Source organism: Prionailurus bengalensis, chromosome X (genome assembly GCF_016509475.1).
Source record: "Prionailurus bengalensis isolate Pbe53 chromosome X, Fcat_Pben_1.1_paternal_pri, whole genome shotgun sequence".
In the NCBI taxonomy this organism is placed as follows: domain Eukaryota; kingdom Metazoa; phylum Chordata; class Mammalia; order Carnivora; family Felidae; genus Prionailurus; species Prionailurus bengalensis.
In genome coordinates, this window is record NC_057361.1 from 95,481,260 (window position 1) to 95,624,963 (window position 143,704).

The 143,704-nt window shown below is 42.5% G+C and overlaps 1 protein-coding gene, 1 non-coding gene and 1 pseudogene across 8 annotated transcripts; all 3 read left to right on the plus strand.

The window, feature by feature from the left end:
- Positions 1 to 5,395: 5,395 nt before the first annotated feature.
- PLS3 (plastin 3) lies at positions 5,396 to 98,691 on the plus strand. 7 transcript variants are annotated; one of them, XM_043570565.1, is made up of 19 exons: positions 6,438 to 6,517; positions 6,783 to 7,174; positions 52,198 to 52,282; positions 54,259 to 54,339; positions 67,171 to 67,334; positions 74,133 to 74,262; positions 74,502 to 74,634; positions 77,890 to 77,971; positions 79,332 to 79,497; positions 81,903 to 82,045; positions 84,406 to 84,432; positions 84,701 to 84,796; positions 89,315 to 89,510; positions 91,032 to 91,110; positions 92,528 to 92,642; positions 92,866 to 92,999; positions 94,220 to 94,343; positions 94,565 to 94,689; positions 97,496 to 98,691. In XM_043570565.1, the coding sequence occupies exons 4-19, from the start codon at positions 54,267 to 54,269 to the stop codon at positions 97,626 to 97,628; spliced, it is 1,920 nt and encodes a 639-aa protein (XP_043426500.1). In that variant the 5' UTR covers positions 6,438 to 6,517; positions 6,783 to 7,174; positions 52,198 to 52,282; positions 54,259 to 54,266; the 3' UTR covers positions 97,629 to 98,691. The 7 variants fall into 7 exon arrangements, with proteins under 7 accessions (XP_043426502.1, XP_043426505.1, XP_043426506.1 ...); XM_043570567.1 differs by lacking the exon at positions 6,783 to 7,174 and having other exon boundaries at positions 5,396 to 6,517; XM_043570571.1 differs by lacking the exon at positions 84,406 to 84,432 and having other exon boundaries at positions 5,416 to 6,517.
- On the plus strand, positions 37,900 to 37,984 carry TRNAQ-UUG. Its single transcript has one exon. It is a non-coding gene; the product is annotated as a tRNA-Gln (tRNA).
- LOC122478168 lies at positions 48,397 to 48,534 on the plus strand (annotated as a pseudogene).
- Positions 98,692 to 143,704: the final 45,013 nt, after the last annotated feature.

Below are 143,704 nucleotides of genomic sequence, written 5' to 3' on the forward strand. Positions count from 1 at the left end.
GACGCTGAACTGCCTGAGCCACCCAGGTGCCCCTATCACAATCTATTTCAGAACGTTTTCAGGACCCCAAGAAGGAACCCCATTAGCAATAATTCCCCATTTTCCTCCATAGATGTCTCTATGGATGTTCCCTTTTTGTGTATTTTATATAAATGGAATCACATAATATGTGGTCTTTTGTAACGGAATTATTTCATTTAGCATGTTTTCAAAGTCCATCCATGTTGCAACATGGTCAATCTCTTTTTAGAATCACATTTTGCATATTTAGTGGACATGGACCCCAAAATTTGGGGGCATTTAAAAATCTGATTACATTTTCCCTCTCACACACACAAACACATACACACATGCACACATGCACACACACATTCACACACACGGAAAGAGAACCAAACAATCATACATAATAGGCTAGACATGACTGTTTCTTTAGAAGCCTGATTAGTGGTGTGGAAAATTATGCATAATCCTTATGAATTTTGGAATATGCTGTACAATTTATTCTGAAAGTTCTCCAGGATATCTTTAACAGACCCTTCTTATAGGAAACCCTCAGGGTTTGAAATTACATTCGGACGTAGGTTTAGGTTGAATATTTCATCGAAAAGGATGCTCTTATAACCGAGACGCACAAAACAGCGAAGTCAAGATATGTGTGCGAGCTAGTGCACTCACCTACCTTGCCCTGTAATTTACAGGCATGGGCATTTTTCCTCCCAAATCAAAATGTGACATGTGCCAGTTGGTTATGTAAACCTCATGGGGGGCACTCACATGGCTATATCTAAAGCAACTATCAAAATTGCTGTAAACAAAAGGAAGACCTGTAATTTGCAAGCTCCCAGTGACACAAAAGATGCCTTCTCTGACTGCTTCGGCTTAATCATTCCCATTCTTCACAGAATACACACAACAACCCTTATACATTCTATCTGGTTTCCTCAGTCAGTATTTCTTGTATGTTGGTTTTGCCATCGAATTATCATTAGACTTTTAATTCTATGTGCATTAAGACTATATTTTTTTCTATGTTGCTTATAGTATTTAATTCAATGCCAAGAACATAATAGGCACTTAAACGAATATTGTCAATTGGGGTGCCTGGGTGGTTCATTGGGTTAAGCGTCTGATTCTTGATTCGGCTCAGGTCGTGATCTCATGGTTTGTGGGTTCGAGCCCCGTGCCAGGATCCAAGCAGACGGTGTGGGCCCTACTTGAGATTTTTTTCTGTTTCTGTCTCTCTCTCTCTCTCTCTCTGACCCTCCCCCACTTGGACTCTCTCTCTCTCTCTCTCTCAAAATAAATAAACTGTAAAAAAAGGATATTATCAATTAATATTTGACAGGAAACCTGAGGGTAACATTTTAATTTTGAGCATTTCCAGTGATGATAGCGAACTTCATTGGATCTATATAATAGAAGGTTAATGTTAATCAAATATGTCCTAAACCTAGTAAAGTCATTTTACTTGAGGTTTTTTGATCTTTTGTTCTTCTTTTTAGCAAGTGAAAATATGAAAATACTCTTGGACACGTCATAATAATTTCTTTATGAGAATGTGCTTAAAATTGGCAGGTTTTTATCAGATATTCAGGTTGACAGTAATCACTGAGACTTGAAAAATATTCGAAAGTGTTTATACATGGAATTAACATTCATGTGTCACACACGCATACATTTTGAGTTGGAAACATGAAAACAATGGAAATAACTTGCAATTATTATATTGTGGGTCAAAAATTTTTAAGAAATTTCCAGGTCTACTAAGATCACCTCCATGTCTAATATTTTGAGGATAAGAGAAATCTTTAAAATCAAACTTAATTTAAAATTTTTCATGTCAGTATTTGCTATGGATATTATCATAGAGGCTGTATTTGTAACCAGAAATAACACGGTGAATAAAAAGTAGAATCAAGAATCAATCCAAGAACCTAACATATCATGATATGGAATAGAATTATCATATTAAAACATAAGATGAAAGCAAAATATATTCGTTCCTGGAAATGAACTGATAAATTGAGAAGCAATTAATTAGAACAGATTGGTACACGGGCACCTGGGTGGCTCAGTCGGTTAAGCGTCCAACTTTGGCTCAGGTCATGATCTCCGTGCTCATGAGTTCAAGCCCCACCTCTGGCTCTGTGCTCACAGCTGGGAGCCTGGAGCCTGCTTCAGATTCTGTGTCTCCCTCTCTCTGCGTCCCTCCCCCGCTAGTGCTCTGTCTCTCTCTCTCTTTCTCAAAAATAAATAAACATTAAAAAATTTTAAATTAGATTGGTACACAATTACACATTTAGACAGTAAGAAAACAATTAGGTGAATTAGAAGAAATTATTTGCATTGAACTGATCAGGATTGTTTATTTCTTCTATTATATAATGGTTGTGTAGCAAAATCACATTTTTAAAAAAATTTTATTTATTTAAAATTTTTTTTAACATTTATTCATTTTTGAGAGACAGAGCATGAGCACAAGAGGGACAGACAGAGCCTGACACGGGGCTCGAACTCACGGACCGCGAGATCATGACCTGAGCTGAAGTCAGATGCTTAACCGACTGAGCCACCCAGGTGCCCCTAAAATTTATTTACTTATTTTGAGAGAGCTTGAGTGCAAGTGGGGGAGGGACAGAGAGAGAGGGAGAGAGAGAATCCCAAGCAGGCTCTGCTCAGTCAGCCCAGAGCCTGACTTGGGGCTCAACCTCACAAGATCATTACCTGAGCCGCAATCAAGAGTCAGACGATTAACCGACTGAGCCATCCAGGTGCCCTGCAAAATCACCTTTGAACAGACCATAGAAAAGAGGTTTTAACAAAAATGGGTAAATGGGAAACATAACTTACCCTAAGAAATTTTCAGGAAAAAAGTCAGAATATGTGCACATAATAAATTGTGCACTGGACTGGGGAGAGCTCTGTAGAAAACACAGCAAAGAAAAGGAGGATATGCTTATGGAGAGGAAGAAAGACAGGTATGTTGGACAGAGGGAAAACCTAAGGGTGAGACCCAAGCCTTCTGTGACATCAAACAAACACAGGAAGAAGAAGTGGTTTTCAAAATTGTGTGATATTGATTTTAAGCTATTTATTACAAAGGTCCGTGGGATTGAAAATTGGAGATGGAAGGAAAAGAGTGAAAACTTTCAGGCTGTTGATTCACAGGGTCTGTGAGAAATCTATATACGTAATAGACTTTTTGTTTTGTTTTCATTTTTACAAGAATAGAACGATAAAATAACCATTAGTTCAACAATCATTTACTGAACTGCAACACGCAAGGTGCTGTAGGCTGAATTAGAGTCTCCAGTCAGTTAAGTGTCTGACTTTGATTTAGGCTCAGGTCACCATCTAACGGTTTGTGGGATCAGCCCGTGCAGCTGGCTCTGTGCTGACAGCTAGGAGTCTGTCTCTCACTCTCTCTGCCACTCCCTGCCTCCTGCTCTCTCTCTCTTTCTCCCTCTCAAAATGGACATTTTTAAAAAGATGAATTATTGCCTCTATCTTGACTATAAGCATCTACGAGGCACACTGGAGGCCTCCTGTGCAAGCCTTTTCTACATAGATAGAAAAATGACCGATTTGGGGTTAGTTTGTGAATGATCCCATCAGAGTTCAATCAAAACGAAGTGCAGTTTGAGTAAAGCTTTGAATCTGAAGCTCCTTTCTTAGGGAAAACGCTTGGCTTTGAAGAGACTTTTAAATTTGGGGCAACACAAAGGTAGCTTAGTTACATCAAAATGCCTATTTTAATAATATTGATTAAAATGCACTTCTACTCGGATTATACTATTGAGTTAGGGATCTTAATTAGCATCCAAATAGGTGCTTCCGTGTTTAAGGCATCTTTTTTCTGGGGGAGACTTCTGAGACCCTGACTAGTGCCACTGCGTGGGCAACCTTGAGGCTTTGAAACTGTAGACCACTACACTTCTATTAAAGTGACATTTCTCAGGGGTGCCTGGGTGGCTCAGTCGGTTGGGCTTCTGACTTCCTCCACTCAGGTCATGATCTCACCGTAGTTTGGTTCAAGCCCCAGGCGGGGAGGGGGGTGCTCTGTGCTGACAGCTTAGAGCCTGGAGCCTAGCCTGCTTCAGCAGGCTCCCTGTCTCTCTGCCCCTCCCCTGATTGCTCTCTCTCTCTCTCTCTCTCTCAAAAATAAATAAACATTAAAAAATTTTAAAAATAAAGTGACATTTCTTGGCAACAAACTCTTGCTGAATTCTGACAACCTCATTGTTAATTAGTGGTGAACAAAGACCTTTATTAAAGTTTCCGATGTAAGCTTTTCTGATTAAGAAACAGGAAAGCAAAAATAGCATATGCATAGGGTTCTTAATATTTTCCCTTACTGCAAATTCTAAAACTTGAGAAGTAAACGAAAGTAGAAAATTAAGTGAAGTAATTGAGACAAATATATCCATACTGGAAAACTTAGCTTGCAGAGTCCCCTTAAGCTATGGCTAAGTCTGTATGTTTAAGTCTAAAAGCACATGGGGGGGGGGGGACACCTGGGTGGCTCAGTCAGCTAAGCGGCCACCTTCGGCTCAGGTCATGATCTCACAGTTCGTGAGTTCAAGCCCCGCGACAGGCTCTGTGCTGACAAGCTCAGAGCCTGGAGCCCACTTCGGATTCTGTGTCTCCCTCTCTCTGTGCCCCTCCCCCACTCACACTCTGTTCTCTCTCTCTCTCTCTCTCTCTCTCTCTCTCTCTCTCAAATAAATAAACATTAAAAATAAATAAATAAAAGCAGGTGGAAGCTTTTCCGTGGTGACTGATGCAAGGTGGACAACTGAAGTACCATATTCAGTGTGTCTAGAGATTTTGTGCAAAGAATTATAGAAACCATACCAAACCTTGGGCCAATTATTGGAAGCCAGGATTCTCGTTCTGGAGCCTGTTGTAAATGTGTGTGGCATGGTCAATGTAACAGCAACATGCTGAAACCAGTATTTTCGTGCTGACCCAAACCTGACCCAGTAAGAAATCTCTCATAACAGAAGCTCAATGTTTCTGAAGGCATGATTGCCCTCTCGTTTCTTTTTCACCTTCCTGTGCCTTTCATAAGTCCTTCTAGTTGGTTAATCATTAATCCCCTTCCAGGTTCCCTCCTCCCGCCTCTCTGTGTCAAGTCCTTCTCTGGTCATGTAGCTTTTAGGCAGTCTATGGACCCCCGTACCTCTTCCCATTTAAGAAGTCCGGGCACTCACTACGGGTTAATTTCTCTAAGCAAATTCATAACAGCAGATCAAGCGGGGGCTTCTTTACAGGAGCATTCAATTTTTGAGGCCACTCTTAATTTAGCATTTTTCCTAAAATGCGTGTAAAATGGGATGCAATTGAACCCATTGTAAATTCGCAAAAAAAAAAAAAAAAAAAAAAAAAATTCCAAGCACACATTTCCGGAACAAAATGGTTACGACTGGAACGGGAAAGGGCTTAGACTTTCTCCTCCGCAGCTGTCCCACAAGCCAATCCCTTGACCTGACCCTGGAGAATCCCTCCAACTCTGGCCCTCGGAGCTGATTTTGGACCTGCAGCGAGCCAAAGGATTGGAATGCAGATCCGGAGGGGAAACCTCCGCGTCTGTTCTTGCAAGAAGCCAGCTGTGGTAACCTGGAGGCAATCTGCTGGGCAAAGAAGAAGAAAGGGTACTCTGGGTAACAGAGAAGGTATTCCGGGAAGCGCGTCTCCCAAGTTTTCTCTGGTGGAAAGAGACGGATGAGAGTTGACATCCATTTCCAGCCAACCGAGCGGAACGAGGTTACTTGCACCATGCCTTCCCACCTCGACTTCTCACCCCTTGCCGCTTGGACAAAGCGGCCACACAAGGTGACTGGGGTCAACGATGTACTTGGCACGAAACCAAAGACCCGAGAGCCGGTCCCGTCCGTATTCTGCCCCTTGGACCTCGGAAGGTTAAAGGGAAGATTGCTGAGGTTTCCCCTCTGCGTTGTTTCGCACCTGGGCTGATCCGAACAGTCGAAACTACTAGAAATGTCCCTTTCCGCGCCCAGGCTCTCTTCACCATTCAGGGGGAAAAACTGTACCCTCAGACTTAAATAGGGGCTTAGTGACTTTCAAACTCCCATTCCCAACATTCACATCTTTACATTGTTTCCACTTTTTTTTTTTTTTCCCCTTTTTGCACATTACGCCAAGTCAGGCACTGTGGACTTCTAATCTCTTTTTAGCCGGGGAGGGGGAGAAGCCGGCGCGAGGGACCGGTCTCCGCTCCCCGCCGCAGAGTTAGAGTCCCCATCCCACCGGGGTGTCCACCCAGGCGACTCTTCTCCCAGTTCCCCACCCAGTTGATGTGACAGGCTCGTGGCCCAATCCCCTTCCAGGTTCCCAGGCCGAGGGCTAGCACCACCCGAGCCAATGGCGGCGGCCGAGGGGCGGAGGGAGCGCTGGCTTTAGAACCACTGCCGCAAAGATTCCGAGAGGCAGAAGTTGTCCGGGCGCGTCGGTCGGAGGCTGTCGGGCCAGATCCGGGACTCTGCGACTTTATGTAAGTGCTTTGTGGGCACGGGAGGGCACGACGGGAGCGAGTACCCGGGGCGTGGGCAGGCGTGGGTCCCGGGGAGAGCATCTCCGGGCACCTCTGCCGGAACGTGCCCCGCGCGCGGGGACGCGGCGCGGAGAGGGGGCTGCAAAAATTCCAGTCCCAGCCAGCCCTCGGGCGCCAGAGCGATCGTTGGCAACCACGATGGGTGGGAGTGACAGCGGGCCCCACGACCACCCGCCGCAAACACGTTTTCTGCTCTTAACCGCAGGGATGGTGCTTTCTCGCTAGTTGCTCTTAACTTGTTGCCTACCTGCGGCTGCAGTCCTGGACGCCAACCCTTGCCCTTCTCCCCTTCCTTGGCGGCCGCCCCGAAGTGGAAACCGAGCGCCTAACTTCCCTCCGTCGTCCTTCCCCGGCTACTGCCATCCCCCGCCCCCCGCTCCCTCCCGCCCCGGACTCAGGAAATCCCGGAGCCGGCCGCCTGCGACGCCTCCAGCCCCGGCTCGCCCGCCTCGGCTGACCTCGCGGGCTCACGCCAGTTCCGGGGCGCTGAGCGGCTGCCTTGGCCCAGGGAAATTAGCGGGGCTCCGACTGCCGGCCTCCCGCTCGTTTCCCTGGCCATTCGCGAGAGCGCCGCGGTCGCACCGCATCTCCCTATGAGTAAGCACTTTTTTCCTTTCAGTAGCACAACATCTCCGGGCCAGTAGGGCAGAACCTTTCGGCTCTCGTCTCCCCCGACTCCGCGCCCTCGGGCTGCTCCCTGCTCGGCTCCTCGGGCTCTGTAGCCCCGAGCGCGCGGTCGGGGCAGCGGGAGCCCGGGACCTCCCGGGGCTCCCTGAGAGGCTGAGCGGCGGGGGCAGTGGGAGGGGGTGATGTGCCCTCCCCGCCTCCCCCCCCCCCCCCAGCTGCACTTGCCGCTGTTTACTTTTTTCCACCCGCGGTACTTAAGCGCTCTAATAAGAGGCCGGGGGACGCTGACCACCCCCTCCCTGGCTTCTTGCCAGTCCCAAAGTTGCCGCCGCCGCTGCTACCGCTCTAGCGTGCTGGCGGCTCCGACGGCCCGGCTCCAGCACCGGAGACGATCCCAGGCTGGGAGGTGGAATGAGGTTAATGCTTTCTGACACTTGCCCGACGCGCTGCCTCTTGCTCCTCACCAGTTCTGCACACCATCCCTAGTGGTGCAGGTTGGGCTTAGAACTAACTGCGTTGGAGAGCCTCACCGCATAGGATCACCCCGACGGGATGCTGGGGGTGCCTGGCCTGTTTCGAGGGAGGGGGTGGAGTGGGGGCACAGAGCCTGGCTGGCCGCACTGTAGGTAGAAAACGTAAAGCGAAATGACAGACTCCTGAGAGGTAAGCACTTAAGCTCGACTTTACCGATGTCACACTGTGTTTGGGAGCCTCAACGTGATCCCGGAGATGCAATTTACAGTGAATTCCACCGAAGCGACCGATGTCCCACACTTGCTGATTGGCATCACGTGCCGCAAATCTCTGATGCCCCTAGGGTAATGGTCACATGACTTCTTTTGCCTTTAAAACTGGAATGTAATGGCTGAAGCCCATTTTCCAAAAACAACCGCGACAAAAAAGCAGAGGGGGGGGGGGTGTGAGCTAGCCCGTACTCCAGGGAATTCTGCTTGGATTTGGATGAGGGGAACAGAAAGGGAATTTGGTGCTCAGATTTTACCCAAAATAAAGACAGGAGCTGTTTTTGAAATAAGGGCTTGAACTGTGTTTGTGCTGGGACGTATACCTCCCAAGGGGCCTTTCAATCTACTTAAGGCTTTCCTGAATTCAAAGCATATCTTACTGATTATTTTCTAGGAAAATCGTCCTTCTAATTTACACCCACCTCATGCCTAAATGATACTTTTGAAGCTGTATTCTGTAAGATGGTGTTAAAAAAAATTAGGATTTACCCATATTCCTGGTTCTGGCCTATATTCTGATTGAACTGTTCTCTTTATTAGGCATCTACTTGAAGGTGATGGATCATTTCTTGACTAAAATTAACCACCAGTTATTTGTGGTTTGGAATTAATTGGATCAGAAATCAGGCACAAAAACTGTGGATTCTAAATTTGATAAGTTGAGCTGGTTGCGACTTTGCCTGTCAGAATCTGTTTTTTAAAAAAGTGTCTCTTTTTTAAATGATTATTTATTTTGAGAGACAGGGCGCAGGCTCCTACAAGCAGGGAGGGGCAGAGAGAGAGGGAGAAAAATCCCAAGCAGGCTCTGCACGGTCGGACCAGAGCCCAAGGCTGAGGCTCAATGTCACCACCAGGAGATCATGACCTGAGCCAAAATCAAGAGTGGGAGGCTTGGGGTGCCCGGGTGGCTCAGTTGGTTGAGCTTCAGACTTTGGCTCAGGTCATGGTCTCCGGGTTCGTGAGTGGGAGGGACCTCCTCGTTGGCTCGCTGCTGTCAGCCAAGAGCCCCGCTTCTGATCCTCTGTCCCCCTTTTTCTGCCCCTCCCCCGCTTGTGCTCTCTCAAAAATAAAACATTAAAAAAAAAAGTGGGAGGCTCAACCAACTGAGCCACTCGGTATCTTTAGCCATCAGATTCTTGATGCAGTAATGAGAGGACCCTGAAACGACTCCCATAATGACCATTACCTGCCCAGGTGGCCCAAGTTAAGGTTGCTGTTGGAAAAACGTGGCAGGGCTGATAGAGAATATACCCCAGAGTACTGAAATGGGCAGAGGAAAAAAAAAAATAAAAGCGGGCAGTGGGCAGAGGAATCTCTGAGGTCAGGAGTTTAAAAGCTTTCCTTATTTACAAAAATGGACCCAGTTGATACATATTCAGCCTTGAAACTAGGGCAGCTATAAATGAAACTGGGAACAGTTAAGACATTTTGGCTTTGTATGCATTAGCCAAAATAACCCCTCGTCCACTGCAGCAACCTCGGAGCGACTTGAGCACTTTTTTTTTTTTTTTTTTTTTTTTTTTGTGCTGTGCTTGGGTTCCTGAGCCTAAAAACAAGAACTCCTCTAAAGCATGTAGTTCTGACCCCAAGGCTAGCCCTGTGGCACAGATTAGCTCAAAGTGGATTTAAGCTACACCTGGGTTATTGGAGTTAACTATGCTGGTTGATAGAACCCCCTAGTGGAGGTGAGGTGATAATAACATTTTAGATTGAACTCCTAATAAATATTTAACCTCAGAAAGAGAGTACAACTATCCAATGAGGTTGAAGTGGAAGGGAGATGAGCCCTTTTCAAAATATTATTAAACCCAAGGCTCCTGGGGGGCTCAGTCAGTTAAGTGTTCGACCCTTGATTTCAGCTCTGGTCATGATCTCGCGGTGGGATCCACCTGCTGACAGCTGGGTTGGGGGCGGTGCGCACACAGTCTCTCAAAATAAATGAACGTAAAAAAACTCATAAAAAATATTAACTCATGTCAAAACGGGATCATCTCTAGGCTCTCAGCCTACACAGCATGTCATTTGTCTTCAGATGTGCGCTCATTTAAAACCACTGACTTTGTTACTGACTTCATTTGGGGGGTATCGTTTAGTGAACTCAGGTTTTACCATCAGGGGGTTGTGAGTCTAATTCTGAATCTCTGTTAGATCTAGCAAGTTATCAACCTCTTTCTTTATTTGGGGTAGGGAGCCAAATTATGCTCTGCCTTGACTTAGTACAGACACTCCACACTGAAGTCCAGGGTCTCTAGTCTGATACCATCACTTAGATACCGTTGCTGAAAATGTCTTGGCTTACGGCATTTTGGGTGGAAGGATTAATTATAATTGGTAAGTAATATTTTGGTTGAGATTACATCTCTTCTACAAATGGTTACATGCACATTAGACCCAACTGTTTATACTGGCAGAACGTCAGTATCCAGAGCACTATCTGAACCAAATGAAATTTTGCTCCTTGGCAAACCACATGAGTGTTACTGAAAAGAAGGGGTAGCTTGGCCATGGTGCTGGAGAACGAAAGTGATTTCTTTTTGGGGAAACTGACCGGGAAATAGGAAGAAAGACCACTTTCCATGATTCCATATTCTGTTTTAGGCATTACTTCCACTTGCCTTTCCAAGAAATTTACTGACATGATATTCTTACCACATATGATAAAGTCATGAATTTCTTACTGTATTTCATGTAGCCCAATCTAGGTGAAACATGACTGCTAAACTCTTTTTTGCTGTTTAGGACAGATTCCAAAAGATGCTGGTATAAAATTGAAAATGAGCATCTATCAGTACATGACAACTTGGGTATCTGGTTTTAGAATCATTTCATGTTTGCTCATATAATAAGTTTTCTTTTGGTTAAGAGTAATCCAGAGCGGGAAAAATTTGATCTGTGAAACTAATAAAACACAGTTTAGAAGAAAACAGCCAGATCATGTTTTGAGTCTGTGTGATTATCCTAGAGAATGATATACCCTAGAATGTACCTTCACTGTGTGGGAGGTTTCAAAAGCTTTTCGGATACATTACACTGTTGGAAGCTATTTTAGATACGAATGGTCAGCCCTAGCTGTTTTTAGTTATGATACAGCTTTGGTTATAGTTATGGCTTAAAAATATAAACTGTCTAATCCTGAAATGTCAGTCTTAGAAGGTCATAAAAATTCAATATGCTTAATAATATGTAATTTACCTTCATCTTAGCACTCAAAAGGCAACTGTCAGTATGAAATGTTTTAGGGAGGAAAAAACAATGCCTTTAAGTGAAAATTAAAATACTAGAGGAGAAGTATGTTGGACTTAGCTTCAGAAGAACTCGATTCTAGACATGGCTCTGCTATTGACTCCTACTTTGACCTTGAGAAAGTCACTTAAGCTTATGTTGCTAACTAACATTGAATACATTTTGCATTTTCTCATTTATACGGCTGAGAGCATGACTCCAGGTTTTTGTTTTGCTTGGATTTTTTTTTTTCAGATAGTTATAGTCTGGCTTATTTCAGTTACATTAGTTGATTTAAAAATTTTTAATGCACCTGTATGGAACCAAGCTAAATACCTTGTTGGCAGACCGGTAGCTTCAGGAAAGCTTCGTTTTTCTTAAAGGTCTGGAAATGTGTTTGATGGTAAGGAGGTAGTGTCGTTTATTGGAAAAGGCACTGAGCATGGAAGGCAGCGGCTTTTCGCTCTCTACGGTTGGGACACACAGGCCAGTGTAGGTAAATCACACAAGTTCTCGGTGTTCATGTTTGGATCTTACTTTATTAAGCCATCTGTTTCCAATCTATGTATTTCCCAGGCATGCTGAAAGGATAAGTGAGATATGGATAAGTGAGCCTTGGTTCTTCAGCAGACAGGTGCTATATAAAATCAAAGTACTGGAACAGTATATCACTGAAACGCTAAAACGTCGACAAAGTTTTACGGAAATGGTAGAAATCTCATCACTGAGGTCTCGCCCCATTTTAACTTGTCTGTAAATATTCTCCAGCCCTCCAGTTTTACAAGCAAAGGAGAAATAAAGGCAGACCTAATAAAATGAAAAATAAGAGAAATGGTTAATGACAAGAGAATAAAAACCTATATGTAATACTTTCTTTTTTTTTAATTTTTTTTCAACGTTTTTTATTTATTTTGGGGACAGAGAGAGACAGAGCATGAACGGGGGAGGGGCAGAGAGAGAGGGAGACACAGAATCGGAAACAGGCTCCAGGCTCCGAGCCATCAGCCCAGAGCCCGACGCGGGGCTCGAACTCACGGACCGCGAGATCGTGACCTGGCTGAAGTCGGACGCTTAACCGACTGTGCCACCCAGGCGCCCCTGTAATATGTTTCTTATATGTTTATTTTTCCTCTCAAATATTATGCCAGGCAGCCTGATAAAGCCATTAATGTGATGGGGTTTCCCCCCCCCCCTTCTCAAGTAACTACTGAGCAGCATTTTAGTGTTTGTTGGTAATCATTACAGAATCCTTTGGCTTATCCTACTTCATTCTTAGTTTTGTGACTGCCCACAATGGGAGGTCTTGTGTAAAACTGCCCACAGAGAAAGCCAAGTGCTTCTCCCTAAGCAAGTACCCTTTAAAGGAGTGCAGGTTTGGAAAAGCTCCTAATGGAGGAGATAATCTGTATATTTAAGTGGAGTGCCATCATTAACACTGAAAAGATGAGAAGTTAGGTAGATCTGTGTTTGAAAAGCAAGTTGGATAGCTGGCTTCTGAGGTGTCCTTTTTACCTCCCACCCTTAAAACGGTTAACACGGAATTAATTTTCAGTGTTTATTGTCACCTTGCCAATTATATGCTGGTGCATTAACCATTGTCATTCCTTGCATTATCATGCATTTTTATTTGGTTGGTTAAAATTATGTTTTTATCTATTAAATGCCAGTATAAGCAAAATACAGTGTTTATATTAGTTTCGGCTGTACGATAATAGCGATTCAACAGTTCTGTACATTTCTCAGTGCTCAGCACCAGAAATGAGCTCTTAATCCCTTTTGCCTATTTCATCCATCCCCCATCTACCACCCCTCTAGCAACCACCAGTCTCTACATTTAAGAGACTTTTTTCTTTTTTTTTCTTTGTTCATTTGTTTTGTTTCTTACATTGCACCCATGAGTGGAATCATACGGTATTCGATAGCATTTGTCAAAATATCATTTGTAAAGTGATAGTACTTAATTAAAATGAAATAAGCAGTTGTAAAGTGATAGTACTTAATTAAAATGAAATAAGCAAAAGGCCAGGAGTTAAAGGACTTTTGAAATAACCTGGTACCATGTGACTACTTCTGAAGAGTGGGCTCTTTTTGCTAATAGAAGTCAATGTCTTTTATAAAATCTCATCTCTTATTTCTACTCTCTCTGCTTTAAAAGACTGAATAGTGGGGTGCCTGGGTGGCTCAGTCGGTTAAGCGTCGGACTTCAGCTCAGGTCGTGATCTCATTGTTTGTGGGTTCGAGCCCCTCGGGGGCCTCTGTGCTGACAGCTCAGAGCCTGGAACCTGTTTCGGATTCTGTGTCTCCCTCTCTATGTACCCCTTCCCTGCTCACACTCTGTCTCTCTCTCAAAAGTAAATAAACATTAAAAAGTTTTTTTAAGATTCAATAGCAAATTATTTTTTGTAATCTTGTAACCCATTTATTGAAAATCCAACTCTGATTCTTTTAAGCTGTGTATATATGTGTATATATATATATATGTGTATATATGTGTATATATATATACACACACACATTATATATATCCATTATATATATATTATAGATATAATTTACATATAGCATATATAAAGTTTTTATCTTCTATGAAATAAATTTGTAAAGTCAGTGTAATAGCTTTGAATATTTATTATTGCATTCTTCATTATATGCTGATTACATAGTATTGCATGCAGATTAACATTCTGTAATTGACACTGAATCTGTAATTGACACTATCTTTCACAGACTAGTGTAATTTTTCAGCATTTTTTTTCTGTATTTCATAACTAGCTTGTGTATTCCCCTTTTTGTCATTTCTTTTTATTCTTTTTGGCATTTTGGGGCTTGTATTTCAGGTGAGAGAGAATTACTATTATAGACTGCAAAGTGTTTTCTAGAACTGCGAATGATGGGAAATGCTATAATAATCCACATGTATGATTTAACTTACTGAAAAAGTATCTTAAGTAGTGCATACTTAAAATTTTTTTAATCACTTTGCGTTAAAAAATACAAAGTCACTGTAAAACTGTTAGGAGAAACTATAAAAGGATTTATAAAAAAGAAAATGAAAATTACTCATAATCAAACCACCTGTTCATATTTTTTATCTTTTTCCAGTGTAGAAAGAAAGTTAGGTACTTTTTTCTTTTTAATTTTTTTATTTAAATTCTAGTTAGTTAACATACAGTGCGACGTTGGTTTCAGGAGTAGGATTCGGTGATTCATCACGTACGTGCAACACCCGGTGCTCATCACAAGTGCCCTCAGTACCCATCACCCAGCTAGCCCATCCCTCACCGAGAAAGTTAGATATTTTAAAAGTTGGGATGATACTGTGTTTACAGTGTGTATTCCTTTCTTTCCACTCACTACATTATGAACATGTTTTCACGTAATCAAATATTTTTGAAAAAATTTTAAATCACTGTGATCTTCCACATAATGAGCATCTCATCATTTCTTTTCACTAATTCCACGTTGCTGCAAGTTTATGTTGCTTCCATCTCTTATAGATAGTGCTTCAGTGAACATCCTTGGGCCAAAACCATTTTTGCAACTCAGATTGTTTCTTTGAGATAAATGTTTAGAAGAGAAATGGCAAAGATTTTTGTTTTTAAAGATGAAGTCCTTTGACAATCTCTGAAATTTTAAACATTGGCTTAAGCAAAAAAGAGCTTCGATTGCAACCAGTGTATTCCAAAAACAAAAAAGGCTGTTCTTTATATAGTATATGGTATTTGACTCTAAACTGAAGCTGGTTTAGGTAAAGTATATGTCTCGGAAATATTTTGGTTTCCTCTGATCTACTTCACAGGTGCGAAGCAGGATGAAGGAGAATCATGTGGGGTATATACAATCATAGGAAGTTCTATTTTTTAAAACGGAACTGTTAATGGGGGAGGGGAGACAGGTTTATTTTTAAGTTGCCTTTAGATTTCAGGTTGTTCTAAAACTCAGTTCAAGTATACAGAGCTTATTTGTGACCATGTACCTTCCATATCAAAGGAACTTTTAATCTTGGAGTTGGTAACATGACTGTGTTTGTCGATAGGCTTTTTTTTTTTTTTTTTTTGTCTCAGGCTGTTGGTCCCTTAAATTACCATGATGTCACTCAACAAATTCAAAGTTTTATATTTCATTCATAAGCAGAGCTCCAACCGTGGTAGGAATTCTGATGCTGCCACTTGATTTGTGCCTAGTTTCAGTGTGCGGTGACTCCCCAAATTACAAACACTAGATTTAACAAATATTTTGTATATTTGCTCTCTCAAAAATAAACAAACATTGGGGCGCCTGGGTGGCTCAGTTGGTTAAGCGTCCGACTTCAGCTCAGGTCATGATCTCACAGTTGGTGAGTTTGAGCCCCGCGTCCAGCTCTGTGCTGACAGCTCGGAGCCTGGAGCCTGCTTCGGATTCTGTGTCTCCCTCTCTCTCTGCCTCTCCCCCGCTCACTGTTTGTCTCTCTCTGTCTCTCTCTCAAAAAGAAATAAAACATTAAAAAATTTTTGTAAGTAAAATAAAATTAAAAAATAAATAAATACTAAAAAAAAAAGTTTTGAAGGCGGTGGAGTGGGGGGCGCCTGGGTGGCTCACTCGGTTAAGTATCTGACTTCAGCTCAGGTCACGATCTCATGGCTCCTGAGTTTGAGCCCCGCATTGGGCTCTCTGCGCTTGGGATCCTCTGTTTCTCTCTCTGCCCCTCCCCACGTGTTCTCTTTCTCTCAAAAATAAATAAACATTAAAAAAATGGGAAAACACCCAAATATTTTGTATATTTGAATGGCTCATAGTACATACACTGCATGTCCCTCTCTAAATGTATCCCGTGCTGATACACAGACTCTCCCCCGATGTTTCTCTCCCCTGTCCCAGTTCAGCAGTCTCACTAAGTGCCATGCGGGTCTGGACATAGCACGATGACCCAGCTTTTTTTCTGGGGGGGGGGGGGGGACAGAGAGAGACAGAGCATGAACGGGGGAGGGGCAGAGAGAGAGGGAGAAACAGAATCGGAAACAGGCTCCAGGCTCCGAGCCATCAGCCCAGAGCCTGACGCGGGGCTCGAACTCACGGGCCGCGAGATCGTGACCCGGCTGAAGTCGGACGCCCAACCGACTGCGCCACCGCCCCGATAGCACGATGACCCAGAAGTAACGTGGAAGATGGGTCTGACCTGACAGCTCAGTCCTACCACCTCCTTGTGTTTTCTTTCCAGAGGGATCATCTCCAACTGTGTTTTATAGTCAGGATGTGTTTTAGCCTGAAATGTGAGTTCCAAGGGCTCTGCTAATTTATATCTCTGTGACACTGGGGAAGTTCTAGTTTCACCATTTACAAAATGGAGCTAATACGACTTGTTTTCAGTGTTGTCCATAAAATCGAATGAGAACATTTATAAAGAAACTAGCGGATAGTAGGTGCTCCATAAATATTTCCCTTTTACAGGTCAATGAATGTTGCCTTAGATGATCTTGTCAGGTGTCTATATATCTACCTGGTCATTTGCCTCAAATTCAAACTGTTTTTCCTTACGTATCACCATTCAGGGTAAATCAGGGAGTTTATTTTTTCTGCTTCACTTAATGGCATTGTGAAAATATTGCTTCCCATTGCTTTTTATTGTACATAGGGAAGATTTTTAACAACGATGTAGGTTGAAGAAGCTTCTTGACTTAAGCTAGGAAAACTGTTTACCATTTAGTGTATCCTTTTGTGAAGTTATGCCATCCAACGGTTTAAAGAGTTTGCCCTCAAAGAACCATTGGAAACACGACTCTATTCATACATTAGAGAGACCATTATGAACTTATTACTACTAACAAATATAATTAGATCAGGAGAAAAGGTAATAATAGGTAATGTTGATGCTTGACCGGGGGAAGAGGGGAAAAAAAGCTTCAAAATCTTCAGTGTTACTACCGTAGGGTAAATAGACACGCGAATGTTAAAAAGTTTACCTTGGTAAAAATACGAGAAAAGAGAAAATAAACTAGTAAAAAAATTCAAGTGCTGGGGAAGGCAGAGGGTTATAAACGAAATCCACTTCTTTCCAAGACGACAGACGTGTGGCCTTTAGAAATGGTTGAATCCAAAAGGTATTAATCTTAGATTTATGATGCCCGTTATTTCCTGTAATGGAAGTTTTCAAAAGCAAAAACCAGGAAATGATGAAGGGCACTGACACATTCAACAAATATTTTGAGCAGTTTGTGGGTCTCCGGTTTAAAGCTACAGTTGAATCATTTTTACAAGTGGCTACGTAGAATGAAAAGTGTGTTATTTCGTCTTAGGATAATTAAAAAACAAGTACAGCCAAATGGTCATGACTGTAGATAAGCAAAAAGTAATATTGACGGGTTTACATGTTTGAAAATATAAGCTGACCCATACGTTGGGTGTCTGACCCTGAATCAAAGTGTTCCGGGATTTGTTGGCCTGCTGACAAAAAAAAAAAAAAAAAGCAAACTAGAGTATATTTATAGGTGCAAGCCAAAGATGGGAAACTTCCCTAACCAGAGATTTGTGTTAAGAGGAAGGGAAGGATGGGGCGCCTGGGTGGCTCAGTTGGTTAAGCATCTGACTCTTGGTTCAGGTCATGATCTCATAGTTCACGGGCTGGAGCCCTGCATCTCTCTCTCTCTCTCTCTCTCTCTCTCTCTCTCTCTGCCCCTCCCCCACTCGCTCTCTCTGTCTCTCAGATAAATAAATAATCTTTAGAAAAGAAAAGGGGACACAGACAATTCCTCAATTTTAGTCTGTGGGGTGGTTTCATCGTTCAACTAAAATGTTTAATGAAGACTGTTAGGTGCCACGGCCACCGAGGTGGATAAGATACACCTGCAGTCTAGTAGACGAGAAAAACACAAAATACTGCATTTCATGAAGCCTAAAAATATTCTGACATGTAGAAAATGGGGGCATCGGGGTGGCTCAGTCAGTGGAGTGTCCGACTCTCGGTTTCGGCTCAGGTCAGGATCTCACCGTTCACGGCATCGAGCCCCGCGGCTGGCTCTGCGCTGACCGTTCGGAGCCTGCTTGGGATTCCCTCTCTCCCCCTCTCTCCCTGCCCCTCCCTTGCACTCGCTCTGCCTCAAAATAAATAAATAAACATTTAAAAAAAAAAAAGGGAAAATGAACTTAAATATGGCCCTTATTCTCAACGTAAAATATTCCTAAATTTAAACCTTGTGTGAACAAAGACATTCGTTTATAACCCAATGTAATCAAATCTAAACTAAGAACAAATCAAATTTAAACATTGTTATTTCTTTGCAATAATTACTGCATCCTAAAAAAAGTGCCCACTATGAGTTAATTTGACTTAAATAGAACATTGCTCAGCCTATAAATGAAGGTCAGCAGACAGCAGTGTCTTGGAATAAAATAGCCCTTTGGCAAGAAAATGAGCCACACCCCATTTCGTTTTTGCAAAAATAAAATTCTTTCCAGCTTCGCTAAATTGTAGATGTGTGCATGTAGTTCTGCAGTAGATGGTCCTGCAGCTGTGGAAACAGCCATGTGTGCAGAAGCCCTAAGAAACATCGATAAGCCATTATTCATACGTGCAGTTCTCATACTTTCTGGGGTATATATAGCGTTCTGGTCAGTCTTCTCTGACTCCAGGAAGGTAGCGGGTAACTACTCCTTCATTTCCTGCCTTAAACTTCTTGATTGCCACAGGCTTTAAATTGAGCAGGAGAAGCCAGGATTCGAAGTCTCATCGTTGTTTCATTTTGGTGGGAGAGCATCGAATGCTCTCTGTACTGTGGACGCACCATGAAAAGAACCGTACTTCTAGGGAGAAAGGAAAAGAAACCCCGAGGGGCAAGCCCCATTCTCCTGGTTCTTTCACCGTACCTGGTACAAGGCAGGTCTCCATATATACATTTGAAAGAGTGAAAAAAATAAGCGGCTATGAGTGGCCTTTGCTGATAACGATAAAATTGTGAAAGCCTAATCAGCAAATTAGTAACTTATGAAGCACACTTAATAAACTACATAATGATGTGAATCTATAAGAAGACTAAGCAAATGGGTTCCTTGGTTTTCTTTCTCTTTCAGTTGTTTTAAACAAATGGTCAGGAGTGAATGTTATGGATGGCACCTGCATGGTGATAACTGATTAATTTTAGAACCAAAGAGGAAATTGGGAGATATATATATACATATATATATATATGTGTGTATATATATATATATGTATATATATATATATACACACTTTTTTATTAAATGTTTTTATTTATTTTTGAGACAGAGAGAGACAGAGCATGAGCGGGAGAGGAGCAAAGAGAGAGGGAGACCTGGAATTTGAAGCAGGCTCCAGGCTCTAAGCTGTCAGCACAGAGCCCGATGCAGGGCTCGAACTCACAAACTGTGAGATCGTGACCTGAGCCAAAGTCGGACGCTTAACCGACTGAGCCATCCAGGTGCCTATATATATATATATATATATATATATATATATATATACACACACACACACACACACACATACTTTTTGAAGCAGTTTTATTGAGTAAAGTATACAGTTTCAGTGGATTTTAATGTATTGAGATACATATAACCATCACCACAGTCAATTTTCAAACATTTTCATTACCTCAGAAAGAAACCTCATACTCTGTTTTTTTTTTTGAGAGAGAGAGAGAGAACAGAGAGAGAATCTTAAGCAGGCTCCATGCTCAACGCAGAGCCTGACTCTGGGTCTCAATCTCACGAACCATGAGATCATGACTTGGGCCAAAATCAAGAGTCAGACCTTTAACCAACAGAGCCACCCAGGTGCCCCTAAAGATTTTATTTTTGATTTTTTGTTTTTTAATGTTTATTTATTTATTTTGAGAGAGAGAGACAATCCCAAGCAGGTTCTGCGCTGTCAGCCCTATTTGGGGCTCGAACCGACAAACCATGAGATCGCGACCTGAGCCAAAATCGAGAATTGGACTCGTGACCAACTGAGCCACCCAGGTGCCCCATTTTTCTTTTTCTTTTTTTAAAATCAGTTATTTCTTCTTCTTTTTTTTTTTTTTTATTTTAGAGAGAAAGAGGGAGAGCGGGGGAGAGGGACAGAGGGAGAGAGGATCTTAAACAGGCTCCATGCTGAGCGTGGGGCTCGATCCTACAACCCTGGGATCATGACCTGAGCCAAAATCAAGCTCAACCGACTAAGCCACCCAGGCATCCCAGAAACCTCATACACTTAAGCTCTCATTCTCCCTAACCACCTACCTCCTCAACCTCCCACCTCTCCAACCTTAAGTAACCGTCTTTATAAGTTTCCTCATTCTGGACTTTCATGTAAATGGAACATATAGCCATGTGGTCTTCTGTGACTGGCTTCTTTCACTTAGGATAGTGTTTTCAAGGTTCAAGATACATGAGCATGTACTTCATTCCTTTTTATGGCCGAATAATATTCCATTGTACCACATTTTATTTGTCCATTTATCTGTTGAGAGACATGTGGATTGTTCCTGCTTTTTGGCTATTAGGAATAATGGGTAATGTTAATATTAAATGTCAGGGCACCTGGGTGGCTCAGTCGGTTAAGCATCCGACTTCGGCTCAGGTCATGATCTCGCGGTCTGTGGGTTCGAGCCCCACGTCGGACTCTGTGCTGACAGCTCGGAGCCTGGAGCCTGCTTCAGATTCTGTCTCCCTCCCTCTCAGCCCCTCACCTGCTCCTGCTCTGTCTCTCTCTCGCTCAAAATTAAATAAACATTACAAAATTTTTTTTTAATTTTTTTTAACGTTTATTTATTTTTGAGACAGAGAGAGACAGAGCATGAACAGGGGAGGGTCAGAGAGAGAGGGAGACACAGAACCGGAAGCAGGCCCCAGGCTCTGAGCCATCAGCCCAGAGCCCGACGCGGGGCTTGAACTCACGGACCACGAGATCGTGACCTGAGTTGAAGTCGAACGCTTAACCAACTGAGCCACCCAGGCGCCCCACAAAATTTTTTTTTAATATTAAATGTCTAACCACAGGTCAGCTAATGAGGTCGAGGTGGTATTGACAAGATGACATTTCATTTATTCCAATTCTGCTGTTATTGTAAATCTTTGCTTTGATTGACTCTGAGCAATACTGATTTCTGTGTCTAAATGTAGCTCATTTTTAGTTTCCTAATGTTTAGTAGCTTATTATCAACTTGTTCCTAATTCTTTTTTCCTTAGTAATATGTTTTAAGTTTATTTTGAGAAAGAGAGAGAGAGTGCGTGCATGAGTGGGGGGGGGGGTGCAGAGAGAGAGGGAGAGAGAGAGAATCCCAAGCAGGCTCCATGTTGTCAACCGTGGAGACCAGCCCAGGGCTCAACTCCACGAACCATGAGATCATGACCTGAGCCGAAACCAAGAGTGGGACACTTAATTGACTGAGCCACCCAGGTCCCCCTCCTTAGTAATATTTATACTTGAATAATTGAAAGCCTACAAAAATTGTGTAATCACCTTTGCTAAAAGTTACTATAGTAATATATCTGTACAAAATTTCTTATGTATTCACATTTATTGAACACCTACTATTAAGTATTAAATATTAAGTAGTGCACAACTAAATGTTAAATGCTTTGAAACATAATGGTTTCAGTTGACCTAGAGCATTATTGAGCACATCTAATATTTTTACTTTTTATTTATTTTGGAAGTTTATTTATTTTGAGAGAGAGAGAGAGCGCGCACAGCATGAGCAGAGGAAGGGCAGAGAGGGAAGAGAGAATCGCAAGCAGGCTCCCCACTGTCAGCGCCCAACTTGGAGCTCCATCTCACAAACCGTGAGATCATGACCTGAGCCGAAATCAAGAGTACGATGCTTAACCGACTAAGCCGCCTAGGTGCCCCTAATGTATTTGTTTTTTAATTTACTTCTCAAACATGAAACGTATTCACAGAATCAAATTCAAAAGCTATAAAGGGACGTAAAGAAAAGAAAATGAGTCTCCTGCCCCTGACCCCAATCTCCGATTTCCTTTTCCAGGAGGTGACCATTAGAACTAGTTTCTTGTGTATCCATCCAGAAATAATGTGGAGTACATTTTATTTATTTACTTATGTATGTATGTATTTATATATTTATTTATTTTGAGAGAGAGAGAGAGAGAGAGAGAGAGGCAGAAGAGAGGAGAGAGAGAATCCCAAGCAGGCTTTGCATGGTCAGTGAAGAGCCCATCACAGGACTCAAACTCACGAACCATGAGATCATGAGCTGAGCAGAAACCAAGGGTTGGAACGCTTAACCTACCGAGCCACCCAGGCACCCCAATATCAAGTACATTTAACGCTTGACATGTTCAGAAGAGCTTGGTGTTTTACATTTAGGAAGTGTGATGTTACGGTTGAGGGATTCTTTACCTTTTGACTTAACTGTGAGAATGAGACATTATCAAAGGAGAATGAAAAGAATCACCTTCAGTTTCAGATCAGAGATTTTCTTTCTAGCACCCTTGACCACCCCAGATTCACCTGCATGGCATCGGGTCAAAATAGCTAATGATACCTAGAAACCGCCTCTGCCATTGTGTCCTCGAGTCAACCTACAGAGAAGTTCTTGGACCCAGTCTCCTTACTCTTAGGGGCACTGAGTAAGACTAGGCATCCCTGAAGAGGAGGGTTGTAGTTCAGTCAAGAAAAGATATCATTTCCAGGAGAGCCATTTGGAACTTCCTGTATAATTACTTAATTCATTTAACAGGCCTTTATGAATTGTCAACAGTGTGCCAGGCAGTGGTATCACCAAGATAAATAAAGCAATGCGCCATATTTGAAGAGCTCAGCGTCTAGTCCGGCCACGGAGTTTTACAGATGAGGTGACCGAGGTCTAGTTGCGTTGCTCTTCTCGCTTTAAATGTAAACACCACAGCCAGAAGCCAACTTTGTTTACTAGGAAAACCAATTCCTCTCTGAATTAGCTTATGTTAAATGGTGTTTTCTTTCAGATGTTAACAAAATGGCAGGTGTCAAGTCATTAGTGTTGACATAAACTCTCCGAGATGCGCTTCACCTGTAACTTCAGCAGCTTGGTTTAACTGGACCAGCTCTTCTGTCGCTAATGGGAATTCATTAGCAATAGCTTTCGAGTGGTAAATTATTTTTCTAGGCCATATATTCAGTCCGGGTGACTCTTAGGCTAACAAAGCTGCAGTTTTAATTACCAGTCTTAAAGAGTTTCTTACACTGTAATGCATCCAGAAGATTTTGAAAACTCTAATGCCAATATATATTGGATATACATTATAGGATTTATCACTCTTGATTTCTTTGAAACTGGATTTTATCAATCTTGGGGAGCCAGTATTTCCTCTTTTACTACACACACACACACACACACACACACACACACACAAATCCATTTCATTTATTTACTCAAAGATTCACTGAGTGCCTTCTACAGATCAGGTACTACACTGAAACAGACAAAAATTACCACCCTTATGAGGTTTACATCCTACTCAGGAGAGATAAAATAAACAACGATATAGTGTATTCGATGGTAATGTGTTGTGAAGAAAATTACAGCAAGATTAAGGTTATAGGGACGGGGAAGAGGGCCCCACATTAGGCTCTTCACTTACAGCGCTATAAAATAAATGAACTTTCAAAAAAGACACGAAGGAGACCCAACGAGTGAGCCACATGAATATCTGGGGAGAAGTGGCACTTAAGTAAAAAATTCTAATAACAGATACCTAACTTATCATGCATTGATGTGTTTTAGCCCTGAAATTCTCCTTTATTTCAGCTTTTTATTTTGGTATTGAAGAGGGGAAAAAAAGTATCTTTTACCCAGATCAGATACTCTAATGGAGTCATGGATTGACCATCTATGCTAAGGCTACTATGTTAATGGTTATATCAATGATGTTTTGGAAAGATTAGTGGGAATAATGCTGAAAACAGAATATGGGGGGACACCTGGGTGGCTCAGTCATTTAGCATCAGACTCTTTTTAACAATTTTTTTTAGTGTTTCTTTATTTTTATTTTTTTTATTAAAAAAATTTTTTTTAACATTTATTTATTTTTGAGACAGGGAGAGACAGACCATGAACGGGGGAGGGTCAGAGAGAGGGAGACACAGAATCTGAAACAGGCTCCAGGCTCCCAGCAGTCAGCACAGAGCCCGACGCGGGGCTCGAACTCACGGACCGCAAGATCGTGACCTGAGCCGAAGTCGGACGCTTAACCGACTGAGCCACCCAGGCGCCCCAAGTGTTTCTTTATTTTTAATAGAGGGAGACAGAGCGTGAGCAGGGGAGGGGCAAGAGAAAGAGAGAGAGGGACACGCAGAATCCGAAGCAGGCTGCAGGCTCTGAGCTGTCAGCACAGAGGCCGTGAGATCGTGGCCTGAGCTGAAGTTGGACGCTTAACCAACTGAGCCATCCAGGCTCCCCACTGGACTCTTGATTGCAGCTCAGGTCATGACCTCAGGATCTTGAGATCGATGCCCAAGTCGGGTTACATGCTGACAGCACGGAGCCTGCTTGGGATTCTCGCTCTCCCTCTTTTTTCTGCCCCTCCCCCGCTCTCTCTCTTTCAAAACAAATAAATTTTTTTTTTTAATTAGAAAAACAGAGTATGGAATTATTGAGGGTAGATTTTCTTCTCTTTTCCTTATCAGTTTAGTTGTACTATAGTCTGTGTTTAAGTCTTAATTAGATTTTTTAAATTTTACTTTGCCATGACCATAGTGCAGTTATCAAAGCCAAGGTGTTGATACTGATTCAGGCCAAGATGCAGAACAGTCCCATCACTGCCAGACTCCCTTTTGTTACCCTTCTATAACAACACATACCTCCTTCCCCCTCTGCCGTCTCTACCCCTGAGAACCATTAACCTGTTCTGCATTTCTATGATTTCTGTCATTTCAAAAATATGATATAAATGAAATCACAGAGTATATAACATCTTGGGTTTCTTTTTTTTTCAGTCCGCACAAATTCTCCCGAGACTCATCCCAGCTGTGTATATCAACACTCGCTTCCTTTTTCTGGCTGAGTCGTGTTCCATGGTGTAGATGTTTGGGCCATTTCCGTTTGGAGCTATTACAAATGAAGCCACCGTAAACATTTGTGTATAGGTTTTTGTGTGAATGTAAGCTTTTGTTTCTCTAGGATTAATGCCCAAAGAATGCAGTTTCTGGGTTGTAGGAGAGTTGCATGTTTAGTTTTGTAAGAAACTGCCAAGCTGTTTTTCCAGAATGACGGTGCCATGTATTTTCCCACCAGCAGTTTTTACACATCCTTGCCAGCATTTGGTATCGTCACTGTTGTTTTTATTTTAGCTCTTCTGATAGGTGTGTAGGGATATCTCGTTGTGTTTTCATTTTGCTCTTCCCGGTGGTTAATGATGTTGAGCATCTTTTTATGTGTTTATTTCCTATCTGTATATCCCCATTGGCATAACATCGGTTCGTGTCTTTAGCTTATTTTTCTAACTGTATATTTTAAATGTTTTCAAAAGTCTTTATATATTCTGGATAATAGCCCTTTGTCTAATATGTGGTATACAACTATTTTCTCTTAATCCATCACTTCTCTTTCCATCCTGTGAACCAAGGTCTTTCACGGAACAAGGGTATTTATTTATTTATTTATTTTTTTAATTTTTTTTTCAACGTTTTTATTTATTTTTGGGACACAGAGAGACAGAGCATGAACGGGGGAGGGGCAGAGAGAGAGGGAGACACAGAATGGGAAACAGGCTCCAGGCTCTGAGCCATCAGCCCAGAGCCTGACGCGGGGCTCGAACTCCCGGACCGCGAGATTGGGACCTGGCTGAAGTCGGACGCTCAACCGACTGTGCCACCCAGGCGCCCCACAAAGGTATTTATTTTGACGAGGCCAAATTCATCACTATTTCTTTTTAGGGATTGTCTTTGATGTCCCATCTAACACCTCCTCACCAAACATGGTTCCTGAAGAGTTTTTCAAATTTGTGTTCTAAGGTTCTGTGATGTTCTGTTTCACATTTAAGCATGTGTCCCACTTTGAGTTATTTTTTTTTTTTATTTGAGGGAGAGCGAGAGTGCCTGTGTGCTTGTGCTCCAGCCGTGGGGGGGGGGGGGGCGTGAGCAGTGGAGGGGCAGAGAGAGAGAGAGAGAGAGGGAGGGAGGGAGAGAGAATCTTAAACAGGCTCCATGCTCAGTGTGGATGCCCGATGCAGGGCTAGATCCCACGACCCTGGGATTGTGATCTGAGCTGAAATCAGGAGTCGGATGCTTAATCAACCGAGCCACCCAGGCGCCCCTTGAGTTAATTTTTGTATAAAGGTGTGAGGCTCAGGGTAGAGTTCTGTTTTTTTTTTTTTTTCAACGTTTTTTATTTATTTTTGGGACAGAGAGAAACAGAGCATGAACGGGGGAGGGGCAGAGAGAGAGGGAGACACAGCATCGGAAAGAGGCTCCAGGCTCCAAGCCATCAGCCCAGAGCCTGACGCGGGGCTCGAACTCCCGGACCGCGAGATCGTGACCTGGCTGAAGTCGGACGCTTAACCGACTGCGCCACCCAGGCGCCCCGAGTTGTTTTTTTGTGGTTGTCCACTTGCCCCAGCACCACTCGTTCACTGAAGTACTTCCTCACCCTTGTCACAGATCAGTTGAGCATATTCGCGTAAGTCTGGTTCTGGGTTCTGTTGACTATTCCATTGTTCTGCATCTGTTGCTGTATCTTGGTTCCTGCAGCCACGAGGCAGGACTTAACACCAGGCAGAATGATCCCACCCACTTTACTTTTCAAGGTATTTTCCCTATGCTAAGACCTGTTTCTTTCCACATAAATTTTTAGAACAAGCCGGTCTGTGACTCCACAAAACCGTGCTAGGGTGTTGCTAGAAATTCTAATGCCTTAGAATTTTGTGATGGCGTAAGTGATGTTAAAGAAGTTAAAAAAGGGTAATTCCAATAAGGAAGACAATTTATTTTCCTCTGTGGTCTCATGCTGGGTCTCATTTTCTACAGGGATCCCAATTTTTATGGTTTTCATTTCTTATTTGTTCTGTTAAAGATTTATTTATTTATTTATTTATTTATTTATTTATTTATTTATTTACACAATCTCTACACCCAGAGTGGGACTCGAACTCATGGCCGGGAGGTCAAGAGCCACATGCTCCACCGACTGAGCCAGCCAGGCCCCCCAACTGCTATGATTTTTAAAACACTGAATGACTATTAACTGGTCATTTCGCTTCAGATATAACTTGGGTGTCTTTTTTAATTGCGAAAATTACCTTTTTTTCCCCAAAGGATTGCCACATTCTTGATTTACATATATGACTTGTAGGTTCGAAATTATTGATCTATTTTTAAATTTAAAACTTTCTTGAAGGCTTACTTCCAGAATTTTTCAGACCCCCTCCCCCCCGCACCAGATTTTTATGTACCAGATTCCTAAACCTATTGTTCTGCCTTAAGGAAGTTATGGTTTACCTCTCCTGTTGTTTTAAACAAATACATTTCCTCAGCGCAGAAGAGGATATGCCACTAAAGCATCTTTGATTCTGCAAAAGAAAAACTTAAAAATTACAAAAAGAATCTGGTAAACCTCTTAGTTTAAAGTAGGACACTTGGAAACTTACCCGTAGGTGTTAAAAAAAAGGGGGGGGGACTGTTAAATTGATTAGGGCTTAAGAAGAATGGAAGAGAAAATGTCACCTTGTTGCTTTTGGGTGAGGGAAAGTGAATGAGGTCATGCTTTCATTTCTGTCTTGCTTTCTCGAGATAAAACTTTTCCACGCTTCTTTCTGCTAAATGATTTAGGGTAGAGGCACCCCCCCAACAACAACAAAAAAAACCCCAAACCTCTGGATACCTTTCCTGTCCTGTTTATATTCTAGATTGGCTTTTCTTGCTTTAACAAAATATATCGCTGGTGGCCTATAACATTATGAATGTGGTATTAAGTGGTTAGGCTTAGAAAGCAGGAATTTGAAAAACACAGTCCAATTCTACTACCTTAAATACAGTTAGCAGAATTACTTCTCAATAATGAAAACTTCCCTGGGTTAGAGCCAATGGCTCATAGTTTCAGTGCAATCATTACAGTGAGGATTACTACCGCTAATATCAACCGTAGTTTCTTCCCGCAACAACACCTAACTTTGCCTTAGGTGATGGTGGCAGCTGCGCCATAACCTTCCCCATAATTGAAAAAAAAAAAAAAAGTGTGATTTAAGGAAGAATGCAGTGAAATGGTACTCATCATAAACAGATATTCCAATTTCTTTTTCCACACATAGGTTATCTGCACTTTTTGGTATTTATTTGGTCTAATGAGGGACTTAATAGTTCATTCTTTAAGGCAGTGAGTTCTCAGAATCAGTAAGCCTATGACAGTCTACCCCATCCAAAGAACACTGCTGATGGCTTTAGCCAGTTTTCAAGGTAGCATCGTACCAGGCAGAGGGATAAACAGGGAGGAAAGAAGTTATCCTTGCGTGGATGACTTTTTGCTAACAATATGATTTTTAGCAAGTGAAGGCCACACAAGCCATTTGATTTGTGGCGGAATTATAATGAGACTTTTTAGCTGTACCAGGTAACAGGTTGCCAAATAAGATATTGAGCGAGCAACACTGGTCAGTTACAATTCAGTCTCTAAAAATGTGAGCCAGCTAAGTAGAATGTTTATGGATCCAACTTCATTCTCAAGGAAATAAAAACCGGGGCATCTCAGCAAAAATATAATTAATAACATTTATGGGGCATCTCCCATATGTTTGAAGAGTAAGGCCCTGTAACACTTTATGACGCCCCAGTATTTTTGTGGCCAATCGTAGGGATAACCCTACATTGTGCTCAGGATTCTGTGTTGGGCTAAATTTAACAAATGACCATTATGCGTGGAAAATAGCAGCCATTGTTGTTGAATTAAACTCTCTCTGGAGATCAAAAAAATCTTTTCATGAAGCTAATAAAAATTAATGGCAACATAACCAAAGAAATTAACATAATCATAAAAGAATGGATTGGAGCTGAAAACCTAGTGCAATTGTGGAATTATACCTAGTAAAGGAACCCTAAGCTGTGTAAAGCTGGGGACTGTTTGTCTAAAGAATTCCAAACGTATACATGCACAAAAAATGGATTTTTCAGCTAGACCTTTAAGCCAGCTGTTCATGACAAACTCCCAGTGAAATGGAATTAATTTGTGTTGTGTTCTGAAAACGTATATATGTGCTTGCAAGAATTACAGGGAAGAATTAGGCTCCTATGGAGTACTTGGTGATTCTTAAAGTGAATATTGGCAATCTTAGAGACGTTTTATTAGACAACGAGGCAACAATGTTTCTCTGGGAACATGTCTCCACAATAATAGAGGAAGTCAGAACGTATTTCATATGCAAATATATCTGAACCTCTTCATGATTGCATTTAACACTTTGAGGTGATGGCGACATCTGGTAACAAGTAGAAACCAGCGTCTTATAAACTATGGTTTCATGTTACCACTTCATCTGAATTAGTCATTTAAAGGGGTTTTCTATGTCTTCTAAGGAACTGACAAGGTTAATCTTGGACTAGGGCAGGCAGGCAGGCAGGCAGGAAATGCAAAAGCCGCTCTTTCTTTTGAAGGTTTCAGTATTCCTTGTGAGGTCCAAAAGTGCTCGTTTTAAAGTTTAGAAAACTAAAGCAGTGGTGTCTTGACAGCTAAGTGAGATTTCTCTTTCTTTGTGTGGTAAGTTTGAGGGAAAACTCGATAGAATTCAGAGTTCTTTATACTTTCCACTCTCCTTCTTTTCTCTGAAGTGCCTTCATTTTCTCAAAGTGGAGAATTTTAATGTTTTTTTTCAACGTGTATTTATTTTTGGGACAGAGAGAGAGCATGAACGGGGGAGGGGCAGAGAGAGAGGGAGACACAGAATCGGAAACAGGCTCCAGGCTCCGAGCCATCAGCCCAGAGCCCGACGCGGGGCTCGAACTCACGGACCGCGAGATCGTGACCTGGCTGAAGTCGGACGCTTAACCGACTGCGCCACCCAGGCGCCCCTCAAAGTGGAGAATTTTAAAAATCCTTTCCTACATATTTCATTCAGATACGATCATGGATTCGGCGCCACTGGAAAGACGTAACCTATCATTTGTTTTCCAAATTAGCTCTCAGGAATCATCTTGTTTTGTAGAGTTACCCAATGTGACAAGAGTAGATAGATGCCTTTTACGTTTGTATTTGTTTGGTTTGCATTAAAAGAGCTATGTTTGCTCTTCGTTATGTAATAAACCACGATAGCAGGTGACTTTCATTCCTTTGATACAATGTCATTAGCATATATTCATTTAAGAGATACTTACTGAGTCCCTACTGTGTGCCAGGCAGTGTTCTAGATGCTTGAGATACATTGGCAAACAAAGCAGACAAATCACTGCCTTCATGGAGCTTAGTAAATATTAAATATTAAAGCAGTAGAGCGATCTTAAATTATTTAATGCCCTCAACTTTTAAAGACTTCCAGGGCATGAGTTTCGAGAACAGTGTTCTACATTTTATCTGAAGTTTGAATAGGGAAAAATTGACAATTTGTTTGGAATATATGGCAATAAACTGGAAACTGATAAGTAAATATTTGACTTTTGGGCTGTCACTTTCACTTTTCATTAACGAGTGTTCTCATTAGACCCCTTGGGTGACCGAGGAAGGGTACTAGTTTAGCATGGGGATTTATTCTTTAGGATGGGCTTCGTTTGTGTGCAGGGAGGTGCTGAAAAGACTCACTAGCCCTAGAAATTAATGCTAACATATGGCATTTGTAAATGTTGCCTTCGGTCCTCTGAAGAATTCTAGCATACTTCGTGTTCCCCATGGAAAATGAATGTATTGCTCAGTTATTTTTGCAAGAGCTGACTCAAAGGAGATGACATGATGGTTCCTGTCCTGCAGTGAAATAAGATGATGGCTTGGGGTGGAAAACTGACGAGGTCATGCCCATATTTGCTCACATCCCTTGTTCGTTTCCTTTTATAGAGGAACACCAACGAGACTTTCGTTTCCTAGTTTTTACGTTTCCTCTTCGCATTTTCTTTTCATGCCGGTTTTCCTCTCCCTTTTCTGAAAATTGCATTGATGATTTGGAATTCCATCGGCTCCCATTGTGCTTTGCAGTAGTGTGGGTACCACTTATGGTGGCCATGGCAGAGGCAGGATACCCATTTTAGGCAGTCCTTTACATATATGGGCACAGACGCTCTGACTGAGGGGTGTGGAAGGCATGTTTCATAACTTTTATATTTCCTGATGCCATCTAATACACTGCCTTTTACACTGTTTGTCTAAGTGAGTGAATACGAGCCAGGAATTTTGTTTTTGCTTGCCAGTATACTGAATACTTTCTTATAAGCACGCGGAATTTTTTAAAACTTATTTTCATGGAAATTTTCAAACATACAAAGTAAAAATAACATCATGAACTGCCCCCTCCCCCCGCTTCAACAATTATCAATATTTACCGTTCTTATTTCATCTTTTCTCTCCCCTTCCTTTATATTTGTTGTTGGGGCTTGCTCTAAAATACCCCATATGTTACCCATGAATACTACAGCGCACCTGATTTTTAATGTTTCTTTTTCTTTTTCTTTTTCTTTTATTAAGTAACCTCCAGGCCTAATGTGGGGCTTGAACTCATGACCCCAAGGTCAAGAGTCACATGGTCCACCGACCTAGCCAGCCAGGCACCCCTAGTTTTTAATATTTTAAAATAGTAATAATTTCTGCATTTCACACAGACTTTAGCTTTCAAACCCTTTCTGTTTTAGTTGATGTCAGAGCAACGCTTCCTGTTTATCAGAAGGAAAATGATTTGCCACCTAGGAGCTGGGTATTTTGAAACAACTTTGTAAGAAATATATCGCCATTCTTCATCTTTTAAAAAAATGTATTGGAAGTTTCTAAACTATACCGTCGTGATAAATTCACGTCTTACGGGCATTAACCTGATTCTGCAAAATGGGCTGTGTCATGGTCCCCTCAGAATTGATACTAATGCATTAATTTTTCTTTTCATAATTCAACAGCCACAGAACTCCCATTAAAACCTAGAAGTGCACTTTTGGCCATTATATTTTCAGTTTTGAAATTTCTTGTCAAGCCCTACACACCGTACGTGTTTTGCCTCTCTAAAATTTGATGACTCCGCGATACATGTTGCTAAATAAAGCACCAGTTCTCAAAAAAAGTGTTGGCATACAGGCCCTTGGGGATCAAAATTACTTGCATACCGACACTAAGATGTTACCTGCTTCTTCATCCGTGTTAACATTTGCAAGGACGGTGGGAAAGCAAGGGCGGTAAAACTAACCACGCTTTAGCGTTTCATTTATGAATGTCCTCAAGGAAGCAAGAAAAATCAATTTTATTAAATCTGAACTCTTGGGCATGCATCTTTTTTTTCTTTTGTTTTTTGTTTTTTTTTTTTTTTTAAGTAAGCTGCATGCCCATCATGGAGCCCGACATGGGGCTTGAACTCACGACCCTGAGATCAAGGCCTGAGCTGAGATCTAGAGTCGGTCGCTTAACCGACTGAGCCACCCAGGCACCCCTGGGCATACATCTTTCACTATAGTGAAAGCTTTCTCACCGGGAGTGGACGTACACCGGCTGCCTTGAGGAAAAGTACCTGTGCGATTGTTAGAGTTGCGAGCTAAATTAGCCGCATTTTTTTTAAAAAAATAGAAAACTTTTTACTTGAAAGATTGAATGGCACATTAACTGATTATGCGGACCTGAGTATCTGGCAGATACTTTATCAAAAAGGAACCAAGTGAAGGGCGCCCGGCTGGCTCAATCGGAAGACACTGGTCACTCTTGATCTCGGGGTCGTGATTTTGAGCCCCACGTCGGGCACAGCAATTACTTAAAAACTTTCAAAAATGAACCAGGTGTGCCTGTTACTGCGAGGAAAACAACTGAGCGTATTTGTTGCCAATGGTAAAATGAGAGCTTTCAAGCAAAAATTCAAATTTTCGAAAACTTGCATCAGGTGTCAATACTTAGATTTTTCTGAGCTCGGTGGTATTTTTATTTTTTATTTATTTATTTTTTGGGTTTTTTTTTAAAAATTTAACTTTCTTTCGTATTTTTTTAAAATTTACATCCTGGGGCGCCTGGGTGGCGCAGTCGGTTAAGCGTCCGACTTCAGCCAGGTCACGATCTCGCGGTCCGTGAGTTCGAGCCCCGCGTCGGGCTCTGGGCTGATGGCTCAGAGCCTGGAGCCTGTTTCCGATTCTGTGTCTCCCTCTCTCTCTGCCCCTCCCCCGTTCATGCTCTGTCTCTCTCTGTCCCAAAAATAAATAAACGTTGAAAAAAAAATTTTTTTTTAAATAAATAAAATTTACATCCAAATTAGTTCGTATATAGTGAAGCGATGATTTCAGTAGATTCCTTAGTGCCCCTTCCCCATTTAGCCCATCCCCCCTCCCACACCCCCTCCAGCAACCCTCAGTCTGTTCTCCATATTTAGGAGTCTCTTCTGCTTTGTCCCCCTCCGTGTTTTTATATGACTTTTGTTTCCCTTCCCTTATGTTCATCTGTTTTGTCTCTTAAAGTCCTCATGTGAGTGAAGCCATGGTGGTGGTATTTTTAATGAAAGTGGTTGATGGGGTATTGTAAAATGAAGTGAGACAACATTTGGAAGAGGTGTATTAGTCACACGATATTGTTCCAAATGACCGGTGCATGATGTTACAAAATCAAGCATGGGTAAAAGGTCCATTTAATGTGCAAGGTAGACCAATGGATTTTAATGTAACGGAGTATGAAAAATTCATAGGTTTGGTATCAGATTCCACACTGCAGGTAACATTTACAAAACTCCCACTTCTCAAGTTTTGCCGTAGCATTATCAGGAAGAATATCCATAATTATCTGAAAGGGCTCCTAAAACACTTCTTTCAACAATGTATCTATATGAGGCCGTATTTTCTTCCTTACACTTGAACCTAAAACAGCATTGAAGGCAGAAGCATACATGGAAATCCAGCTGTTTTTGTATTTAGTCAAATGATAAAGCAGTTTGCAAAAATGTAAACAATACACTCTTCACTCATTTTGGGGAGAATATAGTGATTTGCATTAAAAATGTTATTCGTGTTAACACATAATAGTTTATTGTTATTTTTAAATAAATATCTTAAGATTTCCCAGTTGTAGTTTCTTTTTTTTTGTAATGTTTATTTATTTTTGAGAGAGACAGAGACACAGAGAGAGAGAGAGAGAGTGCGAGTGGGGGAAGGACAGAGAGAGGGGGAGACAGAATCCGAAGCAGGCTCCAGACTGAGCTGTCAGCACAGAGCCCGATGCAGGGGCTCGAACTCACAGACCGCGAGATCATGATCTGAGCCGAAGTCAGATGCTTAACCGACTGAGCCACTCAAGCACCCCCCAGTTGTAGTTTCTAATATGATAAATGCATTGATAGATCAAACCTACATTATGAAAGACCTCTTTGGGGTCCTCAGGTCCTGAGGCCAAAAATTCAGGAAACTCTGAGTTGAGTTTTTGTTGTTTCCAGTCTTTTCCTTTCTCCTCTCCCATTTCCTTCTTTTTTTTTTTTTTTTTTTTTTTTTTTTGAGTGAGAGACCCTCAGGATAGAAAAGTGTGAGACGTCTGAGTTGTTCCTTTATATGGTTTTATTAGCTATGAACAGAACACAGATGGCTTCTTTTCCAGTGTTACTGAGATGTAATTGACATTAACATAGCATTAGTTTCAGGCGTACCGCATAATGATTGCATATTTATATACATTGTGAAATGACGACCACAAAAAGGCTGGTTAACCTCCAGCTCCTCACACAGGTAGGCATTTTCTTAGGATGAGACGTTCCGGGTTTACTCTCTTAGCAAACTTCAAATAGACAATTCGGTATTGTTAACTGTAGTCCCAACAGATGTCTTTTCAGTCGGCTCCTCGCCCTGTCTGTAGTTCTGCTGACTAGTTTTTGGAGGACTCCTACTTATATCTACCTTCTGTTTATTTCCATTTTTTTGTTTCAGTGCATTAGGGCAAAGTGTATAATTTAACGTGTAACAAGACACCGCACTTTAAAACCTTGATTACTTTCTTACACGAATGCAGAGCTAATAAATACTACTGAGGAGACATCCCTTGGACTACTGGAATAATTAAGATATATTTGTGGCTTATTTCCCCCTCAGGTATGAAAAGAATGATAACCCAAACCAGACACACTTGGTTGTTAAAACGGACACATCCGTGCCGCGGGAAGGTTGCGTGCCTAATACTCCTCCCAGTATAAATTGCCTATACTTTGCAATATAGTCCAAAATACGGTAGCAGTTCCCAGCATGTTAATTGACGTAAGGTCCCTTGGCTTCAATCCTTCACTCACTGTGGGTGTTCTTATTTGTTTGTTTGCTTTGTAAGTCATGAAGATGGGTAAAATCCAATTTCATTAGAGGACAATAGGTCAGTGTTCCTGAGGTGCGTCACCGAGCACAGTGGGAGAGGCCTCCAGCGTGTATGTCACACATGGAAAGAATATACCTGGTACTGGGCGGGGTGGAAAGCATGACGTTTGAATGAAAGTTACCCTGATACGTCTGTGAAAGGCTCAGGCAACTTTGGGTGTGCCTCCTTCCTTCCTTTCCGCCCTTCGGGGCGTGTGTGTGCTCAGAGGTGCATGTGTGTGTGAACTTTTAACTTTATGGATTTGTTTGTACCATCTGAGAGAGAGAGAGAGAGAGAGCTTTACACGTGCAGATAAAACAGGTTGGTTTTCATTGGCTTTCCTCAGCACTCATCGTGGTGAATTTGGAATGCAGTGTAAAAGTGGTTTTCATTCCGTGGCCTGCTTAGAAACACGTGAAGCGTCTTACACAACCCTTGCCACCGTCTTCTGTTCCCAAACCAGCTTTTGTTGCCCACCGTAAAATCCGAGATTCTGTTCGCAGTCTCAGACGTGCACACGCACAAACGCACTCCGCCTCCCCACCCCGCCCCTGCACACCCACACATACCCGATGATGAGACATTTAGGTTACCAAATGGTCCACAGACTAAAACTGGCTGAACTACTGATGTGATAGGACAGTCTTTAAGAAAATGTCCTTGTACTGAGGCGCCTGGGTGGTTCAGGCAGTTAAGCGTCCGACTTTGGCTCAGGTCATGGTCTTGTGGTTTGTGAGCTCAAAGCCCCGCATCAAGCCTGCCTGGGATTCTCTCTCTCTCTCTCTCTCTCTCTCTCTCTCTCTCTCTCCCTCTCTGTGTCCCTTCTCTACTTGTGTTCTCTCTCTCAAAATAAATAAATAAGCTTAAAAAAAAAAAAGCCATAGCGTTCAGAAAGCTAGAAAGCACTTGCATTCAATGCAGACGGCCACGGAAGGGAAAGTCCAGGAAGCTGATTCCAGGTAGCGTTATTATTGAAGAGGTTAACAGTGCTTGAGACAGACCCATCTGAGTGGTCTGAAGGGACAGGTATGGCACAGCAAAGGTAACACTGGGAAAACCCAACATTTCTGATCCAGCACTGATACAGTCCTCTTACCTTAGGCAGTTGTCTGCGCCCCCGTTTTCTGTCGGTAAAACGCGTGATAAGGCATGCGTGTGCCTCCTTCCTTCCAGTCAGCTCGAAGTGTTGGCGAGTTGCTTTTACAAATGGAGAAATTGAGACTCCAGAAAGTGGAACAGGCTTCACCTAGTGAGTCAGCAACGGAGACGGATGGAAACACACAGCCTCTGGTTCCTTCTGTTCTGCATTTGTTGCCTTTTGATACTTCACGCAGTTTTTGTGACTGATGGAAGAGAGCGCTTCCGTGAAGGAGGCAAATCGTAATCGACTGGTGGCTCGTGGCGGTTCCCGATGAGGACAGGAGAGCACTCTGCCTCGTAGCGTGGACCATCCTGAACCTTGTCACGAGTGAGCGCAGGTTCGAGCTGCCTCCTTGTTTTCGAGAATTCAGGATGTCAGAAAATGCTTCGGGTTGCTTTACATTATTTCAAAAGGACTGGAGTATCTGTTACGTCCCTTTGATTCCTATTAGGTAGATAGGGCAGATGGTATTCTCTGGCTGTTGCATCTCATCGCATCTTTAGAGTAACCCTGTGAAGTATGTGGAATTAGCTCCATTGATACAGGTATGACCCTAGGGCTCAGAGAAGCTAAGGAATTGTTCAAGGTCACACGGAATTCAAGGCTGGCTCGCTCCTGAGACCCTGATGCTTGCACCGTGCTCCATTTCCTTCCAAACGATCCACTTGCCCCGTGTCAGTATTAGAAGTGGTCTCTTGAGCACAGTACCCCTATTGATTTTCTGTTCTCTCCCCTAATGGGCATCCTCAGATACCTGGTGGCTTAATTCAGCAGTTTACTGATTAGATACCGCTTGATTGGCTCCAAAGCAAATTTCAGTAACAAGAATAGCAGGTGTCACATAACCTAACGCCTACCATGCGCCAGGACGTGATCTAAATTTTGAACGTGTCTTAAGGGATTCTTAGGGGAAGTTGTTACTATGACCATCTAGGTATAGATTGAAACGAACAATGGAGAACATAAGTGGTCTGAGACCGTTCATTTGCCTTTCTGAGTATTGTACTTTCCTATGGACGAGTGACTGGGGCACTGGGGAAAAGCTGGTTCCATGTGGTTCTAAAATAAGCAGGTTACTTGGCTAATGTTCCAGCTCTAAATAGGTATGTGGGTTGTAGCTATTTGACCTGAACCAACTTTTAAATTCCCCTGTGCTCTTGCAAGATTTGAGTGAAGCTGGAATTTTAAAAATTAACCTTTCACTGGGGCGCCTGGGTGGCTCAATCGGTTGAGCATCCGACTTTGGCTCGGGTCGTGATCTCACGGTTCGTGAGTTCGAGCCCCACGTCGGGCTCTGTGCTGCCAGCTCAGAGCCCACTTTGGATCCTCTGCCCCTCCCCTACTTACACTGTCTCAAAACTCAATAAAACATTTTTTGAAAAATTACCTTTTTGCCTAATGTCGTAAAGTTAAGAGTTTACTAATAACTTGGCAAAACACCAGGAGGCTGTCAGGAAGGGGATTCGTAAGTATTGTATCACTCTTTTGTCAGGGTGTTCTCCTTTTCTAGCAGGAAGTGTTATGACTTGCTCTCTAAAGTTGCAATTGTAAGAAGAATGTTGGGTTTCCAGATTGGCGTTTCTGGGCGTGGGAGGTTCCTTCTATTAGTGCTGCCAGAGAGAAAGAAACAGGTTTGCTCTCGTCGTCGTGGAAGGGTAACTATTTTCCTATTATTTTGTTAGGCTCTAACTTTTAGATGACTGGATATTGAAGCAGAAATTTCCTTTTAAAACGTTCGAAATCCTTCCTCTGTGTTCGGGTAGTTCAACATTGGGAGATGCATTTGAAACCTTACTTATTCAAGTAGAATCAACTCGAAGAGAAACATGTTTGAAGTTGGAGAGTCTCCAAATGTCTCTTTATATTCTGTCTTTTCTTCATTTGGGGCATAGTCTAGGGACGTTGTGCTTTTTTAAAAATTGGTCTTGAAATCTTCATTAGGTACCCGTATCTGTCAAGTTAGAGGCCCAAAGGCTTAAATGACAGAAACTATTACTTTGTATCTTGTGTGTGTGTGAGGGGGATGGAATTTCAAATGTCTTTGATGCCTTTGATCCATACATGGTGTTTCAGAATTCTGTGAAGGAGATGAGGTAGCTGTCATGATTAGACCAGCATTCTACTCTTATAAAATGACTTACGACAAACGTTGTGAGAGTATTTGCTTATACTTTACAAGGTACCTGAAAATCAGTGGTGGTGGAATTTCGGTGCTGTTACTGTATCGTGGTAGTAATAGTGATTTCGGTGCCCACGTATTCGTCACGGATTTCCATCAGGTGGGGATCGTGTAAGTTTCATTTCTCCTTACTTCAACAAGGCTAAACCTCTGACTCCGATACCCGTCTGAAGTAAAAAGTGTTTTCTCGGTTAACAAGTACTATATCTGAGAACGTATAAGCAGGGTATGTAACAATGCAGGAGACACGTCCAGTGACAAATAGGTAGGCTTTCAGTTTAGCTCAAAGTCAAAGCTAAAATTGTATCGCTAGTGATTTTTGAGTTGTAACATCATAATATTTTGCCTTGAATTGAAGCATGTTAATTAACTAGTCTGATCTTGTGATGTGTGTGTACGTGTGTATATGTGTGTGTATACATATATATATTGCCTCCATATGTGTGTGTATATGTGTGTGTGTATACACACATACACACACACACACACACACACACACACACACACCCCTGAAGGTTGCCCTTGGCTCCAGTGTTAATTTTCACAGGAAAGGACAATGGGAATACCCCTCAGAGGTCAATTAATTTCATCAGCAGCAGAGACATTTTGTCATGAATTATTCAGATATTTTGGGAGTGTTGATGTTTACTTAGGAAATATGGACGGGCTTAGACCTTTGAAAAGGAGCGAAGGCAGTTTCAATCCAAGGAGTTAATACAACCTTAGCTTTGGAAAGATGGGAGAAGGAGAGGGGTCACTGTGATGTTTTATCTTTGGCTTTGATAGTATTCTCTGTCACAGGGAAAGGGGCTTTTCGACTATGATAAGGACATATATTAAATATCTGTGGAACCCTTGCCTGGTAAGAATTTAAAGAATGTCTTCAATCTGACTAAATGGAAGTGAATGTTTCCATTATTGGAAAGGTTACTAACCTATTTTTAAATAGCCATTACTTCAAGATCTTATCCTTTTTTTTTTTTTTTATTAAGTACAAAAAGAAGACAGGCAACGTTTACTTTAAATGGAAGTATTTGATATTCCTCCAGGAAATGACACAGGATTAGCCACCCTTTGGGGTTTAAGTGACTCCTAGATATTGGTACTTGAAAAAAAAGATCAATTCGAATCTAGCCGATGGTAGATTCTAGAATAGAATAGAGGTGTTTCCAGAAAATGAACTCGTTTCTTAAGAGAGCTCTGTAGGGGAAAATCATGAGATGTCTGGAGTGATGGGTTCATGGGTGTTTATTGCACTGTTTCCTCTTTTGTGTATATTGAAAAGTTTTCATAATAAAACATTTGAGCATAGCTTTAGTTTGGGGGCAATTGACATTTATTTCCAAACATTAGTTTTACCTAGAAATTGCAGATCTGTCGAAACATGATTTGCCGCATGATGTGTGTCATTGTAGAGGTGAACTGTGCTGCCTGACTGTCAAAATTGTAGCAAGTACAAACGTGTGTGTTGGGGGGGGAACAAAACTTTCTGTTTGACTTTCAGCTCAATTCAAAGGACAGGCTGCAAACATCTTGAGTAGTTTTGTAGTATCTTGAAGCATTAAATAAGAGGAGATAGTTAAAGCATGCTACTAAGGCAATTGCATGTGAAGAATGTGGGAACATTATTATGTCTTGACTACTTTGTTCACAGCTTTCTCTAACAGACTGCATTTTTTAAAACCACAGGAGACAACTATGTAGGCTATTTAAGTATGTTCACTTTCCCTACTTGCCTCCATCAAAGTTTTTTCAACACACATTTAGTAGGTGCTTATTGTGGGCCAAGATACAAAGTCAGATAAGATACTAACCCTGCTTTCAAGGAGCTCACAGACTAGTGGAAGAAATAGAGAAGGAGATGTTCATACTGAAAGGGGCGAGGCTACGGGAATTGGGGAAGGGGAGTTAGTAGCTAGCAGCTAGAACTCCATGGTGTGCCTCCTTTAAAATTTTTTTTAACGTTTATTTATTATTGAGAGACAGAGAGACACAGAGTGTGAGTAGGGGAGGGGTAGAGAGAGGGGGAAGACACAGAATCTGAAGGAGGCTCCAGGCTCTGAGCGGTCAGCACAGAGCCCAACGTGGGGCTCGAGCTCACGAACCGTGAGATCACGACCTGAGCTGAAGTCAGTCGCCTAACCAACTGAGCCACCCAGGCGCCCCAGTGGTGTGCCTCCTTTAAAACAATGCAAACAGGGGCACCTGGGTGGCTGAGTCCTTTGAGCGTCCGACTTTGGCTCAGGTCATGACCTCGCGGTTCGTGGGTTCGAGCCCCGCGTCGGGCTCTGTGCTGACCGCTCAGAGCCTGAAGCCTAGAGGCTGCTTGGGATTCTGTGTCTCCCTCTCTCTCGTCCCTTGCCCCACTCACGCTCTCTCTCTCTCAAAAATAAATAAACACTCATTTAAAAACATTTTTAAAAAGATCAGAGTTAGCCTTGAGTCACTGATGAGCTTTCTACAGGCCATTTCTCAATTGACTTGGAATTTGAAACCTATTTTGTCATGGAGGCAGTAGTTAAGGTTTTTCAGGTCACTTCACAAATGTCCCTGAAATGATATGCTGTGTTACCTGAAGTAATATAATTATTTTTTAGGTTTACTTATTTATTTTGAGAGGGAGAGAGAGAGAGAGATAGAGAGAGAGAGAGAGAGAGAGAGAGAGAGAGAGAGCGCACAAGCGGGGGAGGAGTCAAGAGAGAGAGGGAGAGACAGAGAATCCCAAGCAGGCTCCGCGCTGGCTGCACAGAGCCCAGCGCGGGGCTTGAACCCACAAACCGGGAGATCGTGACCTGAGCTGAAACCAGATGCTCAACCAACTGAACCACCCAGGCGCCACAGAAGCAATATATTTTTGCGTTCATACTGTTTTAATCCAAGTGCATTATAGTTCCGTCAGCCAGATTCTTTATTCTCTGTAGTCCTCAGTACTGGATAACCTAACAGAATACACAACAGTGCCTCATGGGAAAGTGCTGTCAGTTTCATTTGGGGTCACCTAGCCATGTCCTCTGTTAAGTTTTCCCGATTTGTGGCTGCAATGTCAAGTAGAATTAGCAGAAGAGCTAGGCTTGAAAAACAGCTTCACTAAATAAAGTATGCGGTACAAATGCATCGGCATCAGAAGCCGTTTGTAATAATGCTGAAGTGCTGGAGTAGTCGACAGCAAAATCCATCACCACTTCTTCGTGCTTGAACCTTTCCTGAACTTTCAGATCTAGGAACCTGTGACGTCTGGGGGGCATTTAGAGTTTGGCTCAGTTGTTTTGACCTTCAGAGCAACAAATCCTTAAAGTTTTCTAAAAGTAACTGCGGACAACTTGCTTGCTCCTTGAGAAAAATCAGCTGTTACGTTTAAGAACTAATCGCTAAAACAAGACAAAACAAAACAAGAAAACAGGGGCTCCTGGGTGGCTCAGTTGGTTGGGCTTTTGACTCTTGGTTTTGGCTCAGGTCATGATCTCCCGGTTCGCAGGTTCGAGCCCTGAATCGGGGAGCCCGGCTTGGGATTCTCTCTCTCCTCTCTCTGCCCCTCCCTTGCTCTCTCAAAAATAAATAAACACTAAAAAAAAAAAACCCACAAAAAACTATGGGTGCCATAGTGATGGCTTACGTATGAAAAGAATCCTTAAAAAGTAAATCACACAGATACTTGAGTGTTTGGTTATGTTTGTCCTAAGTTATTAGCACCCATCCAGTGGGAGTGGTTCTTCACTGTACTTAGCATTTAAGAGGCTGAAATTAAGTAATATTAAATACGGTGAGGCACAAGCCTGTCACATAGGGGAAACGAATGTGCCACAAGGCGTGGTAAGCAGTTGTGTCCTGATTTTTCAAAAGTACAGCCTGTTTGGGGTGCCTGGGTGGCTCAGTCGGTCGAGCGTCCGACTGTTGATCTCAGCTCAGGCCCTGATCTCAGGGTCGTGAGTTCGAGCCTTGCGTTGGAGCGTGGAGCCTACTTAAAAGAATTTACAGCCTGTTTTAACATTAATGTTTTGAAGAAAGAACTTTTAGAATTCTATGATATACAGTCTTCTGAACCTGTTACCTGTGTTCTGTATATTTTACACAATCCGTTTTAGTGGTTTCAATACAAGAATTAGTGAATCCCTTATCCTTTAAGTAATGAGAACAAGTTAGTATTGGCTACAGGGGACGCTATCTACATTTTCTGATAACTGTGCATACTTCTCAATGCCACGGTCACTTTTGTTAGGAGCTTTTCAATGATCTTCCATACGCTCTAATAGGCATGGGCCTTCTTTCCACAAAGCAGTGTTTTTGCTTTTACAGTAAGAGTACTTAATTACCTCCACTCACACACACGCTTTTTTTTTTTTTTCAGTTTATTTCTTTTTGAGAGAGAGAGAGAGAGCATGAGCGGGGAGAGGCAGACAGAGAGAGGGAGAGAGAGAATCCCAAGCAGGCCCCACACTGTCAGTGCAGAACCCAGTGCAGGGCTCGAACCCACAAACTGAGATCATGACCCGAGCCGAAGTCGGAGGCTTCACCGACTGAGCCACCCAGGTGCCCCCCACACGCTTTAAAGTTTACATTTGCTGCACAGCTTTGTGTCTTGGGCAAAATCCTGTAACTACCCTAGGCTCTTGTTTCTTCCCTAATACAGCTTCCATAGTCATTGGATATTGGGCTTGCTGGGAATTAGCACTACCCTCAAAACATTGAGTCGTGCCTCTGCCCGGGACCCGACAACGGATTATAATGGCGGGAGTATAGAAGGGGAAGGCAGAGTTGGAACTCTGTTCTTGAGATACGGGCAATCTGGAAACGAGTCTAGCAGAGCAAGTAGCCGGGCAAGTTAACAAGCGTGCTGTTAAGAAAAGGACGAATCTCTTTTATTGGGGAAGATTATTCTCAAACCAAGTGTGAGGGGCTGTGTGGAGGAGGCCAGAATGAAATGCTTTGGTTACGAGAGTCTAAATCCTGCATTAGGAGAGAGTGAGGCTTCTGCTGAACCTTGAAGGGCTAGTAGGATTTGGATAGGGAGAGAAGAAAAAATAGAGGAGGGCGTTGTACGCGTGAGAGGCGGATACAGAGAGGAGTCCTTAGTGGGAGAGAGGGAAAGAGGAACGGGGCCGGATAGAACGAAAAGTAGTGATGTGAAGTTAACAGGACATGTTCAGGAGGATGGTTGTGATCCAAAAGCTAATTTGGGGAGTGCCTCAATGGCTCAGTCGGTTAAGCGTCCCACTCTTGATTTCAGCTCAGGTCATGATCTCCGGTTTGTGAGGTCGAGCCCTGCATCGGGCTCTGCGCTGACAGCCTAGAGCCTGCCTGGGATTCTGTCTCTCTTCCCCCGCCCTTGCTCTCTCTCTCTCTCTCTCAAAATAACTAAAAATAAACTTTAAAAAAAGCCAAGTTTGAGTGTTTGGAAGTGGAAAACTGGTTAGTGTGCCTAGTAGGACCGCTCTAGAGGACATAAATATCAGGCAGAGATTTAGACAAGTCGTTTTAGGCATAAGCAATGATAGCTTCCTTAAAGGGCGACCAACGTGATCGAAATGGTTGTGGGCACTAGCTGTGGGCCACTTTTGACTCAGAAAATATGTATTGAAAATGCACTGTGTGCATTATTCTACGTGCTGTGGTGAGTACAGAGGTAAGTGAGCTGTACCTCCAGTCTGATAAAGGCTATGGTCTTGCTGGGAGGCAAGAAATTCACTCAATAAGCTGTCGTGGAGGAGTCTACAATAGCAAAATGGTTGAGAATCCTGACTGTAGTGGCAGGCAGACCTGGGTTTGAGACCTGGCTCTACCTCTCAATAGCTGTGTGACTTTGGGAAAGTTACACAACTTCTCTGAGCTTACTTGCTCTTCTGTAAAGTGGGAATAACAGTATCACCCAGTTTAGAGACTTTTTTTCTAAAAACGTCTCTAGAGAGATGTAACTTACATAATATATATATATTATTATGTATATATATATATACAGCATTTAGCAGAATGCACGTAAATAATAAGCCTTCTGTAAATGTCAGCTGTAATGTAAGCTTACAATGATGTGTTATTATACTATCTTAATGATTATTATTACCTACTCTGTAGGCACTGCGATCGGGGCTGGGAATATGAAGGTGAAAATGGGATATGGCCCTTTCCATCAAAGAGCTCTCTTATAAATGCTGTCCTTGTGGTGACAGTATTTTCCCATCCAGACATTGGTACATAGGCTGTGACAGTAAAACAAAATATTTAAAATTGGAGCTGCCCGGGGGTGCCTGGGCAGGCTCAGTGGGTTTAAGCATCCGACTTCGGCCCAGGTCACGATCTCGCGGTTCGTGAGTTCGAGCCCCGCGTCGGGCTCTGTGCTGACGGCTCGGAGCCTGGAGCCCGCTTCGCCTCCTGGGTCTCCCTCTCTCTCTGCCCCTCCCCCACTCGTGCTCTGTCTCTCAAAAATAAATAAACATTTAAAAAAATAATGATAAAATAAAATTGGAGCTGTCTGAAAGAAGACAACACAGCCAGGACCGGGCAGAGGGGCTTGTTACTCTCAGGTGGGCTCAATCTGAAGAGACTCCCTTAAAGGTGCTTTTTGAAGGGCAGATGGGAGATGGGTGGAGAACATTCCACCGGAGAGAAGCACAGAGGAGAAGGAATGGGAACGGGAAGCTCCGTGGCCTGCTTGGGAAACGGTATCTTTCTCGAGTGAGTCGAGGGTGCCGGGCACGTGATGGGAAGTGACATCGCAAAGACACGCAGGGATCAGTACAGAAACGTGTGGGGCCTTGAGTGTCGTGCATAAACGGTGGGACTTTGTTTCGTGTAGAACAGGTCGTAGATCATCTCTCCAGGGAGCCGGCAGTGTAAAGATGGCATTGGAGGGACACGAGGGGCGATAGACCAGCTAAAAGGCTTTTGGAACGGGCCGGACCTGAGGTAATAAAGGGGGTATGCTGGGAGAACCCGGACCGCTTAATTATTTACTTCACCCTCCCTCTGTTTCTTGTGGCCCAACTTCGGCCTCAGATTTGGAACCCTGGAGACGGAGGAAAGTGGGCAACTTGAAAGGGAAAGCTGAGGCGGCAGGAGAGGTCGTTGAAGAGGCACTAAGGGGGCGGCGAATTCAACGTAGACGCTTTGGCTTTCCTGACTGGGATCCTCCTCACTGACCTTCCTTCTCCCCTGGCTAGAGGGTCAAGTCCATGTTTTGAGCCTAGCCCTTCTAAAGTGGACCCTGACCTTTTCTGCTCCCAGTTGTGTCTGTCATAATCCCCAGGCACTGTGCTCCGACCACACTGTCTCCAGCTCCAGCGTATAATCTTCTCTTTACGTCTGTGTGTCTAGAATGCCTTCACCAGTGATGTGTCTCTGGGGAATTCTATGCCAAAGTTCCCAAGTCGTCTTTGGGGGTGCCTGGGTGGCTCAGCCGGTCGAGCGGCCGACTCTCGGTTTCCGCTCAGGTCATGATCTCGTGGTTCGTGGGTTCGAGCCCCACATCGGGCTCCTCGCTGACAGTGCGGAGCCTGCTTCGGATTCTCTCTCTCTCTCTGCCCCTCCCCTGTTCATGCTCGCTCGCTCGCTCTCAAAAATAAATAAACTTAGAAAATCGGGGCGCCTGGGTGGCGCCGTCGGTTAAGCGTCCGACTTCAGCCAGGTCACGATCTCGCGGTCCGTGAGTTCGAGCCCCGCGTCGGGCTCTGGGCTGACGGCTCAGAGCCTGGAGCCTGTTTCCGATTCTGTGTCTCCCTCTCTCTCTGCCCCTCCCCCATTCATGCTCTGTCTCTGTCCCAAAATAAATAAACGTTGAAAATCAAAGGTCTTCTTTGGAAAACCTTTCCTGACCCTCCCCCCTCAGGAAATACTAATAGCATGGTAGCACCAATATCATGTGTCTGTTTTTCTATTTCTGCCACTAGACAGTAAGCTCTTCAAGAGAAGGGGACTTGGGGTCCTAATTCTCTCCGTATGCAGCACCCAACCCAAGCCTGGTGCCTGCCAAGCCTTCAATGAAGGCTGGGATGTGAACGGAGGAGTGAGTGACTGTGGTGGACGGAGAGTCAAGTTGAAATCTAGAAAGCCATGGGGAAATACAGGTTTGGAGCTTGAGTAATCCTAGTAAGAGCAGCAGGGCTTTTAGCTCAGGGTCGAGCACCCGCGTGACCTGGAGACCGGTGCTGTTGACTTGCCCAACTCGGGAGGAGGCAGGGCGGCGGTTTCTGTGGGCACAGGTATGTGAAGTGTGGGTGTCCCAAAGCGCTGCCTGGTGTGGACAAAGGAAGGTGACCGCTCTCGAATTATTCATACATGGCAGAGGCCCTGGAGGTTTCTTCCCTTCACTTATTGTGAAGTAGTGTCTTCTTCCATGTTTTCTGGCCACCCCTTGTTGCCTCACCTTCCCAGTTGTGTTTCCCTGGCACGCTAGTGTGGCCGAGTCTAGGGTTGAATCGCCTCCCTCCCCCCCAGCCCCCACTTTTATCCCGTAGTTCCCTTTCGGCTTCGAGAAAAAGAAATCCAGAGTTCATCAGCGACTCCTGATTATCCACGGGTGAGTTTCCCAGTGCGGGCGCCGGGCCTCCTGCCCCACGTGGTCCCGGATGACCAAGATTAGTAAATAGATTATTCCGTCAGCTGCATTCCTCAAGTGAATCGCTTTAGGGAATGAAAACAGGCACCCCTCCTCATCTCCGCCACATACCTTTCAGAATTTGAGTAATAGTTTCAGGTAGCTCCTGGTCGGTACGCCTTTCTCAGCAAAGATTTGTGTTCAGGGTTGAAGTGTAGCTAAACGAGCCAGTGGAGTGGTTTCATAATTGCCGCATTGTTAGTCAAACTCTGTAATTAGGGATGACTTCATAGGCCTAAGATTCCTCTATGGGTGACGCCCTGAATTCAGGCCTGGTTGTACACCATATCCTTTTATGAAAAACACAAACAAACAAGGTTTTGTTTGCTTTTTCTTTTATTCCCCTCTTTGAAAATCTGTCTTCCTTTGTCTCAGATGTTTAGGGAGAGAGAGGATTTGTTTTTGCTGTTGTTGTTGTTTTGGGTTTGTTTTGTTTTTGTTTTTGTTTTGTTTTGTGTGGTTTTTTTGGTCCTAGGGGAGGCAGGCATAGGAGCAAGGGAGGAGACAGAATTTGGGACAGTGAGAGAACTCAGAAAAATGCAGAGACCCTGGGAGCTTTTACTTTTGATTGGGATTTCATTTGGCTACATTTAAATGGAAGGAAAATATAGATCTTTTTTTTTTAAACAGCACACTTTCTCTCTCTCTCTCTCTCTCTCTCTCTCTCTCTCTCTCGCTCCCTCCCTCCCTCCCTTGTAAAATAAAGTTCAGTTCGTTGGTAAGATAGACTCGGGAGGAAGACCTGTTTCAAAAGTCACCCTTTTCTTTTGGCCTGGCAACCGCATACCGAGAACCTAAGGTTAAACTTCAGCAAGTAAATTTACTTTTTACCTCTTGACCTTTTATTTTTCAGTGCTGATGGGGGGGGGGGGGCGGAAATGGGCAGATTGGGAGGAAAATGACAATATTGACAAGCTGTTAGGTGTCTTTTAAAGTGGTCCTGATCGCTTCTCGGCCTTTTGGCTAAGATCAAGTGTAAAGTGGTCCTGAAATACTTAAAGTAAAATTTGCATTTTTTAAAAATGTCTCCTGGCCACTCTTCAAGTTGTATTTGGAAACTGGCCTTAATGAAGGAGTTAAATTGAGTCATGGGGGAAAAGTGGCTGACAGGTTTTCTTTAGGCCCCTCCTTCTGAAATGATATTGACTAAAGGCTTAGAATTTTTAGGTATGAAGGACATCTTTAGACGCTGTAGTCGATACTTATAGGGAAAATGGAATAACTTTTCATAGATCCCATTTAAAAGGTTCTTACTGGAACTTAGGCCTATTTTTATATAGCCTCTCACAATGATCTAGATATTTATTCCCTGTTTTCTTTCATCAAGGAAGTAGGTATTATTATCGCTGTCTTCAAATGAGGAGACTGAGGGTCCGATTAAATAATCTTGCTCATGGACACACTGCTAGGAAACAGCAGAACTGGGACACTGACCTTTTCGGATTCCACATCCAAGTCTTCCCATATTTCAAGGAATGCCCCGTGAAGAGAAATAGAGCTGCTGTCATTTTAATTTGTAAGATTTAATTTTTAAAACCTTAATGTTAAATACCTACCTGGCAGCCCCCCCCCCCCTTTCTCAGAATAAATAAATAAACTGGAAAGAAAGATACCATCAGGGGCAGCTGGGTGGCTCAGTCGGTTAGGTGGCCGACATCAGCTCAGGTCATGATCTCACGGTTCATGAGTTCGAGCCTCACGTCGGGCTCTGGGCTGACAGCTCGGAGCCTGGAACCTGCTTCAGATTGAGTGTCTCCCTTTCTCTCTGTCCCTCCCCTGCTTGCTCATGCAGGCTCGCTCTCTCTCTCTCAAAAATAAATAAACATTTAAAAAAATAAAGTAAAAATTGTGACTTTTATCGGGTGCCTGGGTGGCTCAGTTGGTTAAGCATCAGACTCTCGGTTTCAGCTCAGGTCATGATCTCACGGTTTCGTGGGTTCGAGCCCTGCGTCGGGTTCTGTGCTGGCAGTTCAGAGCCTGCTTGAGATTACCTTTCTCTCCCACTCCTTCTGCCCCTCCCCTGCTCACACTATCTCTGTCTCTCACAAAAGTAAATAAATAAAAATTATTTTAAAAATTGTGACTTTTAACAACTAAAGCATATATGGCAAGGCTTTTAAATTTGACTTTGTATTTAGTAGTAGCTCGGGTGCCTCAGGGTAGCATTTATTTCATGTAATTATAAATAAACGAAACTGAGTTCGTTTAAGCGAGAAACTCCTAAACTATTCTGTTTTCCTGGACCATCTTGCCTGGAAATGTTGTTTTGGGGACATTTGCATGTTCCAATTCTTTTCATTCTTATTCAGATGTGCCTCCCGAAGTCTCCTGTGAGTGGTAGGTGTTGTTGGGGAGAAAAAAAATGTCTTCTTCCGCCCTTCTAGGTTCTTTGGTCTAATTAAATTGACATGATAAAGATTAACAGGAGACATACAGAAGTTTAATAACATAGGGGCGCTGCGTGGCTCGGTCACTTGAGCATCCAGCTTCGGCTCAGGTCATGATGTCACGGTTGGTGGGTTCGAGCCCCTTGTCGGGCTCTGTGCTGACAGCTCAGAGCCTGGAGGCTGCTTTGGATTCTGTGTCTCCCTCTCTGTCTGCCCCTCCCCCGCTCATGCGCGCGCGCGCGCGTGCGCACGCTCTCTCTCTCAAAAATAAATAAACATTAAAAAATTTTTTTTAAATAAAAAGAAGAAGTTTAATAACATATATACCTCCTGCATCCATGGGAGAGACCCTGGAAAACTGAGCACCTCTCTGAAATGGCTGCAGCTACCACCTGAAATACCACTTCTAGGCTAAAAACAAAAGAAGCTGCTGGGGGTGGGGAGTCAGTCATGGGAGGTAACCAGGAAAAGCGCAGTAAACAACCGTAAGCTTGTCATGCGGATTTAAGACTGTGCCTTCCTCCATTAATAAGAGTTTCTAGAGATTTCAATATTCTCTTCCTGTTACAGCCCGGAGATGCCAGGACACATGGAGAGTTCCCTTACGAATGTAAATATTTTGTACAAAAGGTTAACTTCTCAGTTTCCAGAGCCCCACCAGTGTTCGCTATTAAAAATAACCAGCTGAAAATAATATGCCAAAGAGGCATATTTTGGGGTGGTATATTTGCTCCCCTACAGTGTAAAAGAAATCACTTTAGGCTTTCATTGAGATAATTAGACAAGAATAAGAAATTAGAAAACCTGAAAGTAGGGGTGCCTGGGTAGCTTAGTTGGTTAAGCACCTGACTTCAGCTCGGGTCGTGATCTCACAGTTCGTGAGTTCAAGCCCCGAGTCGGGATCTGTGCTGAAAGCTCAGAGCCTGGAACCTGCTTCGGATTCTGTGTCTCCCTCTCTCTCTGCCCCTCCCCTGCTCACGCTCTGTCACTCTCTCTCAAAAATAATATTAAAATTAAAACCTGAAAGTATATGCTGGTGTCTTTTTTTAATGCTGAGTCATATTGATTTTTTAAAAGTTTTATTATTGAAGTGTAGTTGACATAATGATTCGTTTCAGGTAGATTGCTTAGTGATTCAACAATTCTATACATTGCTCAATGCTCACCACCGTAAGTGTAGTTTCCAACTGTATTAATATTTTAATAAAATTTACCCATTTTATTTCTGAGAGAGAGCGAGCACATGCAAGGGAGAAGCAGAGAAAGAGAGAGGAATCCCAAGCAGGCTTCGTGCTATCAATGCAGAGCCTGCTGCGGGGCTCGAACCCAAGAACTGAGAGATCATGACCTGAACCAAAATCAAGAGTCAGGCGCTGAACTGAACTGAGCCACCCAGGCACCCCTCTGTTAATATTCTTTTGTAAGTAAATGGTTGCCTTGAAGTCATTTCTGTGAGATCTAAGTATTTCCTAATTTTGCAGGAAGAACAAAACTACCTCTTTCCTGGCCTATCTGAAAAGAAATGAATATTCTTCCAAGTCTCCAGAGCCTTTTCCCTTCTATCTCTTTATTGCAGCCACTAATTTCCTTTGTGTCCAATCATAATTATTTATATATTGCCCTCCCCAGACTGTAAATTCCTTGAGGGCAGGAACTAGACATACAACTGATGCCTGAAATATTGGTAAAAGTGTGTGCGGATAGACGTGTTTGCGTTGGGGAGGAGCGTGAAGAAGAGGGAAAGAGATTTCTGCCCTGTTCAGCCTTGTGGACCCGCAAAGGGGAGAAACCATGGGGGTGGGGGAGAAGGGTTTAGTCAGCAGGGATGAAGAGTGGGGCAGGAGGGGGAGCTATGTCTAGAACCCTCTTTATCTAATATTCCCTTTCGTAAGGGAGTGATAGGGTAGTATGAGAATAAATCACTTGTCTTTGTTTCTTTAACTCAAATACTTTAGATCATTACTGATGCCCAAACTGCCCAAACTGGAAAGGACCTTCGGAGATAAGGAGAAGCCGCGTGCTTTGGATTTTCTGAGACAGTCTCACTTTCAAACTTTCTGTGCCCTTGTCTCTCTCTCTCTCTCTCTCTCTCTCTCTCTCTCTCTCTCTCACTCGTGCTCTCTCTCTCTCAAAATAAATAAATAACCTTATTTTTAAACAGAAAAGAAAATTGGAGTAAATCCTATATAGTATTTTTGTAATCAGAAGCGTTAAACATCATAATAGTAAAATAAAGGATACTTTTTAAAAGTACCGTCGTCATTACGTTCTAGCTTAACATGAAAAATCGCTGTTTACTCTTAACTTTTTAAAATGCCTACCTCATATCTAACTGAAGATCTTTCTTTACCTTATAGAGCCTCAGACTACTCTGAAAGGTGTTTTTACCCAACTTGTCTGCTGAGACATTTGTCCCTCTTTCGTGACATTTTAACATCCTAGGTAAGAAAAGTTTATAAAGAAGCAAGTTCTGTTTTCTGTTTTTTAAAAGTCTGTTTTTCTAACAAAGGAGCCACCTCTGATGGGGGATGTTGATAATGGTGTTGGCTGTGCATGTGACTGCTGAAGGATTGCACGAGGCCTGAAATCTCTGTGCTCCCTGTTCAATTTTGCTACGAACCTAAAAGTCTGCTATAAAAATAAAGTCCTTAAAAAAGACTGAGAAAAAATAAATCCCCCTCCCCCCCCCAATAAACAAACCCAGAGCAAGACATAATTATTTTTAGTCCTCTCTGTCCAAAAATTGTGGACAGGTTTGTATTTGGGGATTACCCATTGTGATACAGACCTCCTTCCTCTGTTGTGGAACTCAAGAAGATTTTTCTATCAAGGTCCAGATCATAAGAGGCAAAATCAAAAATATTATATTATTAATATCAAGGATGTAATAATATTATTTCCATGAATTTTTGCTGACAAAATTCAAACTATACTACTACTACTAATAATAGAATACTATTTTGTAATACACATCTACTGCTGAGAAAAATAGAATTCGCTCTTGGAGGGGGATAACCTTTCCCTTAATTAGGGCTCAAAGTTAACGTGCCTTATCAAAACTGACTGCAAATGTTTTTCTTTCTTTACAAACCATATTTAGCTTGGGGGAAGTGCAGAAATAGGCAGTAGTCCAGATGTGGCCCACAGGCCACAGTTTGTCAACCCCAGCTCTGTTGGTTAAGTAGGTAAAATCGGGCCCAGTCAGAACGCAAATTATGTATTTGGAACCCAATTATGTATTAAACCCAAATAGTGTAAGTTATATGAACGCTCCTTTAATGGGAGTGATTAATAGCTGTTAGTATCCTATTTGAAAATCAGTGTTTTCACAAGGAATGGTTTTATTTATTTATGTATTTATTTATTTATTTATTTATTTATTTTAAATGCTTATTTATTTTTGAGAGCAAGAGAGAGACAGTGCAGGTGGGGGGGGGGGCAGAGAGAGAGGGAGACACAGAATCCGAACCAGGCCCCAGGTTCCCAGCTGTCAGCACAGAGCCCGACGTGGGGCTCGAACTCACAAACGGCGAGATCACGACCCGAGCAGAAGCTGGACTCTCAACGAACTGAGCCGCCCAGGCGCCCTTATTTATTTATTTATTTATTTTTAATGTTTATCTATTTTGAGAGAAAGAGCACGAGTGGGGGAGGGGCAGAGAGAGAGGGAGAGAGGGAGAATCCCAAGCAGGCTCCGTGCTGTCGGCTCAGAGCCCAACGCAGGGCTTCCTCCCGCAAACTGTGGGATGACGATCTTAGCTGAAACCAAGAGCCGGACGCTTCACCAGCTGAGCCACCCAGATGCCCCCGCAATGAATGATTTTAAAGTGACTTAATGGAAAAAATGGTAACTGTGTGAGGTGCTGGATGTGCTAACTAACCTTGTTGTAGTAATCATTTCACAGTATGTTAGTATATCCAGTCATCGTGGTGTACACCTTAAACGTACACGATATTACATGTCAATTATCCCTCAATAAAGCCGGGAAAAAATGTAAAGAGCCAGTAAGAAAGAAAGAGAGATAAAGGCTTAATCGAACAGTTACATTGTACGTGAGTCTTTGGTCAGGCGATTTTGACTTTTAGTTTTGGCATGAATAACCAAGAATTTCTAGGATGCATCTCTTTCCTGTCATTGCTGGGTACCTTGGCCCTTCCTTACACTTAGGAGCGTAAGATTTTGTTCTTGAAAGGAAGATTCAGAGACTTTTTTGGTCTGAATAACTTTTGGTAAATCATGACTTCTCATGTGTTTGTTTTCTTCATGATGGCTTTAGCTATAAATATGGGAACGTATTCAGATGCTTTTAGCAGTTGGCAATTCTGTTTAAATTCTAAGATGAGAATTTCACAGGAATGCTTATCATATATTCATCACAAACATCGCTCAGTCGTAAACCTTTTTGGTTTCTCTTTAGACCTTTAAATGGACAAGATGGCTACCACTCAGATTTCCAAAGATGAGCTTGATGAACTGAAAGAGGCCTTTGCAAAAGTTGGTGAGTATTTTTTACAGCGTTACCTATAGTAAAGCAATAATTATGTGGCCCTGATAAAAGTTATTTCTCTAAAAAATTATATGAATGGTTAATTGTGAACCGTAGGGCAAGGTAGTTAAAATCAACGGGATAAAGTTTTAGGAGCAACACATTAAACTAATTACGTCTATTATCTAATATGGTCAAGGGCCGGCTGAATGGCTCCGTTAGTAGAGCGTGTGACTCTTGATCTTGGGGTCATGAGTTCAAGCACCATGTTGTGCCCAGAGATTACTTAACAATAAATAAATAAATAACAAATAAACAGGGTGATGTACTTCTTTGTAAAAAAAAAAAAAAAAAAAAAAAGTGGTCCTATGAAATAAATTCCACAGCATACCAATAAGAAAAATAAAAAAGGTCGGGGCGCCTGGGTGGCGCAGTCGGTTAAGCGTCCGACTTCAGCCAGGTCACGATCTCGCGGTCCGCGAGTTTGAGCCCCGCGTCGGGCTCTGGGCTGATGGCTCAGAGCCTGGAGCCTGTTTCCGATTCTGTGTCTCCCTCTCTCTCTGCCCCTCCCCCGTTCATGCTCTGTCTCTCTCTGTCCCAAAAATAAATAAACGTTGAAAAAAAAAATTAAAAAAAAAGAAAAAAGAAAAATAAAAAAGGTAGATTATCTAATATGGTCAAAGGTTTTTAGTCCTGGGTACCAGTCCTTCGCTGGGGGCCACTGTGGCTCCTGAAATTCTTAGACAAATCTTTGGTTGTTAACGGTATTATATAGCATATATTTCTTAGGAGAGTATTGGAGCCTTCACCATATTCTCAGAGAGACGTGTGACCCCTGAAAACATTAGGTGATTCCTTCAATTAGCTGATGCTTTGCCTTTCCCTGATTAGCTTGGCTTTGTGGCCTTTTTCATGGAGCTTCTGTGCCTTTGGATAACACAGTCTGTTCAACCTTCTCACGTTAAGCTGTAGTATCAGCATAAGATGGGAAGACGTAGCATGCCATTCGGTTTTTCCTTAAACATCACAGAACATGTCTTAGAATTTCGCAGCTATGGCAGCAGTTGATAGTATTTACATTCCAAATTTCAGTGCTCATGTCCTATCAATAGAAGATAGTGAGAAAACAGGGTAAGAACTGATGATTGATGTATGTACTCACGTGAGTCAACATGGGCCTAAAGAGGTAAGCTACTAGTATGTGGTATCTCCATGATCAAAGGGTGTCAAGTTAGATCATAACGATTTGTTATTTAAATCAGAACTGACTCTCTGACCTATGTTATAAACCTCATTAATGAAAAGCCAGGACATGTACATCTCTATTTCCGTACATTTAGGAATAGCATTTTCTGCGAAGGCGTTTAAGGCTAACAGCAGGCCTTGGGAAGAATAATGATGCCTCACCATTCATAATCTCCTCAGAATTCTAAGCAGAGGTGCCCCTCTGCTCAGTCTGTTAAGCTTCTGACTCTTATTTTCTGCTCAGGTGATTTCGGCTCTCGAGCTCATGGTTCGTGGGATCGAGCCCCGCTTCAGGCTCTGCTCTGACAGTGTGGAGCCTGCTTGGGATTCTCTCTGTCCCTCTCTCTCTGTCCCTCCCCAACTCACGTGTGTGCACACGCTTTCTCTGTCTCAAAATAAACATTAAAAAAAAATAACTCTAAGTGGAAAAAATTGGGTAGGCCTGAATCGAACATAATTTTCTGGGTGTCTATGAGAAAAAAAAAAAAGGAGTCTGTTAACTGGCCATAGTTACTACTTACCGTAAGGAGAGTATTATCTGGTACTCTCCTGATGTTCGACTGATTGCAAGAAAATGACAGGTGAATTCCTGGCTGCAACATTTTTTAAATCTCATTATTCTATAGAAATATCCTTGTCATAATTGTTTTAGCATCGCATATCCTTTGAACCTTCTTTTTTTTCTTATGTTCGTCTTTCAGTTTGAGGGACGGCCTAATTTCTGTCTTTATGAATAGAATCTTGGGGTAAGGACCATGACTTATTATTGCCATTATTGAATCTTACAGGCCTCGTTTCCTCAAATACATGTTTATTGTTTAATACAGGCCTTGTTCTCGTGTGCAGCACCTTGAAAACAATTGTGTGCAATTTCGTTTTAAAATTAAAGCTCTTCAAATATGTTTTACTTGAGGGCACTGAAATACTCTCATCCGTAAAAGAGCGTAACTGGGGCGCCTGGGTGGCGCAGTCGGTTAAGCGTCCGACTTCAGCCAGGTCACCATCTCGCGGTCCGGGAGTTCGAGCCCCGCGTCGGGCTCTGGGCTGATGGCTCGGAGCCTGGAGCCTGTTTCCGATTCTGTGTCTCCCTCTCTCTCTGCCCCTCCCCCGTTCATGCTTTGTGTCTCTCTGTCCCAAAAATAAATAAAAAAACGTTGAAAAAAAAATTAAAAAAAAAAATGAATAGCTATACAGGCAAAATTTATAAAAAAAAAAAAATAAAAAAAAAAATATAAGAGCGTAACTGCTCCTCGAAAGCTTTAAAGACACAAAGAGGGTTGACCGGTTATCTCCACATAGGAACCAGGGTTAAGTACAAAACAAAAGGGATCAGTTAGAGCTTAGACTGAAGGAAAGAGTCACTGTAGAACTACCGTCTATTTTAAATCCTGCACCTTGGGGCGCCTGGGTGGCTCAGTCGGTTGAGCGTCTGACTTCGGCTCAGGTCATGATCTCACAGCTTGTGAGTTCGAGCCCCGCGTCGGGCTCTGTGCTGACAGCTCGGAGCCTGGAGCCTGCTTTGGATTCTGTGTCTCACTCTCTCTCTGTCCCTAACCCACTCGCATTGTCTCTGTCTCTCTCAAAAATAAATAAATATTTAAAATCAATCAATCAATCAATCAATCAATCCTGCAGGGGTTAGGGTGGACGAGGAGTTTCCCAAAGACAGCAGATTGGATCATACGTCCTACTGATGTCCCTAATAGACATATATTTATTTCGAATAGGGGTGCCTGGGTGGCTCAGTCGGTTAAGTATCTGACTTTGGTTCGGGTCATGATCTCATGGTTCATAGGTTCGAGCCCCTTGTCGGGCTCTGCGCTGACAGCTCGGAGCCTGGAGCCTGCTTCGGATTCTGTATCTCCCTCTCTCTCTGCCCCTCCCCCACTCATGCTCTGTCTCTCAAAAACTTGTTTCTGCCCCTTAGTAGTTTGCTAGTAACACTTGACAGATGTCCCCCCGGCCCCAATGTTCTAACTCTTTTTCTGGCACACTGTATAAAATGATGGTTGTGGGGGCGCCTGGGTGGCTCAGTTGGTTAAGCATCCGACTTCCACTCAGGTCATGATCTCACAGATTGTAGGTTCGAGCCCCTCATCGGGCTCCGTGCTGACAGCTCGGAGCCTGGAGCCTGCTTTGGATCCTGTGTCTCCCTCTCTCCCTGCCCCTCCCCCACTCACACTCTGTCTCTCTCTGTCTCTTTCTCTCTCTCAAAAATAAACATCAAAAAAAAAATTTTTTTTAATTCCTAAGATACGCAGACCCTTATTACTCTATATGCTGTAAATGGAAATTCCGGAGTCCACAATTCCTGCCTCTTCTGCATATTATTCTTTTGCATTCCCCGCTCTGTATCTAGCTCAGTGTTGCATACACATCAGGTTCTCAATAAATATTTAATTGACTGAATCCCAAGGAATTATACATAATCTTTTCTTGCCCTGAGATTTTGTCACTATCAACTGTAAACTAAAAGGGCCTTTGTTACGAAGATTTTCAGATTTTCATCATGGTGGAATTTATTACTAAAGGTTTTGGCCATCACATTGTAGCACGTAAAATTTATATATATTTTTCAGCATAATAAAGCCTTGTAAGTAGTGTGTCTCTTAGAATAGTGTTTAAAGACCCAGCTGAATCTTTTGATTTTCCTTTAAAACCTCTGTAGTTTTAGTTATTAGTTACGGAGCCCTCAGGCAACTGTCAAAGGTGTTATGGAAATCTTTTTTTTTGTTGTTTTTCATTCAGGGAAACGTGATTTGAAATTTTTTTAATATTTATTTTTATTTTTGAGAGAGAGAGAGAGAGAGAGTGTGAGCAGAGCAGGGGCAGAGAGAGAGGGAGACACAGAATCCAAAGCAGGCTCCAGGCTCTTGCCTGTCGGCACAGAGCCCGATGCGGGGCTTGAACTCACAAACCTCAAGATAATGACCTGGGCTGCAGTGGGACACTTAACCGACTGAGCCAACCAGGTGCCCCAGGGAAGCGTGATTTTAAAAACAAGCTGTAGAACTGATTTTCCTGTCAAGCACAATTTTTCTTATTGGTGGGGGGACGGCAGGGAGGACTACTCTGTTCGGTTGTGACAAAATATGGAAATCATTATGTGATTTTTTTCCCCCATCTATTAACAATAATAGCCTTGATTATCTCTTTAGAAATTCAGCAAAATCATAGTGTGTGAAGAAACGCTCTGTAATTACTGCTAATCGTAGGTTTTGTCCAATCAATTAATAGTGCTTTGAAATTCTCTTTACTAGCAATACATTGCGTATTAAGATTTAAAGTCCTTCTTTCATTTTCTGCACCTGCTTAGTGTTACACTCCAAGCAGTACATTTTCATTTAATTATTTCAATTTTCTCAACGTTTGTTTCCAGGATTTCCCACTGGGATAGCAGAAGCCGTGGTGCTGGTTGTTTTTGTTTTGTTTTTTCCTACTTCACAATGTTTCCGTTTTAATTTAAACGCCTAGAAGTTCTTTCTAAAAAAAAAAAAAACAAAAAAAAAGCAAGAATAAATAAAACTTTCAGAGCTAGAAGTCCTTTGGGTGATTAGTTGTCATAAAGATAAATGTGCATAATGTGAATCTTTTCAGATTGGCTTTACCTTGCAAACACTGACATCTGACTTCTTTCTCTCCTAAGCACGCTACTGAGCTTAAAAAAAAAACAACAACACAAATTCAGCATTTTTGAAATAAAAGAATAACGGGGTTTTGTAAATGACTAGGAATACTGTGGGCATATTCCTTTGTGGCTGCCCACCACACTAAGTCAAAAAATTTTGGTTATAGTGATTTTCTCCTCCCAGGAAGCTGAGTTGTTTCAAGTTACTCGATATTCTGTAGTACATAAAAACCACATCACGATGATGCCACAAAGAGGAGAGTGGTTTAGTTTAATTTACTTCCAGTATTCAATAAAACTACACCAGTGCATATTTGTTTAATTATGACTTAAAAAATAAAAACTATAGCCCAACACCCCCCCCCCCCCAGAAAATAAACGTGCTCTGGGAGCATGGGGGGAGGCGCATATGTGTTTTTAAAGGGGAGAGTGGCGGCAGGTGGCAAATGATGGCCAAACCGCTGGAAATTTTGAGGTGGAAAAGGATCAATAGACAACATCTTTGATCGCTTGGTCTCAGCCTTCTAATCTTGCCCAGCCTTCAGCTATACTTGACCTCCACCTTTGAGGATCCACTATTCGGATGAACTCTTAGGTAGCGACCTCTCTTCTGCCCTTAGCTGGGACTCATTAAACTGCCTCTTCTATTTGCTGGACTGAGCTACCTCAATAGGTATGAGCTGTGAGAGGCAAAACTCACGTTTAGTTAAAGCATCTGGAGATATTTAGCAGCTGCCTTTTCTAAAGTTTTAATGCCTAATGAAAGCTCGACTTTACTGCTTAGATCTGAGGATGGAATATAATCTAAATTCTTCGGCACAAGCCTTTTGGCCAAGTCTTTTAAATCAACATTCCATGTGCTTCCATGGGCATTCAGGATCGCGCATGTGTGCGCGCGCACGTGTGCAAATGCGTTATCGTTAGACACATAGGTTCCTTTTATCATTTTGTTAGTGCGAAAAATTTTGTGGCATATATTGGCTCAACTAAATGGAACTTTTAAACCCAGCTTTTCTGAAAGGATGTGCATCTGTACTTGATTGGTTTTTCTTCTTCAAGTCCTAATGAGCACTGTCCGGGAAGGGTTAGTTGGTAAAGACGTTGAATATGTGTTGCAGATGAGGACACACATATGCAACCTCTTTATAGAGAAAGACACTAGATTTAGACGGATTCAAGGATGGTTAAAGCAACACACACACACACACACACACACACACACACACAACCTGGGGGTCAAAGGAAATCCCACTCTTTCTTACTGTCAGATTTATAAGACGACGTAGCACCGCAAAAGATGCGTTTGAAGTGATAAATTGCACCACATAGCACCTGGACATGGGCAGTGTAAAACAGCAGCTAAAATCAAAACCACTTGAATTCTGGCTCAGCTTTCTCCAGACAAGTACTTAAAATAGCTTAAATAACAGGATGCAAGGGGAGGGAAAACATTTCCTTTTAAGGATATGCATTCTTGGTGTGATTCAAACTTCTGCAGGAACATGGCCGTATAATAAGTTTATTTACTTTAAGGTTGCTTGGGGGAGGGCGTTGAGTTAACGGGCCTTTAAAATAATACATAGTACCAGAGCATAAGGGGGTTTCTTTTAAAGCAGACTGCAGATGTGAACCTACATGTGTCATCAGAGAGAGAGAGAGAGACAGAGAGAGAGCGACAGACAGAATCTGTTGTTACAAACAGTTGGTTCCTGTCTGATGAACTCAGCAGCATTGGGAACCTGTTAGTGATTTCCTTTAAGTATAGTGATTTTTCTTTAAAAATAGGAACACTTTGTCAATTTATTGAGATTTAGCTGCTCGCTTTCTGCAAGAACTTTGTTCAGCGGGTAGATGCGTAGGGTTTTTTTTTTTCCCTGCCATTCATTAATGTCAACTCGCACCGATCATATTTTCTGAACCCAAAAGTTGAGACTTGCTTGCAGAAACATTAAGAATGTTCTGGATAGGGGCGCCTGGGTGGCTCAGTCCGTTAAGCGTCCAACTTCGGCTCAGGTCACGATCTCACGGTCCATGGGTTCAAGCCCCGTGTCGGACTCTATGCTGACAAGCTCAGAGCCTGGAGCCTGCTTCGGATTCTGTGTGTCCCTCTCTCTCTGCCCCTCCCCTGCTCATGCTCTGTCTCTCTCTGTCTCAAAAACAAATAAAAACATTAACAAAAATTAAAAAAAACAAACAAACAGGGTGCTAGAACAGAAGAGTCTTCTAAGTGCAGAACCTGGCCAACTCCATTCCAATGTGTAGGTAATGAGAAAGTGACAAATGAGCCAGAAAGGGGTTCCAGAATATCGGCAGCTTTAATGAGAAAATAAAGGGCCACCGTTATGCCAGCAGGTTGTGATGTTAGTTTCCAGTTGTTAAAACTGTTTTTGATCTAGGTCTCTGTTTTGGGGGGTCAGTTTATTATTAAATTCTCATGTTTGTATCAAAATGCAGAATAGAAAAAGTTCGCTGTCAAACATAGTTTTGAGATCCTGATTAAGAATGTCACTAATGAGATAGAAGCTTTCTAAAATGCTATTGTGTGATCTCATTTTCTGGCTTTCTAAAGCACAGCATATTAGATCTCTGATAATAGTTTAAGGGTGTGTGTGTGTATGTGCGTGCATGTGCGTGTGCATGTGTGTGTGTGTGTGTGTGTGTTTTGGCAAGGGATTGGAAATAAAATTAGCATAAAACTCTTTAAAAATAATTGCACCCTATTTTGTCTTTCAAGTACTTTTCCAGCTGGGAGATTTTGTAAAATTAATTGCAAGCTGCCTTTTTAGGCTCCCTCTGCCTTTTTATTGAAATTGAAATTGTTGTCTTCAAAAGATATGATTTAGGACTTCTAAGAAAGGCTTGCGATAATTTACTAGTACTAACACTAAAATGTCTTTGATTACGGGAGGTAGTAAAACTAGATCTGCTGATAAAATATGGAAAGATAGCAGAGTAGGTTAAACTTTTAAAATATGTCAAACTAGATGCATATGTTCAATGATTCTTTTCCCATCTCCGGAAAGATAAAGGATAGCTAGATATTCCAAGTACTTCGTATTTTCACAAGGATTTTTTTAAAACTTTTTTAATGTTTATTTATTTACTTTGAGAGAGAGAGAGAGAGAGAGAGAGAGAGAGAGAGAGAGAATCCCAAGCAGGCACCACACTGTCAGTGCAGAGCCCGATGGGGGGCTCAGACTCACGAACTGTGAGATCATGACCTGAGCGGAAATCAAGAGTCGGAAGCTTAACTGACTGAGCCACCCAGGCGCCCCTTCACAAGGATTTAAAGGCACAGTTTCAAGTAAGAGCCAAAGAGATTCTGTCGGATTAATTTCTGTATCTTTGGTATCTAGCTCAGTGCCTGCCACAGAGTAGGTACTCAGCTTTCTCTGGAGGTCGACTTCTGCCCAAACAAGTTCACATGGTATTTCTTAATACAGCCAAAGCAGGTTTCTACATTTAGAACAGGAGAAGTCCCAACCTGACAACCATCACTGGTTGTCTACTTGGGTACTCGTTGGTGGGTGTGTTCACTTAGAAAACCAAATTACAGATCTGAAGGCTGCCGGGTGGGGACAGGATTAGAACAAAGGGAATGAGATTGAATGTTATTTAAGAGATATTTCTGTCGTTATGGTTTCCTGGTGAATTGCCATTCAGTCTTCTAGTGCTATTTCTGTATTTTTTGTTATTGTTTAATTCTGTTGTTAAAATGCTCATTAGATTAGAGCATTATTTTCCTAGTTAACACTTGAGAATCAGCAGTTCTACAAAAACTAGTCTTCACATTGCTTGTTATGTGCAAGGTACTGTGCTACATATTGGGGTGGAGATAAAAAGATTCAAAAGAATCTTTACCCAAGAGGTTTGCAACCTAATAAGGAAGATGGCTCCGGAATGACCAAGTCGTATTCCTCCAACCCCCTTTTCAAATGCTCCTGTCAGTTACTAACAGCATCTGTTATTACTACTGTTACTTCAAAATGGAGTTTCTGCATGTGGTTATTGTATGTTAGTTATATTTTAGGGTGAGTCCGCTTCCTCGCATCTTTTAATCACATCAGTGAGCTGTCTTCTAATTAATGCCCAACAGAGGTTATTTCACAGAGGGCTCTCGCGCAAATGCTCATTCTCCGCATTGCCTACACCTCTAGTCTACCTAAGGCCAATAAACCGCCAAGTAGATCAGACTCTCCGGGCTTTGGTCAGTTTCCTGTAGTTTTGCATTTACAGTTCTCTGATGTTTATTTTAAACCCTCTCTACCTTCTGCTTCTATTGCACCACTGAGAACACAAAGGGAACAATGAAGCGCCTGTTGTATGCTAGGTCGGAACTGGAATCAATCACAGGTTAAATGTTGCTCAGGTATGTCCTTTCAGAAGTCAAGGTAAAGGAGAATACATTTAAAAATCCTTCTCTCTCAGAAATTGCCAAGTGGACTTTTTGATAGTTGCAAGGAATAAGCTATCTCTTTCTAAAAGATCGAAAAACGAAGGAGTGTTGTATTTAGATAATGTGATATAGTAGTGATCAGAATGTTTATTACTGTAGGGGCACTTGGGTGGCTCAGTGGGTTAAGCGTCTGGCTCTGGATTTCTGCTCAAGTCATGATCTTGCAGTTGATGAGATAAAGCCCCATGTCAGGCGCTGCACTGACAGCACAGAGCCTGCTTGGGATCCGCCCCCCCCCCCGCCCCTCCCCTACCTCTCTCAAAATAATAAACATTTTAAATAAGAATGTTATTACTGTATATTTGTTTTTAAGATGCATTATGATTTTGCCTCCAATATCTTTTTAAAGTGTGTGTGTGTGTGTGTGTGTGTGTGTGTGTGTGCGCGTGTGTGTGTGTGGTTTGTGAAGTCTTAGCTACTCAAATTTAGAATCAGAGTGTTAGTGGGGCGCCTGGGTGGCTCAGTCGGTTAAGCGTCCGACTTCAACTGAGGTCACGATCTCGCGGTCCGTGAGTTCGAGCCCTGCGTCGGGCTCTGGGCTGACGGCTCAGAGCCTGGAGCCTGTTTCCGATTCTGTGTCTCCCTCTCTCTCTGCCCCTCCCCCGTTCATGCTCTGTCTCTCTCTGTCCCAAAAATAAATAAACGTTAAAAAAAAAATTTAGAATCAGAGTGTTAGAGTCAGCAAGGGACCTTGGAGGTCATTTGATCCAAAGGACTCCTTTACACATGGGTAAACAAAGACCTACAGTGGTGACTTATGCAAATCCTATGTCACAATACTCCCACTTGTCCTTCAACTATGCTGTATATCTTTCACTATGCCACACTTACACCCTAGAACTGAGCTCCATTTGTTTTTAATTTTTCTATTTTAACATTTTTTAAAGTGTATTTATTATGAGAGGGAGGGGGAGAGAGAGAGAGAGAGAGCAGGGGAGGGTCAGAGAAAGAGGGAGAAGGAGAGAGAATCCCAAGCAGGCTCTGCACTGTCAGCGCGGAGCCCGATGCGGGGCTCAAACCCACGAACCGTGAGATCACGACCTGAGCCGAAGCCAAGAGTCAGACATTTAACTGACTGAGCTACCCAGGTCTCCCTCTATTTTAACTTTTTAAAGAAAATGGGAGAAAGAGATTGATATGTGCATGGGAGGAGGTCTCTTTAAACTCAAGAATTTCATTCATCAAAAATTGCTAAAACCCTGCCACAAAGTACCATGTGGATTACTTTGTTCTTCTTAGCAACTGCAGATGTTGCTGCTGGACTGACTTCTACATATAAACACTTTACTAATAAAGTGTTGGATGTATGGCCTTTCATCAATTCAAAGCAAAGAACGTAAAGATGTGCCCTAGGGACATTGAGTGCCCTTTGTGGAAGGAAATAATCACGATTTTCAGAAGTTTTGGGTAGTTTGAGGATGACGTTTCGGAAGTATGCATACTCTCGGTGATGGATTTAAACGTACTAGTTATGTTTAAGAGTCATTCGCTTACTCTAGAAGGACACTTCATTAAAATGCTCAACTCACACTGGATCCTCACTGTTCTCTCAACATACCAGACATTCTTCCGCATCACCGATGTCGCATGTGCTTTTTCCTCTGCCTAAAATCTCTTCCCCCAGATACCCACGTGATGCCCTCCCTTACCTCACAGAGGTCTTCATCCAGATATAACCTCAGCAAAGTGGCTCTCCTTGACCACTGACCTTTTGAGCTGCATAATTCTGGATCGTGAGTGGGGGTCATGGGCATTGTAGGATATTTGGCGGCTGTATACACTGGATGCCAGGAGCACCCTCACACTACCCCTCCCTCTGCCCCCCCCCCCCCCCCCGCGTTGTAGCAACCAAAAACGTCTCCAGACATTTCTGAAGTTTCCCCGAGGGGCAAAATAGCCCCCAGTCTGCGACCCCTTACCCTGCTTTATTTACATTGCGTGATTTTACAGTTCTACCTCACGATACATGTTATTTGCTGTTTAGTTGCCATTAGAATGTGAGCCCTTGGACAGCAGGACTTTCTTTTGTTGGTGGTGATGGCCCCAATTCCCAGAACTATACCTGGTACAGTTTTAAAGTGACGTGTCAGATAGAGGGGCGCCTGGGTGGCTCAGATGGTTAAGCGTCCGACTTTGGCTCAGGTCATGATCTCATGGTTTGAGAGTTCGAGCCCCGCTAACGGCACAGAGCCTGCTTCTGATCCTCTGTCTCCCTCTCTTGCTCTCTCAAACATCAGCATTAACAAAATTTTTTAATAAAGTCACATATCAAGTAAATTAACTGCCCAGTATATTTTCTTGAACAGTGCTGTGGTCATCTTGAGTCATTTCTCTATTGAGATCGTATCCTTTTATTAGAATAATTAAATTTACATATGAAATTCAATGGGGACCTAAGGAATAAGAAGGATTGTTGAACAGGAGGTGTTTGAAATTGCTGTTGAAAGTCCAATTTTTTTTTAGTTAAAAAAAAATATGCCCGAGTGATTATAACACCCAGGACATTAGCCCTTTTTCCCAGCAAATTAACTTTTGGTCATTCATCAGTCCTCCCCCCGACTCCCTTTTTTTTTTTTTGTTTTTTTTTGTTTTTGAGAGAGAGAGAGAGCATGACCTGGGGAGAGGGGCAGAGGGAGAGAGAGAGAGAGAGAGAGGGAGAATCTCAAGCAAGCTCCTTGCTCAGCACAGAGCCCCATGTGGGACTCAATCCCACAACCCTGGGATCATGATGCGAGCGGAAATCAAGTGTTGGACACTCAACCGACTGAGCCACCCAGGCACCTCAGGGTTTTTTTTTCACATTTTTAACAGTGTCAGACTAAAGATACATATTTTCGGCACTTAAGATACATACTGTTAGAATTGTCCTAGCCCAAAGATAAAAAGATTATTTCTAGAATCGTGGTAAATATTTGCATTACTTTAGGACTGCATTTATTTTTATGAGCTCTATATTTGTCTTGGATTAATGTTTATTTACAGTAACTCTTGAAAAAAATTGGCACTGGAGAGGGTAGCTGAATTTCAGGTGTGCTGTGTAAGTAATATAATCAGCATCAATTCATAAAAAATTCTATTGGACCGATGGAAGAATGAGGGGCATAAAAGTTTTAAGTAGGTACCGTAGAAATTGTTTTATGCCATGGCAGCGTTTTCTTAGTGTAGAGTCTGTTATTTTTTTTTTTAAGTCCTGTCAGCTTCATGATTTAAAAGTAAGTTTATGAGACAACTATGCTTTGTTAATATTAGGGCTACTATTTGTAAGTGAAGCTACTTATACACTGTTTAAAATACAGGAAACATGATGTAAACCCATGCCCTTTGAGTTAAAAGTTGCATTTCCCTTTTAAACAACCGTAGATAACAAACAGTAACAAGAACAAACACTATATTTAGGCAAGCTTATGAACCAAGTCTCAAATGAAGAAAAACACTCTGATGGTAAAAATACTCACAGACTAATTTATTTCTCCTAAATTTTCTCCTTCCTCGCCTGCCCTCCCTTCGTCCAAAGATCTCAACAGCAATGGATTCATCTGTGACTATGAACTTCATGAACTTTTCAAGGAAGCCAATATGCCATTACCGGGATACAAAGTGAGAGAAATAATTCAAAAACTCATGCTGGATGGTGACAGGAATAAAGATGGGAAGATAAGTTTCGATGAATTTGTTTATGTAAGTATGTGAAGATCCCCCACTATTCAGAGTAATGATTGTTCCTTTGTCTAGAGGGATTTTCTGGTAATAAGTCCTCCCAAGTCCCTAAATATACCATATTCGTCTTGTTACAACTAATGCAATTTCTCTCACCCCACCAAATCGAGTTAGTTCTTTTAGCCATCGGAGTATCTTAAACCGATCAAGAAGAAGAACACGGACAGAATCAAAGGCAGAGCTCACGACTCGCTGTGAAATGCGAACCGTTTCCTTTGGGGGCATCATTAAAGGGCATTTTCCAAGGTGCCACGTGCCACCCTTGAGATGCTCCGTCTCCCGTGGGGAACGGTGTGCTCCCAAATCTTAACGCTACACCCTGACTCACAGTCTTGGAAGCTTCCTGAGTTGAACTTTCTGATTAAAAAGATGTTTCGTTCTCTTGCGGTGGTAGTATTTAAGTGTGCCATTTTCTCAAGGATGATAATTTGGCTAATTAAAAGTTAGAAGCGTATCTTTTGAGTCCCAAGCACGTAGTTTCTAGTTCTGTACTCCGTGCTTGGAGAGTGTATGCGTAGCTCTTCTGATTGAAGCTTGATGCTTTAGCTGCCAGTGGGCGAGGTTACCTAGGCCATTTTCCATCCATATTCATTGGCAGAGTATTTGAGATGTATATTAAAGAATAGCGGTTGCCTCTTCCCTCAATTAAGAATGCCATTAAGATTTTATCGGTTTTAGGGGCGCCTGGGTGGCTCCGTCGGTTGAACGTCCGACTGGCTCAGGTCATGATCTCATGATTCATGGGTTCGAGCCCCGCATCGGGCTCTGTGCTGACAGCTCAGAGCCTGGAGTCTGCTTCAGACTCTCTCTCTTGGTCTCTCTCTCTGCTCCTCCCCCACTCACACTCTGCGTCTCTCTCTCAAAAATAAATAAGCATAAAAAAAATTTTTTTTAAGATTTTATTGGTTTTATTTATTATTACTTGAAGGCTGTATCACAAACAGGGAATTCGTGCCTCCTGTTTATCACAAACTTCCTAGCACTCTTATCCCCTTACCATGGTAACTGAGGCTCAGTGTAGCCAGTGAAATTCTGGTATATTTTCTCCCATTAGAACGAACCCCTTTAGAACACTGTCAGTGTTCCAGAAGGAAATTGACTAAGTAATGATGTCTACTGAGCTGATAGCATTTTGTGGGGGTGCTACTGTTTTAAAAATGTAGACATGCGTCGTAATTATAATGGTATCGTTCATGCCGACTTCTTTTGAAATGCTGATTTCCTCCCCACTGTTTTTGTCCTCAGTTATTGCCAAAGCCTTTTGTTTTGAATTCTGTGTTCAATAGTAAGTTGCATGTCCTCTGATGTGTAACGTGCTCCCCTTACAACTGCATGTTGAATTGTGAATTTAAAGCAGCATAGAGCAGTAGTAGTTAACTATGATCGGTTATTTTCTGATAGAATTTACTGCTTAGAATTTTGATCTACTAGAAAGAGCAGACCTAAATCATTAAGATTTGCAGCATGCCGGTATTATTAAGGATAGAATTATGAAAGTGTCTTTGAGAAAAATGACCTCGGGGAAATATTTAATTTTGTATATTTTGAAATGTGGCAGATTCTGCACAGCTGTTTGGGGCTTTTAAAGTGAGGAGGTTTGATTACCTTACTATATCCTTAAAAAGTAAATGATATGCATCATAATTCTGGCATCACTAGGAATTTTTTAAAAATATTAATGAGCGCATTTTATGTTCGTATGTACATTTTAAAATTGGAAGGAATCAATATGCTTATACGCCTTCATTTTTCAAATTAAAAACAAAAGCCTGGATTCCTGAAAAAAGGAAGTAGCTTCCCGGACTTTACACAGGGGACCAATGCTTTTTCCAGTTAGCTCCCTTCTGTTGAAGAAATTTGAAATATGAAGGACAGTAAAATAACTTGCCCGAAGTTTCAGAATGATACCAGCATGACCGTACTGAAAGATCGATGTCCAATCCAATATCTATCCATTTCCATCTGCTTTGTCACCAGTGAGACATCTTAAAAATTGTCAAAATATGGGTAGATCGTAGTTATCCATGAAAAAGGAGGCAAGTTATTCCTGGCAGGTATTAACATAAAGCAGTAGAAATAAACATGTTCGTGCATCTTAGGGTGTTTTTAAATTACTGCATAAGAGGTATTAATTGCAAACCAGCCTACAGATAAAATCAGTTTATGTTAATTTCAGAGAAGAATATATATATATATATATATATATATATATATATAGGCAGAAAAGAGTCCCTAGATTATATGTAAACTTCACACATTCAAGTTAAATTTAATACTCTGATTTTGTTTCTTCTAAGTATTTCAAAACTAAATTACTGGATTTTTATACCTACAAGGTTATAGTGGGGTTTTTCCCTGCATCTTTAAAAAGACTGGCATGGCAGTTTCTTTCAGCAGAGATGTCTGCATTAGACTCTTATTTTCACAGTGAAAAACTTGGTCTTGCATAATGGTAATAAGTTGTTGACCTGTTTTAGGACTTTTGCTAATAGCGCTGACCTCGCCAGATTAAATAACTTTTACCTAAGTGCTTAGAACAGTGCCAGGCATATAGCAAATGTTATGTAGGTATTACTTGTTGGGGGTTGCTATTTCTATTTAAAAAAAAAACAAAAAACAACCAGTGTTCTTTTCCTATTATTACTAAGTTTAGGCTTACAACAGATCCCCCCCCCCCCACACACACACACAAAGGGAAAAATTCAAACGTATTACTTTGGAAACACTTTGGAAGCAAGCCTCAAACCCTGGAAGCCAGTCAATATTTTGCAATTCTTTCTGAAATCTTTCCTTCCGCTTCAGTCATTATGCCTCTGGATTGCTTTTGTCTGGCCACTCACTAGTCCCGCACTGAGCTAGAAAGGTGACGAAACTTTAAAAAGGAATCAGACACAGTTATACAGTCCATAAGAGACCCGCAAAGACGGATAGGAGCAGAGCAAGCAGCTTACACCCAGAGCTTCTGCGCGCATGACAAAGCCCATCCCTCCTCAGCAAGGGAAAACAGCTCGAAACAGTGAGCTCATTAGTATCACAACAGGCAGCTTTGAAAAGATTCATTGAGAAGACAGTAGCTGGCCTTGTGTTATCTCTGATTTCTGAGATTCTTGTTAAGCCAGGGCTTCTACTCAAATAGCGTTATCACCTCCTGCAGTGAAGCAGTGTTAAGATACGTAAATCTTCAATTATCCCTTTAAAGTTTTTTTGGTTTTTTTTTCTCGAAGGCACAGAAGAAAATACCGTGAACCTGAAAATTTGAGCTTGGCTAGGATAATTTATTTAAAAATATTTAGAAGATGAAGGTCATATAACCTTTGTAAGGCAATTAGAAAGTTTAATTTTTAATCGCAACTTTGCTTTCGTTCCCAAGCGTGAGCCTAACTAGAGCTACGTAAGTAATTGCATGAGGATATGATAAAGCAGGCATTCTTTTTGTTAACTCATTATTTATATTATTCCTCTTTTCCGCGATGTATATAAATTCGGATTTATTTATTTTTCAGCTGCAAGTGTGATCATGGAAATCAGCCTAATTTTTATATTTATTTTTTATTGTTTTATTTTAGAGAGAGTGCGAGTGGGAGTGGGGCAGAGAGAGAATCTTAAGCAGGCTCCGTGCACGGGGCTTGATCCCACAACCCTGAGATCCCACAACCTGAGCTGAAATCAAGAGTCAGACACTCAAACGACTGAGCCACCCAGGCGCCCCTCAACCGAATTTTTAGAAGCAGATGATCCTTGAGGCAAAAATAGTTACAATAAAAAAAATAAATAACTCTTCGAAGGTCATTTCTGAGGCAGTAACATTTTGGATTTGGATGTTTTCTTGTCATGCCAGTGATTTAGGTCATGAGGAAAAGCACACATTTCAGATTTTAATTTATTAGATAGTGTTTTACTAAATGAAGTAGAGTTCAGAATGAGGTAGAATAGTGAACATTGGGGTTTTTTTCTATTTTCTTAATATTTGTTTATTTTTGAGAGAGAGAGGAGAGTGAGTAGGGGAGGGAAAGAGGGAGAGGGAGTCACAGAATCTGAAGACTCTGAGCTCTCAGCACAGAGCTCGATGCGGGGCTCAAACTCACCAACGGGTGAGATCATGACCGGAGCCGAAGTCAGACGTTTAAGCGACTGAGCCACTCAGGTGCCCCAAATATTATGTTTTTGCTGAGTAGATATATTGTTATCAAAGGGGGTCGGTCGCCCTTTGATAATGGCTGGTCGCCATTTTGTTGTATGATCTTGGCTGTGAAATTGAGGTAAATGAAATTAAAGTTGGACTTAAAAAATTAGATTGTACATAAAAATAACTTCAATAATTCAGAAATTATCCAGAGTGCATGAGTAATCAGCTCTATGCTACTGGTACTTAGTAGGAGTCAGTATAATGGCCAGAAAGGAGGAAAAGTGATTTTGTTGGTTGTGTGCATACTCGTTCTAAAATTCTATGTCGAGAGGGGTGCCTGTTTGGCTCACTCGGCAGAACATGCGACTCTTGATCTTAGGATTGTGAGTTGGAGCCCCATGTTGGGTGTAGAGATTTCTTAAAAAATAAAATCTTTAAAAACGTAAAAATAGGGACGCCTGGGTGGCTCAGTTGGTAAGCATCTGACTCTTGATTTCGGCTCAGGTCGTGATCTCAGGGTTCACGAGATTGAGCCCCTTGTGGGACTCCAGGCATGGAGCCTGCTAAAATTCTCTTCCCCCTCTCCCTCCCTCTCTGTCCCTCCCCTGCTCACATGTGCGCTCTCTGTCTCTCAAAAAAAAAAATTAATTGATTACAAATTTTTAAATTAAAGAAATAACAAAACTCTACCTCAAGAAATTACAGTTAGAGCAAAAAAAAAAAAAAAAAACCCTCACAGCTCTGGAAACTGAGTAAGCTCGATTTTGTGGAACTTAACTGCTTCCTAGCTATTTTCCTAAATAAAATTGGGTTTGTAAGTCCAAGGAGAGTCAGGATCTTAGAAAGGCTAAGAGGAAAGCATGACGTTGTGACAGGCCCACCAACAATACCTACAACTTTTACACCAGTTACAAAAAAGTCACTCTCTCCGATTTGGATTAATAGATTAGTGAATTAATGACAAAAAGGTGCCCTTCTGGAAAATCTAAATATCAAAAGGCCCTCCCCGCTTTTGGCCCGACACTGTCTTGTGCAAAACCAGGACTTGGTTAATGGCACAGGGAGCTGGATTTAAAACTTCTCCTCTTGCCTGCTTTCACAGATACAACCTGAACTGCTAGATATCGTGATCCTGGTCTATGAACTTCAAACACAGGCTGTACCTCCTGAGATGTGCTGTGTGTATGTATGTATGTATGTGTGTGTGTGTGTGTGTGTGTACTTGTCAATAATGCCAAAGGCCTTTGACTTCTTTTCTGTTTGTTGAGCAACTTTTCCATTAGGGTCATACGTTTCTTTCTGTAAGTCCACTTAACGTGTTGTAAACACCTTTTAAAGAAATTTTTATGAAGATGCTATGTCGTGCTCTCATTTTATTGGAGGTGGCTACTTGGGCCATGTGCATTGGTAGATCAGGAACAAATTTGGGCCTAGGGGAGTTCCAGTCTTTAAAAATATACAGATAGTCCTGGGCACCTGGATGGCTCAATCCATTGAGTGTCCGACTCTTGATTTCCGCTCAGGTCCTGATCTCGCGGTTCGTGGGATCGCGCCCCATGTCGGGCTCTGTGCTGGCAGCGTGGAGCCTGCTTGGGATTCTCTCTCTCTCCCTCTTCGCCTCTCCCCCACTAGTTCACTATCTCTTTCCCAAAATAAATAAACACTTAAAAATAAATAAATAGACATATACAGGTAGTCCTTTAGAATGTCCATTCAATCAGGCGATTAGGGTAGGGTGTGAAATGAAGCTTTGTTACTACCTGCTCTTGTATAATTAGAATGTACACGTTAATTTTGTTAGCCATGCTCCTTTTTTGTGTTCATTCTCCATAGTCGTCTCTTTGCTGCCAACTGAATGCATTCTTTCACCTTATTACTCTGTAAACTTTGATTGAACAAGCCCTTACCATTGTATCCAAAAAGGTGTGTGTGTGTGTGTGTGTGTGTGTGTGTGTGTGTGTGTGTGTGTGTGTTTGGGGGTGGGGGGGAGTTGAGTCCTAAAAACTTCACCTTTCTTTGCACTAAGAATTGTGGTTAAAGAAGGAGATAGGGGCGCCTGGGTGGCGCAGTCGGTTAAGCGTCCGACTTCAGCCAGGTCACAATCTCGCGCTCCGTGAGTTCGAGCCCCGCGTCGGGCTCTGGGCTGATGGCTCGGAGCCTGGAGCCTGTTTCTGATTCTGTGTCTCCCTCTCTCTGCCCCTCCCCCGTTCATGCTCTCTCTCTCTCTGTCCCAAAAATAAATAAAAAGTTGAAAAAAAAAAAAAAAAAAAAGAAGGGAGATAGATCCCTCAGCCTTTTCTCTCCAGGGAACGAACAAAGGCTCACTTGTTGGTAGAAAATTAACAGATTTATGTATGCTTTTGAACCACGCCAGTTTTCGGCTTAAAGCGGATTCAATGCATGGGGCACTTAACGTTTTCCACAAGTGTGTGCAGTTGCCTCTGGCTTCATTCTCAGTATCGTAGTACTCATTTACCAGCTTCAAAACTCGAGCGCAGTGTTCCGTGGCCTTTAACACTCGGCACCTGTGTGGGACCATGCAGCTGATCGCAGTGTGAAAGAAGAGGGATGGGCTGCTCCTCGTGCCTGATTTAAAATGAATCGCGAATTAACGATGTTATTTTCATTAATAGATTTTCCAGGAGGTAAAAAGCAGTGATATTGCCAAAACCTTCCGCAAAGCGATCAACAGGAAAGAAGGGATTTGTGCTCTGGGCGGCACTTCAGAGCTTTCCAGTGAAGGAACACAGCATTCTTACTCAGGTAATAGTAATAGTTTCGCCCGTGTTAGGCTAACACAATGAACTAAGTAGAATGCATGCTGTAACGCCAAGGAGGGGACCGAGAAGAACATTGCCTCCTAATTAAGAATACAGTGGAAGCACTTTGTGGCCTGTATTCAACTCGGGATCAATTCTTGCCATAAAGGCATTATGACTATTTACTGTAGCCTGCGAGAGATGCTATAAGTAATAATTTCTTGTTATTCAACGTAATTCTAGAGGAAGAAAAATACGCTTTTGTTAACTGGATAAACAAAGCTTTGGAAAATGATCCCGATTGCAGACACGTTATACCAATGAACCCAAACACCGACGACCTGTTCAAAGCGGTTGGTGACGGAATTGTGCTTTGGTAAGATGTTGGTTGATTTGATATCCAGGCTTCCCAAACAGTCTTCCACATGATTGATATATCTGTTTCTGGATGCTTGACATTGGGAAATAACTAGAATTGACAGTTGTCTCGGCTCAGGGGCGCCTGGGTGGCTCAGTCGGTTAAGGGTCCGACTCTTGATTTCGACTCAGGTCACAGTCTCCTGGTTTTTGGGTTTTGAGCCTCATTTCGGGCTCTGGCCATTAGCGCAGAGCCTGCTTGGGATTCTCTCTCTCCCTGTCTTTCTGCCTCTTCCCCACGCATGCGCTCTCTCTCTCTCTTTCTCTCTCTCTCTAAAGAAAGAAAGAAAGAAACTTAAAAAAGTGATTAAAAACATTGTCAGGGCTCTCCCCCACTTCATCTCTGAGCGTGTCTGAGAAAGGAACACCAAAATATGAATCTAAAACTCAGTCATTTAGAGTGGGGACCACTTTATAAAGAAGCCATCAGCTTCCAGCTTCTTCTCATCACTTGAGCAAGCAGACCATGACCAGCTTTGCTGGACTTCAGTATGTCGGTGTCCACTTATTTCTAAAGTACCGTGGCTTCGAAAAAAAGAAGCGACACTCCTCTCCAGTTCTCACTCTCCAATTACTTACTTCTGAAAAATGTGGGTGTTCTTCCTGCTGCCCCAGAGGCAGCAGTATCTTGGCAGAAAGGATGTAAGATTACCAACACTTTGTCGGTTGATGGACTCTGTTGAAGCAGTGAGGCATGATGGCTAAGAGCGTGCTCCAGGGGGCGCCCGGGTGGCTCAGTCAGTTAACCCTCTGACTTTGGCTCAGGTCATGATCTCATGGTTCATGGGTGTGAGCCCTGCTTCAGATTCTGCTTCCCTCTCTCTCTGCCCCTCCCTGGCTGACACTCTGTCTCTCTCTCTCTCAAAAGTAAAAAATTTTTAACATTTCTTTTAAAAAAAAAAAGGGGGGGGGGGCACCTGGGTGGCTCAGTCGGTTAAGCGTCCGACTTTGGCTCAGGTCATGATCTCACGGTCTGTGAGTTCAAGCCCCACGTTGGGCTCTGTGCTGACAGCTCAGAGCCTGGTGCCCGTTTCAGATTCTGTGTCTCCCTCTCTCTCTCTGCTCCTCCCCTGTTCATGCTCTGTCTCTCTCTGTCTCAAAAATAAATAAACGTTAAAAAATAAATAAATAAATAAACAAATAAATAAATAAATAATAAAAAATAAAAAAGTAAGAAGGGGCGCCTGGGTGGCTCAGTCGGTGGAGCATGGGACTCTTGCTTTCGGCCCAGGTCATGATCTCAGGGTTGGGAGATCAAGCCCCACCTCGGGCTCTGTGCTGGGCATGGAACCTGCTTAAGATTCTCTCTCTCTCGGCCCCTTCCCCGCTCGCACTCTCTCTCTCTCAAATATAAATAAGTAAATAAAGAAATGTTTTTAAACACCGTAAGAGAGCCCCTCTTCTGTCTGTATATAGGCACTAAAGAAATAATGCCCCCTGTGTTTTAATACAGAGAAATAATCACATGATGCTATTTATTTCATATTGAAATTTTACATGGAAAGAAGCATGGTTTTCCCTGTGCAGAATAACATGTTTTAAGGCAGTGTTTATAAACATCTAAAATGTTAGCATCTCAGTCCAAATTTTACCAGATGAGATTCTTCCAAAGTCCTAGATTCTTGTCTAATTAGCAGAACCTTCCTTTCTCTCACCACTGAATTAGCACCAAATGTAGTGCCTAACTCATCATTAAGGCGCTCAGTAAATATGGTGAATGAAAGAATCTCATGCTCAACAAATTTACCTCCTTGTGAATAAATGGTCATTTTTTAAAATTATTTTTTTAATCTTTTTAAACGTTTATTTAGGGGCGCCTGGGTGGCTCGGTTGGTTAAGCGTCCGACTTCGGCTCAGGTCACAATCTCACGGTCCGTGAGTTCAAGCCCCGCGTCGGGCTCTGTGCTGACAGCTCAGAGCCTGGAGCCTGTTTCGGATTCTGTGTCTCCCTCTCTCTCTGCTCCTCCCCTGTTCATGCTCTGTCTCTCTTTGTCTCAAAAATAAATAAACGTTAAAAAAAAAATTAAAAAAAAAATAAACGTTTATTTATCATTGAGAGACAGAGAGACACAGAGCCTGAACAGGGAAGGGGTAGAGAGAGGGGGAGACACAGAATCTGAAGCAGGCTTCAGGCTCTGAGCTGTCAGCACAGAGCCGGACGCGGGGCTCGAACTCACAAACTGTGAGATCATGACCTGAGCCGTAGTCAGTCGCTTAACTGACTGAGCCACCCAGGTGCCCCAATAAATGGTCGTTTTTAATTGTGAATTACACAATCTAGAAGAGACAGAATTTCAGTGTGGGGTTTTATCTGTTTTTAAAATTTATTCAGGGGGTGCCTGGGTGGCTCAGTCAGTTAAGAGTACGACTTTGGCTCAGGTCATGATGTCACAGCTCATGGGTTCAAGCCCTGCATCAGGCTCTGTGCTGACAGATCAGAGCCTGGATCCTGCTTTGGATCCTGTGTCTCCCTCTCTCTCTGCCTCTCCGCCCCCCTCAAAAACAACAGATAAATTCTAATACATAGTCAAGAGTTGAGAAACGCTAGTCTAGATGATCCAAGAGTTTGTCTATTTTAAATGATCTAGTATTCTGTGCTATGTCTAATTAATTTTTTAAATATTAGTAAAAGCTACTTGTATGTAAAATGCAATTAAAAATGCTTATGGGGGGTGCCTGGGTGGCTCAGCCGGTGGGGCATCCAACTTTGGCTCAGGTCATGAGCTCGTGGTGCATGGGTTCGAGCCCCGCGTCGGGCTCTGCGCTGACCGCTCAGAGCCTGGAGCCTGTTACAGATTCTGTGTCTCCCTCTCTCTCTGACCCCCTCCCACTTGTGCTCTGTCTCTTTTTCTCTCAAAAATAAATGAACATTAAAAATTTTTTTAAGTTATTTAGTAAGGTTTTTTTTTCACTATCCAAATTATTTATTCTTATAAAATAATGTGGAAAATACAAAAAATTTAAATGAGAGAGTATGCCCCCATGCCCAACTCAGAAATACCCAGCTACTGGACCAAACACGTTGGTCTTTTGTTTCAACTTGAGTTTTTCACATGTATAGTTTTTCTTGTGTGATCAACATGATGAAAGTCACATATTGCATGTATCGTTTTCAGATTACACATGAGTGGCGTTTTGGGATAAGCCTTAAAATATTGTGATGTTTACAGGCTCTTTAAAAGTCAACCAACTCCTTGTTTAATTTTTGTTTCAGTAAAATGATCAACCTTTCAGTTCCTGATACAATTGATGAAAGGGCCATCAACAAGAAGAAACTTACGCCCTTCATCATTCAGGTGCGCATTGGTCTTCCTGTCCTCTTCAGGGAAACTGCCATGTGAGGACCTATTCTGTAGACCATAGGTTCTGCCCTGTGTATCTTCCCATGTAATTCTTATAACAACTCTTGAGTTGAGGACCATTATCCAGATTTGACAGAGGAGAGCTGGGACTCTAAAAGGCTTCTGAGCTTGTCCAAGTTTAATGTTGGAACTGAAGTTCAAATCCAGGTCCAACTCCAAAGCCCTATATTCTTTTCATTACATACTGTGTGCAAGCATGCAGAAATAAAGAAAAAATATTTAAGCTCTTAGTCAATTAGCATGCTTAAGGAATGGAGCATTTTCCCTTTCTATCAAGTGAGTATTACCCTGTTAGATAACAAAATTCCCTCAGGCAAGAGCACCTCTTGGGATGTGGAGCTTGAAACCTCTAGAACTTTTTCAGGTACGTGGGATAGACCTCGTTTAGGTAAGTTGAGAAACCCAACAGTTGGGACACCTGGCTGGCTCAGTCAGTAGAGCATGCGACTATTGATCTCGGGGTTGTAAGTTTCAGCCCGGTGTTGAGTGTTGAGATTCCTTAAAAATACAATCTTAAAAGCCCAAATGTCCATCAGTGCATGAATGGATAAAGAAGATGTGGTATATATATACAGTGGAGTATTACTCAGCAATCAAAAAGAATGAAATCTTGCCATTTGCAACTACGTGGATGGATCTAGAGGGGATTATGCTAAGCGGAATTAGAGAAAGACAAATATCATATGACTCCACTCATGAGGAGTTTAAGATACAAAACAGACGAACATAAGGGAAGGGAAGCAAAACTAATATAAAAACGGGGGGGGGGGGAGGACAAAACAGAAGAGACTCTTAAATATGGAGAACAAACAGAGGGTTACTGGAAGGGTGATGGGAGGGGGGATGGGCTAAATGGGTAGGGGGCATTAAGGAGTCTACCCCTCAAATCAGTGTTGCACTATATGCTAACTAACTTGGATGTAAATTTAAAAAATAAGTAAAAAATTTAAAAAATACAGTCTTAAAAAAATGCAACACTTAACTCACATGGATATACTGATTCTACGTCTCTCGTCCATTTCCTTTTGTGAGAAAGGACCAAAGAAGAGACCAAATTAAAATACCACGTTAACTTCCCATAGAATTCTGGAAAGGACAATAACTATAAGGATGAGATTTGTTATAGCTGGGCTTTTAACGCCAAAGTCTGGAATTTGTTGTCTGGAGTTTGTTTTCTATGGATCCTGTATGGCTGAAACTCATTTCCTCGTTGAGCATTATTTTCAGTGAAGGGTGTAGACGCCTAAAAAATGGAAAGGTCAAGAAGCAAATGTATAAACTGGCTGTCTTGCAGGAAAACTTGAACTTGGCACTGAACTCTGCTTCTGCCATTGGGTGTCACGTTGTGAACATCGGTGCAGAGGATTTGCGGGCTGGGAAACCCCATCTGGTTTTGGGACTGCTCTGGCAGATCATTAAGATCGGTTTGTTCGCCGACATTGAATTAAGCAGGAATGAAGGTAATGGAACATCGTCACTATTTTGAAAGTTGTTTATTGGTTATTTTGTTCCTAGTCATGCAGACTGTTGTGCTTTCATTTAATTGAGGTGATTAGACGATAACTAGAATTAACAGAAGGTAATGTTATAGTGTTATTCAGGAAAACAGCCTGATTACAACTTTTCTTCTTTAGTATTATTTTTAGTGCTTTTTCTATTCTCTCGCTGATTTAGATCTCTTCAGAACTATGCCAACCTGCCCTTGATGGTCGCATATGTTCTGAACCAGCAGAAGCATCATCCTTCTTACACATGACCCTCTTCCTGTAAAGCTAAATTAAAATATGAAGCACCGCTCCAAATATTCCTATTTTATTCCAGAAATCAGTCTCTCAATCCTAGTGACTTCTGGGGAATATATATTTGGGGTTCTCAGCAGTTTCAAAGTCCCAGACTGTTTGTCGGCCGTCTCATTTTGCACATTCATCCATCGTAAGACTTTTTGGCCACTTTGGACACCATTACACTTTCTCTTTTGGTCCACTCCAAGGTACCTATATTTGAACAAATATAATTCCTCTTGCTGCTAGCCACCTTCACCGTGGTGTTTGTCTTATTAAAGGAGTTGAAGTCTGTTCAAAAAGGAAAAGAGGACGACAAAATAAAATTACATCGGCTTGTGTAATAGATCAAATGACTCTTCTTTGCCAAGGTCTCAGGTGCATAGATGTCATGGTGTTTAATCCTTTCTAGCCTTTGACTTGGTGGAGATGGGGAGCCAACGGAGGGTCCTGGACAAGTGACCATGCAGCCTCTGCCCTTGCTTCAATCCCTCAGGGTCAAAGTGACATGGCATGAAGCAGAGTCCGTGAAAGATGAAACTGGCCTGATAAAAGCATTACTTAGACCTCTTCAGAAATCAGGCAATTTCAGTCTTCTTGTTCAATATAAACCTCCTTTTATCTTATGGGAGGTAATAATTGCATTAGGCTGCGTGACGTACTCCTAAAACAGTGCTAAAATTTAGATGGTTCTCTATGCAGACACCCCTGCTTCTATTCCCTGAGGGAATATTTACCAAAAACCTTTGGCTTCTTCTACACATTTCATTCAACAACAAAAAATAATTGAGCGGTGGGGTGCCTGGGTGGCTCAGTCGGTTGGGCATCCGACTTTGGCTCAGGTCATGATCTCGCAGTTCGTGGGTTCAAGCCCCACATCGGGCTCTGTGCTGACAGCTCAGGGCCTGGAGCCTGCTTTGGATTCTGTGTCTCCCTCTCTCTGCCCCTTCGTTCTCTCTCTCTCTCTCTCTCTCTCTCTCTCTCTCTCTCTCAAAAATAAATAAGCATAAAAAAAACACCCATTCATCTCTAAAAAAATAATAATTGAGGGGCTTTTACATGTTAGGTGCTATAGAAAATGTAAAGTTGAATTATATCCCATTAAAAATAGATTTAACCCAGGCACCTGGCTGGCTCAGTCTGTAGAGCATACAAGTCTTGGTTTGGGGGTTGTGAGTTTGAGCCCCATGTTGGGTGTAGAGATTACTTTTTTAAAAAAGTACAAATATTTTTTAAAAACCATATTTAACCCTTCAGGAGTAAGTTAACTATACTTAAATATGAATACCAGGACGCCTGGGTGGCTCAAGTCAGTTAAGTGTCCGACTTCAGCTCAGGTCCTGATCTCACAGTTCATGAGTTCAAGCCCCACGTCGGGCTCTGTGCTGACAGCTCAGAGCCTGGAGCCTGCTTTGGGTTCTGTGTCTCCCCCTCTCTCCACCCCTCCCCCACTTGCACTCTATCTCTCTCTCTCAAAAATAAACACTAAAAAAATAAAAAATAAATATGAATACTGTAGTGTTCCTGTACTCCTGTAGTCAAAAGGTTAAGTATAAAGGCTCCAATATTTTTAACATCCTTCCCCCAATCTCTGATTTTAATATTATTAAACAAGGACAGTTTAGGTAAGTATATGACATAATGTAAAAATGTTTCAAAAACTGTAACTTGGGGTGCCTGGGTGGCTGAGTGCACAGCCTGCTTGGGATTCTCTCTCTCCCTCTCTCTGCTCTTTGCCTGCTTGCACACACATTCTCTCTCTCTCTCTCTCTCTAAATTAAGTAAAGAAGCATTTACAAAAGCCTGTAACTTATTTGCCATTTGGAATGTGAAGAATAATAAAAACAATACATTATAGTATTGTGTATTTGCTGTGTATCTTCATAACACAGCATCTTTATATCATTGCATAAGTATCTACTTCTGTATTTATCTTTCATTAGACTCCCCGTACCTAAAACTGAGGACCTAGGTCATGCTAGTTTTTGCACGTCCATTACTTCACAGAGCGTCAGAAGACCAAATGAACTTACAATGACCGTTGTCAGATAACATATCGGTTGGGGGGGTTTTTTTCCTTATAGCCTTGGCCGCCTTACTTCGAGATGGGGAGACTTTGGAGGAGCTCATGAAACTGTCTCCAGAAGAGCTTCTGCTTAGATGGGCCAACTTTCATTTGGAAAACTCGGGCTGGCAAAAAATCAACAACTTTAGTGCTGACATCAAGGTAACGGTGCAGAGAACGATCACACTCTTGGGCGACGTGATGAGCAGCGAGGGAATTCTGCCAGTATATCACCAGGCCTTGTTGGCCCTTGGCCCCGATGGTAGTTTTCAGTAAGAGACAAAACCTAGGACCGAGCACTAGCCCCAAGTCTAGCTCTGCTTCTGTGAAAAAGAGTACAAGTATTCTAGTCCTAACTTCTACGTTCTTCCTACTGTTAAACATGGAGTATAGAAGGGGGGGCCATGACTAACCTCTTCCTAACTGCCTTTCCCAGACCTCAGTGTATCTGTTAGTATAGCTCTAGAAGAGCGAGAAAGGGCCCCGAGATTCCCCTTCGTCTTTCATGTTTGGCTTCTCTTCTGTCATGTGCTCCCACCATTAGACACTGAGTTCCGGAGGGTAGTGATGAGCTCTCAACATATGTCTGTGTCTCCTACCTCAGCCCCTGCTCTAGGGCCCTCCTGCTAAATCCCACCTCTAACACGATACCTGGCACATAACAGACCTGCAAAGTGGCGCCTGGGTGGCTCAGTCGGTTAAGGGTCCGACTGCGGCTCAGGTCGTGATCTCGCGGTTTGTGAGATCGAGCCCCGCGTCGGGCTCTGTGCTGACAGGACGGAGCCTCCTTCTGGTCCTCTGTCCCCCTCTCTTTCTGTCCCTCCCCGGCTTGTGTGCTCTCTGTCTCTCTCTCTCTCTCTCTCTCTCTCTCTCTCTCTCTCTCTCTCATTCTCTCCCAAAAATAAATAAACTTAAAAAAAAAAAAAGAAAAAGAAAATCAAGTCCTTGACCACATGTTGCTTTGGCTTCCCAGAGAGAGGGGGCCACAATTACCATAGTGAATATCACAGAGTCCTCATTAATTGCCTCGACTCTCTGCAAAATCCAGACGTTGGGACACAGGGAACAAACTCAAGGATCTTCACCAGCTGTCACTGACCCACAGGGCTATGAAAACAATAGTCTGTGGTCACATCAATGCGTTCAGCGGTGAGAGGAAGTGATGGGATATTGGCAATACTGATTTCATCAGTGAAACTTCAGGATAGCTCCAAAATTGTAAGACCAGCTGGTTCCCCATCCCTTCTTTTAACTTACACAACATGTTTGGCCAGGTGTATTTTTGCCGTATGCATTAGATGTGCTCTCAAAAACCACTTGGAAATGGGTTTTCTGTTCTGGGATGTATTTTAAATGTACAAAAGGAAATCCTGTTTAAAAGTAAATAAATAAAGCCTGCCTTGAATCTTTTTAAAAAGCAAAGCATTGTTCGGTAATGTGAAAAAGGGCTTCCAACTTATCCGTATTCAAGTTCAATTTTCACGTGCAAAGCCCTTTTCAGGATAGTACATACAATGCTGGGCCTGCTCTTTACCTGTTCTCAAGTGCATAGGATTTGATCATGAATTGTTTATGCACCTTTAGAAAGAAATTGTGAGCAAACACATTTTTGCAACAGTAAATATCCTATTACAGGGAGGCAAACCCTATGCCCACTAATGGTAGCATCTGGGTTTGCATTTCATGAATTGGTCTGAAATGGATTTCACTCACCTGATTCTCCCCGTTCTTGGCATCATTTATGGCATTATGCGTCAAACTCACTTGCCTTAGCTCATCTAAGACGCAGCTCTGGGTAACTCCCAGGGGTTCATATTTGGTAGGTCTGGGTTTTGATCCAGTAATCTGCATATTGGACAGCTTCCCCCAGGGGATTAAGGTGCACATAATCTACAGAACTTACTAGGAGGAACATTCCTTTAGAGCCTGTCTGGACGTCAAGGGTCAGTAATCCTCTAGTTTACTACCATGATGTTTAACACTTCTGATTACAAAAATATTATATAGGAATTCCAAGTCCTGCTATATTGAAGGATCACCTTCCTAGCGGTGAGCAGTTTCTGTCCCCTGAAGGCAGTTTACTTGACAGGTGTGTTGGGGACCCTTATTGATTGTTTGCGGTGGTACTGTGGTTTTCAAGTTGTATTCTGTGGCGTGTCCACACAGCCCGAAGTCACGCAGCCCACCCCCATATGAGCAACACCGCTTTAATTATTGGAATTCCAAGCGAAAACATTCAAACAATAAATGAGTTCAGGAGCTTAAAAAGAAAAATCGTGTTTGGCTAAGTATATTCAGGTCACAAAGTGTTAAATGTGTTATTTCACCCACTCAAGTGTTACTCATTTAAGAATGGTCATTTAAGTCTACAACTAAATACATCTTTAACACAGCTAATCTCTTCTCCGTAGGTTATGGTATATATCGTGTTTTGTAATGATGTAACCTGTTTATTTTCTCTTTCCCTATGCTTCCTGGATTTCTGCTCCTACTTTCTTTTCTTGCTTGTTTTGTCTACCAAGCTTATTGACTTCAGTAATTCAGTGAAGGTACAGAACTAGTTATGTGTTTACTAGTATTATGGGTAATGTTAATCAATTGTGAAGTCATGATAAAATCTAGTTATCCATATTCAAGGCAGACGTTAGGCCAGATAGATGGACTTTTCTGGGGGAAAGATCCGTTAGCTTTGAAGGCAGAGATTTCTGCCATCTGTTCTCCCAAAATCCAATGCAAATATCCTTACAAACATGGGACAAGAGGATACATTCATTCTTTGTAAATGTGATCTCACTGAAACTTTCAATTCACTTGTAGGATTCCAAAGCCTATTTCCATCTTCTCAATCAAATTGCACCAAAAGGACAAAAAGAAGGGGAACCACGGATAGATATTAACATGTCGGGTTTCAACGTAAGTATTGAAATTCTACAGTCTTACAAAAGCATTGTCCATTTCTTCTAAACAGCAAGAATTGCTATAATTGCATGTGGTGGTGTTGACAGTTTTAAGCGTTACTTTAAAATGTATTGCTGTGGGTGTAATTCAAAGGCAGAAAGATTAGCTTTGGTTGATTTTGACAGTTTATTAGTGAGCTCCACAGTGATGGCGCTGTTGGTTTATATGGGTTGCATAAAATATGCAAAGCGAGGGTGAGGAAATAAGTGTTAGAAACTAACCTTTTCCAGGTGTTTGGATTGTAATCACAGTAAGACATTTAGTGACTCTATGTTCATATATGCATCTGTAATATTCCTGTGTTGAGGGTAATGTGACTATGTTTACAGACTGCTGATCCCTGAAATCCAGTATGGGGAATCATTCACGGAACATGTTCCCTGCTTACGTCATTGATTTGTCCAGTGACCTTGGACACATTTCTTCCCCATACTGGATCTCACTTAACTCATCCATAAAGTAAGGAGTTGGACTAGACTAGTCTCAAGTTTCTACGTTCGCCTGGTTTATTCTTTGTACCTATTAGATATAGGATGCACTGTACTAATTTGGGGGCACCTGGGTGGCTCGGTCAGTTAAGCACCCGACTCTTGGTTTCAGCTCAGGTCATGATCTCACGGTTTGTGAGTTCAAGCCCCGCGTTGGGCTCCATGCTGGGCATGAAGCCTACTTAAAAAAAAAAAAAAAAAAAAAGGAGAAGAAGAAGGAAAGAAAATCCACATTTCTACCCTATTATGCAGTGGGATTGAGTGGATTATACGGTCTAAACCATTTACACTGCCCTTATCAGAACTGAACTTGTAACTGACTTGTGTACGTGTATTTCTGTCTGTATGTTAGATGTGAGACTCTTTGGTTCAGTCACTTGGTATGGATGAGGGGCTGTCCTGTGCACTAGGGAGCTGTCTGGGAAGGCTAACCAGATGACCTTATGCCTGTGTAAATGGCACCAGGATACTAACTGATTCTGATTCTGATACAGCTCTTCTCCATTCAGTCTTCCCTGATTGATCTGAAAACACTCCTTTGTCTCTTCCCTCCTCAGAGTCCTTCAAGGATTCCCATTGACTGTAGTCTTTAGTCCGAAATGTTCTGCTCAGCACTTAAGGCCCTACACAGTCTTGTTCCAGGTCTCCTATCCAGCGATGTTTCCCACTAGTTTTATCTCTGAGCCCATGCTCACGCTTTTCCCTTGTTGTTCCGTGTCCTTCTTCATCTTTTTCAGCCTTATACCTTCTTTAGGGCCTCATTGATGACTGATTTTTTTTAAATCCATTATCACATCAGGGTTGCTCGTGATCCTTTATAGTTCCTTCCTGCCACTTTCCCCTACTCCCTCTTCCCAGGCAACCGCTCATTTGCTTTCTTTCACTTTACATTAGTTTGAATATTTGCAAATTTTATATAAATGGACCCCTGTAGTATGTATTCTTTTTTTGTGTAGCTCCTTTCGCTTGGCATGATTATTTTGAGACTCATTCATGTTGTCACATGTATCATAAATTCATTCCTTCTTAAAGGCTGAATTGTATTCCGATGAATGGATATACCACAATTTGTTAAGCCACGCACTTGTTGAACATTTGGATTGTTTCCAGTTTGGGGCTATTACAACTACAGCTGCTATGAACATTCATATAGAAGTCTCTGTGTAAATATGTGCGTTTATTTCTCTTTGGGAAGTACCCAGGAGTGAAATGGCTGAGTGATGGGGTATGGTTATTGGTGATGGTTAACTTTTTGAAGAAGCTGCCAATTCATTTGCCCAAGTGGTTGTACCATTTTACATTGCCACCAGCAGTGTATGAAAGTTCCAGTTCATCCACGTCCTCGCTAACACTTCAGTGTGGTTAGCCGTTTTAACTTGGCTCATTCTAACAGGTGTTGAAAGATCTGTCATTGTGGTTTTAACTTGTATTTCCCTAGTGACCTGTGATGGTGAACATTTTTATGTGACTATTTACCATCCGTGTATCGTCATTGTTCAAACATTTTGTCCATTTTTAATTGCATTGTTTGTTTTCTTATTAGCAAGTTTTGAGTGTTTTTTATGTATTTTGGATACAAATCCTTTATCGGATATGTGATTTGCAAATGTTTTCTCCCAACGTTTTTCAAAGAACAGACGTTCTTAATTTTAGCCAAGTCAAATTTAGTCATTTTTCTTTTACGGATCATGCTTTTGATGTTGTATCTGAGAAATTTTAGCATAATACAAGGTCACAAGTATTTCCTCCTATGTTTTCTCCTAGAGGTTTTTAGAGTTTGGCTTTTTGCATTTAGAAATATATGTTTGGAGTTAATTTTGAATATAGTGTGAGATAGGAGCTGAAGTTATTTTTGCATATATATATTTTTTTGATTTGATTATTTTTATTTCACTATCGTATATTTGACTATTTAAGTTTTTGGTTGTCATCTATTTTAAAGCTTCCTTCTGTTCCAATATTATGTCAGTGCTTCATTAAGAATGCCAGGGTGATCAATGAAGAAGGGATTTTAAGATAAAGCTGGTAAATAGCATAAATCAAACAATATTAAAGTAATAACTGACAGGTTACAAGAAATAGAAAAGGCTCTGAGAGGAACTCACTATATGCTCACAGAGAATCCTGAAGAAACGTTGAATCCCGCTCAATTGCCAATCTTCTGGTGGTTACTGGCTGCAGAAGGTTACAAGGGTAACACAATAAACACACATTGTTCTGGAGTCCTACACAGTCAAGGTATCGCACTGGAGGTTAAAAAACTAAGGAGCATCACCCATTAAAGACAAAGTTAAGGGGCACCTGGGTGGCTCAGTCGGTTGAGTGGCCGACTTCGGCTCAGGTCACGATCTCGCGGTCCGTGAGTTCGAGCCCCGCGTCGGGCTCTGTGCTGACAGCTCAGAGCCTGGAGCCTGTTTCGGATTCTGTGTCTCCCTCTCTCTCTGCCCCTCGCCCGTTCATGCTCTGTCTCTCTCTGTCCCAAAAATAAATCAACGTTAAAAAAAAAATTTAAAGACAAAGTTAAAACCCTCAAATTATACATTCTGGGCAGCGTTGGTTTAAAAGTAACATTCCTCAAGCTTCCTTTAGCTTTATCTCTTCTTTTCCCACCAATTGTAATACCTTTTTATAGGGGACACTGTTGTCCAGAAGTGCCACATTTGCCCTGAGACAAACTGTAGTGTACAGATATAGGAACTTCTCAGAGTGTTGCTGTGTTCTTTTCCAAACATAGGTCACTAGACACAGAAAATCCCAAAGCAACTGTGCCTCCTGTAGCTCCCGGTTTTTTTACTTGTAGCATTGGGAGGCGGGAATACTGGGTGTCTGAGAAACTAATTTTGACACTGATCTGAAATGATTGGGTAACTCACATTCTTCACCAAACCCTATGTTGATCCAGAGCTCAGCATGCATCTTTCCAGGGGGGAAAAGAAAAGGGGAAAAAAATAGAATGGGGTGGGCACCTGGGTGGCTCAGTTGGTTGAGCTTCTGACTCTTGGTTTCGGCTCAGGTCATCTCAGATTTTCTGGGTTCGAGCCCCGCGTTGGGCTCTGTGCTGACAGTGCAGAGCCTGCTTGAGATTCTCTGTCTCCCTCTCTCTCTACCCCTCCCCGACTCACCCTAGTGCTCTCGCTCTGTCTCTCTCTCTCTCTCAAAATAAAAAATGAACATTATTGGGGCGCCTGGGTGGCGCAGTCGGTTAAGCGTCCGACTTCAGCCAGGTCACGATCTCGCGGTCCGTGAGTTCGAGCCCCGTGTCAGGCTCAGGGCTGATGGCTCAGAGCCTGGAGCCTGTTTCTGATTCTGTGTCTCCCTCTCTCTCTGCCCCTCCCCCGTTCATGCTCTGTCTCTCTCTGTCCCAAAAATAAATAAACGTTGAAAAAAAAAAAATAGAATGGGGAAGAAGGTAACAAGTTGGGAGTCATAGGAATTAGTCGAAAGTAAGTATTCTTTGCAGAAATGCACAACATTGCTGCTTCGTGGGTGGAAAAGTTAAGTAAAACAAACCGTAAACAAATAAAATAGACTAAAATAAAAATCCCTGAAGAGAAAAACTACAATTTGAAATGCACAATTTAAACCTGAAATCAAATCATTGGAAACTGCGATTCTTGATTATTATTTTTAAATTATTTTCTCATAATTATTTTCTCTTTTTCAGTCTTACACCTCCCTTAGGGCCCAACTGAAAAATCTGAGCAGTTTTTGCTTTTTTCTTGATGAGTTTTAGCAGGAGATGTAATCCCAGTGGAATTAAATGTATTATCCTTAGATAAATCATCTGGTGCCACCTAGGGTATTTTTAAGGTACTGCAATCAAATACAGCCAACTTTCTGTTGCATTCCACAAACAATTTTATAATAAATACCATGTGTTGGCTAAGAGAAAGTAGAATTGTATATCCAGCCTATCATTGTAGGGAAACGTTTCTATATTTTTAGTATTTTTAGCCTTTTACAATATGTCTTCTTACTTCAACAGGAAACAGATGATTTGAAGAGAGCAGAGAGTATGCTTCAACAAGCAGACAAGTTAGGTTGCAGACAGTTTGTTACCCCTGCTGATGTTGTCAGTGGAAACCCCAAACTGAACTTGGCCTTTGTGGCTAACCTGTTCAATAAATACCCAGCACTAACGAAGCCAGAGAACCAGGATATTGACTGGACTCTATTGGAAGGTAACTGAAGGTTTCTCACATTCTAATGTGCAGGACTACAGAGTGGAAATATGTTACGTAGGCCACGATGATTTCAGGATCTTGACTTAATACGTTTCCTTATCCACTTTCCCTTAGCAAATATCTGCTGGAAGTAGACCCAAAGGCTGAGTAAAAAGTGGCAGCTGATAGAAAAGGATGATACAAGGAAACTTGTAAAGGAGTCACGGATCACTTAGCTTAAGGCCACTTAGTAAACCCGTGCTTTATTTTAATATTTTAGAATTAGATCACTTTTTAAACCTCTCCCCCCGCAAATATACATATGCATTAAATTTGACCTATAAATTTACAGTATTATTTCATTCATCCATGGTTGGACTGACCAGAACTAGCCCCGATTCCTTTTCTACTCCCCTACTCAAAAAATACTAGGGGCGCCCGGCAGGCTCAGTCAGTTGAGCGTGCTAGTCTCAATCTCGGGATTTTGAATTTGATCCCCACGTAGGGTATAGAGATTACTTAAAAATAAAATCTTTAAGGGGCGCCTGGGTGGTTCAGGCAGTTGAGCCCGACTCTTGATTTCAGCTCAGGTCGGGATCCCAGGGTCGTGGGGTCAAGCCCTGCGTCGCGCTCCGTGCTGAGCGTGGAACCTGCTTGAGATTCTCTTTCTCTCTCCTCTGCCCTTCTTCCCTGCTCACATGCTGTTTCTCTAAAAAGAAAAAATAATGGGGCGCCTGGGTGGCTCAGTCGGTTGAGCATCTGACTTCGGGTCAGGTCATGATCTCGCAGTCTGTGAGTTCAAGCCCCACGTCGGGCTCTGTGCTGACAGCTCAGAGCCTGGACCTTTTTCGGATTCCGTGTCTCCCTCTCTTTATGCTTTTCCAGTTTCAAGTAACTTATCTGTAGTATTATAGGCATGTAAAATGAGTACTCGTGTGTAGCTTAGGATGTATAAATGTGTAGAAAGAAGAAGTAAATTCATGAGTATAGAGGGTTCATATAACCACAAAAGTTTTTTTAATGTAAAACTGATCACATCAGTTACTTCTGGGAGATATTGGGGAAGGATTACAAGGGACAGAAGATTATTAAAACTTCATAAACCTCTAAATTGCTTAACTGATTATAAATTTGCATTCTTTAATTTTAAAATGAAATGAATAGATTTTTAAAAACAGGCATGTATCTGGGGGCACCTGGGTAGCTCAGTTGGTTAAGTGTCCGACTCTCGACCTTGGCTCAGGTCATGATCTCACGGTTTGTGAGACTGAGCCCCACATTGAAGCTTTGCACTGACAGCATGGAGCCTGCTTAGGATTCTGTCTCTCTCTCAATATAAAGAAATGAACTTTAAAAAAATAAAAACAATAAAAAGCATGTATGTAGAGAGAAAGTAGAGAGAATGTTTGGAGATTCATATCGGAGAAGACCTCTAGATCTGTACAGAGGAAACGAAATAATCTTACATATGCTTTCATATTATATGCACATGTACAAGGTGTTGCATTAATATATAAACTTTGTGAATATTCTTAATAGGAGAAACTCGTGAAGAAAGAACCTTCCGTAACTGGATGAACTCTCTTGGTGTTAATCCCCATGTAAACCATCTCTATGCGTAAGCTTTTCTACTTTTCTTATAAACAATTAGGAACGTCATGAGTGGATGCCACAGAAATAATTACACCTCTAAACATTTTCTAAATGTTAGTTTACAGGGTGCCTGGTGGAGTGTCTGACTCCTAATTCAGCTCAAGATCGAACCCCGTGTTGGGCTCCGCACTGAGCCTAGAGGCTGCCTAAGATTCTGTCTCTCCCCTGCCTCCCTCTGCCCCATTTGCACGCACTCTCTCCCTCTCTCTCAAAAAAAGTTAGTTTACAGCGGTCATTTATAGTGGAAAATGCTTAGCGGTGACATCCATCATTATGTTCCAAATATGCAGAAGCCCAGATTATTTCTCTGTATGATCATTAAGTGAAAGAATGTAAGGATGTCTTTCTAACACCCTAGGGAACAGATAGTTAATATTTTGAAACAGAGACCAAGAAGTGCCTTAGGTAGACCATCCATGATGTCTTGAGGCCTTCGTGTTCACTGTTCTCTCAGCATGGAATGTTCTTTTCCGCCTCTAATGCCTTACTCCCTTACTATATTCAAACCACGAATTCAGACCCGGCCCAGCACCTAACGCTCCTTAACCCTAACCCTAGTTCTCTTTTATCTCCATAGCAGTTATATACACCCCCAAATCAAATGATCTGTTTATCCATATACTTGTTTTTAGTCTCTCTCTCTAACTCTAAAGTAAGGCCAGGGATTTTTGTCCTATTGCCCAGCTTCTAGAATAGTCCCTTGCAAAAAGTAAGCTCTCAATAAATATTTCCAGTGAGCAAGATGATGTTACCTTTGTTTTGGGGACAGACTGATAGAAAATAGGAGCCTGGGGTATTATCTGTGGTTTTCTAGGTTTTATTTACTTCTTTAGTTTAAATCCCATTTAGTTAATATAGTTGTAATAACGATTTCAGGAGTAGAATTTAGTGGTTCATCACTTACATACAACACCCAGCGCTCATCCCAACAAGTGCCCTCCTTAATGCCCATCACCCATTTTCCCCTCTCTCCCACTCCCCCATCAACCCTCAGTTTGTTCTCTGTATTTCAGAGTCTCTTATGGTTTGCGTCCCTCTCTGTTTTTATCTTATTTTTCCTTCCCTTTCCCTATGTTCATCTGTTTTGTTTCTTTAATTCCACATATGAGTGAAATCATATGGTATTTGTCTTTCTCTGCCTGACTTATTTCGCTGAGCATCACACACTCCAGTTCCATCCCCGTTGATGCAAATGGCAAGATTTCATTCTTTTTGATGGCTGAGTAATATTCCATTGTGTAGATATACCACAGCTTCTTCAGCTATTCTTCCATCGTTGGTCAGGTTTTCTATGTTTTAGTCACCCCTGTACTGTTACTGCTTTTCATGAAACCAAGTCTGGCTGTCTGAAAACACTGATTGCATTCTTTTTAAATCTTTAGTGACCTACAAGACGCCTTGGTAATCTTACAGTTGTACGAACGAATTAAAGTTCCTGTTGACTGGAGTAAGGTCAATAAACCTCCATACCCAAAACTCGGAGCCAACATGAAAAAGGTAGATCATTCAGTCGCCACACAGATTTGTTACGGGCTGTTTTTATTCTCCGTGTGTTTCTTTCGTTTAGAACACTCTTGAGTCTGAGCTTCTTGAGAACAGGAACTGTGTCTTGACCTTTTTTGATGTGTGGAGCACCCCGCGTCGCAAACACGTACTCACATATGTGCGCGGAGTAAACAGATGAGAGATCTTTGACCGTTTACCTTCTGTGCGTTTACAGCTGGAAAACTGCAACTATGCTGTTGAATTGGGGAAGCATCCTGCCAAATTCTCCCTGGTCGGTATTGGAGGGCAGGACCTGAATGATGGAAACCAAACTCTGACTTTAGCTTTGGTCTGGCAGCTGATGAGAAGGTACGGTACGCAGTTCGAGCTGTTCACGCTTCGCTGCAGTACTGGTCTGTGATCTGCTTCTTGTTCCTTTCAGGCAGACGTGTCAGTGACTATGTCTTTGAAATGTTTGCGTTTAGACTCTTAAGTGGGCTTAAGTAACGAATACATGCTGGGTGTTCAGTGGGAGATGCCTCCTTGAAAGCCAGGCAGCAGAACTGTGAATATTTCCTGGTTTTATTTTTTTTAAGTTTTCTGCATGTATTTTGAGAGAGAGGAGCATGAGTCGGGGAGGGGCAGAGAGAGAGAATCCCACACAGGCTGTCAGCACATAGATCTGACGTGGGGCTCGATCTCACGAACCGTGAGATCGTGACCTGAGCTGAAATCAAGATGCTTAACCAACTGAGCCACCCAGGCACCCCTGTTCACCTGTTTTACTAGGAAGCCTGGCATGCAGCCTTGAGCTTCATTTAGTGTCAGTGAATTAAAAAAAAAAAAAAAGCAAAAATTATGAACAGTCCCTGGATCCATTTGAAAAAGAAGATCTCATAATTATAATGCTTAAAAGCATTCTTTATGACTGAGCACCAGCCAAAGCACAGCTACTTTTAGGTCATGGCCACTGTTGGACTGGTATAAAAGGTGCCTGCAATAGACTGTTGGGCTTGCTCTGGAAAGCACTGAAATCCCCCCCGCCAGCACCACTTACAAAGGGTAGATCAGTGGTGAGCCACTACTACTCGAATTTTTTTTTTTTTCATATAATATGAATTTCCTTCCATGAAATCTTTAGTCTTTCAAACCTAAGGGCTCAAACCTACGAACCATGAGCTCATGACCCGAGTCAAACAGCTGAGCCACCCAGGCGCCCCAAGCATCTGACTCTTGATTCCAGCTCGGGTCATGATCTCAAGGTTTGTGAGTTCAAGCCCTACATCCGGCTCTGTGCTGACGGTATGGCGCCTGCTTGGGATTCTCTCTCTCTCTCTCTCTCTCTCTCTCAAAATAAATAATTTTTTTAAGTAGATTAGGACCTTTTCTTCCACCTCTTTTATTTTTGTTTTCCTTATTATTAGTTTATGTTACAGTTCTAAGTTACATAGGCTCCCCCCCCACATTTCATGTTTTTCTTTTCAAATTTTTATTTAAATTCTGGTGCGTTAACATATACAGTGCAATATTGGCGTCAGCCGTAGAATTCGGTGATTCATCACTTACAACAACACTGCTTCTTCTTTTAGATATACCCTCAATGTTCTGGAAGACCTTGGAGACGGGCAGAAAGCTAATGACGACATCATTGTAAGCTGGGTGAACAGAACATTGAGTGAAGCTGGAAAATCAACTTCCATTCAGAGTTTTAAGGCAAGAATTCCACATTTGACTCTTAGACGTTATGTTTGCCGGAAAGTGCCAGTAATTTGGAAGGGCAGCTGTTGGGTTTCTTCGTCAGTGTGAATTAGTGCTGGGCTAATGGCAAGACTCTCTTAAGTCACTGGGCTTTGTTTATGGCAGCTTTCTGTAAGTAATCACGTGTTAATTTGTGCATACTGAAACTCTCAGGTTCATTGTCCTTTTTACACTAGGACAAGACGATCAGCTCCAGCTTGGCGGTTGTGGATTTAATTGATGCCATCCAGCCGGGCTGCATAAACTACGACCTTGTTAAGAGTGGCAATCTGACAGAAGATGACAAGCATAATAACGCCAAGTAAGAGATACCAATGATAGTAGTGATTAATATCCTGGCAAGAGCACAGGCCTTGGAGCCGGGCACGTCCGCATTCTTGCTCAGATTCTGCCGCTGAACAGTGGCGTTATCTGAGGGGCGCCCAGGTGGGTGGCTCAGTCAGTGAAGCGTCCGACCCTTGGTTTCAGCTCAGGGAATGATCTCATGTTTCGTGAGTTCGAGCCCTGCATTGGGCTCTGCGTTGGCCGCGTGGAGCCTGCTTGGGATTCTCTCTTTCCTCTCTCCTGCCCTTCCCCTGCTTGTTCTCTCTCTGTCTCTCTCAAAGTAAATGAAAATAAACTTTAAAGGGGCGCCTGGGTGGCGCATTCAGTTCAGGGTCCCTCCGACTCTTGATATCGGCTCAGGTCATGATGTCACAGTTTGTGAGTTCAAGCCCCGCATCGGGCTCTGCACTGATGGCGTGGGGCCTACTTGGGATTCTGTCTCTCCTTCTCTCTGCCCCTCCCCTGCTTGTGATCTCTCTCTCTCTCTCTCTCTCTCTCTCTCTTTCTCTGTCTCTCAAAATAAATAAACTTAAAAAAAATAGAGGTGCCTGAGTGGCTCAGTTGGTTGAGTGCCCAAATTTGGCTCAGGTCATGATCTCACAGCTCTGAGTTCGAGCCCTGCATCGGCCTCTATGCTGACAGCACAGAGTCTGGAGGCTGCTTCGAGTTCTGTGTCTCCCTCTCTCTCTGCCCCTCCCCTGCTCATGCTCGCTCACTCTCTCTGTCTCTCTCTCAAAAACAAATAAACATTAAAAAAGAATTTTTTTTAATAATAAGCTTAAAAACAAGAAGAATGGTGTCACCTGAGGATACCTCTTTGAGCCTCAGACTCATCAGTAGATTGGGAACAAATAATACTTAGAAATTTTGAAATGAATAAAATATATATGAGCCTAGCATTATGCCTGACATAGTAGGTGCTCAATCAGTTGTGGCTTTGGGAAATTACCAAAATAATATACTTTGGGTTTTAATGTGACTCAGCTACAGACTTACAAGAGGAAAATGAGCTAAGAACATTCATGCCGGGGCGCCTGGGTGGCTCAGTCGGTTAAGCGTCCGACTTCGGCTCAGGTCATGATCTTGCAGTCCGTGAGTTCAAGCCCCCGCGTCGGGCTCTGTGCTGACAGCTCGGAGCCTGGGGCCTGTTTCGGATTCTGTGTCTCCCTCTCTCTCCCCCATTCGTGCTCTGTCTCTCTCTCTCTCTCTCTCAAAAATAAATAAACGTTAAAAAAAAAGAACATTCATGCCATAGATAAGAGTAGACAGAAATATTCTTTTTTGAAACACATTATTTACTGATGTCTTTTTTACTGGGCATAAAGCACCTTTACTACATATGTTGAGTTTATTATCTTGGTCCCTAAATGAGCAGGATGCTTAACCCTCCACTGAAACTACCTATGCCTTGAAAATTTTCTGCAAGCCAACGATATTGACAAGGGCTTTTCCACCTGTCACTTCCCTTCCCCACCAAAGACATAGACTGTGACTTGCTTTTACAGGTGACCCATGAAAGCTTGACTAACATACACTGAAAACGAGCCCACCGAAAAACTTTCCTTTTTCAGTGACTTGGTCCTCTTCAAAGATTTGTGTCACAAAACACCTAGAAATGTCTCATGGATTAATTGAAGTGTGCTCTTGCAAATTTCCTCCACTGGACACATCAGTTCTTTCTTCCCGTACTTTGTGTACCTTTTCCGTTCCTTATTCTGACCACTCCATTCATGTACCGTGTAGACTCCCCGCCCTTGACTTTTTGGAAGTATTCATTGTATCCACCAAAGTAGCTTGGATTTGACATGTGACACAGATTTCCACCCCCTTTCTCTAAGATCACATGAGAGTGTCTGTTACCCTTTACATGTTCAATGAAACTGTCAACATTGATTATATAGCCAGTCTGGATAATTATATATTTTTATATATATAATATATATTTTATATATACATATTTTTTTCATTGTCAGGTCATGTCAGTGCTCCAAAATTATTTCTCATTGCATATTGGAGAAATGGAGTGGATAAAATCTGTCCCAAACAGTAGAGCTTAAAAATCTGGTGTCACTTAAGAGTGACATCAAAAAAACAAAACAAAACAAAACCCAGGGGCGCCTGGGTGGTTCAGTTGATTAAGCGTCTGAAAAAAAAACTGTGACACACACCATAAACTAAATACTAAGTTTTGAAAATGTTTTGCATGAAAAAGAAGAGACAAGGGCTGAACTTATAATAATAGATTCTGAAAAATAAGTATTTAAAGACAAACATCCTAATGAAAAATAGGACGTGTGGATAAATCAGACTCCTTATAGAAAAGGAAATAAGCTATAAATACATAAATCGATGTTTCACCTGGCTGGTGTTTATAGGTATGCCTTTAAAAAGTGGCACCGAGGGGCACCTGGGTGGCTCAGTCGGTTAAGCGTCCATCTCTCGATTTGGGCTCAGGTCATGATCTTGCAGTTCGTGAGATCGAGCCCCACATCAGGCTCTGGCTGACAGTGCAGAGCCTGCTTGGAATTCTGTCTCCCTCTCTCTCTGCCCCTCTCCCACACGTGCATGCACTCTTTCTCTCTCTCTCTCTCTCTCTCTCTCAAAATAAATAGAAATAAACTTTAAAACAAAACAGAGAACAAAAAAAGCAAAATGTTCCCATCCGAACTCCCACACTATGAAAGTTTTGCATCCCAGCCAAATGATAAGAGGAAACCGACGTCTCCTCTCCTGTCCTTCGCTAACAAGAAGTTCATCTGAATTTCTGTTTCCTCCAAAAACAGGTACGCGGTGTCCATGGCTAGAAGAATTGGAGCCCGGGTGTATGCTCTCCCCGAAGACCTTGTGGAAGTAAAGCCCAAGATGGTCATGACCGTGTTTGCATGCTTGATGGGCAGGGGAATGAAGAGAGTGTAAAATAACCAATTTGAATACAAACAGCCTTGCTCCCAGGTGCATGGTTACCAGGTCAGCTATTTCCAGGTGATGTGCTCATGGCTTAAGGAACTGTTGGTCATCCTGAGAGCCCACGGGGGAAAGAGGTTGAATGAAAACGACTCCCCTTTCCCATCGCCGAGGTTGGATTTGTCAGGCACCCCTGAAATGTGCTCACGGCCAACTCATTTACTCTCTCCTCCTAGATTGCTGCCCTGGATACTTCCCATTGCTGTATGTTATGTCTGTGTATCTTTTTCCCTCCTAGAACATCCACATCTTGAGACGTGCTTAGATGATTGGATATGAATATTCTTAGACCATAATTTTGCTTTCCATCCAGTATGCTCGTTCTCATTCGAGAACTGTGGTCGGAGGGTATTTGGATAGGAGTACCTTTTGCTTTCTGTTCGTAGTACTGAAAATTGGCAGAAGTAACTGGCTGTGCAGAATGTAATAGAGGCTTTTCGTATTCTTTTATTCTGAAAATCAGTATCTTTTTACAGTATTCTTTCTACATGATCTTTTTTGTACATTTAAGAATATTTTGATTACATTAAATAAGACTGCTGATTTTGCTACTTTTTTTAAGGGGTCTTCAAGTAAGTAAAAACCATACATTATAGGTAGAGGAACAAAACGGACCTTCCAATTTGCATACCCTGGCCTCTCACACCCAAGCTGTAAACAATTGACGCATCTTATCTTAAAACACTTGGTTCAGTATACGCTTCTTTGTGTTACAACCTGTATCCTCAGACTCTCTCTTTGGATTTAAAAATGTTGTTGAATGACACTTTTGAGGAGAGAGTGTGCTCGGACCGTAGACAGGATATGCTAAGTGTACCATCGAATTTCCAATTTTACACCTAAGACAAGGAGATGTGGTCACTAAAGAATAAAAATATGTATGTAGGACTTAATGTACTCTTGCTTTGTCCAGCTATTTGCTATAGTTTTCAAGATCATAATGTTACTCTAACTCTGAAAAGTGATGTAATCTGGTAGCAATGTATTAGTTCAAATAAAGGCATTTACATAATAATTAGTCTCTTCATGTTTCTGCCCCTTAGTTTGCCAGTGGCGCTTGCCAGATAACGTTCTCTTTTTCTGGCACACTATATAAAATGATGTTTGTGGGGGCGCTTGCGTGGCTCACTTGGTTAAGCGTCCGACTTCGGCTCAGGTCATGATCTTGTGGTTCGTGGGTTCGAGCCCCGCGTCGGGCTCTGTGCTGACAGCTCAGAGCCCGGAGCCTGTTTCGGATTCCGTGTCTCCCTCTTTCCGCCCCTCCCCCACTCACACTGTGTCTCTTTTGCTCTCTCAAAAATAAACATTAAAAAAAATTTTTTTTAAAAACGGCTTTAAGGAATAACTACAAGCTTCCTGCAAACATACCGGAGTAACTGATAAGGACAATCACATCTTACGACCTGTCTTCTGCTAAAGAAAAAGCTCCATTAGAAAAATGGGCAGGGGCACCTGGCCGGCTCAGTTGGTGGAACATGCAAGTCTTGATCTCAGGGGGCTGTGAGTTTGAGCCCCATGTTGGGTGTCGAGATTATTTAAAAATAAAATCTTTAGGGGCTCCTGGGTGGCTCAGTTAAGCATCTGACTTCAGCTCAGGTCATGATCACAAAGTTCATGAGTTCGAGCCCCGAGTCGGGCTCTGTGCTGACCACTCAGCCCAGAGCCTGCTTCAAGCTCTGTGTCTCCCTCTCTCTGCTCCCCACCCCCCCACCCAACTCACAGTCTCTCTCTCTCTCAAAAATAAATATTAAAAATCTTTTTAAAAAAAGAAAAAAATGGGCAAAGGAGTCCGATATTCAAAAAATTATAACCAATGAACATAAAAAGGGAATGCTGGTTCTCACAATGAGGATTATGCAATTTAAACAAACCAAGAATTACTTTTTTTTTTTAGACGTCTTTTAAGGGCAGTTTTAGGTTGGAAGCAAAATGGAAAGGTACAGGGGCGCCTGGGTGGCGCAGTCGGTTAAGCGTCCGACTTCAGCCAGGTCACGATCTCGCGGTCCGGGAGTTCGAGCCCCGCGTCAGGCTCAGGGCTGATGGCTCAGAGCCTGGAGCCTGTTTCTGATCCTGTGTCTCCCTCTCTCTCTGCCCCTCCCCCGTTCATGCTCTCTCTCTGTCCCAAAAAAATAGATAAACGTTGGAAAAAAAAAAAAAATGGAAAGGTACAGAGAGTTCTGCACCACCTCCCCCCACACATGCATAGCCTCTCCAACTATCAACACCCCTCCCTGGAGCGGTATATTTGTTACAATTGATGGACCTACATTGACACATCACAATCACCCAAAGATCATAGTTGACGTTAGGGTTCACCCTTGCTGTTGTATATTCTGTGGGTTTTGATGAATGTATAATGAATGACGTGCCATTTATTTAGGGCTTCTTTAATGTCCCTCCCCATCTGCTAAGCCCTGGAAACCACTGATCTTCTTAGTGTGGCCCTAGTTTTGCCATTTGCAGATATCCTATAGTTAGAATCATACAGTACTCAGCCTTTTCAGATTGGCTTTTTCACTTAGTGAAACATTTGAGAGAACTGCCTTTTTAACGAACTGCCTTTCATTGATTAAAAAAAAAAAAAAGTGTTTGGGGCGCCCGGGTGGCTCAGCCGGTTGAGCGTCCGACTTCAGCTCAGGTCATGATCTCACAGCTTGTGGGTTCAAGCCCCGCGTCGGGCTCTGTGCTGACAGCTTGGAGCCTGGAGCCTGTTTCGGATTTTGTGTCTCCCTCTCTCTGCCCTTAACCCACTCGCATTCCATCTCTGTCTCTCTCAAAAACAAATAAACATTAAAAAAACAATGATAGGGGCGCCTGGGTGGCTCAGTCGGTTGAGCGTCTGACTTCGGCTCAGGTCATGATCTCACTGTCTGTGAGTTCGAGCCCCGCGTCGGGCTCTGTGCTGACTGCTCAGAGCCTGGAGCCTGTTTCAGATTCTGTGTCTCCCTCTCTCTCTGACCCTCCCCTGTTCATGCTCTCTCTCTGTCTCAAAAATAAAATAAAAACGTTAAAAAAAAAAAAACAATGATAAATGATCTGTTGGTGGAGGTATGCAAATACAGGCTTTCTCTAACTCCCAGATGGAAGAATGATCAGTTTATGGCTGGTTGAAGGCAATTTGGTAACTACAGCCAAACTGAAAACGGTCGTATTTTTCCACTCTGCAGCCAGCAAATATAGCAATGTGCTATGATACATCTTGTAATGAAACAAGTTGTAGTCCAGCTACGTAATGCAATACTTTTGTAGTCATTAAAAACACTGCTGTGGGAGTGCCTGGGTGGCTCAGTCGGTTGAGCATCTGACTCGATTTCAGTTCAGGTCATGATCTCACAGATTGTGAGATCAAACCCTGCGTCAGGCTCTGGCTGACAGTGTAGAGCCTGCTTGGGATTCTCTGTCTCCCTCTCTCCGCCCCTCCCCTGCTCGCACACACACGCACACACACTCTCAAACTTTAAAAAATAAAAAGTAAATTTAAAAACTGCTATGACTATGTAAGGAAAGATGTCTCATTCTACCCCACTTTTAAAAATAAATGGTAGTGGGGCACCTGGGTGGCTCAGTCGGTTAAGCGTCTGGCTTTGGCTCAGGTCATGATCTCACGGTCCGTGGGTTCGAGCCCCGTGTCGGGCTCTGTGCTGACAGCTCAGAGCCTGGAGCCTGCTTCGGATTCTGTGTCTCCCTCTCTCTCTGCCCCTCTCCTGCTCATACTCTCTCTCTGTCTCAAAAATAAATAAAAACATTTAAAATAAATAAATAAATAAATAAAAATAAATGGTAGTATGTACAAATATACTTCTATTTGGGGAGGTGGAGTGGAACATCAAGGATTTTTTACTTGTTTTGGAAACCGTTCACTGCATCGTTTTGAAGTTTTTATTTCAATTCCAGTTAGTTAACATACAGTGTAAAATTAGTAAAATTAGTTGAATCACGATAGAGTGATTCAAGACTTCCATGCAACGCCCCGTGCTCTTCACAAGCGCCCTCCTTCATCCCCATCACCCATTTAAAAAAATTCTTTAAGGTTTTATTTAGGTAACCTCCGCACCCAACAGGAAATTAAACAACATAGAGAGCTGCATGAAGCCCATTCTTTTTCTTGAGTGCTATAGTTGCTTCTCTGGGACACACTCATCATAACATCAAATGGAACAAGGGAAGTTTGTATCAGGCAGGGGCACAAAGTCAGAAAGTATAGATTTTTACAGTGGTAGGGATGCCTGGGTGCCTCGGTCGGTGAAGGCTTTCCAATAGCATGGAACCAGCTTGGGTTTCTCTCCCTCCCTCTCTGTCCCTCCCCTGCTTGTACGCTCTCTCTCAAAATATGTTTACAGTGGCAGACAGAATGCGTAGGGGTTAGAGGTGGTGGCGATCAGTAAAATCCCCAATGCGACGTGATGCTTTGGCTGGTTCTTCATTTGTTACAAGTTTGACGGGTGATAAAAAGGGCCAGGTAGGTTTTTCGGGTGTTTTGTTTTGTTTTTTAATCCTGCAGGTTCCTTTTTGAGGTCCAGATTTGACCCATCCTTGTTTCCTGGTTTCAAAATCCTATTTCAAAACTGCTGCATTCAGATTTCACAGAAGGGGCTCCTCCTAAGGCTGGACAGCTTAGACACATACGTAAGACAGCCTTCTCACAGTCCAAAATCACCAATGCAAAATGGAAATAGCCCCTGACGTATGGGAACTGGCCTGGCACTCACAGCTATGCCTTGTTCTCCTGTGAGCATAAATGCCTTCGTAGAACACCAGCATCCTCTGTGTTGGTGATGAAGGCAGACAAAATAGGAACGCTATCCAACTCTCAGAAATGAACAAACATCTCCCTCTCCTGGCTGATATGAGATATTGCTGCTGCTTTTTCTTCATTCCCAGTACAGCTTGAGCCTGGGTATAATCTAGTATGGTTTTGCAATGTTGATTGTAAATATTTCTTGTCTTTAGTCACTTACGACTTAAACTGTGTCTCTAGCAACTTTTTTAAATAATTTTTAAAAAGTTTATTTATTATTGAGAGAGAGAGAGAGAGAGCACAAATTGGGAAGAGGCAGAGAGAATCCAAAGCAGGCTCCAGGCTCTGAGCTCTCAGCACAGAGCCCGACGCAGGGCTCGAACCCACAGACTGTAAGATCATGACCTGAGCCGAAGTCAGACACTTAACCGACTGAGCCACCCAGGCACCCCTCTGACAACTATTCTTGATTTCACCTTTCCCAAATGCAGGCTTCAAATTCAGACTACATAATAAAATTATTAAGAGGTCTTTTATGCTTCAAATATCTTTGGGTTTCCTGAAATGGCCATTAGAGAATACAAAGATTGCTCCTGTAAAAGAAAGGGCAATTCTGGAGCACTGGGTGGCCGGTCAGTTGAGCAGCTGACTCTTGATTTTGGCTGAGGTCCAGATCCTAGGGTCATGGGATCGAGCCCTGCAGCAGGCTCCCACACTGACCATGCAGCCTGCTTAAGATTGTCTCTCCCTCTGCCCCCTCCCTTGCTTGTGTGCTTGCTTTCTCTCAAATTAAGAAAGAAAAATTTTTTTAATGTTTATTCTTGAGAGAGAGAGAGATAGAGAGAGAGAGTGCAAGCAAGGGAGGGGCAGAGGGAGAGGGAGACACAGAATCCAGAGCAGGCTTCAGGCTCCGAGCTGTCAGCACAGAGCCCGATGCGGGGCTCGAACTCACAAACCGTGAGATCATGACCTGAGCTGAAATCAAGAGTAGGATGCTTAATGGACTGAGACACCCAGGTGCCCCTTAAGAGATTATCTATGCCCTAGACAGACCTTCTAAAGACTCTCCGATGACGATGCTTTAGTCGTAGTTGTTAACGGTTCGAACACAAAAAAAGGAAAGCTAAAAATTGCTGAACAGGATATGCTATCGCAGTCTTAAATTTCTCCTTAAAATATAAGCTTCTCATGGAAATTAAATTGGTTCAGATGGCTCAATGAATTGCCCTTGCTCAGACTTACCATCTGACAAAATATAAAAAGAGGATACTTTACATGGATAGTAAGTATGTGATTTTAGGTTAGTCCACGATGTCAACATGGCTTAGAAACAAAGAGATTTCCTGACCTCTCCAGGAACCCCTATAAAATAAATGCTGAGTTAAAAGACCTTGAGATGTTGGGGTGCCTGCCTCAGTTGGTTGGGCAGCCAACTTCGGCTCAGGTCATGATCTCACGCTTCATGAGTTTGAGCCCCACATCAGGCTCTGCACTGTCAGCACGGAGCCTCCTTGGGATCCTCTCTCTCTCTCTCTCTCTCTCTCTCTCTCTGTCTCTCTGTCCTGAAAATAAACTTTTTTTTTTAAGTATCTTGTTACTCGATATTGGTCAACAACTGGCATTATCAGTAAAACCCCAAGACATTGATACTTGAGTTTTTGTAAGTATATAAAACTTTTAATACATATGCCTCACTTCCTCCCACTCCTCTGGAATCCATTCGATCAGAACACCTTCAACAGAAGGTTCTTAGGAATCCTCCAGAAGCTGCTGACAGCAGAAATGGATGACTTACGCCCGACAACAAAACAAGCCGTTGACATCAGAAGTGGAGAGGTTCCAGCCAAGGTGACAGAATGAGATTAATTTTCTGACTTTTCTTTATGCCCTCTAGCACGTTAATGTGACCTCCTTTATCTTCATTGTATTGTTTTGAACCCCCCAGTGGTCTTCCTCTGGCACTTGAGGGAAAACGAAATTCTCCTATACGTTTTCTTCCCAGGTCGTAGCAACTGCTCTGAATTTAACTAATGGCTGCATCTAACATCCTCCAGCAGACCCCGCTGACCGTGATTTAATACCAATTCCTTTCAACATCGCAGAAGGTAGATTCCCTTTTATAGGCCCCTTCTGGTATGTAATAAACTTCCCTCCTATCATTAGTCCTGACCTTCAGCCTTATGAAAATAGACCTTGACCTCACATTATCAGAATGCTTCTGCTAAGGCTGTATGATAATACTATCAGCAAAACCAAGCCACTCGGGGGGCGCCTGGGTGGCGCAGTCGGTTAAGCGTCCGACTTCAGCCAGGTCACGATCTCGCGTTCCGGGAGTTCGAGCCCCGCGTCAGGCTCTGGGCTGATGGCTCGGAGCCTGGAGCCTGTTTCCGATTCTGTGTCTCCCTCTCTCTCTGCCCCTCCCCCATTCATGCTCTGTCTCTCTCTGTCCCAAAAATAAATAAACGTTGAAAAAAAAAATTTAAAAAAAAAAAAAAAAAAAAAAAAAAAAAAAACCAAGCCACTCGGGAGTAGACCGTACTATTGACACTCTCCTGACCACGAAAGTCAGTAAATTACTTCCAGGAAAACACATCCTTCCCTGCTTTGCTGAATTTTTTCTAGCTTCACTCAAGAAATCTACCACCAGGGGGTGCCTGGGTCGGTCGGTTGAGCATCTGACTTCAGCTCAGGTCAAGATCTCAAGGCTCATGAGTTCGAGCCCCCCATGGGGCTCTCTGCTGTCAGCACAGAGCACGCTTTGGGTCCTCTGTTTCCTTCTCTGTCTGCTCCCCACCCCCCTGATCATGCTCTCTCTTAAAAATAAAAAACATCGGGGTGCCTGGGTGGCTTCATCAGTTACGAGTCCAACTTTGGCTCAGGTCACGATCTCACAGTTGGTGAGTTCGAGCCCCGCGTTGGACTCTGTGCTGACAGCTCAGAGCTTGGAGCCTGCTTCGGATTCTGTGTCTCCCTCTCTCTTTCTGCCCCTCCCCTGCCCACACTCTGTCTCTCTCTCTGTCAAAAATAATAAACATTACAAAAAAATGTTTTAATAAAATAACCATTAAAAAAGATTACCACTAAGGACAGCAAACTGGCTTACTTGTTGTGATAAATGATACTTATATTCCCAATACAGTTTACCCCCAACTGGGGTACTACATTTTATATGGATAGGCTTATACTGGTCAGCCATACACTAATTTATCCTGTGTATTCAGGATAATTGTGATATTAGATGCTTTGCAGACTTTCATATAAGTGTGGATTTTTAGATATTAAAATGTACCACCCCACCAGGGGAACATGTTCCTCTGGAAAAAATACTACCAGAAACTTCCAAGCACACAAGCTTATTTAAAAAAAAAACAAGAACAAAAACAAGACAAAACAGGGGCACCTGGGTGGCTCAGCCAGTTGAGCATCTGACTTCAGCCCAGGTCGTGATCTCACAGTGCGTGGGTCCCAGCCCCGTGTCAGGCTCTGTACTGACAGCTCGGAGCCTGGAGCCTGTTTTGGATTCTGTGTCTCCCACTCTCTCTCTCTCTGCCCCTCCCCCGCTGGCGCTCTGTCTCTGTCTCAAAAATAGATAAGCATTAAAAATCAATAAATAAAATAAAATAACAACAACAACAACAAACTCCCAGAAGGCATACCTGACTCTGGCTTTAGGCATACCATACAAGTTGCAATCACCCTGTTAGGGCAAACGTGGCCCCAAACTTGCCTCGGCCCTGACAAAAATCCTAAGTAACACAACTTCAACTCTGAAAGACAAATTAGCCTAATCTCATTAGCTAGGATTGTTATGGGCAATCACGTGGTCCTCAATGACCTCTTACCTGGTCAAGGGGAAATTGATGCTGTAGCAAACACTGCTTGCTGTACTACTTACCGATAAAGTTCATTTGTACCTCAGGACCCACAAGAAGGAAGTTGTCCCAGTGGTCTGGCCACATCACAAATCTAAACCTAAGTCAGCCCGCACTTATGGGAAACACCTGTCCAGGAAGCCAAACATACCCCAGCCACCATCCTCCAACTAAGCTTTAACTACTTGCCCTTCACCCCAGAAAATAACACCTGCTAGCTTTTATAGGGAAATCCCCCACCTCCTACCCAATCCTGGCCTGTTTCCGAGCTGCCTCTTGTAACGCTCTCTGTAAAATTTGCTCTTGCCCCAAATCCTCAGGGAGAGCTCCCAACTGTTTGTGAGGAGCGTATGCCCCCAAGCCATGGACTGTTTTCCTTTGAATAAGGGACATCAGACTCATTGCTAAATCACTTTAGTTTTGTCATTTGACAGTTCTGGCAATGAGATGGAACCTGAGGAGAGCCGCTGAAGATTCCAGGGATGGCTCCAAGATGGCGGTGAAGAGACCCACAGAGCCCTTTTGGTTTGCTGACTCTTCAGCTGCTCTGCGGGATCTCTGGTAAGCTTCTCTCGGATCAAGTTCTGCTCATTCTGCATCCTGAGTTCTTCCAGTTTGTTTGTCCTAATCATTCTGGGTGGGAGATTGGGGTGTCAGAAGCGCCAGATTTTTCCAGGTGGGACTTAGTGAGCCACAACATTTGGGTTTGTGGCTGGCCTCACCTACATGGTAAAAAGCTTTGGAAGGTCCTTACAACTGTCAGGAATTCTGCACAGGCAGCCAGAAACAGTAAGTCTGGTTGAATAAGGAAGGATTATTTCAATAAGGGAAAATAATGGGTATCCCTCAATCTAAGAAAGCAAGATGGCAGCCATCACGGGATTCACAACACCTTAAGCTAAATCCACAGCATAAACTGTTGCGGGACTTGGGGAAACAAATTAAGACAAGAAATTCAGACTGTTTTGACCAAAGGCACATCAAAATCTAAGTAGGCACAACTTAACTAGTAAAAACCATAGGACATCTGCCACTATAAAGAAATCTTTCCGGGGGCGCCTGGGTGGCTCAGTCAGTTAAGCGTCTGACTTCTGCTCAAGTCACGATCTCACGGTTTGTGAGTTCAAGCTCCGCATAGGGCTCTCTGCTGTCAGCACAGAACTTGCTTCGGATCCTCTGTCTCCCTCTCTCTCTGCCCTTCCCCTGCTCTCTCACTCTCTCTCAAAAATAAATAAAATAAGCATTAAAAAAAGAAGAACAACAGTGCCTGAAAGCCATAGATGTTTACAAAAATGGCAAAATTCTACTAATACAACCAAGAACCATAACAGCCATCATGGGGAAACGTTCCAATTAGACAAGATTGTACATTTAAGAAGTGCATTTGAAAGTAAATCAAACAAACAGAATGGGTTACCTATTTTAATTGGCATTAAAAAGCCTCTAAAAGGCTTCAAAATGCCAAAAGAGCGTCTTTGGAAGATTCGTTGCAAAAGGCTAATGAAAAATCAGAGATACAAGAGGCCCCTAAAACAAGACTGTGAGACTTTTACCGCTCCCTTCCGTCCTCCCTTACCTGAGTACTCACGGTCTACTGGTCCTCTAACTGAATCGCCTTTCCACTCTGCGGAGACTACAATATCGTTACCTCCTAGAGTTGGAAGGCCCAAAAACCAGAAGCTTTGATATCTGAAGGCATGATTAGATGGATATCCTACCTCAAGAAGAAAGAGCGAGAATTCGCATTCCTCTGCCTTTTGGTTCTATTCAGGTTCTCCACGGATGGGATGATGCCAGGCCACTTCTCAGAGTGACTGAATGCACCTTCCAGTAGGTTTCCCCTCCCTGGAAGTCAGAGGATGGGGCTGCAAGGTTCAACTCTCTTACTTCAGGCTTTGGTCTTTCTGGGACCAGCCCCTGTCAGGAAGTTCATTGGAGGCCCCCACATCCTGTCATCTTATTAGCATATAAAAGACACTCATCACCCAGGAGATTCCAACGGTTATAGGAACAGTGTGCCAGCAACCAAAGACCAAATATTTATTTCTTAATAGATCACAGCATCCAAGCAAGGGCAAAGCACTAATTCTTTAAACTCTCTATGAAGCCATTTCATACAAATTCTAATCCTAAATTAAGTCCCTTCTTTATCTAAAAAAATTTTTAATGCTTATTTATTTTTTAGAGAGAGAGAGAGAGAGAGAGAGAGAGACCGAGTGTGAGCGGGGAGGGGCAGAGAGAGAGACACAGAGTCTTAAGCAGGTTCCAAGCTTCGAGCTGTCAGCACAGGACCTGATGTGGGGCTTGAACCCACGAACTGCGAGATCCTGACCTGAGCCAAAATCAGCCGCTTAACCGACTGAGCCACCCAGGTGCCCCCTAAATTAAGTCCTTTCAAACACCCTTTTATGGAGGCAGTTCATGGTTCCTTCAATAAGCAATAATTCCCATATGTTTCACTACAGACCCTGGAAACCACTGCCTGCATCTCCAGGTGGTTTGTAAGGAAAGCAATGAGAAAATGCACTCACATTTTACCCCCTTCCCAAGAGCCCAGAACTGGTCTCCTTGTCTCCAGTTTTCCTTCAGCCCACTCCTGTCTCCTCTGGCTTTATTTTCTAAAAAGAGGTAAATAATTTTGCAACCCATCCACTTCACCTTGGAAAGAGTTTGAAGAACTTACCGTGAATTTTTTTTTAAGTAGGCTCCAGGCCCAGTTCGGGCCCCAGTGTGGGGCTTGAACTCACAACCCTAAGATCAAGACCTGAGCCGACTGAGGTCTTAACTGGACGCTTAACTGACTGAGCCACCCAGGTGCTCTGAAACTAATGATTTTAAAGATCTAACTGGGGGGCACCTGGCTGGCTCCCATGTGTGACTCTTGTGACTCTTGATCACATGTGTGACTCTTGATCTCGGGGTTGTGAGTTCGAGGCCCATGTGGGATGTAGAGATTACTTAAATGAATGAATGAATGAGAATGGGTTCTCTGTAAAACAAACCGACCAACCAACCTGTGAGTAATTGCTCTGAATGAAATTTGAATCAGTTCCTCATGATTGAATTCACATGTGCTCAGGGAATTTGCTTAACAATTCGTGGAGATTTCCTTGGAAACACATTTTTGCACAAAAGGGGAGCCTCTGGGTTTGCCCTGTTTCCATAAAAAGTCTCAGATTTTTTTTTCTGATAAAAGTGGTTTTTCTTAGAAGGGTTCTTAAATGTGGAGACGTGTGGAAACAATCTAGATCAGAATTATACTTGCTAACATCATTATCAACATAAGGATAAACTTGGGAAGACCCGCATATGAAGAATGCCTTTCATCAAAACTTGGTTAATTCCTCTTGCTTTGTCTGGGACTCGCGCTGGTGACCACCTGGGGGTGTTGTGAGCCATTTTCACGTTATGTTTGATGACTCCTGCCATCTAGTGGCCAAATTACAGGGTGCTACTTTTATACCTAAAATGGAGCCAAAGATTTAACAGAGCCCCGCAAGTTCACCACGCTCCTGGTGCTTGGATGAAACAATAACGAAGCCTCGTCTATTTCAAGGTGCAAGGAACATTTTAAACCTTTGGATATAGTCTTCCTTTAGCGGGAAAACAAAAGGCTTCGTCTGGGAAAGTTTTTGATTTGGCCTTGAAGTTGAGGTCCCTTTGACCACAACCATGGGTGTGTATTTGTCCTGAAATACCCATCTGCCTGCCTACAACAGGTGAGCATTCAGACTTCAGGAACATTCTGCCAGACTAGCCTCTCCTACTCTCCCCCCAACCCCACAAGGGTGCAGCCAAGCCTGTGGGGGTCAGGATTTGTGTCCCAGAAAGCCAGACAGAACTGTGGAGTTAAGGGGGATGCAGAGTCCAGGGGAGTGAACTTGATGCACTGAGTATTGAACTTGAAAATCAGAATGTGTCCACATGATGCAGGGTCACCAAGCGTAATGGTCAAGAAAAATTCTTGAGACGTTTTATGGTAGAAAAAGGTGCTTTCATTATGGCAGAGGCATAGGACCTGTGGGCAGAAAGAGCTTCACTGGGATTGGAGATCCCAGTGAAGGATATACTGATTATATACCCTTTTCAGTTTGTGGAGGATGAGGGGTTAGAGATAACGTAAGTTTCTAAGGAATTTCTCTGTGCTGAAAGTGAGGTTTACAGGACCTTGGAGGTCTGGCTATTGTCAAGATAAGGTTGCTTTTAGTCTCTACTGAAAGAAACCGCAACATTAAGGCAGCCATGAGTTCCTTGAGGAAGGTCACGCTCAGGTGTCTGTCAGTGGGCTGCAAGTTGTAAGGGGATTTAATTTCAGCTACCATTTCCCTTGCTTTAGTTCTCGTCATTTCCCCCCCTAAACAATTTTGACCCTTCAGTCTTTGAGGTTGCTGAGTGTGGAAGGTCTTCTCTTCTGTAACTCCTTCCTGCCGAAGAGGGACTTAGAGATGTCCCTACCAGTGGATCAACATTGGTCAGCTGGGGATGCAGGAGTTTTGAAAGGCAGAGGCAGCTGAATCCAAGGTAGGCAACAAACAGGAATCTCCTTATGTAGAAAGGATCATCTGTCAGCTTGAGGTTACGGCAGTGAGGGAGTCTCGGCAACAGGCAGAGAGACATTGGAGAAGACAACATAACAAGATAAATATTATTATGAGACAAAGAGGCCCAATGAAAAGATCCTGGAGAGTTGACCAAAATCCTCCTCCAGTCCAACCAATCATTAAAGGAGAGGGAGGGATGGTTTAAAGCACCAATTTGAGGGGGGCCTGGGTGGCTCGATTGGTCAAGCATCACTCAGATTGGGTCTTGATCTCAGAGTTGCAAGTTTAAGCTCCACGCTGGGCTCCATGACAAAAATGTAACAGGATTGCTAAAAGATACGGCTACTCAGATTGGTGCTTTATTTACTCTATTTTATGTTATGCAATCCTGTTACATTTTTGTCATATAGTGACACATGTTCCTCCTCGTGCAGCTGTCCAGACCTCGAATGCCATTCCGTTTTGCAGAGCTGCTTTACACATTTGAGTTATTTTCCACATACAACAACGTAATGCTATTTTGAGAGTCGTGTAAGGCCTTAATTGTGTAGCAGGTGATGTTAGCCATCATACAGACTCTATTTTGTTTAGCACATAATCAGGTAATAATAGGCACTTTTATGGAAACAAAAGAAAAATATAGGTTAACGTTTGGAGCAGCATACAAACCCAGTGTCTGAGCCTCAAGTGCTCCAGTGGGAAAAATTTTGGCAGGTGGTGGGGGTGGGTGGGAGGGCAGAGGGAGAGGGAGAGAGAGAGTCTCAATCAGGCTCCATGCCAGCCAGGAGCCTGACACACGGGGCTGGATCCTGAGATCATGACCTGAGCCAAAATCAGGAGTCTGAAGATTGAGCCACCCAGGCGCCCCTATAAGGAATCTCTAGATTGAAATTTTAAAACCCTCTCAAGGCCAGAAACCAAGCCAAATACTAGTCACCAGACTTGCCTGCAATCTGTAGATTTGGGCAAATTCCTCTTCGCGAGGTCCCCCAAATATCCTGAGGTTCCTGCACCTGCCAGGAAGTGACATTCTTTACGCACCTGGTAAGCCTGCTGGGAACCCTGTGAGCAAGGGATCAGGCTAACATTTCCAAGGGGCTTTATGGCTCCGGGTTTCATAAAGTCAACCTGAGTTCCTTAGAGCTGTAGGGTCATATCTGAGTCTATGCGTGTGTCTCAAATATGATATTCCAGTCAAAGTCTTGATAAATGTAACCGACGTTTCCAGTGGTGTCCTGTCACCGGGAGAACAGATTCTCACTGAACTTACGCAGACACAATTGCCACGAGAGAAAGAATGCACTGAGAGTGTCTGAATTTCAGAGACTTCAGGAAGGGAGAAAAGTTAAATGCTTCAATTTGTTCACAAAGGGATATTTTATCATATTTCTGCATATCATAGCTATCTTAACAGAGAGATTCTGTAATCTAGAGGAGCAAACGTTAGGGAACCAGTAATGTTTCAAACACGAGTCATGAAAACTACAATCATCTTCTCAGTTCTTTCAGTTCCACGATCTTAAATTCGTATTCTGTTTGAATGCAGCTTTTCCATTACTTCAGGCAATTCTTACCCAGTTTAATGATCTTAAAGACCATAAACTTGTATTTGTCAGAAGTCCTTTTCATGACTCTCCTTGAGGACAAAACACCTGTTGCAAGGGCAGCAGAGCAATAACTATAAATGACAAAAGAATTTTAAAAATGGCCACAGTTTGGGGCGCCTGGGTGGCGCCGTCGGTTAAGCGTCCGACTTCACCTCAGGTCACGATCTCGCGGTCCAGGAGTTCGAGCCCCGCGTCGGGCTCTGGGCTGATGGCTCGGAGCCTGGAGCCTGTTTCCGATGCTGCGTCTCCCTCTCTCTCTGCCCCTCCCCCGTTCATGCTCTGTCTCTCTCTGTCCCAAAAATAAATAAACGTTGAAAAAAAAATTTTTTTAAAAATGGCCACAGTTAGAAACCTGGTAGGAGAGTTCATTATAATATAGCTGACCAGGAGATCCGGTTATTTCTGTGACACATAACACTTCCATAATTAAAATGTCAAGTGACGACCTCACACCAAAATTTATTAAAACTTGAGGAATTTCGGGGCACCTGGCTGGCTCACTCAGTGCAGCATGTGACTCTTGATTTCGGCTCAGGTCATGATCTCACTGATTCGTGGGTTCGAGCCCTGTGCTGACAGTGTGAAGCCTGCTTGGGATTCCCTCTCTCACCTTCTCTCTCTGCCCTTTCATGCTCTCTCTCTCTCTCCCTCAAAATAAATAAACTTAAAAAAAAAAAACCTTAGGAATATCGTATCATGTCTTGAACAGTTACAGCATTTATCCAAAAAATACAACCTGAGGCTTATTATTTGTTTGACAGGGCTTCCAAAGTAACTTAACACACCAAATAAACCAGCCTAATGAGTCAAAAAGACTTTACAATTCAAATATCAGGAAAGTTTGTTAAAACCTTCAGACAGTTTTAAAGCACATGCCTAAATAGCATTATGGATCATTATAACTTGAATATTTACATTAAACCAAAGTGGCAATAAGGGAGTCTACAGGAAGCTATATGGTTGTTAGCAAAACTTGGCCCCTTTAACAATGAGAAGTTTTAACTTTCTCATGTAATCAAAGACCTGATAAAGACAAAATATAGAAGCTTTGGTTTTCTGGGCAAATAAACAAAAGAGAAAAAAATTTACATTTTCTTATCAAGAGCAGACCAACAATCCGAGAAAATTTTGTCTTTTTATCAGAGAGAAGTGCAGAATTTGAATTTTGTATCAGTGTACTTTATTTTTAAAAAATTCTTTAACTAGGCTCCACACCCAAAGTGGGGTTTGAGCTCATGACCTTGAGATCAACAGTTGCGCCCTTTACTGACTGAGCCAGCCAGGAGGCCCTGTATCTTTATAGTTTAAAAATCCATTCATTTCTTTAAAAAAAATTTTTTTAACGTTTATTTATTTTTGAGACAGAGAGAGACAGAGCATGAACGGGGGAGTGTCAGAGAGAGGGAGACACAGAATCCGAAACAGGCTCCAGGCTCTGAGCTGTCAGCACAGAGCCCGACGCAGGGCTCGAACTCACGGACCGCGAGATCATGACCTGAGCCAAAGTTGGCCGCTCAACCGACTGAGCCACCCAGGCACCCCTAAAAATCTATTCATTTCAACCTTTTTTATTTACTCAATGTACTTGGTTCTTAAAATTTTTTTAATGTTTATTTATTATTTTTGAGAGGGGGGGAGGGACGGGCAGACAGAGAGGGAGACACAGAATCCCAAGCAGGGTCCAGGCTCTGAGCTGTCAGCACAGAGCTCCATGCAGGGCTTGAACTCACCATAAGATCATGAACTGAGCCAAAGTCAGACGCTCAACCAACTGAGCCATCCAGGTGCTCCGCCTCCCTTTGTTTTTATTTTCCTTTCCTTCCCCTGTGTTCATCTGTTGTGTTTCTCAAACTCCACATATGAGTGAAATCATGTGATATCTGTCTTTCTCTGACTGACTTATTTCACTTAGCATAATACCCTCCAGTTCCATACACGTTGTTGCAAATGGCAAGATTTCATTCCTTTTCATCGCCGAGTAGTATCCCATTGTCAATTTTTAACTGGGGCACCAAAGGGAGAATCTGAAAAAAAGTAAAAAAAAAAAAAAAAAAAAAAAAAAAAGGGAGAATCTGAAGTGGGCAGTGTAAGTCCAGGGAGGGGTGCTCTTTGCTCTTTGATCGCAAGGATAGGAGGAGCCAGAGCCAATGGCAGAGGCACAGAGGATCGTTTAGGAGCCGCTTATTCAAGCTGTACCCATGACGGTGCAGAAACAGGGGGAAGGCAAGGCAGAAGAGGTGAGGTGCCACCAGCAAGGCTGGAGGCAGATAGAAGCCCCGACAGAAGAAAGGGGACTCCCATTCCTAAAGCTTATCAGCTCGGACGGATGAACAGATGCACGTTTTTTTCCCACCAAGAAAAAAGTGAAAATAGGTAGTCCCTGTTGGGCTGGAGAAGATGGGGAAGTTCCCCCAAACAAAAGGGGTTTCAGCAGCTGCTTGGGAATATTCCTTCAAGTCCCCATCCCGATGTGGACTAACCAGACAATTAGCTCCAATGCTCAAAGCCGTTAACCTGGGAAATGAATGAGGGAGAAGACCCCTCCATACAACAAGAGTCCGGCCACGCTGATTCGGTCCTTTCAAGATATATTCCAGATCTGACACACAAAAGAAGCAAACAAAGAAGAGATGAGTAATTCCAGAGAAAGAGGGAGGCAAGTATAGGATCTTGGCAGAAATAGTATTGAAATTTAAGGCCCCATTAATGGGCCATTTTTCCTCGTCTCCTAAGGAGTACTCAGTCCATGCATTATTGCAGAAGATGAATCTTTTCTTCTTTAAATCTTGGAATCCAAGTTGGCTCCAATGGGTTAAGAGACACCCTAAGGGGGAATTCTTGGGGACCAAAGAAGAAAAGTCCATTACCATAATCCCACCCCCTTACCCCTGCACCTGTGTGGTATCCCACTCAGGTTAATGTCAAAGGTTCCTAGTGTTCAAAGTGACCAGAAGTGTCCCTCAAAAAGTAGTTATGAACACTGAGCTGTCCTACTGAAGGGATGTGGATGTCCCTTAACTTCCCTATTTTTTCCTGGACACAATAGGTACCAGTAGGGGCGCCTGGGTGGCTCAGTCGGTTAAGCATCCAACTTCGGCTCAGGCCATGATCTCACGTTCTGTGAGTTTGAGCCCCGCGTCCGGCTCTGTGCTTGGAGCCTGCTTTGGATTCTGTGTCTCCGTCTCTCTCTGCCCCTCCCCTGCTCATGCTCTGTCTCTCTCGCTCTTAAATATAAATAAACATTAAAAAATTAGGTACCAGTAGATGGACCAAGAGAGCCCGCTGTTTTAACTCATGGAGACACTAAGAATTTGCAGGGTGATATACCTAATGTTACAATTAAGTAGTCAGTAGGGGACATTGACAAATCCAACACATGTAGTCTTTATAGTGGACTTCCCCAGGAAATGGTTTTAATTCAATCAGCTACTGGTTTCAGCGGGCTCCCAGGGGAGGTCTTAGGCCAGAAGTGGCTGGAGCAGGGACGTGGAGGGGCTCGCCTTGGACCAATGAGAAGGAAACCTAACACGGGAGTCTTAAGGTTGGTAACCGTCCTAGTAACTTAAGTGGCTGTCTTGTGCCCGAGAAAGCCAAAGTCCTAGCCTCCAGTCAAAAGGTAGGCTTTTGTTCCTCCCTGCAGAACAGCCGTGGGGAGGAGAGGATTGCAGCCTGTGCAATAGACACGAAAGTGATGCAGTAAGACCGGTACTCCTTGAAAAGCTCTTTAAAATGAAAGTAAAGGGAGTGGAGGGAGTAGCTTACCAAGTTTGCACAAGGCTTGAAGTCCGGAAGCAGGAAGATGCAGATACCCCGCCTGCACTGGCCACCAAAAATGATGCAGGATTGCTGAACACAGCAGTCAGGAAAGAATTCGCGAGACATTTTATGGTGCAAAAAGGTGATTTTGTTATAGCATGGGACGGGACCCGTGGGCAGAAAGAGCTGCACTGGGGTTGTGAGAAGTGACTGATTACATACTTTGAAGTTTGTGGAGGAGAGGTGGGGCACAGATAACGTAAGTTTCTAAGGGAGTTCTCCATGCCAAAAGTGAGGTTTACAGGCCCCCAGAGGTCTGGCTGTTGTCAAGATAAGATTGCTTTTAGTCTAATAAAACATCCACATTAAGGCACGCGGGGCAGCCCTCATGGGTGGAGGCCAGAGGCGCAGGGAGTGAAAGAATTCACCCAAGGCAGAACAAAGGAGATAGAAGTTTGGGCACCGACCGCAAAGGAGAGACTGTCTATCAGAAGGCAGTGGTGGGGGGCTGTAGTTAAGGGGAGGAAAGTGTGGAGGTATGGGAATGTACAGAATCTTCCTTTTTTGTTTTTTTTTTAATTTTTTTTAACGTTTATTTTTGAGACAGAGACAGAGCATGAACAGGGGAGGGTCAGAGAGAGGGAGACACAGAATCTGAAGCAGGCTCCAGGCTCTGAGCTGTCAGCACAGAACCCGACGCGGGGCTCGAACCCATGGACCGTGAGATCATGACCTGAGCCGAAGTCAGACGCTTAACCTACTGAGCCACCCAGGCACCCCCAGAATCTTCCTTTTTTGGTGCCTGTGTCCAGGTGTTAGGAGTCCATTGGCCAGCTAGGACTTAGGGATATTTGGAGCTGGGCGAATTGATCGCTCAGGACCTGAGCACAGGCAAAACTGGAGCAAAACTCAGCCTGACCTGTGGCTGAGAAAGAAATTGGAGGATACTGACCTTGCCTTTATTAGTATTGAAATAGGACAGTGTTCGGAGGCTTGCAGGTCAAAGTGGTCTCCACCCTAAGGTGAAATCAAATGTCCACTTATTTTTAAAAAAAATTTTTTTTTTTAACGTTTATTTATTTTTGGGACAGAGAGAGACAGAGCATGAATGGGGGAGGGGCAGAGAGAGAGGGAGACACAGAATTGGAAACAGGCTCCAGGCTCTGAGCCATCAGCCCACAGCCTGCGCGGGGCTCGAACTCACCGCGAGATCGTGACCTGGCTGAAGTCGGACGCTTAACCGACTGCGCCACCCAGGCGCCCCCTTTTTTTTTTTTTAATTTTTTTTAACGTTTATTTATTTTTGGGACAGAGAGAGACAAATGTCCACTTATTGCAAGGAGAGAGCAATGGATTTTGCAGCTTGAGAGCCCCGTGTGTATGGCTCACAACGGCAGAGCCATTTAGACCTCGGTTTCCTGGTACAGTGAGTACTTAGTAGTTAGTGAACTGGTCTCTGCCCGGAGAATGGGAATAGAAAAAGGCTTTGGCTTGGATCTCTGCATGAGGAAATGACCCCCACTCCCTAACGTGAAGGACAAGAAACACAGGGAGGAATCCAGAGGCTCAGCCGAGACCCAGAGCCCAGGGGCTGGTCAGGTAATCCCACCAGGGGAGGAGGTGGAAACGCTTTCATTTACTACCCTGCCAGGTGGGGAGAGTGAGGCAGGGAATGAACCCCTCCCTTCACCCCTGGGAGTGGAAGGCAGCTGGGTTTTGTGAGATTTCCGGTGTTGACCTGAAATGTAAAAAGGCTGCTGCCTGGAGCACCTGGGTGGCTCAGTCGGGTTAAACATCCGACTTCGGCTCAGGTCATGATCTCACAGCTCATGAATTCGAGCTCTACATTCACAGAGCCGGCTTCAGATTCTCTGTCTCCCTCTCTCTCTGCCCCTACCCCACTCGCGCTCTCTCCCTCTCTCTCAAAAACAAACAAACAAACAAAAAAAACACCAAAAAACAAAAAACAGCTGCCTGGCCAGGACACAGCCCTTCAGCGTAGTTACTGTCCTCCTTCCTTCTGGCCCTAGAAATTCCCACCCACCTCGACCCAAACAGCAAGGGAAAGGGTGAGAAAAAGGGTCTGTGAATCAGAGCTTGAGTCAGGCTGGGAGCAGCCTGGACAGCACTGGTCTTAAAGGTGTGATGACTTCAAGGTCTCCCTTGAAACACATCCGTATTCATGAAAATGTTTTCTTTTGAAAAGCAATCAGGCAAAGATTGCATTTGTCAATGAATATAAAAAGAGTCCGGGCGGCCAGTCGGTTGAGCGGCCAACTTCGGCTCAGGTCATGATCTCGCAGTCATGATCTCGCAGTCGTGAGTTCAAGCCCCGCGTCAGGCTCTGTGCTGACAGCTCGGAGCCTGCAGCCTGCTTCAGATTCTGTGTCTCCCTCACTCTGGCCCTCCCCCGTTCATGCTCTGTCTCTCTCTGTCTCAAAAATAAATAAACACCAAAAAAAATTTTTTTAAATAAAATAAAAAGAGTCAACAAAGATATCAGCACAGTCCATTGTTTAGTAACCAAATAGCCGAGGTTACCCAAAGGCCTGTGGAGCTCTTTAGAAGAATGTTTTAAAAGATATTGGGGCACCTGGGTGGCTTAGTCAGTTGAGCATCACACTTCGGCTCAAGGCTTGATCTCGTAGTTTGTGAGTTCGAGCCCCTCGTCAGGACATCAGCCTGTCAGCGTAGAGCCCATTTCAGATCTTCTCTCTCCCTCACTCTCTGCCTCTCCCCCACTCATGCACGCGTGCTCTCTCTCTCAAAAATAAATTAACAAAAAAAGATCTTTAGGGGCCCCTGGGTGGCTCAGCCGGTTAAGCATCCAACTTCGTGGCTCAGGTCATGATATCACTGTTCATGAATTCAAGCCCCAAGTCGGGCTCTGTGCTGATGGCTCAGAGCTTGGAGCCTGCTTCCGGGTTCTGTCTCCCTCTCTCTCTGCCCCTCCCCCACTCACACTCTGTCTTTCTCTCTCTCAAAAATAAACCTTACAAAAATAAATTCAAAAATTAAAATAAAGATCTGTATATGCATCTCTCTCTCAAAAACAAACATTAAGACAAGAAATCAGGTCATGATGTCATGGTTTGTGGGTCCAAGTCCCGCATCGGGCTCTGTGCTGTCAGCTCAGAGCCTGGAGCTGCTTCAGATTCTGTGTCTCCCTCTCTTTCTGCCCCTCCCTTGCTTGCTCTCTCTTTCTCTCTCTCCCTCTCTCAAAAATAAATAAACATTAAAAAAAAATAAATGTCAATGGACTAAACACTCCTATCAAAAGATATAGGGTATCAGAATGGATAAGAAAATAGGACCCATCTATATGCTGCTTACAAGAGATTCATTTTACACCTAAAGACACCCGAAGATTGAAAGTGAGGCGATGGAGAACCGTCTATCATGCTAATGGGCGTCCAAAGAAAGCTGGAGTAGCCATACTTATATCAGACAAACTAGGTTTTAAGATAAATACTGTAACAAGATGAAGAAGGGCATTATATCATAATTCAGGGGTCTATCCACCAAGAAGTTCTAATAAATGTAAATATTTATGCCCCCAACATGAAATCACCCAAATATATAAACCAATTAATCACAAACATAAAGAAATTCATTGGCAATAATACCATAATAGTAGGGGACTTCAACCCTCCACTTATAGCAATGAACATATCACCTAAGCATAAAATCAACAAGGAAACAATGGCTTTGAGTGACACACTGGACTGGATGGACTTAACAGATACATACAGAACATTTCATCCTAAATCAGCAGAATACACATTCTTCTCGAGTGCACATGGAACATTCTTTAGAATAGAACACATAGTGGGACACAAATCAGCCCTCAACAAGTACAAGATTGAGATCATACCTTGCATACTTTCAGACCACAACGCTATGAAACTCAAAATCAACCACAAGAAAAAATTTGGAAAGACGATATATACTTGGACATTAAAGGACATCCTACTACAGAATGAATGGGTTAACCAAGAAATTAAAGAGGAAATTAAAAAGTACATGAAAGCCAATGAAAATGAAAACACGACAGCCCAAAACCTCTGGGATGCAGCAAAGGCGGTCATAAGAGGAAAGTATATAGCAATCCAGGCCTTCCTAAAGAAGGAGGAAAGTTCTCAAATACACAACCTAATCTTATGCCTTAAAGGGCTGGAAAAAGAACCGCAAATAAAGCCCAAAACAGGCAGGAGGGTAATAATAAAGATTAGAGCAGAAATCAATGATATCAAAATCAAGAAGACAGTATTAAAGATCAACGAAACCAGGAGCTGATTCTTTGAAAGAATTAACAAAATTGATAATCCCCTGGACAGACTGATCAAAAAGAAAAAGGAAAGGACCCAAATAAATAAAATCACAAATGAAAGAGGAGAGATCACAACCAACACAGCAGAAATAAAAACAAGGGGATATTATAAGCAATTATATGCCAATAAAATGGCAATCTGGAAGAAATGGACAAATTCCTAGAAACATAAGAACTACCTAAACCGAAACAGGAAGAGATAGAAAATTTGAATATACCCATAACCAGTAAAGAAATTGAATCAGTAATCAGAATCTCCCAACACACAAGAGTCCAGGGCTGGATGGCTTTCCAGGGAAATTCTACCAAACATTTAAAGAAGAGTTAACACCTATTCTTTTGAAGCTGTTCCAAAAAATAAAAATGGAAGGAAAACTCCCAAACTCATTCTATGAGGCCAGCATTACCTTGATTCCAAAACCAGACAAAGACCCCAGCAAAAAGAACTACAGACCAATTTCCCTGATGAACTTGGATGCAAAAATTCTCAACAAGATACTAGCAAACCGGATCCAACAATACATTAGAAGAATTATTCACCACAATCAAGTGGGATTTATCCCTGGGATGCAGGGCTGGTTTAATATCCATAAACCAATCGATGTGATACATCACATTAATAAAAGAAAAGATAACCACATGATCCTCTCAATAGATGCTGAAAAAGAATTTGACAAATTACAGGATCCTTTCTTGATTAAAAAAAAAAAACCTCAGGAAAGTTGGGATAGAAGGATCAAACCTCAAGATGATAAATGCCATATATGAAAGACCCACTGCTAATATCATCCTCAATGGGGAAAAACTGAGAGCTTTCCTCGTAAGGTCAGGAACACAAGAAGGATGTCCACTCTCACCACTGTTATTCAACATAGTTGGAAGTCCTAGCCTCAGCAATCAGACAACACAAAGAAATGAAAGGCATCCAAATCAGCAAGGAGGAAGTCAAATTTTCACTCTTCACAGATGGCATGATACTCTATGTGGGAAACCCAAAGACTCCACCAAAAAACTGTTAGAATTGATGCGTGAATTCAGCAAAGTCGCAAGATACAAAATCAATGTACAGAAACCAGTTGCATACGTATACACCAATAATGAAGCAGCAGAAAGAGAAATCAAGGAATCAATCCCATTTACAATTGCACCAAAACCTATAAAGTACCTAGGAAAAAACCTAACCAAAGAGTTGAAAAAAATCTATATACTGAAAACTATAGAAACCTAACGAAAGGAATTGAAGAAGACACAAAGAAACGGAAAAAGATTCCATGCTCCTGGATAGGAAGAACAAATATCATTGAAATGTCAATACTACCCAAAGTAATCTACATATTCAATGCAATCCTTATCAAAATAACACCAGCATTCATCACAGAGCTAGAACAAACAATGCTAAAATTTGTATGGAACCAGAAAAGACCCCAAATAGCCAAAGCAATCTTGAATAAGAAAACCAAAGCAGGAGGCATCACAATCCCAGACTTCAAGCTGTATTACAAAGCTGTAATCATCAAATCAGTATGGTACTGGCACAAGAACAGACACTCAGATCAATGGAACAGAATAGAGAACCCAGAAATGGACCCACAAATGTATGGCCAACTAATCTTTGACAAAGCAGGAAAGAATATCCAGTGGGAAAAAAACAGTCTTCTCAGCAAATGGTGTTGGGAAAACTGGACAGCGACATGGAGAAGAATGAACCTGGACCACTTTCTTACACCATACACAAAAATAAACTCAAAATGGATGAAACACCTAAACATAAGACAGAAAGCCATCAAAATCCTACAGTATAAAACAGGCAACAACCTCTTTGACCTCAGCTGCAGCAACTTCTTACTTGACCTGTGACTGAGACCAGGGAAACAAAAGCAAAACTATACAATTGGGACCTCATCAAGATAAAAAGCTTCTGCACAACAAAAGAAACAACCAGCAAAACTAAAATGCAACCAACGGAATGGGAGATATTTGCAAATGACATATCAGATAAAGGGCTAGTATCCAAATCGATAAAGGATTTCTCAAACTCAACACCCCCAAAACAAATAATCCAGTGAAGAAATGGGCAAAACACACAAATAGGCTCTTTTCCAAAGATGACATCCAGATGGCTAACAGACACATGAAAAAATGTTCAACCTCACTCATCATCAGGGAAATACAAATCAAAACCAGAATGAGATATCACCTTATGCCTGTCAGAATAGCTAAAATTAACAACTCAGGCAACAACAGATGTTGGTGAGGATGCAGAGAAAGAGGATCTCTTTTGCATTGTTGGTGGGAATGCAAACTGGTGCGGCCGCTCTGGAAAACAGTATGGAGGTTCCTCAAACAATTCAAAATAGAACTACTCTATGACCCAGCAATTGCACTACTAGGTATTTATCCAAGGGATACAGGAGTGCTGATTCAAAGGGGCACATGCACCCCAATGTTTATAGCAGTACTATCAACAATAGCCAAAGTATGGAAAGAGCCCAAATGTCCATTGATTGATGAATGGACAAAGATGTGGTATATATATGCAATGGAATATTAGTGATCAAAAAGAATGAAATCTTGCCATTTGCAACAATGTGGATGGAACTGGAAGGTATTATGCTAAGTGAAATAAGTCAGTCAGAGAAAGACAAATATATAATTTCACTCTTATGTGGAATTTAATATACAAAACAGATGACCATAAAGGAAGGGAAGTAAATATAATATAAAAACAGAGAGGGAGACAAACCATAAGAGACTCTTTTTTTTTTTTTTAGGGGCGCCTGGGTGGCGCAGTCGGTTAAGCGTCCGACTTCAGCCAGGTCACGATCTCCCGGTCCGCGAGTTCGAGCCCTGCGTCGGGCTCTGGGCTGATGGCTCAGAGCCTGGAGCCTGTTTCCGATTCTGTGTCTCCCTCTCTCTCTGCCCCTCCCCCGTTCATGCTCTGTCTCTCTCTGTTCCAAAAATAAATAAACGTTGAAAAAAAAATTAAAAAAAAAAAAAAGAGACTCTTTTTTTTTTTAATGTTTATTTATTTTTGAGAGAGAGAGTGGATGAGCAGGGGAGGGGCAAAGAGAGAGGGAGACACGGAATCCGAAACAGGCTCCAGGCTCCCAGCTGTCAGCACAGAGTCCGATGCGGGGCTTGAACCCACGGACCACGCGACCATGACCTGAGCCGAAGTCGGATGCCCAACTGACTAAGCCACCCAGGTGCCCCAACTATAAGAGACTCTTAAATATAGAGAACAAACTGAATATTGCTAGCGAGGTATTGGGTGGGGGCATGGGGCTAAAAGGGCGTTAAAGAGGACACTTGTTGGGATGAGCACTGGGTGTCATATGTAAGTGATGAATCACTAAATACTATTTCTGAAATTATTATTACACTACATGTTAACTAACCTGGATTTAAATTAAAAAAATACTAAATATTTTAAAAAGTAGGCAGACTATATATTCATATTTTCTTATATATGCATTCTAGAAGAGTACATGAAAATAAAAGTAGTTGGAAGGCACTGAGTGAAAACGGAGCAGATGGGGGACAGATGTTTCCAGAAACTTTTTACTGTATATCTTTTTGCTCTTTGATCTGAGAATCCTACGAATATATTACCTCTTGAAAATTAAATAAAAATTCATATACTTATAGGACAAAGTTAAAGAGTAAAATGACAAGATGTCTGAGAAGGGTCTAGATAAATAACAATGGCAGATGTTACTGGTAATGTTGAAGCTGGTTGATGGGTCTGTGGGAGTTCAACACATGTTTGGAATTTTTCATAATAAATTGTTAACAATTTGAAAGTTTTTATAATAATCGAAAGGTAGAAACAATCTAAATGTCCATCAAGTGATGAATGAATGAACAAAATGTCATGCCTCCATACAATGGAGTGCACTCATTAATAAAAAGGAACAATCTACTGGTACAAACTACAACATAGATTACCCTCAAAAACATCATGGGAAATGAAAGGAGCCAGACACATGAGCACATATTGTATGATGCCATTTATATGAAATGTCCAAAAAACGGCAAATCCATAGAGGCAGAGAGTAGATTAGTGATTCCCTAGGTCTGGGGCTGGGACAGGGTAGTGACAGCAAACAGGCAGGAGGGATCTTTTAGGGATCATAGAAATGTTCTAAACTGTGTTTTTAATTTTATTTATTTATTTTAAGAGAGAGAGCCCTCCAGAGAGTGCACAAGTGAGGGAGGGGCAGAGAGAGAGAGAGAGGGAGAATCCCAAGCAGGCTCCACACTGTCAAGTGCAGAGTCTAACATGGGACTTGAACTCACAAACTGTGAGATCATGACCTGAGCCGAAATCAAGAGTTAGATGCTTAACCGACTGAACCACCCAGGTGCCCCGATCATAGAAATGTTATCAACTTGATTATGATGATGGCTGTACAACTCTGTAAATTTAGTAAACCATTGAAATATACACTTAAGAAGAGTGAATTTTATGGTGTGCAAGTTATGTCACAATACACTGAGGGAGCTGTCAGCACAGTGACGGACACGGAGCCTGAACCCACGAACCATGAGATAATCACCTGGGCCAAAGTCGGAGGCTTAGCCAACCAAGACACCCAGATGCCCCTATGATTCCATTTTATTTATTTAAAAAAAAAATTTTTTTTAACGTTTATTTATTTTGAGACAGAGAGAGACAGAGCATGAACGGGGGAGGGGCAGAGAGAGAGGGAGACACAGAATCGGAAGCAGGCTCCAGGCTCTGATCGGTCAGCACAGAGCCCGACGCGGGGCTCGAACTCACAGAACGTGAGATCGGGACCTGAGCTGAAGTCGGACGCTCAACTGACCGAGCCACCCAGGCGCCCCTCTATGATTCCATTTTAATAACATGTTTAGAATAGGCAAACCTATAGAGACAGAGAGTTAATTAGTGGTTGCTTAGGGTCAACAGAAGCATGAGGTTTGGGGAGTAGTAACTAAAGGGTACAGGGTTGCTTTTTGATTTGACGACAATGTTCTACAACTGAGTCTGGTGATAATTTCACATGTCTGTGACTACACTAAAAACCGTGCAACTATATGATTTAAATGCATGAGTTGTATGGTATATGTATTGTAATGCATAACGTTGTTATTTAAAATGTCTATGGACCCGGGATGCCTGGCTGGCTCAGTCCATAGAGCACACGACTCTTGATCTTGAGGTTGGAAGTTCAAGCCCCGCGTTGGACCCAGAGCCTGTTTGAAAACATAACTAAAAAATACGATACAATTTCAAAAAAAATAGTACTGAGTAGAAGCATGTTTAGTGCTTAATCTGAAAGTCAGATTTGCTGGTGAGACCAGTCCTCTGTCAGCTAAGTATTATTATGCCCATTTTATGAAGAAGACAACTAGTGTAAGGAGTGATTAAGAAACTTGCCTAAGATCATGCCCATATCAAGTGGCAGAGCCAGATTTCACATCGTATCTGCCTGATTGTAAGCTTGTATGTGTAACTCCTGTGTTGACTGGCTATCTGTCCTCAACAGGCTCCTAAGCCTCACCCAAAGCCCTGCATTAATAAGAGTTTGGTGGGCGCCTGGATGGCTCAATTGGTTGAGTGGCCACTTCGGCTCAGGTCATGATCCCATGGTTCATGGGTTCAAGCCCTGCATCGGGCTCTCTTCTGTGAGGGCGGAGCCTGCTTTGGATCCTCTGTCCCCCTCTGTCTCTGCACCTCCCCGCTCACCCTCTCTCTCAAAAATAAATAAAGATTAAAAAAAAGAGTTTGGCAAATTTGATTAGATGAAAAAAACTGTGACACATGCCATAAACTAAATACTAAATTTTGAGAAATTTAAAAAGAAGAGACAAAAGCTGAATGTATTTAATGATAGATTCTGAAAAATAAGTATTTAAAGACAAACATCCTGATGAAAAATAGGACATAGATATGATCAGGCACCTCATAGAAAAGGAAATAGGGGCTCCTGGGTGGCTCAGTCAGTTAAGTGTCTGACTTCAGCTTGGGCTCACATCATGAGCTTGCGGTTCGTGAGTTCGAGCCCCACTGTTGCGCCCTGTGCTGACAGCTCAGAGACTGGAGTCTGCTTTGGGTTCTGTGTCTCCCTCTCTCTCTGCCCCTCCCCCGCTAGGTTGCACTCTCTCTTTCTCTCTCTGTCAAAAATAAACAATGAACATTTAAAAACTTTAAAAAGAAAAGGAAATAGAATAAGCTATAAATACATAAATCGATGTTTCATCTGGCTAGTGTTTATATGTATGCCTTTAGGAAACAACACCGAGGGGCATCTGGGTGGCTCTGTTGGTTAAGTGTCCAACTCTTGATTTCGGCTCAGGTCATGATCTCACGGGTTTGTGAGTTTGAGCCCCATGTAGGGCTCTGCACAGACAGCATGGAGCCTGCTTAGGATTCTCTCTCTCTCTCTCTCTCTCTCTCTCTGCCCCTCCCCCATCTCAAAAATAGAAAAGAAAACAATACTGAAATCCGGTGGTTCCCTTATCAGACTAGCCAAAGCTACAACCAGATAATTCTTATTGTTTGTGAGGCTGTAAACAAATGGGAGCTTTTTTATAAATCAAAGAAGTTACTTCGTTTTTTTTTTTTTTTAAACATACAATGTACAACACCTGGTGCTCATCAAGACAAGTGCCCTCTTTAATCCTCATCATCTATTTCACCCACCCCCCACCTACCTCCCTTCTGGTAACCATCAGTTTGTTCTCTATCGTTAAGAGTCTGTTTCTTGAGATGGTTTCTCTCTCTCTCCCCTCTTCCTCCCATTTGCTCATTTGCTTGTTTCTTACATTCTCCGTGTGAGTGAAATCATAGGACATTTATCTTTCTCTAACCGCCTTATTTTGCTCAGCATTGTACTCTCTAGCTCCATCCATATAGCTGCAAGTGGCAAGATTTCATTTATTTTTAGGGCTGAATGATGCTCAATTGTCCATGTATACCACATCTTCTTTATCCATTCATCTACCGGTGGACACTTGGGCAGCTTCAATAGTTTGACTATTCTGAATAATGCTGCTTATATACATAGGGGTGCGTGTATCCCTTTGAATTAGTGTTTCTGTATTCTCTGGGTAAATGCTAGGTGGTGCAATCGCTCAGTCTCGGGGTAGTTCTATTTTTTTTTTTTAATTTTAACGTTTTATTTATTTTTGAGACAGAGAGAGACAGAGCATGAACAGGGCAGGGGCAGAGAGAGAGGGAGACACAGAATCAGAAGCAGGCTCCAGGCTCTGAGCCATCAGGCCAGAGCCTGACTCGGGGCTCGAACTCAACAGACCGCAAGACCGTGACCTGGCTGAAGTCGGACGCTTAACCGACTGAGCCACCCAGGTGCCCCGGGGTAGTTCTATTTTTAACCAGCAGTGCAGGAGGGTTCCTTTTTCTCCAGATCCTCACCAGCACTTGTTTCTTGTGTTGTTGATTTTAGTCACTCTGACCGGTGTGAGGTGGTATCTCATTTTAGTTTTGATTTGCATTTCCCTGATGGTAAGTCATGATGAACATCTTTTTAGGTGTTTATTGGCCACCTGGATATCTTCTTTTGAGAAATGTCTGTTCGCATCTTCTGTCCGTTTTTAATTGAATTATTTGTTTTCAGGGTGTTGAGTCGTGTAAGTTCTTTATATATTTTGGATACTAACATTTTATTGGATATGTCATTTGCAAATATCTTCTCCCATTCCGTAGGTTGCCTTTTAGTTTTGTTGATTGTTTCTTTCACTGTGCAACAGCTTATTTGGATGTACTCCCACTAGTTTATTTTTGGTTTTGTGTCCCTTGCCTCAGAAGACATATGTAGAAAAACATTGCTACAGCCAACGTCAAAGAAGTTCCTGCCTGTGTTCTCTAGGATTTTTATGGTTTCACATGTCACATGTAGGTCTTTAATCCACTTTGAATTTATGTCGGTGTATGGTATAAGAAAGTGGCCTAGTTTCATTCTTTTGCATGTTGCAAATGATTTGAGCTAGGCTCAGGTGTCTCAACACTATTTTCTTTAATGTTTATTTTACTTTTGAGAGAGAAAGAGAGAGAGAGGGAGAATGAGTGGGGGAGGGGCAGAAAGAGAAGGACAGAGGATCTGAAGCAGGCTCTGTGCGGCTAGCAGAGAGCCCTATACGGGGCCTTGAACCCACGAACCAGAAGATCATGACCTGAGCTGAAGTCAGATGCTTAACCAACTGAGCCACCCAGGCGCCCCTCCCAACGCTATTTGTTGAAGAGAAAGTCTTTCCTATTGGATATTTACTGTTTCTCAAAGACTAAATAAATGACCACATAGTTGTGGGTTTATTTCTGGCTGTTCTATTCTGTTCTATTGATCTATGTGTCTATTTTGTGCTAGTATCATACTGTCTTGATTACAACAGCATTGTAATATAACTCGAAGTCCAAAGTTGTGATGTTTCCAGCTTTGCTTTACTGTTTTCAAGATTGCTTAGGCTATTTGGGGTCTATGTGTAACTCACACATGTTCCTTTGTCCCCGGAGGAGTCTCTGCATGAATGCTGCCTCTCCAGGACGTGCTCTGAAGTGAGCAAATCACCTTGCCAGTGTGGCTCTGAAATGAGCAAATTACCTCCCCAGTGTGTGCCCCAGGCATTCTTCAGATTGTGGTTTCCATGCCGCACGTCTGCAGGTTGTTTGGCTTCTCTCCAAGAATAGTGCAGTTCCCTCTGGGCTCTATCTCAGTCAAGCTCGCTGACCTGTTTTATTTATTTATCTTTTATTTTTCATTATTTTTTAAATAGAATTTATTGTCAACTTGGTTTCCATACAACACCCAGTGCGCATCCCAACAGGTGCCGTCCTCAATGCCCATCACCCACTTTCCCCTCCCTCCCACCCCCCATCAACCCTCAGTTTGTTCTCAGTATCCAAGAGTCTCTTATGGTTTGCCTCCCTCCTTCTCTGTAACTTTTTCCCCCCTTCCCTTCCCCCCATGGTCTTCTGTTCAGTTTCTCAAGATCCACATATGAGTGAAAACATGGGATATCTGCCCTTCTCTGACTGACTTATTTCGCTCAGCATAATACCTTCCAATTCCATCCATGTTGCAGCAAAGGGCCAGATTTCATTCACCACAGCAACCATGATCCATTTCTCTCCCAAACTGCATCTCCACACTTCTTATCTTCTTTGGTTTGGCCTCTTCTCTCCCTTTAGTTGTGGACTTTGTTCTCAGTCTTCATTTCTAGGGTATTGAGGATTATTATATCTAGGTGTATTGGTGAAACCGAGGCAACTTTCATCCAGCGTTGGGGAGAATGTACATTGTGAACAAATATTTATACTACATTTTGGCAATTCTCTATGACACCTGTGACTGGTTCAAGACTAGTTTGTAGATCACACTGGATCCTCAGCCCCTGATGATGATTATAATCATAATTATAGCAAACACATGTAGTGATTCCTGTGTGCAAGCTAATATTCTTAGTACTTTATATATCAGTATAATCATATGATATCCCAGCAAGGTATGACAAGGTACAAAAAACTGTCATCATCCTTTTCTTTCTTTCATTCTTTCTTTCTTTCTCTTTCTTTCTTTCTTTCTTTCTTTCTTTCTTTCTTTCTTTCTTTTACGAATGAAACTGAGGAACGGGGAGCTTAAGTGATTTCTTGATGTTCCCACAGATAGTAAATGGCAGATCTGGATTTCAACTCCCCAAATGTGGGCTCATAGCCATTTTTTACATTGCCTCTCAATTTTTGTTCTGTATTTCTGAGCACTGCTGTGTACTGTATTATGTAACTATCATGGCCTAGAGAAAATTACACAATCTCAGTGATGTTGACAGTAAACCTAGTTTTTGCTCATGCATTTGCAGATTGCCTGGTGGTTGGATGATTTGAGTTAGGCTCAGCCGGGTGGCTAGGCACAGAACTGGCTATCGTCACTTCTCACATGGCTTTGGCAAATGCCAACCCTATTTCTGAGACAAAACTGGAAAATGTGGAAATATACTCTCACCCTCCTGAGAGAAATGGCAAGGTCACATGACAAAGGGTGTGGATGCGCAAGGGAGTGAAGATTGGGACCAGTGATCCCATTGACCACAGACATCATCATGATTGTTTTCGTTTCTGACTTACTCAAGCTTGCTTTCCTATGGCATGACATCATACCGGGTGAGGTGCATGGGGCAATGGGTGAAAGAGGTGAAGGGGTTTAAGAGCACTCTCATTTTGTACTATACAGAATTGGTGAATCATTATACTATGCATCTGAAGCTAATTTAACACTGTATGTTAACTATACTGGAATTAAAAGTAAAACATTTTTTTTACAGCATTGGGTCTTATAGTGGATTATCTGAATGGGCTCTAAATTCAATCACATGTATCTTTTTTGAATGTTTATTTATTTAAACGTATAAGAGACTCTTGGATACTGAGAACAAACTGAGGGTTGATGGGGGGTGGGGGAGAGGGGAAAGTGGGTGATGGGGAGGGGCAGAGAGAGAGGGAAACAGAGAGAATCCCAGGCAGGCTTCACTGCCAGCCCAGAGCCCGACGCAGGGCTTGAACCCGTGAACCTGGGAGATCATGACCTGAGCAGAAACCAAGAGTTGGACCCTTTAAGTGACTGAGCCACCCAGGCGCCCCCAAACCACATGTATCTTTTTTTTTTTAAACCACATGTATCTTCATAAGAGAGAGGAAGGAGGACTTTACAAACAGATGCTGAGGGGGATGGCCCTGTGAACACCGAGCAAAGGGAGATGAAGCCATGAGTCAAGGGATGCCAGCAGCCACCAGAAGCTGGAAGGCACAAGGAAGAGGTTGTCTCCTAGAGCCTCCAGAGGGAGCGGGGCCCTGCCAACACCCTGATGGGGGATTTCTGGCTTTCAGAATTGACAGGAAAGATTTTGTTTTTAAAAGCCATCCAGTTTGTAGGAATTTATTATGGCAGCCTTAGAAAAGAATATATTTATCCCTACACCACTTCATTTATTTATTTATTTAAAATTTTTTAATGTTTATTTATTTTTGAGAAAGAGAGAGAGAGAGAGAGAGACAAGGGGAAGGGCAGAGAGAGAGAGAGACACAGAATCCGAAGCAGGCTCCAGGCTCCAAGCTGTCAGCACAGAGCCTGACGCGGGGCTCGAACCCACAAGCTGCAAGGTCATGACCTGAGCCGAAGTCGGACCCTTAAGCAACTGAGCCACTCAGGCGCCCCTCTCTATACCACCTTATTAATTCTCCTTTCCTTTCTATATCAATTTTATATTCTCGAGTTGATTCCTACAAAGGAGAACCAACTCATGCAATTCAAGAATTAATACACGGAATTGAGATTTACACATTTATTTCTGTTCTATTCCATAAGAGACAGCAAGTGGTGATATCGGAGGAGGAGGTTCCCCAACAGAGGTGATGGTGGTGGTGATGGTTTACCACTTGTTCTAGGTAAAGAAGTTGGAAGAGAAGGAGCAACTCCTCAGGATAGAGGGGGCAGGTGCAGAGGTGGCTGTGGACGTGGCTCTCCATCTGCCTGTGAATGTGGTCAAAGAGGTCCTGAAATTTATGGGCAACCTGAGGGTCCAGGTCCCTGTAATATAAATAATCCAGTGTTTAAATGCTTGCAGTAAAATATGTAGCAAATAGGGGCGCCTGGGTGGCTCAGTCGGGTAAGCGTCTTGACTGCGGCTCGGGTCATGATCGCACGGTTTGTGAGTTCGAGCCCCGCGTCGGGCTCTGTGCTGACAGCCTGGAGCCTGTTTCGGATTCTGTGTCCTTTACTCTCTGCCCCTCCCCTACTAGTGTTCTCTCTCTCTAAAATAAATGTACAAAAAAAGTTTTTTTCATATGTAGCAAATAATTCATAATGGTAGACATTTGTGTTTTCTTACACATTCAAGGTGATGGAAGCATTTTATTGTGCTTTTTGTTATTTGTCACCATTCAAGGTATTTAGCAACAGTATATGCAAACGACTTCTATAGATAGTTGATAAGCATTTTAAGCTCCGCAGGATGCCTACTTCTGCTAACAGTAGTGCTAGAAGAGTTGGCACCCTGATCAAAAGCTTTGTGAAATAGTATTCCAAAATAATGCAAAATTAGATTTCACGATGAACAACTATAAAGAAGAATTAATCTATATGGCTTGGGCCTGTTAAACTAGTTGGTTCAATTATGGATAATTAATATAGGGTCATGGTTTGATTCCCCTGGGAGCCAATTAGCTTTAAACAGTGTGCTTCGGGGCGCCTGGGTGGCTCAGTCGGTTAGGCATCCGACTTCGGCTCAGGTCATGATCTGGCGGTCGGTGAGTTCAAGCCCCGCGTCAGGCTCTGTGCTGACTGCTCAGAGCCTGGAGCCTGTTTCAGATTCTGTGTCTCCCTCTCTCTCTGACCCTCCCCCGTTCATGCTCTGTCTCTCTCTGTCTCAAAAATAAATAAAAACGTTAAAAAAAAAATTTAAACAGTGTGCTTCACAGCACCAGCGACCCAGCTGTCTTCTAATAACATAAGTAATACCCACTTGTATAGTAATATATGCTTATCAAAGTTTTCACATCTGTTATCCCCTTTGATCCTCATTATAACTTTGAATAATTTTTGAAAGTTTATTTTTATTTATTTTTGAGAGAGAGAGAGAGAGAAAGAAGCCACAATCAAGAGTAGGATGCTCGGAGCTCCTGGGTGGCACAGTCGGTTAAGCGTCCGACTTCAGCCAGGTCACGATCTCGCGGTCCGTGAGTTCGAGCCCCGTGTCGGGCTCTGTGCTGACAGCTCAGAGCCTGGAGCCTGTTTCCGATTCTGTGTCTCCCTCTCTCTCTGCCCCTCCCCTGTTCATGCTCTGTCTCTCTGTGTCTCAAAAATAAATAAACATTAAAAAAAATTTAAAAAAAAAAAGAGTAGGATGCTCAACTGACTGAGCCACCCAGGTGCCCTATTTATTTATTTATTTATTTATTTATTTAAATTTTTTTGAAAGTAGCTCCATGCCCAACGTGGGGCTTGAAATCACAACTCCGAGATCAAGAGTCGCATGCTCTACCCATGGAGCCCGTCAGGCGCCCGTGATTTGAAATGTTTAAATTAGATTCTTCAAGAAAGCCAAGAACCGTCACTCTAAGCAGAGAGAGAAAGAAAGAGAGATTACATCATTTTGTGGCAATGGAGAGGAGTGACACTAGAGACCACAGCAGACAGAAGTGGGTTACTATCTTGCAGTTCTACAAAGAACTTCCTGTTGAGAGGAAGTGAAACCTGAAGGAATGCCACGTGGTTTAGCCACAACAGCAGGGCACACACAGGAGACACCCCTGAAGTGCCTAGTTCTGGTGAACAGGGGACATTGCACCACAGGAGAGGGCACTCCAGGACCTCTCCTTCACAAGGCCGTTGCTTTCAAGATCAGACAAAGTGAGAAGACCACATTCTTCCATCTTCTCATTGTGTCCCAAATGAAAGAACGGGACAAAACCACAACAAAAGAGCGAAATGAAACGGAATGAGAAATTCAGATAAACAAAAGCTAATGGGAGTTCATGACCACTACATCTGCCCCGTAAGAAATGCGAAAGGAAACCCTTTAGGTTGAAATAAAAAGGATTCTAGACTGGAACTCAAACCCATATGAAGATCTGAAGTTCTCCCTTATATCTGGGCTTTTCAGAAACCCCGAGTCCTGGCAATGATTTAAATGTCCAGCAACTGGTGATTAGATAAAATATATCCATACAACGAGACACTCAACAATAAAATGAGTGAATGAACCACTGATACAGGAAGCACCATGCATGAATCTCAGGAGCGTTGTGCTAGGTGAAAGGAGCCAGAAACAAAAGGATTATTGCTCTGTGATTCCATGTATATGACTTTTAAAAACTATATGGACAGAAATTAGATCAGTAGTTGCCAAGGGCTGGAAGTAGAATGAGATCACAGACAACAAAGGAACCTGAGAACACTTTCTGGAGTCATATAGAAATATTCCATATCTTGAATGTGATGGTGGATGCATGACTATATACCTTTGCCAAACTTGTACAATCTTGTACACTTTGCGAATGAATTTTACCATAGGTATATCTCAGTAGAAATTAAGGCATATGAAATGAATGTTTACACAGTGACCCGCACACATAGGTATCTAGCTTTATTTTGGTTTAGGTCGTGATCTCAGGGGTTCGTGCGTAGGATTCTCTCTCTTTCCGTCTCTCCCCCTCCCCTACTTGCAGTCTCTCTCTCTCCCTCTCTCTCCCCCCTTCCTCAAAATAAATAAGTAAACTTTAAAAAAATGTTTAAAAAAATAAAAGGGCAGAGAAAAAAGAGCACACAGTCTACGATGCCATTTATATAAAACTCCAGAAAATGTAGAATTTTGAATAGTGATATACAGCAGATCAATGACTTTCCAGGAGTGGTTAGGGGACAGGAATGTGTGAGGGGAGGATGACAGAGTGGAAAAGGGAATTTCGGGGGACAGTGAATATGTTCCTTATGTTGATTTAGTGATGTTATCACAGATGTGCATATACATCAGCATTTATTAAATTATATATGTTATTTTCATGATGTATTAATACTTATAATTCCGAATTATAAAGCTACAGATAAATAGCTTCATATTTCATGGTTGGTAAGATTTCTCATTTATTTCTTATCATTATTGCCAGTTGATAGATATTTCACTTGTTTACAGTGCTTACCTATCATGCTACCAAAAAAATAAGCAGTATCTGTGGTTATGTTTTGAATCCACAAAGGTTAAGCACTGTATAACTGAAATAACATTTAAAAAGTGTCACAAAAGATGGGGTGCCCGGGTGGCTCAGTTGGTTAGGTGTCCGACGTCGGCTCAGGTCATGATCTCAGTTTGTGAGTTCGAGCCCTATGTCAGGCTCTGTGCTGATATCCTGGAGCCTGCTTCTGATTCTGTGTCTCTCTCTCTCTGTCCCTCCCCTGCTCATGCTCTGTCTCTCTCTGTGTGTCTCTCTCTCTCAAAAATAAGAATAAGCATTAAAAAAAAAGAAATTATTGTATCAGACACCTCAGGCAAAAGGTGGCTGCCAGTCTATACTTCTATTCAGTCACTTTCCCAATTGCCATTAAAGAGAAATTGAGCCATACCACACATAATACATACTACATACATAATACATAATACAATACCTACTGTTTCGTTAGCTGACTTACTGAGTTGAACATGAGGCTTCTCCAGGACCATAACCAAGCATCCATGAACATATATTGACCAGGTTCTTGCTATTTTTGAGAAACTCCAAATAATTTCAACTTTTCTGATTACAGAATTCTATAAAATTTCTTTCATAATGTATTTATTTTTATTTTTTAAATGTTTATTTTAGAGAGAGAGAGAGCATGAGCAGGGCAGGGGCAGAGAGAGAAGGAGACAGAACTCAAAGCGGGCTCCAGGCTCCGAGCTGTCAGCACAGAGCCCAGCGCGGGGCTCGAACTCACAAACTGTGATATCATGAACTGAGCCAAAGTCGGACACTCAGCCGACTGAGCCACCCAGGCGCCCCTCTTTCATAATTTCTTATGGTTGGAACTATGCCAAAGAGTCTATATTTACAACAATTGGTTCTCAAAGTACCCCTAAAACCAAAATCAGTGATAGGACATACAGTAACGCTCATTAATTCAGGATTTTTATGAAAGGATTACTTAAATAAAATTTGATCTATGGCAGAAAGTGCCAAGTACATAAGAAATTTCTCAGGTGCATTCAAATACACCAGGTGCATGTTTTTAAAGTATATATGTAATTGCCTTAATAATAACTTATCCCTGGTTAAGCAAGAAGTAAATAAATAAATCACCTCTTTGGAACAACAGTGTAGTCCTCCTTACTATATGGTCCAAAGGATTATGAAGCATGATGTAATGCATGTGTTTGTTACTTTGATTATGGCGATCATTTCTCAGGTGTAACATATGCTGATTTTATACATTGTACATTCTATTTTTTTAAGTTTATTTTATTTTGAGAGGGAGAGAGCTGTCCCACATAAGCGGGGGAGGGGCAGAGAGAGAGGCAGAGAGAGAATCCTGACGTTGGGCTCAATCTCACGAACCATGAGATCATGACCTGAGCTGAAATCAAGAGTTGGACGCTCAACCAACTGAGCCACCCATAAACTGTACGCCTTAAATGGGGCAGTTTATGTTCTGTCAGTTATATTTCTATTAATAAAGCTTTTTTAAGAAACCCAAAAGTTGTGTGTTTGAGGCAAAGCAATCAGGGAAAAATGTGGTTAAGTAATCAGGGCAAAAAGTATCCCGATCTTGTGTTTTGCTGGCCATCCTTAGAAATTTTTATTATGCTAATTAAAATTATGCCTATATGATTTGAATGATGGAAGATACTAGAATCACAGATGAGCAAAATTGGAAGAGACATGGAGCTCCCTAAGTCCAGGTGCTCTTAAGAATGATTTCAAAGTTTTCCTGAAATTTCCTGAAAGATCTGCTAATTTGTGTATGTATGTGCACATTGTGTGTTTAAATTTTTTTACTGAAGTGTAATTGACATATGATATTATATTAGTTTCTGGCACCCAACATATTGGTTGGACAGTTCTATACATTACTCACAGCTCACCATTATAAGTATAGCCACTGTCACTATACAATATTATCGACTACATTTCCTATGCTGTGCTTTATATCTCCATGACTTATTTACTTAGTGACTGGAAGTTTTTTTTTTAAGTTTATTTATTTTGAGAAAGAGTACGTGCACAGGAGGGGCAGAGAGGGAGAGAGAGAGAATTGCAATTAGGCTCTGCACTTTCAGCCGGGAGCCTGATGAGGGGCTTGAACGCACAAACCGTCAGATTATGACCTAAGCTGAAACCAAGAGTCGAAGCTTAACTGACTGAGTCACCCAGGAACCCTTAGTAACTGGAAGGTTTTACCTTTTCATCCTCTTTATCTTTTTGCCTATCCCTTCACCCACCTCCACTCTAGCAATTGATAGTTTGTTCTCTGTATTTGTCTATTTTATTGTTTATTCATTTGTTTTTTAGATTCCTTGGGGTGCCTAGGTGCCTCAGTTGGTTAAGCCTCCAACTCTTGATTTCAGCTCAGTTCATGATCTCATGGTTCATGAGATCAAGCCTGAGGTAGGGCTCTGTGCTGACAGCGTGGAGCCTGCTTGGGATTCTCTCTCTCCTTCTCTGTCCCTAGCTCACTCATGTATGTGCGTGCTCTCTCTCTCTCTCTCTCAAAATAAATGAATAAACATATTTAAAAAATCGGGGCACCTGGGTGGCTCAGTCGGTTAAGCGTCCGACTTCAACTCAGGTCACAATCTCGCGGTCCGCGAGTTCGAGCCCCGCGTCGGGCATCTGGGCTGATGACGGGTCAGAGCCTGGAGCCTGCTTCCGATTCTGTGTCTCCCTCTCTCTCTGCCCCTCCCCTGTTCATGCTCTGTCTCTCTCTGTCTCAAAAACAAATAAACGTTAAAAAAATTTTTTTTAAATAAAAAAATAAATAAATAAATAAAAAATGATTCCACATATAAGTGAAATCCTATGGTATTTGTCTTTCTCTGACTTACTTCGCTTAGCATGATACCCTCTAGGTCCATCCATGTTGTTGCAAATGCCAAGATCTCATTCTTTTTATGGCTGAGTAACATTCCAGTGTGTGTGTGTGTGTGTGTGTGTGTGTGTGTGTGTGTGTATACCACATATTCTTTATTCATCCACTGATGGACACTTATGTTGCTTCCATATCTTAGCTATTGTAAATAATGCTGCAGTAAACATAGAGATGTATATATCTTTTTGAATTAGGGTTTTCATTTTCTTTGGGAATGACTGGATCTTATGGTAGTTGTATTTTTAACTTTTTGAGGACCCTCTATATTGTTTTCCATAGTGGTTGTATCTATTTGCATTTCCAAGTGTACAAGGGTTCCCTTTTCTCCACATCCTTGCCAATACTTGTTATTTGTTGTCTCTTTTATTTTAGCCGTTCTGACAGGCATGAGGAGATATTTCATTGTGGTTTTGATTTGCGTTTTCCTGATGATTAGTGATGTGGTATAACAAAATAAAAAGCTTTCCTACAGCAAAGAAAATCATCAACAAAACAAAAAGGCAGCCTACTGAATGGGAGAAGATGTTTACAAATAATATGACCAATAAGGGGTAAAACCCAAAATATATAAAGAACTTATACAACTCAACACAGAAAAAATGAATAATCTGATTGAAAATTGGGTAGAGGACCTGAATGGACATTTTTCCAAAGAAGACATACAGATGGCCAAGGGACACATAAAAAGATGCATAACATGCATGTTTTCTAAATTTAATTTCCACGCTATTCTTCAGCTTCTCAGAAAGGTCCTTGGCCATACGTTTTTAAGACCTTTTCATTTAATTGACCCACATATTAGCTGAAGATCAAAACCCGGAGAAGTAAAGAGATTTGTTCAAAATCAGAGACGGCAGGTTGATGGGATCACAGGGGTTGTTCGGTACTGTCTACCCACTCTTCCCACGTGCCCTCCTCTCTCCCCACTCCCACTGCTGACTCACAGAACTTCCGAGCTGACACGGGGCACAGAAAGCCAACGTCTGCTGAACCCTGACCCACTCACCCATGTCAACAAGAGAGAGAGCGCCAAGGGCATGGCCCAGAAGAGGTCATAAGCCACGACAACCATCAGAAAACGGTCTCAGGGCTCCATCATCAAACGTGTATAACGTTCTAAACCACCTACATGTGTATTACTATTAAACTCACAAAAGAATACATCGTGATAATAAGCTAGTCATCTTTCACTATTACTCGGAGCCTGCCCTGTGCTACAGACCAAAAGAACAGCACAGAATTGGCATCCGACAGGTAGAGTTTTCTTCTTCTAAAGAAATGACAAGTGAGTTTATGGTCGATCCTCCCCAACAGAGATTCTGATTATGTATAAATAAAACTGCTGACTAGAAGGCCCCAGAGCAGACTACATTTCACAAGGGAAGTTCCAATGTCATCCTCCAGATCCGGTACAGTACAGGACAGGAGGGTCCTCCTTTCCTTCACGCTCTAGGGAGACAAACAGGGTCGCCTGACATCTTTGCTGGTGCTAGAGGTAATAACTATATCAGGCTACCCTGACAGCTTGAAAAGGTCTCAAGTTACTGAAGTTAACTGCCTTTCTTTGCTCAACCTCGGGCACTAAGCACATAGCTATAATGCTCATTGAAACCTAACGTACACAGGATTTCTACAAAACCTCTGTGGCACCGGTATAAGCCGGATTAAAACATTTCAGAAAGTCATGCTTGCAAACATCAAGGAGATAAAACACAAGGCACAACTTCTATTCCATCCCTACCAGATGCACAACATCAACGCTAGTCAGATAATGGCCTTTGCTGGGCTTTGAGTTTGGAACTCACCAGGTACGTTACTATTTCCAGTTCCCCAGGCAGAACCCTCATAATCATCATCATTATCGCATTATTATCCATATTACTGACCTTCTTACACCATGTCGGAAGGAGCCTCTGTTTCTGAACTACAGTCGTCTGTAACAAACTGTAGAAAATGAAATCATTGATAAAGGGGGGATCACTGTACTTAAAATCACCTGGGGGCACCTGGTTGATTCCGTCAGTGGGGCGTGCAACTCTTGATCTCCGGGTTGTGATCTCCACATGTGGTGTGGAGTTTACTTAAAATTTAAAAAAAAACCTTTTTTTAAAATCATCTGTCTTCAGTCTTAACCGGAAATACAACGAATCACAGATCTGTAAATATAACCATAATCAACTCTTTCAGTTTGGTATTTTATCCATATATCTCAATAACATACGCAAAATATGATTATTTTATCAGTTTTGGTTGGCATAGGTGTTTTGTAGGTCTTGTTAGCTCTGTAACATGGATCAATTCAAACAAAGCAGATGTAACATAACAAAAATTCTGGTTGCCAACCAGCTTCAACAAGGACTAATATTTTCCCAATTATTTTTATTTATTTAATTTTTTGCTGGCACATGTCAAAGCATATTCCAGATTTCATACATCTTCATGCATAAATTCAAGGAAGGTATTTCCTCCACTACTCAACTGTACCACAAACTCTAACAAATAGTTTTTTTTATTTTCAATTTTTTCTTAATGTTTATTTTTGAGAAAGAGAGAGAGTTAGAACACGAGCAGGGGAGGGGCAGAGAGAGAGGGAGACACAGAATCCGAAGCAGGCTCCAGGCCCTGTGCCGTCAGCACACGGCTCCAACACACGAACTGCGAGATCATCACCTGAGCCGAAGTTGGACGCTTAACCAAGTGAGCCACCCAGATGCCCCAAATAGGGCTTTTAAAAACCGTAGCCAAAATACCACCATTACATCTAACAAAAATTACAATTACTCCCTGATGCCACCTGAAAACATCCATGTGCAATGAACCTGTTGGGCCCGAATGTGTGTCTTAAATTTGATTTGTTCTTACTGGTATGCCAACAAGGATCATACACAGCACTAACTGAACTACGACTTTTTTTTTCATTTTTTTTCAACGTTTTATTATTTATTTTTGGGACAGAGAGAGACAGAGCATGAACGGGGGAGGGGCAGAGAGAGAGGGAGACACAGAATCAGAAACAGGCTCCAGGCTCTGAGCCATCAGCCCAGAGCCCGACGAGGGGCTCGAACTCACGGACTGTGAGATCGTGACCTGGCTGAAGTCGGACGCTTAACCGACTGCTCCACCCAGGCGCCCCGAACTACGACTTTTTATAATGGACACTTTGCACTCCTATCACACTATATCAGAATGCACATGATATCTGTTGCTCACATTTTTGGTGATGTAAACATTGATCAGTGGTTTGCAGTATTCTTACTTTGATTCACCCATAATGCAAAATTTTCCATCAATCTTTTACCTAAATTTTATTACATTGATGTGCTGGCTTACATTTTTTTTTTTTGGATTGATAGACCATTTACATAGCATGTAACTCACCACATTAAAATGTACCAGTCACTGTTTTTTAGTATACACAGACAATTGTCCAGCAATCATCGTAATACATTTTTGGACATTGTCATCGCCCCGAAAAGAAAGTCCATACTTATGATCAGTCATTCCCCATTCTCTTGATGGGACTGGTAACCCACCTGAATGGTATAAAGATAGCTTCAAAGTGAAAACATCTGAGATACAAGAGAGCCAGAAGTCTTGTCTGAATTTCTCTTATCGAACTAAAGCAGAGTTTTATAAGCGACAGCTGCCACGACCAGGGTCTCTAATCAGCAGGCCTGATCTTGAGCATCAGAACATTTCAAAAGATTGTGAAAGCAAATCTCATAAGAACTTTCCATCCTTTGAAGCCCGCCCCCCACCTGCCCCACCTTGTGAAGTTGGTATATAACTCCTATCTCAAGCTGTTTAGGGAGCCTCTTCATCTAAAAGCTCTCACACAGTAAAGGAAATTTTCTCTTGTTAGTTTTCTGTTACTTAATTCACAGGCCCCCAGGCCCTGAACTAAGATGGTAAAATTTTTCCCCCAACATCTCCTGCCCATGAGCCCTTGGCAACCACTAATGACTTTCCAGCTCTGTAGATTTGCCTGTTCTAGTCATTTCTAGTGAATGAGATCTTACAGTGTGTGTTCTTTGGTGTCTATTTTTTTCGTGTATCATGTTTTCAAGTTTCGTCCATGTTTTAGCATGTGTCAGTACTTTGTTCCACGTTATGCCTAAATAATAATCCATGGTATGGATATAGCACCTTGTGTTTAAACATTCGTCAATTGATGGCATTTGGGTGGTTTCCCCCTTTGGGGTTTATGAATAATGTTGCCATAAATATTTATGTACAGTTTTTGTTTGAATATCTATTTTCACTTCTCTGTGACAAATAACTAGGAGTGGAATTGGTGATCATGTGGTCACTCTATGTTTAACTTTTGGTGGAAGTGCTTTCCACAGTCCCTGTACAATTTTATATTCTCGCCAGCAGTGTATGAGGGTCCCAATTTCTTCACATCCTTATCACACTTGTTATTTTCCATTTTTTTTCATTCTAGCTCTCCTGGTAGGTGTGCAGTGGTGTCTCCTGTGATGTTGATTTTCCCGAATGATGTGGAGAATCTTTTTTGTGTGCTTATTGGCCATTTGCAAGGAGAGAGCAACGGATTTTGCACCTTGCGAGCCCCGTGTGCATGGTTGACACTAAGAGAGTCATTTAGACCTCGGTTTCCTGGTACAATGAGTAGTTAGTAGTTACCGAATCTGTGTCTGTCCAAGGAATGGGGACAGAAAAAAAGGCTTTGACTTGCACATCGGCGTGAGGAAATGACCCCCACTCCCTAATGTGAAGGGACCAATCCAGAGGCTCAGCTGAGACCCAGAGCTCAGGGGCTGGTCAGGTAATTCCACCAGGGGAGGAGGTGGAAACGCTTTCATTTACCACTCTGCCAGGTGGGGAGAGTGAGGCAGGGAATGAACCCCTCCCTTCACCCCTGGGAGTGGAAGGCAGCTGGGTTTTGTGAGATTTCCGGTGTTGACCTGAAATGCAAAAAGGCCGCCGCCCGGCAAGGACAAAGCCCCTCGGGGTCTTCTTTGTCCTCCTTCCTTCCGCCCTAGAAATTCCCACCCACTTCTGCCCAAACAACCTAGGGCATGAATGGGTGAGAAAAAGGGGCTGTGAGTCCCAGCTTGAACCAGGCTGAGAGCAGCGGGACAGCAGGTGGTCTTGAGGGTGCTGGGCAGGTGTGGGCAGGGGTGACTTCAATTCTCTCTTGAAACAGGTCTGTATTCCCGTATTTGTGAAGATTTTCTTCTTTAAAAATAAGAAAGGATTGCGTTTGTCAATGGAGAGAAAAAGTACACAAACGTATCTTCACAGATATAGATTACAACCTGCTGGGAGGATACACGCACCAAATTAACACCCCTCATCTCTTGACTAGTCGCATCACCTGTTAGGGTCCTTCTTCTCTCGTAATCTACACGTGTCTTCCGTTGATGGTAACATTATTTTGCAAGAGGAACGTGGTCCCTTCTCAATAGTTAGGAAAAAATAAATCAAGACACCACTCAGGTAGAAGAAACCTGCCAGTCGCTGTGAGATTCCTTCTGACCCAGCACATCCCCATCCACCTGGAGGGTGTGGACACCACCTGCAGCAGCCCCGGAAAGGCCACACAGGGACGCTGGCTCCCTAGCAGGTC

Coding starts and splice junctions, on each gene's coding strand:
- PLS3 (XM_043570567.1), top strand. CDS start 54,267: ATGGACAAGATGGCTACCACTCAGATTTCCAAAGATGAGCTTGATGAA. Junction 79,498..81,902: donor TGAATTAAGCAGGAATGAAG/GTAATGGAACAT, acceptor TTTTCCTTATAG/CCTTGGCCGCCTTACTTCGA. Junction 89,511..91,031: donor TGACTGGACTCTATTGGAAG/GTAACTGAAGGT, acceptor TATTCTTAATAG/GAGAAACTCGTGAAGAAAGA.